Genomic DNA, 123,006 nt, shown 5'->3' on the forward strand with positions numbered 1-123,006 from the left:
CAATATGCCAATAGCTATGAATGACCACGAGAGGCATGGCCTTGCAGTGCTGCCCTCCACTCACCTGGCTTGCCTTCAGCTGCGGTCACTTCACTGCCGGGGACTCCAGTTGATCCACTTGGCACATTAGGAGTACCAGCAGATTCTCCAGGTGTACCTGTCAGGATAAAACATAACTGTGACTTGATGTCTACTGATTACACTACGTAGAATATGACATTTATGTCTCCGGAGAGCTCTCTCTATACACAATATTTCAGATAGAGCTGGGATGAAACACATCAGCAATATACTTGGGCCTCATGTTTGGCCAGGATTCCCCAACCAGGAATTCCTGTCACTAATCCTCCAGGGGTGCTGCCAGATTCAAATCGAGGATTTGCTCCTGTGGAACCCATCCCTGTGCCACATTTCCATTATGTCCTAGATCTGTTAAAGGAACCTGAAGTTACCCATCTCATTCAATGAAGAGAGTGGTCTACAAATGTTGGCTATAATCTTTTGAAATCCATATTTCCCGTAACCTTTCCTGATGCTGTAGATTCCTATCCAAATTCCTTCAGAGTTAAGATCCTGATTATGTCAACGCTATTGAGAAGAGTACCTAGTAAAAATATATACTCATCATCTAGATGAGTCATCGCCAATAGTACAGATCTTAGTAGAATTGCCTCTTCCTCAGAACTACAACCTAGATACACCATTAACTCCTGTATTTCTTCCACTTTGTCTCCCAATTGTGTCTTAAGTAGAATTCCTCTCTGTTCAAGGTAAAGGAGTAACACAAGCACACACCAACTTACTACTCTCCTGTGTAATGCAGTTTATCAGAAAAACACAGAGGCAAAAAATGCAAGGTCACTAACATTGTGTCAAGGTTGACTCTGGAGAACACAGAAGACAGCACACAACAACGCCCTGTGGTTTTCCAAATTTGGAACCCAAATGTGAGAATGAAGCTTCACATTATCTATTGGGAGAGCCTGTGGCTTTGAACTTCTGACATCAGAGTCAGAGGAGCAGCAAGTAACCACTCTATCATCAGTAGTCAGCACTCAATCCATATTTGTGGCTGTAATTCCAACATTGTACATACTTGGCATTTCATAATTATCAATGATAACATTCCATAGGAACATTATCAGTAACTAAATTTCAGTTTACCCATTTCTTACCAAATGAGAAGAATAATATCCCTTAATTGAAAGACTCACACACACACACACACACACACACACACACACACAGGGAAAGATAAAAAGCCTCTCTGAATCTTTTCCCAAGTTCACCCGTGTGATTAGCTTCTAAAGTGCTGCCCTCTGTTGCCACTAGTCATCCCAGTGTCTAAAGCGGTGGTTTGCAACAGGTGTGGGGTCCCAGGACAGACCGGATGCAAGGTTTGTTTACCTTCTGGGTTGGTACCAGTGGTGGCCACTGTGCCCGATGGTCCAGCTGTGCTCCCAGTGGTGGCTCTTGTGGTGGCTCCGTCAGACGTTCCAGTTGTACCTGATCAACACCGTAATAATGCTCATAGTCAATATACGGGCAAAGATTAGTTACAGCTCAAGACACAGTATCAGTCCTTGTAAAGTAATGATGCTTTAATCTTCAACCTACATGTTCTCCTAGGGTTACTTGCATTATCAGGGACTCATGGAAATAGACTCAATATGCCAATAGCTATGAATGACCACGAGAGGCATGGCCTTGCAGTGCTGCCCTCCACTCACCTGGCTTGCCTTCAGCTGCGGTCACTTCACTGCCGGGGACTCCAGTTGATCCACTTGGCACATTAGGAGTACCAGCAGATTCTCCAGGTGTCCCTGTCAGGATAAAACATAACTGTGACTTGATGTCTACTGATTACACTACGTAGAATATGACATTTATGTCTCCGGAGAGCTCTCTCTATACACAATATTTCAGATAGAGCTGGGATGAAACACATCAGCAATATACTTGGGCCTCATGTTTGGCCAGGATTCCCCAACCAGGAATTCCTGTCACTAATCCTCCAGGGGTGCTGCCAGATTCAAATCGAGGATTTGCTCCTGTGGAACCCATCCCTGTGCCACATTTCCATTATGTCCAAGATCTGTTAAAGGAACCTTAAGTTACCCATCTCATTCAATGAAGAGAGTGGTCTACAAATGTTGGCTATAATCTTTTGAAATCCATATTTCCGGTAACCTTTCCTGATGCTGTAGATTCCTATCCAAATTCCTTCAGAGTTAAGATCCTGATTATGTCAACGCTATTGAGAAGAGTACCTAGTAAAAATATATACTCATCATCTAGATGAGTCATCGCCAATAGTACAGATCTTAGTAGAATTGCCTCTTCCTCAGAACTACAACCTAGGTACACCATTAACTCCTGTATTTCTTCCACTTTGTCTCCCAATTGTGTCTTAAGTAGAATTCCTCTCTGTTCTAGGTAAAGGAGTAACACAAGCACACACCAACTTACTACTCTCCTGTGTAACGCAGTTTATCAGAAACACACAGAGGCAAAAAATGCAAGGTCACTAACATTGTGTCAAGGTTGACTCTGGAGAACTAAGAAGACAGCACACAACAACGCCCTGTGGTTTTCCAACTTTGGAACCCAAATGTGAGAATGAAGCTTCACATTCTCTATTGGGAGAGCCTGTGGCTTTGAACTTCTGACATCAGAGTCAGAGGAGCAGCAAGTAACCACTCTATCATCAGTAGTCAGCACTCAATCCATATTTGTGGCTGTAATTCCAACATTGTAGATACTTGGCATTTCGTAATTATCGATGATAATATTCCGTGGGAACATTATCAGTAACTAAATTTCAGTTTACCCATTTCTTACCAAATGAGAAGAATAATATCCCTTAATTGAAAGACTCTCACCACACACACACACACACACACACACAAATACACACACACACACACACAGGGAAAGACAAAGAGCCTCTCTGAATCCATTCCCAAGTTCACCCGTGTCATTAGCTTCTAAAGTGCTGCCCTCTGTTGCCACTAGTCATCCCAGTGTCTAAAGCGGTGGTTTGCAACAGGTGTGGGGTCCCAGGACAGACCGGATGCAAGGTTTGTTTACCTTCTGGGTTGGTACCAGTGGTGGCCACAGTGCCTGATGGTCCAGCTGTGCTCCCAGTGGTGGCTCTTGTGGTGGCTCCGTCAGACATTCCCGTTGTACCTGATCAACACCGTAATAATGCTCATAGTCAATATACAGGCAAAGATTAGTTACAGCTCAAGACACAGTATCAGTCCTTCTAAAGTAATGATGCTTTAATCATCAACCTACATGTTCTCCTGGGGTTACTTGCATTATCAGGGACTCATGGAAATAGACTCAATATGCCAATAGCTATGAATGACCACGAGAGGCATGGCCTTGCAGTGCTGCCCTCCACTCACCTGGCTTGCCTTCAGCTGAGGTCACTTCACTGCTGGGGACTCCAGTTGATCCACTTGGCACATTAGGAGTACCAGCAGCTTCTCCAGGTGTCCCTGTCAGGATAAAACATATCTGTGACTTGATGTCTACTGATTACACTACGTAGAATATGACATTTATGTCTCCGGAGAGCTCTCTCTATACACAATATTTCAGATAGAGCTGGGAAGAACACATCAGCAATATACTTGGACCTCATGTTTGGCCAGGATTCCCCAACCAGGAATTCCTGTCACTAATCCTCCAGGGGTGCTGCCAGATTCAAATCGAGGATTTGCTCCTGTGGAACCCATCCCTGTGCCACATTTCCATTATGTCCAAGATCAGTTAAAGGAACCTTAAGTTACCCATCTCATTCAATGAAGAGAGTGGTCTACAAATGTTGGCTATAATCTTTTGAAATCCATATTTCCGGTAACCTTTCCTGATGCTGTAGATTCCTATCCAAATTCCTTCAGAGTTAAGATCCTGATTATGTCAACGCTATTGAGAAGAGTACCTAGTAAAAATATATACTCATCATCTAGATGAGTCATCGCCAGTAGTACAGATCTTAGTAGAATTGCCTCTTCCTCAGAACTAAAACCTAGATACACCATTAACTCCTGTATTTCTTCCACTTTGTCTCCCAATTGTGTCTTAAGTAGAATTCCTCTCTGTTCAAGGTAAAGGAGTAACACAGGCACACACCAACTTACTACTCTCCTGTGTAACGTAGTTTATCAGAAACACACAGAGGCAAAAAATGCAAGGTCACTAACATTGTGTCAAGGTTGACTCTGGAGAACACAGAAGACAGCACACAACAACGCCCTTGGATTTCCAACTTTGGAACCCAAATGTGAGAATGAAGCTTCACATTCTCTATTGGGAGAGCCTGTGGCTTTGAACTTCTGACATCAGAGTCAGAGGAGCAGCAAGTAACCACTCTATCATCAGTAGTCAGCACTCAATCCATATTTGTGGCTGTAATTCCAACATTGTACATACTTGGCATTTCAAAATTATCAATGATAACATTCCATAGGAACATTATCAGTAACTAAATTTCAGTTTACCCATTTCTTACCAAATGAGAAGAATAATATCCCTTAATTGAAAGACTCACACACACACACACACACACACACACACACACACACACGCAGGGAGAGATAAAAAGCCTCTCTGAATCTTTTCCCAAGTTCACCCGTGTGATTAGCTTCTAAAGTGCTGCCCTCTGTTGCCACTAGTCATCCCAGTGTCTAAAGCGGTGGTTTGCAACAGGTGTGGGGTCCCAGGACAGACCGGATGCAAGGTTTGTTTACCTTCTGGATTGGTACCAGTGGTGGCCACTGTGCCCGATGGTCCAGCTGTGCTCCCAGTGGTGGCTCTTGTGGTGGCTCCGTCAGACGTTCCAGTTGTACCTGATCAACACCGTAATAATGCTCATAGTCAATATACGGGCAAAGATTAGTTACAGCTCATCACACAGTATCAGTCCTTCTAAAGTAATGATGCTTTAATCTTCAACCTACATGTTCTCCTAGGGTTACTTGCATTATCAGGGACTCATGGAAATAGACTCAATATGCCAATAGCTATGAATGAACACGAGAGGCATGGCCTTGCAGTGCTGCCCTCCACTCACCTGGCTTGCCTTCAGCTGCGGTCACTTCACTGCCGGGGACTCCAGTTGATCCACTTGGCACATTAGGAGTACCAGCAGATTCTCCAGGTGTCCCTGTCAGGATAAAACATAACTGTGACTTGATATCTACTGATTACACTACGTAGAATATGACTTTTATGTCTCCGGAGAGCTCTCTCTATACACAATATTTCAGATAGAGCTGGGATGAAACACATCAGCAATATACTTGGGCCTCATGTTTGGCCAGGATTCCCCAACCAGGAATTCCTGTCACTAATCCTCCAGGGGTGCTGCCAGATTCAAATCGAGGATTTGCTCCTGTGGAACCCATCCCTGTGCCACATTTCCATTATGTCCATGATCAGTTAAAGGAACCTTAAGTTACCCATCTCATTCAATGAAGAGAGTGGTCTACAAATGTTGGCTATAATCTTTTGAAATCCATATTTCCCGTAACCTTTCCTGATGCTGTAGATTCCTATCCAAATTCCTTCAGAGTTAAGATCCTGATTATGTCAACGCTATTGAGAAGAGTACCTAGTAAAAATATATACTCATCATCTAGATGAGTCATCGCCAATAGTACAGATCTTAGTAGTATTGCCTCTTCCTCAGAACTACAACCTAGATACACCATTAACTCCTGTATTTCTTCCACTTTGTCTCCCAATTGTGTCTTAAGTAGAATTCCTCTCTGTTCAAGGTAAAGGAGTAACACAAGCACACACCAACTTACTACTGTCCTGTGTAACGCAGTTTATCAGAAACACACAGAGGCAAAAAATGCAAGGTCACTAACATTGTGTCAAGGTTGACTCTGGAGAACACAGAAGACAGCACACAACAACGCCCTGTGGTTTTCCAACTTTGGAACCCAAATGTGAGAATGAAGCTTCACATTCTCTATTGGGAGAGCCTGTGGCTTTGAACTTCTGACATCAGAGTCACAGGAGCAGCAAGTAACCACTCTATCATCAGTAGTCAGCACTCAATCCATATTTGTGGCTGTAATTCCAACATGGTACATACTTGGCATTTCATAATTATCAATGATAACATTCCATAGGAACATTATCAGTAACTAAATTTCAGTTTACCCATTTCTTACCAAATGAGAAGAATAATATCCCTTAATTGAAAGACTCACACACACACACACACACACACACAGGGAAAGATAAAAAGCCTCTCTGAATCTTTTCCCAAGTTCACCCGTGTGATTAGCTTCTAAAGTGCTGCCCTCTGTTGCCACTAGTCATCCCAGTGTCTAAAGCGGTGGTTTGCAACAGGTGTGGGGTCCCAGGACAGACCGGATGCAAGGTTTGTTTACCTTCTGGATTGGTACCAGTGGTGGCCACTGTGCCCGATGGTCCAGCTGTGCTCCCAGTGGTGGCTCTTGTGGTGGCTCCGTCAGACGTTCCAGTTGTACCTGATCAACACCGTAATAATGCTCATAGTCAATATACGGGCAAAGATTAGTTACAGCTCAAGACACAGTATCAGTCCTTGTAAAGTAATGATGCTTTAATCTTCAACCTACATGTTCTCCTAGGGTTACTTGCATTATCAGGGACTCATGGAAATAGACTCAATATGCCAATAGCTATGAATGAACACGAGAGGCATGGCCTTGCAGTGCTGCCCTCCACTCACCTGGCTTGCCTTCAGCTGCGGTCACTTCACTGCCGGGGACTCCAGTTGATCCACTTGGCACATTAGGAGTACCAGCAGATTCTCCAGGTGTCCCTGTCAGGATAAAACATAACTGTGACTTGAAGTCTACTGATTACACTACGTAGAATATGACATTTATGTCTCCGGAGAGCTCTCTCTATACACAATATTTCAGATAGAGCTGGGATGAAACACATCAGCAATACACTTGGGCCTCATGTTTGGCCAGGATTCCCCAACCAGGAATTCCTGTCACTAATCCTCCAGGGGTGCTGCCAGATTCAAATCGAGGATTTGCTCCTGTGGAACCCATCCCTGTGCCACATTTCCATTATGTCCATGATCAGTTAAAGGAACCTTAAGTTACCCATCTCATTCAATGAAGAGAGTGGTCTACAAATGTTGGCTATAATCTTTTGAAATCCATATTTCCCGTAACCTTTCCTGATGCTGTAGATTCCTATCCAAATTCCTTCAGAGTTAAGATCCTGATTATGTCAACGCTATTGAGAAGAGTACCTAGTAAAAATATATACTCATCATCTAGATGAGTCATCGCCAATAGTACAGATCTTAGTAGTATTGCCTCTTCCTCAGAACTACAACCTAGATACACCATTAACTCCTGTATTTCTTCCACTTTGTCTCCCAATTGTGTCTTAAGTAGAATTCCTCTCTGTTCAAGGTAAAGGAGTAACACAAGCACACACCAACTTACTACTCTCCTGTGTAACGCAGTTTATCAGAAACACACAGAGGCAAAAAATGCAAGGTCACTAACATTGTGTCAAGGTTGACTCTGGAGAACACAGAAGACAGCACACAACAACGCCCTGTGGTTTTCCAACTTTGGAACCCAAATGTGAGAATGAAGCTTCACATTCTCTATTGGGAGAGCCTGTGGCTTTGAACTTCTGACATCAGAGTCAGAGGAGCAGCAAGTAACCACTCTATCATCAGTAGTCAGCACTCAATCCATATTTGTGGCTGTAATTCCAACATTGTACATACTTGGCATTTCATAATTATCAATGATAACATTCCATAGGAACATTATCAGTAACTAAATTTCAGTTTACCCATTTCTTACCAAATGAGAAGAATAATATCCCTTAATTGAAAGACTCACACACACACACACACACACACACACACAGGGAAAGATAAAAAGCCTCTCTGAATCTTTTCCCAAGTTCACCCGTGTGATTAGCTTCTAAAGTGCTGCCCTCTGTTGCCACTAGTCATGCCAGTGTCTAAAGCGGTGGTTTGCAACAGGTGTGGGGTCCCAGGACAGACCGGATGCAAGGTTTGTTTACCTTCTGGATTGGTACCAGTGGTGGCCACTGTGCCCGATGGTCCAGCTGTGCTCCCAGTGGTGGCTCTTGTGGTGGCTCCGTCAGACGTTCCAGTTGTACCTGGTCAACACCGTAATAATGCTCATAGTCAATATACGGGCAAAGATTAGTTACAGCTCAAGACACAGTATCAGTCCTTGTAAAGTAATGATGCTTTAATCTTCAACCTACATGTTCTCCTAGGATTACTTGCATTATCAGGGACTCATGGAAATAGACTCAATATGCCAATAGCTATGAATGAACACGAGAGGCATGGCCTTGCAGTGCTGCCCTCCACTCACCTGGCTTGCCTTCAGCTGCGGTCACTTCACTGCCGGGGACTCCAGTTGATCTACTTGGCACATTAGGAGTACCAGCAGATTCTCCAGGTGTCCCTGTCAGGATAAAACATGACTGTGACTGGATGTCTACTGATTACACTACGTAGAATATGACATTTATGTCTCCGGAGAGCTCTCTCTATACACAATATTTCAGATAGAGCTGGGATGAAACACATCAGCAATATATTTGGGCCTCATGTTTGGCCAGGATTCCCCAACCAGGAATTCCTGTCACTAATCCTCCAGGGGTGCTGCCAGATTCAAATCGAGGATTTGCTCCTGTGGAACCCATCGCTGTGCCACATTTCCATTATGTCCAAGATCTGTTAAAGGAACCTTAAGTTACCCATCTCATTCAATGAAGAGAGTGGTCTACAAATGTTGGCTACAATCTTTTCAAATCCATATTTCCCGTAACCTTTCCTGATGCTGTAGATTCCTATCCAAATTCCTTCAGAGTTAAGATCCTGATTATGTCAACGCTATTGAGAAGAGTACCTAGTAAAAATATATACTCATCATCTAGATGAGTCATCGCCAATAGTACAGATCTTAGTAGAATTGCCTCTTCCTCAGAACTACAACCTAGATACACCATTAACTCCTATATTTCTTCCACTTTGTCTCCCAATTGTGTCTTAAGTAGAATTCCTCTCTGTTCAAGGTAAAGGAGTAACACAAGCACACACCAACTTACTACTCTCCTGTGTAACGCAGTTTATCAGAAAAACACAGAGGCAAAAAATGCAAGGTCACTAACATTGTGTCAAGGTTGACTCTGGAGAACACAGAAGACAGCACACAACAACGCCCTGTGGTTTTCCAACTTTGGAACCCAAATGTGAGAATGAAGCTTCACATTCTCTATTGGGAGAGCCTGTGGCTTTGAACTTCTGACATCAGAGTCAGAGGAGCAGCAAGTAACCACACTATCATCAGTAGTCAGCACTCAATCCATATTTGTGGCTGTAATTCCAACATTGTACATACTTGGCATTTCATAATTATCAATGATAACATTCCATAGGAACATTATCAGTAACTAAATTTCAGTTTACCCATTTCTTACCAAATGAGAAGAATAATATCCCTTAATTGAAAGACTCACACACACACACACACACGCAAACACACACACACACACACAGGGAAAGATAAAAAGCCTCTCTGAATCTTTTCCCAAGTTCACCCGTGTGATTAGCTTCTAAAGTGCTGCCCTCTGTTGCCACTAGTCATCGCAGTGTCTAAAGCGGTGGTTTGCAACAGGTGTGGGGTCCCAGGACAGACCGGATGCAAGGTTTGTTTACCTTCTGGATTGGTACCAGTGGTGGCCACTGTGCCCGATGGTCCAGCTGTGCTCCCAGTGGTGGCTCTTGTGGTGGCTCCGTCAGACGTTCCAGTTGTACCTGATCAACACCGTAATAATGCTCATAGTCAATATACGGGCAAAGATTAGTTACAGCTCATCACACAGTATCAGTCCTTGTAAAGTAATGATGCTTTAATCTTCAACCTACATGTTCTCCTAGGGTTACTTGCATTATCAGGGACTCATGGAAATAGACTCAATATGCCAATAACTATGAATGACCACGAGAGGCATGGCCTTGCAGTGCTGCCCTCCACTCACCTGGCTTGCCTTCAGCTGCGGTCACTTCACTGCCGGGGACTCCAGTTGATCCACTTGGCACATTAGGAGTACCAGCAGCTTCTCCAGGTGTCCCTGTCAGGATAAAACATAACTGTGACTTGATGTCTACTGATTAAACTATGTAGAATATGACATTTATGTCTCCGGAGAGCTCTCTCTATACACAATATTTCAGATAGAGCTGGGATGAAATACATCAGCAATATAATAGGGCCTCATGTTTGGCCAGGATTCCCCAACCAGGAATTCCTGTCACTAAGCCTCCAGTGGTGCTGCCAGATTCATATTGAGGATTTGCTCCTTGTGGCGCCCATCCTGTGCCTCATTTCCATTATGTCCAAGGTAAGTTAATGGAAACTTAAGTTACCCATCTCATTCAATGAAGACTGTGGTCTACAAATGTTGGCTATTATCTTTTGAAATCCCTATTTCCCATAACCTTTACTGATGCTGTAGATTCCTATCCAATTCCTTCACAATTAAGATCTTGGTTATGTTAACATTATTGAGAAGAGTACCTACTAAAAATATATACTCATCATCTAGATGAGTCAACAGTACAGATCTTAGTAGAATTGCCTCTTCCTCAGACCTATACCAAAGATACATCATTAACGCGTGTATTTCTTAGACTTTGTCTTCCAGTTGTCTCTTAAGAAGAATTCCTCTCTGTTCAAGGTAGAGGAGCAACACAAGCACACACTGACCTACTACTCTCCTGTATAACGCAGTTTATCAGAACCACACAGAGCAAAAAAAGCAAGGTCACTAACATTGAGTCAAGGTTGACTCCTGGACAACATAGAAGACAGCACACAACAAGGCCTGTTGATTTCCAACATTGGAACCCAAATGTGAGAATGAAGCTTCACATTCTCTATTGGGAGAGCCTGTTTCTTTGAACTTCTGACATCAGAGTCAGAGGACCAGAAAGTAACCACTCTATCATCAGTAGTCGGCACACAATCCATATTTGTGGCTGTAAAAACAACATTGTAGATACTTGGCATTTCGTAATTATCGATGATAATATTCCGTGAGAACATTATCAGTAAATAAATTTCAGTTTACCCATTTCTTACCAAATGAGAAGAATAATATCCCTTTATTGAAAGACTCTCACCACACACACACACACACACACACACAAATACACACACACAAACACACACAGGGAAAGACAAAGAGCCTCTCTGAATCCTTTCCCAAGTTCACCCGTGTCATTAGCTTCTAAAGTGCTGCCCTCTGTTGCCACTAGTCATCCCAGTGTCTAAAGCGGTGGTTTGCAAACAGGTGTGGGGTCCCAGGACAGACCGGATGCAAGGTTTGTTTACCTTCTGGGTTGGTACCAGTGGTGGCCACAGTGCCTGATGGTCCAGCTGTGCTCCCAGTGGTGGTTCTTGTGGTGGCTCCGTCAGACGTCCCAGTTGTACCTGATCAACACCGTAATAATGCTCATAGTCAATATACAGGCAAAGATTAGTTACAGCTCAAGACACAGTATCAGTCCTTCTAAAGTAATGATGCTTTAATCTTCAACCTACATGTTCTCCTGGGGTTACTTGCATTATCAGGGACTCATGGAAATAGACTCAATATGCCAATAGCTATGAATGACCACGAGAGGCATGGCCTTGCAGTGCTGTCCTCCACTCACCTGGCTTGCCTTCAGCTGCGGTCACTTCACTGCTGGGGACTCCAGTTGATCCACTTGGCACATTAGGAGTACCAGCAGATTCTCCAGGTGTCCCTGTCAAGATAAAACATAACTGTGACTTGATGTCTACTGATTACACTACGTAGAATATGACATTTATGTCTCCGGAGAACTCTTTCTATACACAATATTTCAGATAGAGCTGGGATGAAACACATCAGCAATATAATAGGGCCAAATGTTTGGCCAGGATTCCCCAAACAGGAATTCCTGTCCCTAATCCTCCAGGGGTGCTGCCAGAATCATATCGAGGATTTGCTCCTTCTGGCACCCATCCCTGTGCCTCATTTCCATTATGTCCAAGGTAAGTTAATGGAAACTAAAGTTACCCATCTCATTCAATGAAGACAGTGGTCTACAAATGTTGGCTATAATCTTTTGAAATCCATATTTCCCATAACCTTTACTGATGCTGTAGCTTCCTATGAAACTCCTTCACAATTAAGATCTTGATTATGTCAACATTATTGAGAAGAGTACCTCCTAAAAATATATACTCATCTTCTAGATGAGTCATCAGTCAACAGTACAGATCTTAGTAGAATTGCCTCTTCCTCAGAACTATACCAAAGATACATCATTAACGCGTGTATTTCTTAGACTTTGTCTTCCAATTGTCTCTTAAGAAGAATTTCTCTCTGTTCAAGGTAGAGGAGCAACACAAGCACACATTGACCTACTACTCTCCTGTATAACGCAGTTTATCAGAACCACACAGAGCAAAAATAGCAAGGTCACTAACATTGAGTCAAGGTTGACTCCTGGACAACATAGAAGACAGCACACAACAACGCCCTGTGGATTTCCAATATTGGAAACCAAATCTGAGAATGAAGCTTCACATTCTCTATTGGGAGAGCCTGTTTCTTTGAACTTCTGACATCAGAGTCAGAGGACCAGCAAGTAACCACTCTATCATCAGTAGTCGGCACACAATGCATTTTTGTGGCTGTAATTCCAACATTGTACATACTTGGCATTTCATAATTATCAATAATAATATTCCATAGGAACATTATCAATAACTTAATGTCAATGTTCCCATTTCTTGCTAATTGAGAAGAATAATATCCTTTAATTGAAAAACACACACACCTGGAAATACAAAAAGCCTCTCTGTATCTTTTCCCATGTTCACCTGTGTGAATAGCTTCTAAAATGCTGTCCTCTGTTGCCCCTAGTCATCCCAGTGTCTAAAGCAGTGGTTTGCCAAAAGGATTTGGGCCTCCAGCACAGACTGGATGCGAGGTTTGTTTACCTGCTGGGATGGTACCAGTGGTGACCACATTGCCCGATGGTCCAGCTGTGCTCCCAGTGGTGGCTCTTGTAGTGGCTCCCCCAGACGTTCCAGTTGTACCTGATGAACACAGCAATGATGCTCATAGTCAATATTACGGGCCAAGATTAGTTACAGCTCAAGACACAGAATCAATCTTTTAAAGAGTCACACTTTATTCTGCAAGGTATTTACTCCCCTGTCTTTACTTGCTTTATCGGGGTCTGATTCAAATAGGCTGTATATGCCATTAGCTATGACACAGCTTTGCTTTGCTGAACTCCACTCACCTGGCTTGCCCTCGGATGAGGTCACTTCATTGCTGGGGATCCTCGTTGATCCACTTGGCCCATTAGTTGTACCAGTAGCTTCTCCAGGTGTCCCTGTCAAGAATAAAGATAACTTTAGCTTCGTAACTATTGGTTAAAATAATGAGAGCATACCATTCATGTCCCAGCATATCTCCCTATATTAGCTATGTTTCACATTGTTGGTGTAGTACCTCATGAACATTTCTGAGGCGGCATATCCTGCCTTACTGCTCTTGCCAGCCTTTGTGGAATTGTGGACTGCTTCTCAGGAGTGCCCCTGTTTTATATCCAATATTTGCTCATGTTATGCCCCCTCATGCCTCATTTACCATTATATCAAAAGTCCGTTTAAGAAAACATAAGGCCCTCCATCTTACTAAAATAGGGTGGTGACCTAATAGTGTGGCTTTTATCTTTAATATAACTGTATCCACAGCCTTTATTTTTCTTTTAGATTGCTATCCAAAGTCCATCAGTTTGATGAACCTGATATGTATACATTATTGAAAAGATTACTTAATAATGAGAGAGGGTATCAACTAGCTAAGACAGTACTACACGGTAGGAACACTAGTAGAATTGCCCTGTGGTCCATCATGGAACATTTTGACATTTGCTTAATGCCAGATTTGTTTACTTTGTCTCACACTTTTCGGTTAATATTATTTACCTTCTCTTCAATGTAACGCAGTAACACAATCCAGATACTGAACTATTGTTTGCCTATGTATTCCAAATTTTCAAACACACTACAAGGAAAATATTCCATTCTCTCCTTACAGACAATACTCACTGATGGTAATTCAAGAGGTAAGAGGCATACTGCCCCTGGACATATTTACCAGATGTTCCAGTTGTACCAGATGAACACAGTAATAATGCGCATAGTAAATATTACTGGCAAAGAATAGTTACAGCTCAAGACACAGTATCAATCACTTTGAAGTAGGCACACTTTATCCATCAACATATGTGTTATCATGGGTTTACTTCCATTACTGGGGACTGATGGATAGGGTGAATCTGGTAATAGCAATGAATGACAAATAAGGCACAGACGTGCAGCACTACCCTCTATTCGTCTGGCTTGCCCTCAGATGGTGACACTTAATTGCTGGCATTTGCAGTTGTACCTGATCAACACAGGAACAATGGACTGAGCCAAAATGACTTGGCTCGAAGGCTTAATGATCCAGTGCCAATCAGTCCTTATGCGATGTTCATTATTTGCCCAAGAGCCTAGAGGATTTGCTAGTGTTACTTTGATAAAAGGGCACCTGCTGAAATCGTTTGAAACTGACCCAGGATTTCTAAAGACCACGTAAGGCATGGATTTGCAGCGCCGTCCTCCACCCACCTGGCTTGCTGGGTGCTCCAGTTGTTTCACTCGGCCCTTCAGGTGTGCCAGCAGGTTCTCCCGAGGTCCCTGTCAAGGTGAAAGTTCACTGTAAGCTCTTGCCTCGTCGTTCAACAAAGAAGATCATGTCATTGATGTCTCCATACATCTCTCTGTGTCAACCACATGTGACATGCTGGTCGGGAGACCCACAGGCAGGCACCCAGCTGAGGAACCATGTCCTGCCTGGCTTCACTTACCAGCCTCTGTCGTTCCGCGAAGGCCTTCTCCAGGGGTGCTTCCACCCTGTGGTCCTGGGCTTGCTCCAGGTGTTACCCCGATTGTGCCTGATTATCCATCATGGAGATAGTCAGTTTAATTAAACACAAATTGTGCCACATTATTGTACTATGAAAGGGTCCTACGCGACCTTTGCCCTAAGATTTTAAAATAATTATATCCCATACATTTTGTGGAAGTTCGGGATTCTTATCCAAGGTTAATCATATCGATTACCCTGATGACGCACAGATTATTGGAAAGAGTGCCTCCTAAAGACATATGGAGGTTGTAGAAGAGTTCATGGTCAACATGCGGAGTCATACTAGAATTGCCTATGCTCCACAAGGTACCTTCCATGCTGGATTAGACACTTTTTGCTTAGTCGTTTCCTTCCACCTCCCTCTTAGGCTTTACGCCACTCCCTTCAAAGACAAGCAGCACCACTATCCCCAGACTGACCTACCCTTTTCCTGTGGAACGCAACTGATCAAGCACCTTGGGAGCTGTCAGCAAATTCACTACCCTGGACACCATTCTGACTCAGGGTGAACATACGATGCGGGGTAGAACTGCCGTGTGGGTTCCAAACACTTGAAAATTCGTGTTGGAATGAGGCCTTCAAGGATTCTTTAGGGGGCTGTGTGGTTTGAACTGCTGACATCAAAGTTAGAGACCCAACACGTAACCACTCTACCAAAGGCAGTGGGCACAGGAACCATATTGAGTCTTCGGAATTCAAGACTGTGCACACCTGGCATGGCATAAACCCTGTCTAAATTCCACAGCAACCATTACCATTGCATGGGTTTCCCCTTCTTCCAATTGAGAGCAACCTTGTTGCTTAATGTACACACACAGACAGACAACCGCAAACCTCTCTGAAGCGTCTTGCTATTTCAACCTTGACATTGACTTCTGAAACGCTGCCCTTGGTGCTTCAAGTCATTTTACTTCCTCAATCGTTTGGGGGCGTAGTCAATATGACTTGGGAAGACGACGCAGAGATCAAGACCCAATCTCAATCCCTATGCCAAGTTCATTATTTTTCCCAGAGCCTACACGTGCTGCTACAGTTACTTTGTTGCAAGTACACGGATTGAAAACTCTGAAATCGGACCCATATATATGAACAAACGCCGGGGGAACGGCCTTGTAGGGCTGTCCTCCACGCACCTGGCTTGCCTTCAGATGGTGTCACTTCACTGATGGGTGCTCCGGTGGCTCCACTTGGCCCTTTGGGTGTACCTGCAGTTTCCCCAGGTGTCCCTGTCAAGGGGAAAGATCACTGTAAGCCCATGACCGGATACAATCTCAGAGGATCGTGCCATTTGGGCCTCCACATATGTGTGTCCCTATTAGGCAAATGTCCAATGCTGGGGGGTGGCGCCCATTGACTAGAGCAATAACTAGGCCTCCCGATTTTCCCTTACCAGACTGTGTGGTTCCGGCGACAGCTTCTCCAGGGGTGCTGCCACGTTCAGATCCAGGGGTTGCTCCTGGTGATACCCCCTCTGGGCCTGTTTTCCATCGTAGAAAAGGGCAGTTGAAGAAAAAATAACGTAGGTCCTCTCGTATTGAGTGAGTACTCTAAAAATACTTGCTTTGATATCTTACCAGTATCCTAACCCATACATTTTACTGCAGGTTTCCACTCCCCAACAAAGGCATTCAGATCAATTATTCTAGGAATTTGAAGATTATTAGAACTAGTACCAACAAATGAAATATAATGATCTTAGAGGTAAGTCAGTGCTCAACTTAGAAGTCGCCATGAATTGCCTCCTTCTCCAACCGGTAACATTCACACTTGATTAACTTTTCTTTTATGGGATTTTTCTGATGTCGCTGTTAAGATTAATTCCTCTCTCTTCATGGAAAAAGCAGCAAAGAAAATGCAGAAACTGACTTACTAATTTCCCATATATCACACCTGCTTTAATCCAGAATTCTAATAAGAAAAAAAAATCACTGCCATGGAGTGTATGGTGAGCCCTGGTGAACATAGACGGACGGTGCAACTGCCCCTGTGGGTTTTCAACCCTGAAACACTGGATGGGGTTCGAGGCTCCCATCCGGCTTGAAGCATCTGTGTGGTCTTGAACTGCTCACATGAAGGTTAGGAGCAAACATGTACTCATTCAACCATCAGTAGTGGGAACAAAAGACACCTCTGTGGTAATTTTGCCATTCTGCACACTTGGCACTTCTTTAATAACACCATCACATTCCATAAGAAAGGCAACGATATATAAATTTCCGAATTCCCACTAGTTTGTAATTCAGAAGAAGGATGTTGCTCACATGATGTGCACGCTGCATACATACACACCAACCCTCACTGAAAGCGCTTCCAATTTCTGTCTCGTGATTACCTTAAGGAACGTGGTCCTTTGTGGTCTTTGGTCCCTTCCTTTTGTAAATCAGTGCTTTGGCTAAGGGTATGTTGCCGCCCCACCACAGGCCCGGGTGGAGGTTTGCTTACCTTCCGGGATTCTAGCTGTGGTGGCCCCAGGGCCTGATGGTCCAGCTGTGCTTCCAGCGGTTGCTCCTGTGCTGGCTGCGCCGGCATTTCCAGTTGTACCTGATCAACACAGGAACAATGGACTGAGCCAAAATGACTTGGCTCGAAGCCTTAACCATCCAGTGCCAATCAGTCCTTATGCGATGTTCATTATTTGCCCAAGAGCCTAGAGGATTTGCTAGTGCTACTTTGATAAAAGGGCACCTGCTGAAATCGTTTGAAACTGACCCAGGATTTCTAAAGACCACGTAAGGCATGGATTTGCAGCGCCGTCCTCCACCCACCTGGCTTGCTGGGTGCTCCAGTTGTTTCACTCGGCCCTTCAGGTGTGCCAGCAGGTTCTCCCGGGGTCCCTGTCAAGGTGAAAGTTCACTGTAAGCTCTTGCCTCATCGTTCAACAAAGAAGATCATGTCATTGATGTCTCCATACATCTCTCTGTGTCAACCACATGTGACATGCTGGTCGGGAGACCCACAGGCAGGCACCCAGCTGAGGAACCATGTCCTGCCTGGCTTCACTTACCAGCCTCTGTCGTTCCGCGAAGGCCTTCTCCAGGGGTGCTTCCACCCTGTGGTCCTGGGCTTGCTCCAGGTGTTACCCCGGTTGTGCCTGATTATCCATCATGGAGATAGTCAGTTTAATTAAACACAAATTGTGCCACATTATTGTACTATGAAAGGGTCCTACGCGACCTTTGCCCTAAGATTTTAAAATAATTATATCCCATACATTTTGTGGAAGTTCGGGATTCTTATCCAAGGTTAATCATATCGATTACCCTGATGACGCACAGATTATTGGAAAGAGTGCCTCCTAAAGACATATGGAGGTTGTAGAAGAGTTCATGGTCAACATGCGGAGTCATACTAGAATTGCCTATGCTCCACAAGGTACCTTCCATGCTGGATTAGACACTTTTTGCTTAGTAGTTTCCTTCCACCTCCCTCTTAGGCTTTACGCCACTCCCTTCAAAGACAAGCAGCACCACTATCCCCAGACTGACCTACCCTTTTCCTGTGGAACGCAACTGATCAAGCACCTTGGGAGCTGTCAGCAAATTCACTACCCTGGACACCATTCTGACTCAGGGTGAACATACGATGCGGGGTAGAACTGCCGTGTGGGTTCCAAACACTTGAAAATTCGTGTTGGAATGAGGCCTTCAAGGATTCTTTAGGGGGCTGTGTGGTTTGAACTGCTGACATCAAAGTTAGAGACCCAACACGTAACCACTCTACCAAAGGCAGTGGGCACACGAACCATATTGAGTCTTCGGAATTCAAGACTGTGCACACCTGGCATGGCATAAACCCTGTCTAAATTCCACAGCAACCATTACCATTGCATGGGTTTCCCCTTCTTCCAATTGAGAGCAACCTTGTTGCTTAATGTACACACACAGACAGACAACCGCAAACCTCTCTGAAGCGTCTTGCTATTTCAACCTTGACATTGACTTCTGAAACGCTGCCCTTGGTGCTTCAAGTCATTTTACTTCCTCAATCGTTTGGGGGCGTAGTCAATATGACTTGGGAAGACGACGTAGAGATCAAGACCCAATCTCAATCCCTATGCCAAGTTCATTATTTTTCCCAGAGCCTTCACGTGCTGCTACAGTTACTTTGTTGCAAGTACACGGATTGAAAACTCTGAAATCGGACCCATATATATGAACGAACGCCGGGGGAACGGCCTTGTAGGGCTGTCCTCCACGCACCTGGCTTGCCTTCAGATGGTGTCACTTCACTGATGGGTGCTCCGGTTGCTCCACTTGGCCCTTTGGGTGTACCTGCAGTTTCCCCAGGTGTCCCTGTCAAGGGGAAAGATCACTGTAAGCCCATGACCGGATACAATCTCAGAGGATCATGCCATTTGGGCCTCCACATATGTGTGTCCCTATTAGGCAAATGTCCAATGCGGGGGGGTGGCGCCCATTGACTAGAGCGATAACTAGGCCTCCCGATTTTCCCTTACCAGACTGTGTGGTTCCGGCGACAGCTTCTCCAGGGGTGCTGCCACGTTCAGATCCAGGGGTTGCTCCTGGTGATACCCCCTCTGGGCCTGTTTTCCATCGTAGAAAAGGGCAGTTGAAGAAAAAATAACGTAGGTCCTCTCGTATTGAGTGAATACTCTAAAAATACTTGCTTTGATATCTTACCAATATCCTAACCCATACATTTTACTGCAGGTTTCCACTCCCCAACAAAGGCAATCAGATCAATTATTCTAGGAATTTGAAGATTATTAGAACTAGTACCAACAAATGAAATATAATGATCTTAGAGGTAAGTCAATGCTCAACTTAGAAGTCGCCATGAATTGCCTCCTTCTCCAACCGGTAACATTCACACTTGATTAACTTTTCTTTTATGGGATTTTTCTGATGTCGCTGTTAAGATTAATTCCTCTCTCTTCAAGGAAAAAGCAGCAAAGAAAATGCAGAAACTGACTTACTAATTTCCCATATATCACACCTGCTTTAATCCAGAATTCTAATAAGAAAGAAAAAAATCACTGCCATGGAGTGTATGGTGAGCCCTGGTGAACACAGACGGACGGTGCAACTGCCCCTGTGGGTTTTCAACCCTGAAACACTGGATGGGGTTCGAGGTTCCCATCCGGCTTGAAGCATCTGTGTGGTCTTGCACTGCTCACATGAAGGTTAGGAGCAAACATGTACTCATTCAACCATCAGTAGTGGGAACAAAAGACACCTCTGTGGTAATTTTGCCATTCTGCACACTTGGCACTTCTTTAATAACACCATCACATTCCATAAGAAAGGCAACGATATATAAATTTCCGAATTCCCATAGTTTGTAATTCAGAAGAAGGATGTTGCTCACATGATGTGCACGCTGCATACATACACACCAACCCTCACTGAAAGCGCTTCCAATTTCTGTCTCGTGATTACCTTAAGGAACGTGGTCCTTTGTGGTCTTTGGTCCCTTCCTTTTGTAAATCAGTGCTTTGGCTAAGGGTATGTTGCCGCCCCACCACAGGCCCGGGTGGAGGTTTGCTTACCTTCCGGGATTCTAGCTGTGGTGGCCCCAGGGCCTGATGGTCCAGCTGTGCTTCCAGCGGTTGCTCCTGTGCTGGCTGCGCCGGCATTTCCAGTTGTACCTGATCAACACAGGAACAATGGACTGAGCCAAAATGACTTGGCTCGAAGCCTTAACCATCCAGTGCCAATCAGTCCTTATGCGATGTTCATTATTTGCCCAAGAGCCTAGAGGATTTGCTAGTGCTACTTTGATAAAAGGTCACCTGCTGAAATCGTTTGAAACTGACCCAGGATTTCTAAAGACCACGTAAGGCACGGATTTGCAGCGCCGTCCTCCACCCACCTGGCTTGCTGGGTGCTCCAGTTGTTTCACTCGGCCCTTCAGGTGTGCCAGCAGGTTCTCCCGGGGTCCCTGTCAAGGTGAAAGTTCACTGTAAGCTCTTGCCTCATCGTTCAACAAAGAAGATCATGTAATTGATGTCTCCATACATCTCTCTGTGTCAACCACATGTGACATGCTGGTCGGGAGACCCACAGGCAGGCACCCAGCTGAGGAACCATGTCCTGCCTGGCTTCACTTACCAGCCTCTGTCGTTCCGCGAAGGCCTTCTCCAGGGGTGCTTCCACCCTGTGGTCCTGGGCTTGCTCCAGGTGTTACCCCGGTTGTGCCTGATTATCCATCATGGAGATAGTCAGTTTAATTAAACACAAATTGTGCCACATTATTGTACTATGAAAGGGTCCTACGCGACCTTTGCCCTAAGATTTTAAAATAATTATATCCCATACATTTTGTGGAAGTTCGGGATTCTTATCCAAGGTTAATCATATCGATTACCCTGATGACGCACAGATTATTGGAAAGAGTGCCTCCTAAAGACATATGGAGGTTGTAGAAGAGTTCATGGTCAACATGCGGAGTCATACTAGAATTGCCTATGCTCCACAAGGTACCTTCCATGCTGGATTAGACACGTTTTGCTTAGTCGTTTCCTTCCACCTCCCTCTTAGGCTTTACGCCACTCCCTTCAAAGACAAGCAGCACCACTATCCCCAGACTGACCTACCCTTTTCCTGTGGAACGCAACTGATCAAGCACCTTGGGAGCTGTCAGTAAATTCACTACCCTGGACACCATTCTGACTCAGGGTGAACATACGATGCGGGGTAGAACTGCCGTGTGGGTTCCAAACACTTGAAAATTCGTGTTGGAATGAGGCCTTCAAGGATTCTTTAGGGGGCTGTGTGGTTTGAACTGCTGACATCAAAGTTAGAGACCCAACACGTAACCACTCTACCAAAGGCAGTGGGCACAGGAACCATATTGAGTCTTCGGAATTCAAGACTGTGCACACCTGGCATGGCATAAACCCTGTCTAAATTCCACAGCAACCATTACCATTGCATGGGTTTCCCCTTCTTCCAATTGAGAGCAACCTTGTTGCTTAATGTACACACACAGACAGACAACCGCAAACCTCTCTGAAGCGTCTTGCTATTTCAACCTTGACATTGACTTCTGAAACGCTGCCCTTGGTGCTTCAAGTCATTTTACTTCCTCAATCGTTTGGGGGCGTAGTCAATATGACTTGGGAAGACGACGTAGAGATCAAGACCCAATCTAAATCCCTATGCCAAGTTCATTATTTTTTCCAGAGCCTTCACGTGCTGCTACAGTTACTTTGTTGCAAGTACACGGATTGAAAACTCTGAAATCGGACCCATATATATGAACGAACGCCGGGGGAATGGCCTTGTAGGGCTGTCCTCCACGCACCTGGCTTGCCTTCAGATGGTGTCACTTCACTGATGGGTGCTCCGGTTGCTCCACTTGGCCCTTTGGGTGTACCTGCAGTTTCCCCAGGTGTCCCTGTCAAGGGGAAAGATCACTGTAAGCCCATGACCGGATACAATCTCAGAGGATCGTGCCATTTGGGCCTCCACATATGTGTGTCCCTATTAGGCAAATGTCCAATGCTGGGGGGTGGCGCCCATTGACTAGAGCAATAACTAGGCCTCCCGATTTTCCCTTACCAGACTGTGTGGTTCCGGCGACAGCTTCTCCAGGGGTGCTGCCACGTTCAGATCCAGGGGTTGCTCCTGGTGATACCCCCTCTGGGCCTGTTTTCCATCGTAGAAAAGGGCAGTTGAAGAAAAAATAACGTAGGTCCTCTCGTATTGAGTGAGTACTCTAAAAATACTTGCTTTGATATCTTACCAATATCCTAACCCATACATTTTACTGCAGGTTTCCACTCCCCAACAAAGGCAATCAGATCAATTATTCTAGGAATTTGAAGATTATTAGAACTAGTACCAACAAATGAAATATAATGATCTTAGAGGTAAGTCAATGCTCAACTTAGAAGTCGCCATGAATTGCCTCCTTCTCCAACCGGTAACATTCACACTTGATTAACTTTTCTTTTATGGGATTTTTCTGATGTCGCTGTTAAGATTAATTCCTCTCTCTTCAAGGAAAAAGCAGCAAAGAAAATGCAGAAACTGACTTACTAATTTCCCATATATCACACCTGCTTTAATCCAGAATTCTAATAAGAGAAAAAAAATCACTGCCATGGAGTGTATGGTGAGCCCTGGTGAACACAGACGGACGGTGCAACTGCCCCTGTGGGTTTTCAACCCTGAAACACTGGATGGGGTTCGAGGCTCCCATCCGGCTTGAAGCATCTGTGTGGTCTTGAACTGCTCACATGAAGGTTAGGAGCAAACATGTACTCATTCAACCATCAGTAGTGGGAACAAAAGACACCTCTGTGGTAATTTTGCCATTCTGCACACTTGGCACTTCTTTAATAACACCATCACATTCCATAAGAAAGGCAACGATATATAAATTTCCGAATTCCCATAGTTTGTAATTCAGAAGAAGGATGTTGCTCACATGATGTGCACGCTGCATACATACACACCAACCCTCACTGAAAGCGCTTCCAATTTCTGTCTCGTGATTACCTTAAGGAACGTGGTCCTTTGTGGTCTTTGGTCCCTTCCTTTTGTAAATCAGTGCTTTGGCTAAGGGTATGTTGCCGCCCCACCACAGGCCCGGGTGGAGGTTTGCTTACCTTCCGGGATTCTAGCTGTGGTGGCCCCAGGGCCTGATGGTCCAGCTGTGCTTCCAGCGGTTGCTCCTGTGCTGGCTGCGCCGGCATTTCCAGTTGTACCTGATCAACACAGGAACAATGGACTGAGCCAAAATGACTTGGCTCGAAGCCTTAACCATCCAGTGCCAATCAGTCCTTATGCGATGTTCATTATTTGCCCAAGAGCCTAGAGGATTTGCTAGTGTTACTTTGATAAAAGGGCACCTGCTGAAATCGTTTGAAACTGACCCAGGATTTCTAAAGACCACGTAAGGCACGGATTTGCAGCGCCGTCCTCCACCCACCTGGCTTGCTGGGTGCTCCAGTTGTTTCACTCGGCCCTTCAGGTGTGCCAGCAGGTTCTCCCGGGGTCCCTGTCAAGGTGAAAGTTCACTGTAAGCTCTTGCCTCGTCGTTCAACAAAGAAGATCATGTCATTGATGTCTCCATACATCTCTCTGTGTCAACCACATGTGACATGCTGGTCGGGAGACCCACAGGCAGGCACCCAGCTGAGGAACCATGTCCTGCCTGGCTTCACTTACCAGCCTCTGTCGTTCCGCGAAGGCCTTCTCCAGGGGTGCTTCCACCCTGTGGTCCTGGGCTTGCTCCAGGTGTTACCCCGGTTGTGCCTGATTATCCATCATGGAGATAGTCAGTTTAATTAAACACAAATTGTGCCACATTATTGTACTATGAAAGGGTCCTACGCGACCTTTGCCCTAAGATTTTAAAATAATTATATCCCATACATTTTGTGGAAGTTCGGGATTCTTATCCAAGGTTAATCATATCGATTACCCTGATGACGCACAGATTATTGGAAAGAGTGCCTCCTAAAGACATATGGAGGTTGTAGAAGAGTTCATGGTCAACATGCGGAGTCATACTAGAATTGCCTATGCTCCACAAGGTACCTTCCATGCTGGATTAGACACTTTTTGCTTAGTCGTTTCCTTCCACCTCCCTCTTCGGCTTTACGCCACTCCCTTCAAAGACAAGCAGCACCACTATCCCCAGACTGACCTACCCTTTTCCTGTGGAACGCAACTGATCAAGCACCTTGGGAGCTGTCAGCAAATTCACTACCCTGGACACCATTCTGACTCAGGGTGAACATACGATGCGGGGTAGAACTGCCGTGTGGGTTCCAAACACTTGAAAATTCGTGTTGGAATGAGGCCTTCAAGGATTCTTTAGGGGGCTGTGTGGTTTGAACTGCTGACATCAAAGTTAGAGACCCAACACGTAACCACTCTACCAAAGGCAGTGGGCACACGAACCATATTGAGTCTTCGGAATTCAAGACTGTGCACACCTGGCATGGCATAAACCCTGTCTAAATTCCACAGCAACCATTACCATTGCATGGGTTTCCCCTTCTTCCAATTGAGAGCAACCTTGTTGCTTAATGTACACACACAGACAGACAACCGCAAACCTCTCTGAAGCGTCTTGCTATTTCAACCTTGACATTGACTTCTGAAACGCTGCCCTTGGTGCTTCAAGTCATTTTACTTCCTCAATCGTTTGGGGGGGTAGTCAATATGACTTGGGAAGACGACGCAGAGATCAAGACCCAATCTCAATCCCTATGCCAAGTTCATTATTTTCCCAGAGCCTTCACGTGCTGCTACAGTTACTTTGTTGCAAGTACACGGATTGAAAACTCTGAAATCGGACCCATATATATGAACGAACGCCGGGGGAACGGCCTTGTAGGGCTGTCCTCCACGCACCTGGCTTGCCTTCAGATGGTGTCACTTCACTGATGGGTGCTCCGGTTGCTCCACTTGGCCCTTTGGTTGTACCTGCAGTTTCCCCAGGTGTCCCTGTCAAGGGGAAAGATCACTGTAAGCCCATGACCGGATACAATCTCAGAGGATCGTGCCATTTGGGCCTCCACATATGTGTGTCCCTATTAGGCAAATGTCCACTGCTGGGGGGTGGCGCCCATTGACTAGAGCAATAACTAGGCCTCCCGATTTTCCCTTACCAGACTGTGTGGTTCCGGCGACAGCTTCTCCAGGGGTGCTGCCACGTTCAGATCCAGGGGTTGCTCCTGGTGATACCCCCTCTGGGCCTGTTTTCCATCGTAGAAAAGGGCAGTTGAAGAAAAAATAACGTAGGTCCTCTCGTATTGAGTGAGTACTCTAAAAATACTTGCTTTGATATCTTACCAGTATCCTAACCCATACATTTTACTGCAGGTTTCCACTCCCCAACAAAGGCAATCAGATCAATTATTCTAGGAATTTGAAGATTATTAGAACTAGTACCAACAAATGAAATATAATGATCTTAGATGTAAGTCAGTGCTCAACTTAGAAGTCGCCATGAATTGCCTCCTTCTCCAACCGGTAACATTCACACTTGACTAACTTTTCTTTTATGGGATTTTTCTGATGTCGCTGTTAAGATTAATTCCTCTCTCTTCAAGGAAAAAGCAGCAAAGAAAATGCAGAAACTGACTTACTAATTTCCCATATATCACACCTGCTTTAATCCAGAATTCTAATAAGAAAAAAAAAATCACTGCCATGGAGTGTATGGTGAGCCCTGGTGAACACAGACGGACGGTGCAACTGCCCCTGTGGGTTTTCAACCCTGAAACACTGGATGGGGTTCGAGGCTCCCATCCGGCTTGAAGCATCTGTGTGGTCTTGAACTGCTCACATGAAGGTTAGGAGCAAACATGTACTCATTCAACCATCAGTAGTGGGAACAAAAGACACCTCTGTGGTAATTTTGCCATTCTGCACACTTGGCACTTCTTTAATAACACCATCACATTCCATAAGAAAGGCAACGATATATAAATTTCCGAATTCCCACTAGTTTGTAATTCAGAAGAAGGATGTTGCTCACATGATGTGCACGCTGCATACATACACACCAACCCTCACTGAAAGCGCTTCCAATTTCTGTCTCGTGATTACCTTAAGGAACGTGGTCCTTTGTGGTCTTTGGTCCCTTCCTTTTGTAAATCAGTGCTTTGGCTAAGGGTATGTTGCCGCCCCACCACAGGCCCGGGTGGAGGTTTGCTTACCTTCCGGGATTCTAGCTGTGGTGGCCCCAGGGCCTGATGGTCCAGCTGTGCTTCCAGCGGTTGCTCCTGTGCTGGCTGCACCGGCATTTCCAGTTGTACCTGATCAACACAGGAACAATGGACTGAGCCAAAATGACTTGGCTCGAAGCCTTAACCATCCAGTGCCAATCAGTCCTTATGCGATGTTCATTATTTGCCCAAGAGCCTAGAGGATTTGCTAGTGTTACTTTGATAAAAGGGCACCTGCTGAAATCGTTTGAAACTGACCCAGGATTTCTAAAGACCACGTAAGGCACGGATTTGCAGCGCCGTCCTCCACCCACCTGGCTTGCTGGGTGCTCCAGTTGTTTCACTCGGCCCTTCAGGTGTGCCAGCAGGTTCTCCCGGGGTCCCTGTCAAGGTGAAAGTTCACTGTAAGCTCTTGCCTCGTCGTTCAACAAAGAAGATCATGTCATTGATGTCTCCATACATCTCTCTGTGTCAACCACATGTGACATGCTGGTCGGGAGACCCACAGGCAGGCACCCAGCTGAGGAACCATGTCCTGCCTGGCTTCACTTACCAGCCTCTGTCGTTCCGCGAAGGCCTTCTCCAGGGGTGCTTCCACCCTGTGGTCCTGGGCTTGCTCCAGGTGTTACCCCGGTTGTGCCTGATTATCCATCATGGAGATAGTCAGTTTAATTAAACACAAATTGTGCCACATTATTGTACTATGAAAGGGTCCTACGCGACCTTTGCCCTAAGATTTTAAAATAATTATATCCCATACATTTTGTGGAAGTTCGGGATTCTTATCCAAGGTTAATCATATCGATTACCCTGATGACGCACAGATTATTGGAAAGAGTGCCTCCTAAAGACATATGGAGGTTGTAGAAGAGTTCATGGTCAACATGCGGAGTCATACTAGAATTGCCTATGCTCCACAAGGTACCTTCCATGCTGGATTAGACACTTTTTGCTTAGTCGTTTCCTTCCACCTCCCTCTTAGGCTTTACGCCACTCCCTTCAAAGACAAGCAGCACCACTATCCCCAGACTGACCTACCCTTTTCCTGTGGAACGCAACTGATCAAGCACCTTGGGAGCTGTCAGCAAATTCACTACCCTGGACACCATTCTGACTCAGGGTGAACATACGATGCGGGGTAGAACTGCCGTGTGGGTTCCAAACACTTGAAAATTCGTGTTGGAATGAGGCCTTCAAGGATTCTTTAGGGGGCTGTGTGGTTTGAACTGCTGACATCAAAGTTAGAGACCCAACACGTAACCACTCTACCAAAGGCAGTGGGCACAGGAACCATATTGAGTCTTCGGAATTCAAGACTGTGCACACCTGGCATGGCATAAACCCTGTCTAAATTCCACAGCAACCATTACCATTGCATGGGTTTCCCCTTCTTCCAATTGAGAGCAACCTTGTTGCTTAATGTACACACACAGACAGACAACCGCAAACCTCTCTGAAGCGTCTTGCTATTTCAACCTTGACATTGACTTCTGAAACGCTGCCCTTGGTGCTTCAAGTCATTTTACTTCCTCAATCGTTTGGGGGCGTAGTCAATATGACTTGGGAAGACGACGTAGAGATCAAGACCCAATCTAAATCCCTATGCCAAGTTCATTATTTTTCCCAGAGCCTTCACGTGCTGCTACAGTTACTTTGTTGCAAGTACACGGATTGAAAACTCTGAAATCGGACCCATATATATGAACGAACGCCGGGGGAATGGCCTTGTAGGGCTGTCCTCCACGCACCTGGCTTGCCTTCAGATGGTGTCACTTCACTGATGGGTGCTCCGGTTGCTCCACTTGGCCCTTTGGGTGTACCTGCAGTTTCCCCAGGTGTCCCTGTCAAGGGGAAAGATCACTGTAAGCCCATGACCGGATACAATCTCAGAGGATCGTGCCATTTGGGCCTCCACATATGTGTGTCCCTATTAGGCAAAAGTCCAATGCTGGGGGGTGGCGCCCATTGACTTGAGCAATAACTAGGCCTCCCGATTTTCCCTTACCAGACTGTGTGGTTCCGGCGACAGCTTCTCCAGGGGTGCTGCCACGTTCAGATCCAGGGGTTGCTCCTGGTGATACCCCCTCTGGGCCTGTTTTCCATCGTAGAAAAGGGCAGTTGAAGAAAAAATAACGTAGGTCCTCTCGTATTGAGTGAGTACTCTAAAAATACTTGCTTTGATATCTTACCAATATCCTAACCCATACATTTTACTGCAGGTTTCCACTCCCCAACAAAGGCAATCAGATCAATTATTCTAGGAATTTGAAGATTATTAGAACTAGTACCAACAAATGAAATATAATGATCTTAGAGGTAAGTCAATGCTCAACTTAGAAGTCGCCATGAATTGCCTCCTTCTCCAACCGGTAACATTCACACTTGATTAACTTTTCTTTTATGGGATTTTTCTGATGTCGCTGTTAAGATTAATTCCTCTCTCTTCAAGGAAAAAGCAGCAAAGAAAATGCAGAAACTGACTTACTAATTTCCCATATATCACACCTGCTTTAATCCAGAATTCTAATAAGAGAAAAAAAATCACTGCCATGGAGTGTATGGTGAGCCCTGGTGAACACAGACGGACGGTGCAACTGCCCCTGTGGGTTTTCAACCCTGAAACACTGGATGGGGTTCGAGGCTCCCATCCGGCTTGAAGCATCTGTGTGGTCTTGAACTGCTCACATGAAGGTTAGGAGCAAACATGTACTCATTCAACCATCAGTAGTGGGAACAAAAGACACCTCTGTGGTAATTTTGCCATTCTGCACACTTGGCACTTCTTTAATAACACCATCACATTCCATAAGAAAGGCAACGATATATAAATTTCCGAATTCCCATAGTTTGTAATTCAGAAGAAGGATGTTGCTCACATGATGTGCACGCTGCATACATACACACCAACCCTCACTGAAAGCGCTTCCAATTTCTGTCTCGTGATTACCTTAAGGAACGTGGTCCTTTGTGGTCTTTGGTCCCTTCCTTTTGTAAATCAGTGCTTTGGCTAAGGGTATGTTGCCGCCCCACCACAGGCCCGGGTGGAGGTTTGCTTACCTTCCGGGATTCTAGCTGTGGTGGCCCCAGGGCCTGATGGTCCAGCTGTGCTTCCAGCGGTTGCTCCTGTGCTGGCTGCGCCGGCATTTCCAGTTGTACCTGATCAACACAGGAACAATGGACTGAGCCAAAATGACTTGGCTCGAAGCCTTAACCATCCAGTGCCAATCAGTCCTTATGCGATGTTCATTATTTGCCCAAGAGCCTAGAGGATTTGCTAGTGCTACTTTGATAAAAGGTCACCTGCTGAAATCGTTTGAAACTGACCCAGGATTTCTAAAGACCACGTAAGGCACGGATTTGCAGCGCCGTCCTCCACCCACCTGGCTTGCTGGGTGCTCCAGTTGTTTCACTCGGCCCTTCAGGTGTGCCAGCAGGTTCTCCCGGGGTCCCTGTCAAGGTGAAAGTTCACTGTAAGCTCTTGCCTCGTCGTTCAACAAAGAAGATCATGTCATTGATGTCTCCATACATCTCTCTGTGTCAACCACATGTGACATGCTGGTCGGGAGACCCACAGGCAGGCACCCAGCTGAGGAACCATGTCCTGCCTGGCTTCACTTACCAGCCTCTGTCGTTCCGCGAAGGCCTTCTCCAGGGTTGCTTCCACCCTGTGGTCCTGGGCTTGCTCCAGGTGTTACCCCGGTTGTGCCTGATTATCCATCATGGAGATAGTCAGTTTAATTAAACACAAATTGTGCCACATTATTGTACTATGAAAGGGTCCTACGCGACCTTTGCCCTAAGATTTTAAAATAATTATATCCCATACATTTTGTGGAAGTTCGGGATTCTTATCCAAGGTTAATCATATCGATTACCCTGATGACGCACAGATTATTGGAAAGAGTGCCTCCTAAAGACATATGGAGGTTGTAGAAGAGTTCATGGTCAACATGCGGAGTCATACTAGAATTGCCTATGCTCCACAAGGTACCTTCCATGCTGGATTAGACACGTTTTGCTTAGTCGTTTCCTTCCACCTCCCTCTTCGGCTTTACGCCACTCCCTTCAAAGACAAGCAGCACCACTATCCCCAGACTGACCTACCCTTTTCCTGTGGAACGCAACTGATCAAGCACCTTGGGAGCTGTCAGCAAATTCACTACCCTGGACACCATTCTGACTCAGGGTGAACATACGATGCGGGGTAGAACTGCCGTGTGGGTTCCAAACACTTGAAAATTCGTGTTGGAATGAGGCCTTCAAGGATTCTTTAGGGGGCTGTGTGGTTTGAACTGCTGACATCAAAGTTAGAGACCCAACACGTAACCACTCTACCAAAGGCAGTGGGCACACGAACCATATTGAGTCTTCGGAATTCAAGACTGTGCACACCTGGCATGGCATAAACCCTGTCTAAATTCCACAGCAACCATTACCATTGCATGGGTTTCCCCTTCTTCCAATTGAGAGCAACCTTGTTGCTTAATGTACACACACAGACAGACAACCGCAAACCTCTCTGAAGCGTCTTGCTATTTCAACCTTGACATTGACTTCTGAAACGCTGCCCTTGGTGCTTCAAGTCATTTTACTTCCTCAATCGTTTGGGGGGGTAGTCAATATGACTTGGGAAGACGACGCAGAGATCAAGACCCAATCTCAATCCCTATGCCAAGTTCATTATTTTTCCCAGAGCCTTCACGTGCTGCTACAGTTACTTTGTTGCAAGTACACGGATTGAAAACTCTGAAATCGGACCCATATATATGAACGAACGCCGGGGGAACGGCCTTGTAGGGCTGTCCTCCACGCACCTGGCTTGCCTTCAGATGGTGTCACTTCACTGATGGGTGCTCCGGTTGCTCCACTTGGCCCTTTGGGTGTACCTGCAGTTTCCCCAGGTGTCCCTGTCAAGGGGAAAGATCACTGTAAGCCCATGACCGGATACAATCTCAGAGGATCGTGCCATTTGGGCCTCCACATATGTGTGTCCCTATTAGGCAAATGTCCAATGCTGGGGGGTGGCGCCCATTGACTAGAGCAATAACTAGGCCTCCCGATTTTCCCTTACCAGACTGTGTGGTTCCGGCGACAGCTTCTCCAGGGGTGCTGCCACGTTCAGATCCAGGGGTTGCTCCTGGTGATACCCCCTCTGGGCCTGTTTTCCATGGTAGAAAAGGGCAGTTGAAGAAAAAATAACGTAGGTCCTCTCGTATTGAGTGAGTACTCTAAAAATACTTGCTTTGATATCTTACCAATATCCTAACCCATACATTTTACTGCAGGTTTCCACTCCCCAACAAAGGCAATCAGATCAATTATTCTAGGAATTTGAAGATTATTAGAACTAGTACCAACAAATGAAATATAATGATCTTAGAGGTAAGTCAATGCTCAACTTAGAAGTCGCCATGAATTGCCTCCTTCTCCAACCGGTAACATTCACACTTGATTAACTTTTCTTTTATGGGATTTTTCTGATGTCGCTGTTAAGATTAATTCCTCTCTCTTCAAGGAAAAAGCAGCAAAGAAAATGCAGAAACTGACTTACTAATTTCCCATATATCACACCTGCTTTAATCCAGAATTCTAATAAGAAAAAAAAAATCACTGCCATGGAGTGTATGGTGAGCCCTGGTGAACACAGACGGACGGTGCAACTGCCCCTGTGGGTTTTCAACCCTGAAACACTGGATGGGGTTCGAGGCTCCCATCCGGCTTGAAGCATCTATGTGGTCTTGAACTGCTCACATGAAGGTTAGGAGCAAACATGTACTCATTCAACCATCAGTAGAGGGAACAAAAGACCCCTCTGTAGTAATTTTGCCATTCTGCACACTTGGCACTTCTTTAATAACACCATCACATTCCATAAGAAAGGCAACGATATATAAATTTCCGAATTCCCACTAGTTTGTAATTCAGAAGAAGGATGTTGCTCACATGATGTGCACGCTGCATACATACACACCAACCCTCACTGAAAGCGCTTCCAATTTCTGTCTCGTGATTACCTTAAGGAACGTGGTCCTTTGTGGTCTTTGGTCCCTTCCTTTTGTAAATCAGTGCTTTGGCTAAGGGTATGTTGCCGCCCCACCACAGGCCCGGGTGGAGGTTTGCTTACCTTCCGGGATTCTAGCTGTGGTGGCCCCAGGGCCTGATGGTCCAGCTGTGCTTCCAGCGGTTGCTCCTGTGCTGGCTGCGCCGGCATTTCCAGTTGTACCTGATCAACACAGGAACAATGGACTGAGCCAAAATGACTTGGCTCGAAGCCTTAACCATCCAGTGCCAATCAGTCCTTATGCGATGTTCATTATTTGCCCAAGAGCCTAGAGGATTTGCTAGTGCTACTTTGATAAAAGGGCACCTGCTGAAATCGTTTGAAACTGACCCAGGATTTCTAAAGACCACGTAAGGCACGGATTTGCAGCGCCGTCCTCCACCCACCTGGCTTGCTGGGTGCTCCAGTTGTTTCACTCGGCCCTTCAGGTGTGCCAGCAGGTTCTCCCGGGGTCCCTGTCAAGGTGAAAGTTCACTGTAAGCTCTTGCCTCGTCGTTCAACAAAGAAGATCATGTCATTGATGTCTCCATACATCTCTCTGTGTCAACCACATGTGACATGCTGGTCGGGAGACCCACAGGCAGGCACCCAGCTGAGGAACCATGTCCTGCCTGGCTTCACTTACCAGCCTCTGTCGTTCCGCGAAGGCCTTCTCCAGGGGTGCTTCCACCCTGTGGTCCTGGGCTTGCTCCAGGTGTTACCCCGGTTGTGCCTGATTATCCATCATGGAGATAGTCAGTTTAATTAAACACAAATTGTGCCACATTATTGTACTATGAAAGGGTCCTACACGACCTTTGCCCTAAGATTTTAAAATAATTATATCCCATACATTTTGTGGAAGTTCGGGATTCTTATCCAAGGTTAATCATATCGATTACCCTGATGATGCACAGATTATTGGAAAGAGTGCCTCCTAAAGACATATGGAGGTTGTAGAAGAGTTCATGGTCAACATGCGGAGTCATACTAGAATTGCCTATGCTCCACAAGGTACCTTCCATGCTGGATTAGACACTTTTTGCTTAGTCGTTTCCTTCCACCTCCCTCTTCGGCTTTACGCCACTCCCTTCAAAGACAAGCAGCACCACTATCCCCAGACTGACCTACCCTTTTCCTGTGGAACGCAACTGATCAAGCACCTTGGGAGCTGTCAGCAAATTCACTACCCTGGACACCATTCTGACTCAGGGTGAACATACGATGCGGGGTAGAACTGCCGTGTGGGTTCCAAACACTTGAAAATTCGTGTTGGAATGAGGCCTTCAAGGATTCTTTAGGGGGCTGTGTGGTTTGAACTGCTGACATCAAAGTTAGAGACCCAACACGTAACCACTCTACCAAAGGCAGTGGGCACACGAACCATATTGAGTCTTCGGAATTCAAGACTGTGCACACCTGGCATGGCATAAACCCTGTCTAAATTCCACAGCAACCATTACCATTGCATGGGTTTCCCCTTCTTCCAATTGAGAGCAACCTTGTTGCTTAATGTACACACACAGACAGACAACCGCAAACATCTCTGAAGCGTCTTGCTATTTCAACCTTGACATTGACTTCTGAAACGCTGCCCTTGGTGCTTCAAGTCATTTTACTTCCTCAATCGTTTGGGGGCGTAGTCAATATGACTTGGGAAGACGACGTAGAGATCAAGACCCAATCTCAATCCCTATGCCAATTTCATTATTTTTCCCAGAGCCTACACGTGCTGCTACAGTTACTTTGTTGCAAGTACACGGATTGAAAACTCTGAAATCGGACCCATATATATGAACGAACGCCGGGGGAACGGCCTTGTAGGGCTGTCCTCCACGCACCTGGCTTGCCTTCAGATGGTGTCACTTCACTGATGGGTGCTCCGGTTGCTCCACTTGGCCCTTTGGGTGTACCTGCAGTTTCCCCAGGTGTCCCTGTCAAGGGGAAAGATCACTGTAAGCCCATGACCGGATACAATCTCAGAGGATCGTGCCATTTGGGCCTCCACATATGTGTGTCCCTATTAGGCAAATGTCCACTGCTGGGGGGTGGCGCCCATTGACTAGAGCAATAACTAGGCCTCCCGATTTTCCCTTACCAGACTGTGTGGTTCCGGCGACAGCTTCTCCAGGGGTGCTGCCACGTTCAGATCCAGGGGTTGCTCCTGGTGATACCCCCTCTGGGCCTGTTTTCCATCGTAGAAAAGGGCAGTTGAAGAAAAAATAACGTAGGTCCTCTCGTATTGAGTGAGTACTCTAAAAATACTTGCTTTGATATCTTACCAGTATCCTAACCCATACATTTTACTGCAGGTTTCCACTCCCCAACAAAGGCAATCAGATCAATTATTCTAGGAATTTGAAGATTATTAGAACTAGTACCAACAAATGAAATATAATGATCTTAGATGTAAGTCAGTGCTCAACTTAGAAGTCGCCATGAATTGCCTCCTTCTCCAACCGGTAACATTCACACTTGATTAACTTTTCTTTTATGGGATTTTTCTGATGTCGCTGTTAAGATTAATTCCTCTCTCTTCAAGGAAAAAGCAGCAAAGAAAATGCAGAAACTGACTTACTAATTTCCCATATATCACACCTGCTTTAATCCAGAATTCTAATAAGAAAAAAAAAATCACTGCCATGGAGTGTATGGTGAGCCCTGGTGAACACAGACGGACGGTGCAACTGCCCCTGTGGGTTTTCAACCCTGAAACACTGGATGGGGTTCGAGGCTCCCATCCGGCTTGAAGCATCTGTGTGGTCTTGAACTGCTCACATGAAGGTTAGGAGCAAACATGTACTCATTCAACCATCAGTAGTGGGAACAAAAGACACCTCTGTGGTAATTTTGCCATTCTGCACACTTGGCACTTCTTTAATAACACCATCACATTCCATAAGAAAGGCAACGATATATAAATTTCCGAATTCCCACTAGTTTGTAATTCAGAAGAAGGATGTTGCTCACATGATGTGCACGCTGCATACATACACACCAACCCTCACTGAAAGCGCTTCCAATTTCTGTCTCGTGATTACCTTAAGGAACGTGGTCCTTTGTGGTCTTTGGTCCCTTCCTTTTGTAAATCAGTGCTTTGGCTAAGGGTATGTTGCCGCCCCACCACAGGCCCGGGTGGAGGTTTGCTTACCTTCCGGGATTCTAGCTGTGGTGGCCCCAGGGCCTGATGGTCCAGCTGTGCTTCCAGCGGTTGCTCCTGTGCTGGCTGCACCGGCATTTCCAGTTGTACCTGATCAACACAGGAACAATGGACTGAGCCAAAATGACTTGGCTCGAAGCCTTAACCATCCAGTGCCAATCAGTCCTTATGCGATGTTCATTATTTGCCCAAGAGCCTAGAGGATTTGCTAGTGTTACTTTGATAAAAGGGCACCTGCTGAAATCGTTTGAAACTGACCCAGGATTTCTAAAGACCACGTAAGGCACGGATTTGCAGCGCCGTCCTCCACCCACCTGGCTTGCTGGGTGCTCCAGTTGTTTCACTCGGCCCTTCAGGTGTGCCAGCAGGTTCTCCCGGGGTCCCTGTCAAGGTGAAAGTTCACTGTAAGCTCTTGCCTCGTCGTTCAACAAAGAAGATCATGTCATTGATGTCTCCATACATCTCTCTGTGTCAACCACATGTGACATGCTGGTCGGGAGACCCACAGGCAGGCACCCAGCTGAGGAACCATGTCCTGCCTGGCTTCACTTACCAGCCTCTGTCGTTCCGCGAAGGCCTTCTCCAGGGGTGCTTCCACCCTGTGGTCCTGGGCTTGCTCCAGGTGTTACCCCGGTTGTGCCTGATTATCCATCATGGAGATAGTCAGTTTAATTAAACACAAATTGTGCCACATTATTGTACTATGAAAGGGTCCTACACGACCTTTGCCCTAAGATTTTAAAATAATTATATCCCATACATTTTGTGGAAGTTCGGGATTCTTATCCAAGGTTAATCATATCGATTACCCTGATGATGCACAGATTATTGGAAAGAGTGCCTCCTAAAGACATATGGAGGTTGTAGAAGAGTTCATGGTCAACATGCGGAGTCATACTAGAATTGCCTATGCTCCACAAGGTACCTTCCATGCTGGATTAGACACTTTTTGCTTAGTCGTTTCCTTCCACCTCCCTCTTCGGCTTTACGCCACTCCCTTCAAAGACAAGCAGCACCACTATCCCCAGACTGACCTACCCTTTTCCTGTGGAACGCAACTGATCAAGCACCTTGGGAGCTGTCAGCAAATTCACTACCCTAGACACCATTCTGACTCAGGGTGAACATACGATGCGGGGTAGAACTGCCGTGTGGGTTCCAAACACTTGAAAATTCGTGTTGGAATGAGGCCTTCAAGGATTCTTTAGGGGGCTGTGTGGTTTGAACTGCTGACATCAAAGTTAGAGACCCAACACGTAACCACTCTACCAAAGGCAGTGGGCACACGAACCATATTGAGTCTTCGGAATTCAAGACTGTGCACATGGCATAAACCCTGTCTAAATTCCACAGCAACCATTACCATTGCATGGGTTTCCCCTTCTTCCAATTGAGAGCAAATTTGTTGCTTAATGTACACACACAGACAGACAACCGCAAACCTCTCTGAAGCGTCTTGCTATTTCAACCTTGACATTGACTTCTGAAACGCTGCCCTTGGTGCTTCAAGTCATTTTACTTCCTCAATCGTTTGGGGGCGTAGTCAATATGACTTGGGAAGACGACGTAGAGATCAAGACCCAATCTCAATCCCTATGCCAAGTTCATTATTTTTCCCAGAGCCTACACGTGCTGCTACAGTTACTTTGTTGCAAGTACACGGATTGAAAACTCTGAAATCGGACCCATATATATGAACGAACGCCGGGGGAACGGCCTTGTAGGGCTGTCCTCCACGCACCTGGCTTGCCTTCAGATGGTGTCACTTCACTGATGGGTGCTCCGGTTGCTCCACTTGGCCCTTTGGTTGTACCTGCAGTTTCCCCAGGTGTCCCTGTCAAGGGGAAAGATCACTGTAAGCCCATGACCGGATACAATCTCAGAGGATCGTGCCATTTGGGCCTCCACATATGTGTGTCCCTATTAGGCAAATGTCCACTGCTGGGGGGTGGCGCCCATTGACTAGAGCAATAACTAGGCCTCCCGATTTTCCCTTACCAGACTGTGTGGTTCCGGCGACAGCTTCTCCAGGGGTGCTGCCACGTTCAGATCCAGGGGTTGCTCCTGGTGATACCCCCTCTGGGCCTGTTTTCCATCGTAGAAAAGGGCAGTTGAAGAAAAAATAACGTAGGTCCTCTCGTATTGAGTGAGTACTCTAAAAATACTTGCTTTGATATCTTACCAGTATCCTAACCCATACATTTTACTGCAGGTTTCCACTCCCCAACAAAGGCAATCAGATCAATTATTCTAGGAATTTGAAGATTATTAGAACTAGTACCAACAAATGAAATATAATGATCTTAGATGTAAGTCAGTGCTCAACTTAGAAGTCGCCATGAATTGCCTCCTTCTCCAACCGGTAACATTCACACTTGATTAACTTTTCTTTTATGGGATTTTTCTGATGTCGCTGTTAAGATTAATTCCTCTCTCTTCAAGGAAAAAGCAGCAAAGAAAATGCAGAAACTGACTTACTAATTTCCCATATATCACACCTGCTTTAATCCAGAATTCTAATAAGAAAAAAAAAAAACACTGCCATGGAGTGTATGGTGAGCCCTGGTGAACACAGACGGACGGTGCAACTGCCCCTGTGGGTTTTCAACCCTGAAACACTGGATGGGGTTCGAGGCTCCCATCCGGCTTGAAGCATCTGTGTGGTCTTGAACTGCTCACATGAAGGTTAGGAGCAAACATGTACTCATTCAACCATCACTAGTGGGAACAAAAGACATCTCTGTGGTAATTTTGCCATTCTGCACACTTGGCACTTCTTTAATAACACCATCACATTCCATAAGAAAGGCAACGATATATAAATTTCCGAATTCCCACTAGTTTGTAATTCAGAAGAAGGATGTTGCTCACATGATGTGCACGCTGCATACATACACACCAACCCTCACTGAAAGCGCTTCCAATTTCTGTCTCGTGATTACCTTAAGGAACGTGGTCCTTTGTGGTCTTTGGTCCCTTCCTTTTGTAAATCAGTGCTTTGGCTAAGGGTATGTTGCCGCCCCACCACAGGCCCGGGTGGAGGTTTGCTTACCTTCCGGGATTCTAGCTGTGGTGGCCCCAGGGCCTGATGGTCCAGCTGTGCTTCCAGCGGTTGCTCCTGTGCTGGCTGCACCGGCATTTCCAGTTGTACCTGATCAACACAGGAACAATGGACTGAGCCAAAATGACTTGGCTCGAAGCCTTAACCATCCAGTGCCAATCAGTCCTTATGCGATGTTCATTATTTGCCCAAGAGCCTAGAGGATTTGCTAGTGTTACTTTGATAAAAGGGCACCTGCTGAAATCGTTTGAAACTGACCCAGGATTTCTAAAGACCACGTAAGGCACGGATTTGCAGCGCCGTCCTCCACCCACCTGGCTTGCTGGGTGCTCCAGTTGTTTCACTCGGCCCTTCAGGTGTGCCAGCAGGTTCTCCCGGGGTCCCTGTCAAGGTGAAAGTTCACTGTAAGCTCTTGCCTCGTCGTTCAACAAAGAAGATCATGTCATTGATGTCTCCATACATCTCTCTGTGTCAACCACATGTGACATGCTGGTCGGGAGACCCACAGGCAGGCACCCAGCTGAGGAACCATGTCCTGCCTGGCTTCACTTACCAGCCTCTGTCGTTCCGCGAAGGCCTTCTCCAGGGGTGCTTCCACCCTGTGGTCCTGGGCTTGCTCCAGGTGTTACCCCGGTTGTGCCTGATTATCCATCATGGAGATAGTCAGTTTAATTAAACACAAATTGTGCCACATTATTGTACTATGAAAGGGTCCTACACGACCTTTGCCCTAAGATTTTAAAATAATTATATCCCATACATTTTGTGGAAGTTCGGGATTCTTATCCAAGGTTAATCATATCGATTACCCTGATGATGCACAGATTATTGGAAAGAGTGCCTCCTAAAGACATATGGAGGTTGTAGAAGAGTTCATGGTCAACATGCGGAGTCATACTAGAATTGCCTATGCTCCACAAGGTACCTTCCATGCTGGATTAGACACTTTTTGCTTAGTCGTTTCCTTCCACCTCCCTCTTAGGCTTTACGCCACTCCCTTCAAAGACAAGCAGCACCACTATCCCCAGACTGACCTACCCTTTTCCTGTGGAACGCAACTGATCAAGCACCTTGGGAGCTGTCAGCAAATTCACTACCCTGGACACCATTCTGACTCAGGGTGAACATACGATGCGGGGTAGAACTGCCGTGTGGGTTCCAAACACTTGAAAATTCGTGTTGGAATGAGGCCTTCAAGGATTCTTTAGGGGGCTGTGTGGTTTGAACTGCTGACATCAAAGTTAGAGACCCAACACGTAACCACTCTACCAAAGGCAGTGGGCACACGAACCATATTGAGTCTTCGGAATTCAAGACTGTGCACACCTGGCATGGCATAAACCCTGTCTAAATTCCACAGCAACCATTACCATTGCATGGGTTTCCCCTTCTTCCAATTGAGAGCAACCTTGTTGCTTAATGTACACACACAGACAGACAACCGCAAACCTCTCTGAAGCGTCTTGCTATTTCAACCTTGACATTGACTTCTGAAACGCTGCCCTTGGTGCTACAAGTCATTTTACTTCCTCAATCGTTTGGGGGCGTAGTCAATATGACTTGGGAAGACGACGTAGAGATCAAGACCCAATCTCAATCCCTATGCCAATTTCATTATTTTTCCCAGAGCCTACATGTGCTGCTACAGTTACTTTGTTGCAAGTACACGGATTGAAAACTCTGAAATCGGACCCATATATATGAACGAACGCCGGGGGAACGGCCTTGTAGGGCTGCCCTCCACGCACCTGGCTTGCCTTCAGATGGTGTCACTTCACTGATGGGTGCTCCGGTTGCTCCACTTGGCCCTTTGGGTGTACCTGCAGTTTCCCCAGGTGTCCCTGTCAAGGGGAAAGATCACTGTAAGCCCATGACCGGATACAATCTCAGAGGATCGTGCCATTTGGGCCTCCACATATGTGTGTCCCTATTAGGCAAATGTCCAATGCTGGGGGGTGGCGCCCATTGACTAGAGCAATAACTAGGCCTCCCGATTTTCCCTTACCAGACTGTGTGGTTCCGGCGACAGCTTCTCCAGGGGTGCTGCCACGTTCAGATCCAGGGGTTGCTCCTGGTGATACCCCCTCTGGGCCTGTTTTCCATCGTAGAAAAGGGCAGTTGAAGAAAAAATAACGTAGGTCCTCTCGTATTGAGTGAGTACTCTAAAAATACTTGCTTTGATATCTTACCAGTATCCTAACCCATACATTTTACTGCAGGTTTCCACTCCCCAACAAAGGCAATCAGATCAATTATTCTAGGAATTTGAAGATTATTAGAACTAGTACCAACAAATGAAATATAATGATCTTAGAGGTAAGTCAGTGCTCAACTTAGAAGTCGCCATGAATTGCCTCCTTCTCCAACCGGTAACATTCACACTTGATTAACTTTTCTTTTATGGGATTTTTCTTATGTGGCTGTTAAGATTAATTCCTCTCTCTTCAAGGAAAAAGCAGCAAAGTAAATGCAGAAACTGACTTACTAATTTCCCATATATCACACCTGTTTAATCCAGAATTCTAATAAGAAAAAAAAATCACTGCCATGGAGTGTATGGTGAGCCCTGGTGAACACAGACGGACGGTGCAACTGCCCCTGTGGGTTTTCAACCCTGAAACACTGGATGGGGTTCGAGGCTCCCATCCGGCTTGAAGCATCTGTGTGGTCTTGAACTGCTCACATGAAGGTTAGGAGCAAACATGTACTCATTCAACCATCAGTAGTGGGAACAAAAGACACCTCTGTGGTAATTTTGCCATTCTGCACACTTGGCACTTCTTTAATAACACCATCACATTCCATAAGAAAGGCAACGATATATAAATTTCCGAATTCCCACTAGTTTGTAATTCAGAAGAAGGATGTTGCTCACATGATGTGCACGCTGCATACATACACACCAACCCTCACTGAAAGCGCTTCCAATTTCTGTCTCGTGATTACCTTAAGGAATGTGGTCCTTTGTGGTCTTTGGTCCCTTCCTTTTGTAAATCAGTGCTTTGGCTAAGGGTATGTTGCCGCCCCACCACAGGCCCGGGTGGAGGTTTGCTTACCTTCCGGGATTCTAGCTGTGGTGGCCCCAGGGCCTGATGGTCCAGCTGTGCTTCCAGCGGTTGCTCCTGTGCTGGCTGCGCCGGCATTTCCAGTTGTACCTGATCAACACAGGAACAATGGACTGAGACAAAATGACTTGGCTCGAAGCCTTAATGATCCAGTGCCAATCAGTCCTTATGCGATGTTCATTATTTGCCCAAGAGCCTAGAGGATTTGCTAGTGTTACTTTGATAAAAGGGCACCTGCTGAAATCGTTTGAAACTGACCCAGGATTTCTAAAGACCACGTAAGGCACGGATTTGCAGCGCCGTCCTCCACCCACCTGGCTTGCTGGGTGCTCCAGTTGTTTCACTCGGCCCTTCAGGTGTGCCAGCAGGTTCTCCCGGGGTCCCTGTCAAGGTGAAAGTTCACTGTAAGCTCTTGCCTCGTCGTTCAACAAAGAAGATCATGTCATTGATGTCTCCATACATCTCTCTGTGTCAACCACATGTGACATGCTGGTCGGGAGACCCACAGGCAGGCACCCAGCTGAGGAACCATGTCCTGCCTGGCTTCACTTACCAGCCTCTGTCGTTCCGCGAAGGCCTTCTCCAGGGGTGCTTCCACCCTGTGGTCCTGGGCTTGCTCCAGGTGTTACCCCGGTTGTGCCTGATTATCCATCATGGAGATAGTCAGTTTAATTAAACACAAATTGTGCCACATTATTGTACTATGAAAGGGTCCTACACGACCTTTGCCCTAAGATTTTAAAATAATTATATCCCATACATTTTGTGGAAGTTCGGGATTCTTATCCAAGATTAATCATATCGATTACCCTGATGATGCACAGATTATTGGAAAGAGTGCCTCCTAAAGACATATGGAGGTTGTAGAAGAGTTCATGGTCAACATGCGGAGTCATACTAGAATTGCCTATGCTCCACAATGTACCTTCCATGCTGGATTAGACACTTTTTGCTTAGTCGTTTCCTTCCACCTCCCTCTTAGGCTTTATGCCACTCCCTTCAAAGACAAGCAGCACCACTATCCCCAGACTGACCTACCCTTTTCCTGTGGAACGCAACTGATCAAGCACCTTGGAGCTGTCAGCAACTTCACTACCCTGGACACCATTCTGACTCAGGGTGAACATACGATGCGGGGTAGAACTGCCGTGTGAGTTCCAAACACTTGAAAATTCGTGTTGGAATGAGGCCTTGAAGGATTCTTTAGGGGGCTGTGTGGTTTAAACTGCTGACATCAAAGTTAGAGACCCAACACGTAACCACTCTACCAAAGGCAGTGGGCACACGAACCATATTGAGTCTTCGGAATTCAAGACTGTGCACACCTGGCATGGCATAAACCCTGTCTAAATTCCACAGCAACCATTACCATTGCATGGGTTTCCCCTTCTTCCAATTGAGAGCAACCTTGTTGCTTAATGTACACACACAGACAGACAACCGCAAACCTCTCTGAAGCGTCTTGCTATTTCAACCTTGACATTGACTTCTGAAACGCTGCCCTTGGTGCTTCAAGTCATTTTACTTCCTCAATCGTTTGGGGGCGTAGTCAATATGACTTGGGAAGACGACGTAGAGATCAAGACCCAATCTCAATCCCTATGCCAAGTTCATTATTTTTCCCAGAGCCTACATGTGCTGCTACAGTTACTTTGTTGCAAGTACACGGATTGAAAACTCTGAAATCGGACCCATATATATGAACGAACGCCGGGGGAACGGCCTTGTAGGGCTGTCCTCCACGCACCTGGCTTGCCTTCAGATGGTGTCACTTCACTGATGGGTGCTCCGGTTGCTCCACTTGGCCCTTTGGTTGTACCTGCAGTTTCCCCAGGTGTCCCTGTCAAGGGGAAAGATCACTGTAAGCCCATGACCGGATACAATCTCAGAGGATCGTGCCATTTGGGCCTCCACATATGTGTGTCCCTATTAGGCAAATGTCCACTGCTGGGGGGTGGCGCCCATTGACTAGAGCAATAACTAGGCCTCCCGATTTTCCCTTACCAGACTGTGTGGTTCCGGCGACAGCTTCTCCAGGGGTGCTGCCACGTTCAGATCCAGGGGTTGCTCCTGGTGATACCCCCTCTGGGCCTGTTTTCCATCGTAGAAAAGGGCAGTTGAAGAAAAAATAACGTAGGTCCTCTCGTATTGAGTGAGTACTCTAAAAATACTTGCTTTGATATCTTACCAGTATCCTAACCCATACATTTTACTGCAGGTTTCCACTCCCCAACAAAGGCAATCAGATCAATTATTCTAGGAATTTGAAGATTATTAGAACTAGTACCAACAAATGAAATATAATGATCTTAGAGGTAAGTCAGTGCTCAACTTAGAAGTCGCCATGAATTGCCTCCTTCTCCAACCGGTAACATTCACACTTGATTAACTTTTCTTTTATGGGATTTTTCTGATGTCGCTGTTAAGATTAATTCCTCTCTCTTCATGGAAAAAGCAGCAAAGAAAATGCAGAAACTGACTTACTAATTTCCCATATATCACACCTGCTTTAATCCAGAATTCTAATAAGAAAAAAAAATCACTGCCATGGAGTGTATGGTGAGCCCTGGTGAACATAGACGGACGGTGCAACTGCCCCTGTGGGTTTTCAACCCTGAAACACTGGATGGGGTTCGAGGCTCCCATCCAGCTTGAAGCATCTGTATGGTTTTGAACTGCTCACATGAAGGTTAGGAGCAAACATGTACTCATTCAACCATCAGTAGTGGGAACAAAAGACACCTCTGTGGTAATTTTGCCATTCTGCACACTTGGCACTTCTTTAATAACACCATCACATTCCATATGAAAGGCAACGATATATAAATTTCCGAATTCCCACTAGTTTGTAATTCAGAAGAAGGATGTTGCTCACATGATGTGCACGCTGCATACATACACACCAACCCTCACTGAAAGCGCTTCCAATTTCTGTCTCGTGATTACCTTAAGGAACGTGGTCCTTTGTGGTCTTTGGTCCCTTCCTTTTGTAAATCAGTGCTTTGGCTAAGGGTATGTTGCCCCCCACCACAGGCCCGGGTGTAGGTTTGCTTACCTTCCGGGATTCTAGCTGTGGTGGCCCCAGGGCCTGATGGTCCAGCAGTTGTACCTGATCAACACAGTAATGATGGGCGTAGTCAGTATGACTTGGGAAGAAGTGGTGACTCATTTTGATTCTAGTGGGTACTACCCGATATTTACCTACTATTTACCTATGTTCTACAGATTACCAAGCACAGCACTAGCTGTAAAGCAACAAAGTGAGAATATATCTCTATGTATATATATGCATATATATATTATTTCATATGTTGACCTACGGTATTTCCACACTCTATAGAATTCCTGAGACAATACTACTTAGAAAACATTATTTCTTGTTTCACTTTTACTTGGTAGATACTTGGCGTTTCACAATTCACAATGGTACATCTCAGAAAATATTATCCATGCCTAAATTTTCATCAAAAAACTAACATGCAGTTGCTGGGTTTTACGTTCGTCCATGTACTTCATTATCTGATGCTTTAGAAGTGTGCTCACCATTTTCTCTAGTTGTGGGGTTCACTGTTCCTCCACTTAGTAATAGAGATAAAAGTGGTGTCAAATTTGCAGATATGGGTGATAGGTATCGATAATTTTCACTGTGGGTCATATCATTACCTTTGAAAATTTAGTTTTTGTTTTCCTTTTCTTATCTCAGTATCAAAATCTGCTGTTTCTTCTACGTTAATATTGGAAACCACCACAACCCCCAGTTGAGTTTTGCTTTCTGCTCTATTTCCAGCACTGCTGGGCTTTGCACCTGAGGGATGGTCCCCTGTGCTTCCTGCGCCTGTTCCTGGGCTAGCTCCCATAGACATTCCTATTGCACCTGCGGGGCTCAGCCAATAGTATTTTAGTGATTGAAGTCCCTCTTTCAATCTCTAGGAAATGCTCCTATTTATCCAGAAACCTACATGTCTTACAAGTTTTACTTTGTCAACAGTCCCCTGATTACAATATTCCAAAATTTGACCTGTAATTAATTATTAATGACAAAATCCCCAGAAATCTGACTGTAACTATGAAGGCTCAGCTTTCGATTGCTGTCCTCAACAGACCTGGCTTTCCTTCAGATGGGGTCCCTTCACTGCTGGGTGCTCCAGTGGATCCACTTGGTCCCTTAGGTGTAACAGCTGATGATCCAGGTGTCCCTGTAAAAATTAAGGATAAGGATTTGATCATTTGTAAATTCAGGGCATCATGTGACTTTCTATCTCTAAAGGATCTCTTTATAGTAGGTCATAAAACTGTATTCTGGTGCCTACCCTCCAGTATTTTTCCCTTACAAAATGACTGATTAAAAACAAAACCAAATCAAAAGAAACCTAGGTGTGCTTGTTCAATAGAGATACATTTTTACCTGCACTACCCGCCCCTCTTCCACTCTCACTGGCTGAATCGGAATTGGCATAGGTGAAGCCTTGGAGTATGGATGTCTAATAAGCACATGTGAGACTCTAGTGATCAGACTATAATAATTGGTAACCATTATCTCATTCATATCTCTCCCTTAGCATGAATAGTCTATTATCAGGCTCTTTACAACTTGTCTACTTCTGATTCTCACCAACCCATACTCTCCTGGCAGGTAAAAACAAGAAGGATAGGGCATAAACATTCTATTTTGTCCCTGACCAAGCTCTGTCTTTTCCCTTTCCTCCTGATCTGAGTGATTTCTTATGGTTGGAGCCAGTGGAAAGGAAGCTCCTTCACTTCCCGCTTCACAGGCCTGGTAGCGGGGACATCTACAGACTCCTGGGGTTCCGGAAGCACAAGTAGTCACCAATGAAGCAATATTTAGCTCATACCTCTCCCTTGGCATTTGAAATAGCCTATCATTTAACTCCCTACCTCCCATCCACTTATATTTCATCCCATCCTACACAGCGCTAACGTAGAAATCCAATGGGGAGGGACCCGTGAATATTCCCTTTGCCCATGAGCACGCACTGCTTCCCCTTTACTTGTCTGCCTGACTCAGGCTGATGCTGGTGGAAACTGCAGAGGCTCCCAAGGTCTCTGAAAACCATGGAATTATCACTAAGGTAATCTGTGTCTGCCTGGATGTAAAGGATTAGAAGTTTCATAAGAGTTTGGAGGGCAACCCCCTGTCCCTATCATCTCTCTCCCTTCATAGAAAATATAGTGTTTGTTGACACTTAACCTTCAGTTTAAGTCTCAAACTGCTCTCAGAGAGCTTGTTTGCAAACTCCAAAATGTCATGTCTGCTTTGAGTGATTTGGGGGAACTATAGCTACAGTGTCTGCTTCTCCATGGGTACTGCTGCTTCTGGATCCAGTTGTCATGCCAGGTGATAGCTCAGTTGTTAGATTCATTTTAATTAGAAAAAGGTAAATAAACACTCTGTTGATGGATCCCAGAATGTGAACTTGATCCTCATTCTCTTTATGTCTGTCTACTATGTTGCCAATACATTGGCACCGTGATATCACATTATGTTTATTGACCTTCCTGCAGATGTTGTTACTTCACTGCCTGCTGAAGCAAGGTGTTTTTACCCCAGTATTGGGTGCTATCAATGATTCCACCGAGCCAGGCAAAAGAAAAGACTAGAAGTAGTAATGAAAGACTTGACCCTGGTTCTCCCAGTAAATCATGTTACTGACTCAGGTTACCTCCTAGGCTATCTGATCCCTTCATCTCCATAATCATCCATCTGCATCAAGTCTTCTCTGAAGCTTGCAATATCACTTCATTCTATTTTTTTCTTCTTCATATAATCATCAGATTAATATTTCAAAGCAAAATTCCAACTTTACTTTTCTCTCAAATACCAAAAAACAAACATATCCAATTCACTGCAATCAAGTAGAATTCTGACTTATAGCAATCCTATAGGACAGGGTAGAACTGTCCCTGGGGGGTTCTAAGATTGTAAGTCTTTCTAGAAGTATACAGAATCTTTCTTTTACCCACTTAAATTCAAAATACTTACTGCAGCTGACTCTGTTCTAACTGATAGTGAGCTTTCAGGATAGAGTCGAATTTCCCAATAAGGTTTCTTTATGGAAAGTGATTTCCAAAACGTTCTTCATGGAAAGGCTGATTCTTAGCAACTGAGCACTTAATCACTTTGCCACAAGGAGTTCACATGTGTATGTTTGTGTAAGTATATGCTAGTTAACTGCTCTTATATATGAGGAGACTTCAAAGAGTTAGTGAAATGATTCTATTATCTTTCAATTCCTTCCCCCCAAAAAAACTTCTTGGTACACCCTCGTATAATCTAATCTCAATCAATAACTTACATATAAAACTTATGATCTACTCTGTAAACCTGCACTTAAATCCCCAAAAATGTAAAAAAAATAATACTAAATAATAACAAATAAAATTCAACTAAAACAATAATGCAGTTAGTCAATACATTTGGTCAAAACCAAATTGATATATGTAAAAATATTTTAAACCAGGTGAAAATGCCTAGTACACACAGGTGAAATATTTTTTGAAAAGTTAAACCCTCTAAACTCTTCTTTTTAAAACCCTGAAACTGAGTACTGATTCATTCTTTTTGGTATTTTTCTTTTACATATAAAGTCACATAATAAATATACTGACCTGTAGTTATAGGTTCTGGGAGAAGACTTAGAGTTGTTCCTAATGAGAAAAGAGAAATGGCTTGAATTTCTATAACCTTGGAAGAAAAATGCTAGGAAGATTTCTCACTGAGTAATTTACAGTAAGAAATGTTTGTGATACATTTCTTGTCACTATTAAATTTTAAAATTAAAGTTCATTTTTAATGGTAACCTTATACTTTACTTCCCAAATGCATATATGGGTATATGCTGAATTCTACTAAAGAGAAATCAAAATAAATGTCTATCAACAGTGACAGAAAAGTCAATGGACTCAATCTACTTTCACAGTTAATATTTTCTTTAACTTCCCCTTGCTTCTAGTGGTCTGTAATTTGATATTTTTCTACTAAGTAGGAACTAGTCTACAAAGGTTCAGTAGTGGAGAAAGGAAACATTTTTGAGACATGTTTTATGATATTATATAGCAGAGTTGTTGTAAACTCCTGAAAGTGGGGGCCATGTTGTTCATCTTGTATTCCCATCGTTTACCACATTGCCATGAATATGATAGGAGTTTGTTAACTGCCTGTTAAAGGCATCTGTGAGGGTAAAAAGAGGCCGATCTTAATTTCTGGTTTCCATAAATAATAACTGTCCAGGTATTTTCTGACTTGCAGCTTTCATTTTCATAGAAAAATCCATGGAATCCTACTGTTTATTTTATGGTACGATCACTTGGCAATGTTATCGTTTCGTAATGAGAAGAAGAAGGCACGTTCTCATCTCATCTAGTTGATCCTCACTTTTTGTCCACATTGGATCTTTCCGTTCTCCCCATTTGTTTTTCCCTCCCACCAGAAGATCTTTGCTATGCAACTCCCTGCCCCTCCAACACCTTCTCTCCCCTTCTAGTGAATGAAACCTTCATGGATCCCCACTCAGCTCAATCATTTTTCTTTAGCTTTCCTGACCTCTCTGTCTTCATCAACCCCCGTTACAACATTCCCACCTTAAACATTTGGCAGCTCTTGTCACTGATGCAGAGAAACCCTGCTTGCCTAGAGATGAGTGTTGGGCTATGATAGGCAAGGTCAGCAGTTTGAAACCACCAGCCTTTCCTCTGGAGAAAGACAGGGCTTTCTACTCCAGTTAACAGTAAACGTCTCGGAAACTCTCACTGGCAGTTCCACTCTGTCCGGTAGGGGCGCTATGAGTAGGCATCAACTCGATAGCAGTGAGTTTGGGTATTTTTTAGGGGATGTGGGATGGTCATTGATTCAAGGAGCCCTCATGGCATAGTGGGCTATGAGTTGGGCTGCTAACTGCAAGGTCAGTCGTTTGAGCCTACCAGCCACTCTTCATGAGAAAGGATGAGGCTTTATGATCCCTTCAAGATTTACAGTCTCAGAAATCCAACAGGCAGTTAGTTCTACACTGTCCTGTAGGATTGCTATGAGTCAGAATTAACTCCACGATAAAGGGTTTGGTTAGGTTGGTTATTGACACATTTCCATTTGTTGCAATAATAACTTAATTGACAGCCATCTCTTCCACTAGACTACAGGCTCTGTGAAGGTGGGGAGCATTTTAACCCACCTTTATATCTGCAATGTGTATCCGAGTGACTAGCGCATAACTGTTGGTAGATGCTATAAAGTCCATTAGGATTCATAGTGACCCATATGAGTAGAACTGCCCCCATGGACTTTTCCAGGCTGTCATCTTTATGCACATGGAGTCTCGCCTGTTCTTGCCCAGAGCCATTGGGTGGGTTTCAACATCCGACCTTTCAGTTAGCAGAGCGCGTAACCACTGGGCCATGGATGCTCCTCTAGCAGGTAATTATAAAACCCAAACAAGCCCACAGCCACCAAGTGGGCTCAGACTCACGGTGAGCCTGGATGGAGTTTCCAAGACTAAATCTCTATGGGAGCAGACAGCTTTCTTTGTTTCCTGTGGAGTGGCCGGTGAGCAGAACTACTGATCTCATGAGAGCAGACCAATGCCCAGCCCACGGCACCACTCTGAGTCCTGGAAACCAGATTGCTACTTCAATCACGCTTCCTCTGTGGGAGACACCATATACCCCAGAGTGTCTGCATTTAGAAGCATTAATCCAGGACCATTGCATTGATTCCAATGCATAGCAATCCTATAGGACCAAGTCGAGCTGCTTCACGGTTTTTCTGAGACTGTAAAGCTTTACAGAGCAGGCCGCCACAGCTCTCTCCTAGGAAGCAGATGGTAGATTCGAACTGTCCACATTCTGGTCGAGCAGCCCCAAGCTTACCCTTCTTTATAATCTAAGAAATTAGAATATAACACCAACTACATAATAAACTATGATATCTCTTCTAATAACTTGAAATGGGTATATTATATATGTGAAATAATTTTTGAGGTTCAAAAATCAGTGCTAAAGTTCAATAGAATATTCTCCATAGTATCCAAGTCCAATTGAAATGAATGATCAAAGTTCTGCCTAAGCCAACTCTACCAACAAACCCACTCAGATCTTGCTCTCCTCTCTCCTGATGCATAGGGGAACTGGGCGCGCTGCTGCAGTCGCAGGGGCACTGACAGAGTGCCATGTAACGGCCATCACAGTTATGATGACGGTACCAGGCGGATCTGACTACTGCAGGGCATTTTTGTACAAACTCAATTTCCCAGAGCAGGTTTAACCTTTAAGAAAAACCAATTTGAGCATTTTCTTTAATGAAAAGCATGATTACTATATAAAGTCGAACAGAATCCTCACCGCCATTCTGATCAGCACAGGGTTCAGAGGAACACAGAGGCAGAGCATAGGTAGGAGTGCCTGTCTTGCTATACAGGTCATGCACAGGGGAATATGTCTTGCTATACGGGACATGCACAAGGGAATGGGCTCATGGACCGCCTCGCCATGGCTGTGGCGAAGAGTGCCAGAGATGCCAAAGAAGGTCGGCAGAACCCGTCTTTTATCAGGGCCATGAGAGGGATCTGAACTTGTCACAGATTGGTGTACATACCAGTTGGGCTAGTATGATATAGCTCCCTTTTTCCACGAATGAACTTCGGAAGATGTAAGTCTGAAATTGTTGATACAGGCAATAAAAGTAGGGATAAGCCTTTACTAGCAGCAATAAATGAGAATCCACTTTTGTTTCATGGCTTATTTTACCAAATGTACAGATAAACCATCACTGTTCGCATGAATGGTGGCATCATAGCCCTTACAGATTCCGTTACTCTGTCCACTACTTGGCAATGCGCAGACATGTTGCAAGAAGACGATTTTGTGAACTGCCCGAGAGCAGTTTCCCTCGGTGTCAAACAAGAAGGTTCATAAGAAGAGCTACCTTTGCTGACATATAAATGGCTCTGCGCACTATCTCCACCCTCACACATTTCCTAAGTGACTGTATTCATTTACTTTTCACCTCAGCATAATTTTAATATTTAAAATAAATCTCCAACTTAATTTGCTTGCTTCCATTTAATGTTTTTCTAAGTAGTGTAAGAATTGATTTAATTAATAAGAAAAATATGTTTCCATTTCCCTTCAGAGGCATAATTTTACTTAATGTGCATGTCTGAAAGAAAATGAAGTTGATAGAGTGTCCATAATTTTTCCTCTTATAAACATCAAGCTTGGTAGTACAAAACGTACAGCTTCTGCAAAATATGTTACTTCTGAAGAAAAATGAAAATCTATAGAATTGGCTTTAATTCAGGAAGCAGTATGTTTCTGGTTAATTACAGAAAAAAACATTTCTTTGCTAAAATTGACATAAATTTGTATAATAAATAATTCTTTATAAAGTTTTTGATGATAATCAAGCTTACTTTGCTGAGTACTAGGTGCTCCTACACTGTACCAGCTTATTTGCTTCTCTTTTTTTTGAGATCCTGGGAGGTAGATATTATTTTTCCCATTTAACAGATGAGGAAACAAACTCACAGGGTGTGGGAGAGACTAGAGCCATTCATCTAAAAAGTTGAAGAGAGGGGAATCAAGTTCTTATTTTACTGATTTCAACAGCCGATTAGACTCAGCTGCCTCACAATAATAATCCAATGTCATCAATCTCTGCCTGATTGGTGCTCATATAGTAAAGAAAACAGTATATAAAAGTGATATATAACCTATTCTGAGATTTTAGTTTTTAGAAAAGGAAAGATTGCATTTAATGTATCATAGCTATGTCACATAAACATATTTTTATTACTTGAATTAGTATATATATTTGATGAAAAAATTTCAATTTTAAAGGAAACGTACTAATTACACACCTTGCTGAACTGTGTTGTGTGTGCTGTACTGTGCTTTGCTTTACTGTGCTTTAAAGAGACACGATGACACAGGCATCGGGCTGCTAACCACAAGGGCAGCAGTTCAAACTCACCAGTAGTTCTTTGGGAGAAAGATGAGGTTTTCTGCTCCCATGAAGACTTATAGACTCAGAAACCCTAGGGAGCAATTTTACTCTGACCAATTGGGTTACAATGAATGAGTTGGGGTGGGGTTAGCTTAATGACACTTGGTTGGGCAGTAGGGATTTGCTTTGCACGTGATTTCTTTCAAATTGAAGGCTCATAAATGGCAACTGCATCAGCACCATTTTCCAACAACATGTGCTCATTTTGTGTCTCCAGGTCACTTTGTCACAATATATCAACATTTTCATAATGCTATTGCATTCTTAATAGCCAACAAAACCCACTGCCATCAAGTCTAGTCTAACTCATGGAGAACCTCCAAAGGGTTTCCAAGTCTGTACATTTTTATGAGTGCAATAACCTGATCTTTCTCTCTAGGAAGGAGAAGCTGGTGGGCTTTCACCACCCAGCTAGTACTTAGCAGCCCAGTGCCTAACTCACAGCATCACCAGAGTGCCCTCAATAGACTTCAGGGTAGGGCAAAATAACATGTATATGCACTTGGGAAACAAATGTTTGCACAAAATCCTTTCTTGAGTGGTCTGGGGCCAAATTGACCGTATCTCTGAAGTATACCTGCAAACAATTTTAACACAAATCCCAATCAAAACTGGAATCTACAATTCTATATTGTTACTTCAATTACGGACTTAAATTCAGTTTTTGACTTGAGTGCTACTTTATTATCTTTCATAAACATCAAAGCACAGAACCATTAACACTGGGTTCAAGAAAAGGATGGCCGAGATTTTGATCTTCACCTGCCACCTGTCAACAAGTAACCCAGGACATGTTATTTAACCTTCTGTGCCTTCGTTTCCTCATTTGCTAATTGGGAAAAATACTGGATATTAAAGGGGATCATATGCGTTGCATACTTAGACCCTATCCCAAAGTTCATTTCTGTCCACAGAATACTTAGAACAGTACCCTGTTTTAAGATCTGTCAACCCAAAGGGGGAAATCCATAATTACATATATCTTTTATATCTTTTATTCTAAAACTGGAATCTTATTAGAAGAATCACCTTGCTGTCATATACACTTGTTAATTAAGCAGCTCTCAGAGTACTTAGCTAGCCCTTTGAGAGCATCTATTGTCTGATGGTTGTCAGGCATCATCTGGTCAGCTCCAACTCACAGCACAGCTCAGAGCTGCCCTATGCCCAACCCTGCGCAGGCCTGCAGCATCCTTGCCAGAATGGGTTGTTATGCTTGAGCCTATTGTTGAAGCCACCGCGTTAGCCCTGATCAGGAAGGGTCTTCCTCCTTTTCACTGACCCTCTACTCTACCAAGCATGATGTCCTTTTCCAGGGACTTGTGCCTCCTGACAATACAGCTAAAGTATTGTAACGAAGCCTCAGCTTTCCCGCTGCCAAGGAGCATTCTGGTGATCCATCCCGCAAGACATATTTGTTCATCCTTCTACCAGTCTGTGATTCTTTCAATGTTCTTCACCAAGACCATAATTCAAATGCATCTTTTTATAAGTCTTCGTTATTCCATATCCAGTTTTCACATGCACACGAGCTAATTGACAATATCATGGCTTGAGTTCAGCACACCTTAATCCTCAGGTGACATCTCGGTTCATTAAGACATGAAGGCTTCTTACAGTGGGTTTGCACAATGCAATACCTTTGATTTCTTGACTGCTGCTTCCATGAGTGTTGATTGTGAATCCAAGTAAAATGAAAATTTTGACACAATTTCAACTAGATGTATTAGTTTTCATATCGATTCCCTTGTCTTGTTGGTTTTCTGTAACGTTTTTCTAAGTTCCTCAAAGTATACGTTAGCACTGTCCTATTTACAGCAACTGGGAGTTTAAGTTAATATGTATGCAATACAGAAATTATACTTTAACTTCTATCCAAGCTTACCATTTGAATGTTAAATTAAACATATCATTATTAATGATTTTTTTTCAGGGGACCTGTTGGTTTCAATCCTCTGGGAGAGGGCCATTTGAATTTATGGACTATAACTTTAACATAGTTTCCCTAATCCTTTAAAGGGAAATGAATGAAAGAATGAGTTCATGTTAGTGCTTGACCCAGAGAAGTATTTGATGTAGCACTTTTCCAAAAGTATCCAAACTAGGATACAAGTTAGCGGCAACAAAACATCTCCCACCTCTTGTTCTGTTTCCTTTTTTAAATAGAAATCTCACCTATGTGCTCAAGATTTTTAAAACCAAATTGATTTATTTTAAGACAGAAAAGAAAATAAAGCCAGGAAAGTGTTGACTAAATGAAATTACCTCATTTACCATATTGGTTGGAGTCATAAGAAATTATTGACTATATAAAATGAAATCGTGCTTAGAACACTGAAGTATGAACCATCTCTTAGTGAAATGGATTGTCATGCTGGCGCTGTCTAGGAAAGCAGTTCCTTAAAATCAATTCATGGAGAGGCAATACATATTCCAAACGAGGTGACCTCTTGGCTATATTGTATATGAAAATATTAATCTTTCCATTTTGAATCTCTACTGTAATATTTTTAATTGATGGGTACTTGGTTTAGTAAGAAACATGACACATTGCTAGTGGTGATGACTGAACTCTTTAGGATCTGTTTTTCTCATTGCTGATCTAACAAAATCTACTAGATAATGTAAAAACAAAAATTCATTTTCTAGTTATAAATTTGTCACTATTTGCCAAATACTCTTCAATTTTTAAACTACAGATGTCAGTAAAATAAATGGAATGTGATTTTTAAGGCTGCAATTTAGGCAAGGCAACTGCTGTACACAAGCAGGAAGATTTCATTTAAGCAACCATGTAAAGCCATTTTATTTGTATTTGCAGTGCTTAGATAAATTTAGTTAAAAAAAGAGTTAAAAAAGGAAAATACATATATTTTGGTGTGTCTTAACATGAAATGTTTCATTTCTTACATGGAAGATGGAATTTAATAACAATAAATTTGACTTTCTTCTTTGGGAAATTTTATATATACACATTTAATATTTTATAAGATTCTTTTGACTACTCTCCTTATTTTATATATATTATTTTACTCAGTCAAAAATATATGAATATTCTATCTCTTATGATTGTGAAAATTCCAAAATGTGATACTTTATTCCGAATGTTTCAAGCCTAATACTGGAAGTGATAGAGTTAATTATTTAGTTAAATAATTTTTCAATTGCATCCTTTTATGTATGTTCTAAAAATTAGATATGGACTAGTAGGTGAAGAACTCGGAATTAAACCAAGTCTTCCCACTTCATTAATTTAAAATTAAAATGTAATAAATCAATAGAATTTTTCTATATGACAATTTTTACCTAGAAGGAGGCTACTTAGCTTGCTATAGCTACAAGTCCATCTTTAATGAATGCTGGTAATGTATAGAGAACTAGTCATTTTAATATTTTTTTCAATACTGAGATTGATTATATTTACTTTAAGCAAACAATTTGTGCCTTAATTTGCCAATTTAATATGAAAATATATTTGATACCACTGTTGTTGTTTTATTTTGAAAATATTAGGAGAGGATTAATAAATTATGCCTATGTTTTCTGAATTTCTTCTTGGTTAACAAAGAGATAAAAATTGATTTTTCCCCCATACCATGCCAGATCATTCAGCTTCCTTCTAATCCTTGTTACCTTTAAATTGTTATTGAAATTCTCTTGGTCTCTACTTGTTTATAATATGAAGAGGAATGAGGAGAAGCCATAGAATATAAAAGTAGTTAATCAAAGGATAGTTGAAAATTAAATGAGATATTAAATGAAAACCTTTTCCTAGTTAAATATAAAGGTTAAAATGTAGTAAATCTTCAGTAAAGAATATAGTTAGCATATCATGCAATCTGGAACTAAACTAGGAGAACACTTTAGAAAATGATTAATAGTATACTTATATTACTTGAAATGTCTATTAGAATTTCCATAAAATTAAATAAAACATTGATATAATAAGGAAGACTACAAGAAATCATTAAAAAAAACTGAATGGACTCAAGGGATAAGACACCACCCTAGGTAATTTTCCCTATAATTCAACTTTACATTAAAGTCATAAATTTAAAAATTCTGTGGTGGTGATAACTTTAAAGTATGGTGTTGGTTCAGAATATTAAATGTCATATGGACTGCCAGAAGAACAAGTGAATCCAACTTGGAAAAAGGAGAGCCAGAATCCTGCTGAGAATTCAGAAGGGTGAGACTTCATCCTGTGTTCTTTGGCCATGTTATCAAGAGGGACCAATCCTTGCGGAAGGCCATTATGCTCAGTAAAGTGGAGGATCAGTAAAAAAGTGGGAGCCTTTCAATTAGGTGGGGTGACACAGTGACTCAAACACAGGAGCGATCGTGCGCAGGACCCTGGATCAGGCAGTATTTTGTTCTGTTGGAATCAGTGTTTCTGGAAGTAGGAACTGACTCAATGACACCTGACAAGAGCGTGGTGAAGATACTTTTAGCGAGCTTTGGGGGTGAGGGTGGTTTTTCCCTTAGTATAGCATTTAACATCTAAAACATCATCAGTTGCTCACAAAGACCTTGGTAGATAAACTATTTGTCATATTACATTTTATAAGAAAAGTTTCTTTCTTCAATATAAAACATGGGTAAAATCAAATTACTTTATTAAGTATAAAACTCAATGCTTGGAAAAAGAATGAATAAACACTGAATTAAAAAATATATCAACTGAAAAAGTAAACTGACTGAGTATCTGTGATGATATAGGATATATATATCATCAATGTATTGAAAAAAATCACAAAGTATGTATGTGAATTACTTATTATAGTCATGAACATCTATGAAATTCATTAAATCAACAGAGGTAATTTTATTTATTGAAATAGTAAAATTTTAAAAACATAATAATTAAATTATTTTATTTTAACTAAAGAACAACTATATAGCTGAAAATAATTTATCACCTTAGAATCAGATTCAAGCTAAGAATGAGTAATTCAGTCCCTGTGGTAACATGTAACAACAAGATTATTTACAGTATGTATGAAGCAATTCAGATGAGGAACTATTTAGATGAAGTTCTTATGGATTTTGGAAAATGAATGTACAATTAGCTAAGGAATAAAGAAACATGTTCCAGAGGTCTTATTAAAGATTTTAAATGCTTTTTAAAAGTTTAAAAGATCTAGTAGTGTCAATATTGCTAATAATATGTAACTTAAGAGAAAGTTTGATGGAAAGATAAACATTTTTCTGGAACATCTTTTAATGATATTATATCCTAAGATGGGTATGACTGTATGATACATACTTGAGTGTTAAACATATGTATCATATTCAATACCAAATGAGTCAGATAAACTAACATTTATAAAAGGCACCCCAAATTATAGTCATAATATGAAATATAATATATAAATACATATATTTATAACATTATATAAATTTACAATCCACAATGATCTTGGTTTCATTCTATATTTTTTATTCAAGAGGAGGCATATTTGCTCCACTGAGTAACATAAATGAACTGTCAAATTTATCAGTAATATCTCAATAACAGTCTAATTTTCATGTAAACTCTTTGCCCAAAGTAAAACAAACCTGAGTTATAAATTTTCAACAAGGACAAATAAGTGTCATGTATAAAATCCACAAACTAGTCCCTGAATATTAACTCTTACGTACCTTGGCGTGAGGTATAATTGGGAATACGAGGATGGCAAAGCATGGTCTGTGCCATCAGCAACTTATCATTTAGAACTTGAGAAGGTCACAAACCCAAGAGGGCAAAATAAAAGCTCTCCCGAGTATTGGAAAGTGTATACGGCGCCGAATAATGCCTATTTGGAGAGTAAACTCAATCAATCTTTTTTCTGAAATGAGTAGGCTCTATGAAGAAATGACATTTCAAATTACGGAAAAGAGTCCTATATTGAACGAAGCAAATATTGGCTTGCTGTAAGTTTTTAATTTGTTTAAAACGAGGACGAGTTTACCTCCACCAGAGAATAATGCATGGAGGCAAGCGCCAAGCTGTCAGCTCCCGCTGCTCTGCATGCTCCTCTCTACTCAGATTTTTTATGCTTAAGACGCCAATCTGCTCAAGGAATTATAATGCTCAGGTAAAGACTCAACACTGGGAGATCGGAGGGAAAACTAATACACAAGTATTTAAACTGCATCATCAAATTGTGATTGATTCTGTAGATCAGTTATTCTAGGTTTGCATAGTTTTAATATACTTTAAATCTTTCATGAGTATCCATCGGTTTTCTAAATCACCTACCTATTGCTTTACTGCTTGCCGTTGTGAATCCTGAAATGGACGCCGCTGAATTTCAGAAAACAATGAAAAATTTAATTTTTCTGGAGAAGGAAAGTGATGCTACTGAGAACATCTATAGTCATATGTAAAATTAGTTGAAATTAATGTTTCAGGTTAAATTTAATATTTCTTAGAAATATGATCAAAGAGGTTAAAAAATTAATGCTTTAAAGGGTCAGAAATATATCATTTTATATAAGATTTTCCCCCAAAAGTTTTCCTCTAATAGTCAAAAACTAGAAAGGCAACATAAAACTTGGAAAGATTTTGCATTGTTTCAAATCCCCTGTTGACTAAATTGTGGTTAGAGATGATGGCTTACCTGTTCCAGGGACACTGGTGACCAGTGTAATTGCTATATCAACAAGACCAAAAAAATGGAAACAATTATGAAAATGGTATTAAATATAATGTTAGGGAGTATTCAGATGTGCTTGTAAATCTCTACAATAAAAATATACACAGACAACAGTTACATTTCATTACAGATATGCATGCAATTGTGTGCACTTTGTACCTTAGTAGTTGCTATTTCCATTACAATGATCACAATACCATTAAAAGAGAACATGTGAATCCTATTTATGAATTTTAACAGAGACAATGCCATTATCTCAGGGGACACGGGGAACCAAGATCAACAGGCATCACTGAATCCACGAGACAATGTGTGACATGGGTAGGTAGTGACTGAGGTCTCTGTGAGTGGGCACCAAAGGTGCAGCTATTGGTCTCTCACGTGGGGGAGAGGAGACTGAAGAAAAGGAATGATGCATGGAAACAATTCGTCCCCTGGACTAATAAAGCACGCAACAAACATCAATCTCCATGCCACTGAGACCAGAGAATTCAGACTGTGCCACTACCAACTCCTCTAGAAGTTACTAGATTGAGTAAGAGAAATACATGGAACACAGCTCTAAATCTTAAAATGATCAGGGTTATTGATCAGCAAGAGACTTATGGAATCCCTAAGACCATGGTCTTTGGTGGTCACCTTTTAGGTTTGTAAATGAATTCACTCCACGGCTGAACTTTAAGGCAAGCAATAGATCCAGGAGAGGAATAGTCACAAGAGGGCAGTGTGGGCATCTAAGATGGGGTTCTGCCAAGTGAGACCCGAAGGGCAGCATTTACCCGACAAAAAGTTGAGAAGTGTTAGCAGAGGCAGAGCTGTGGAAAGTGGATACATGAGGAGAAATTGGGACACTTGATGTTACACTTTGGGGCCTGAAATTAATGTGTGTATTGTTTAATTGAAAACTGATTTGTTTGGAAAGCCTTCACCCAATTCACACCAAAAAAATTGTGTAAAAAATGAACGTAAAATTTTGGGGGAAGCTATTTCTCCAAACTAGTAGGATGCAGAATTATCTTTTTAGATTTTCTCTTTTTCAGGAAAGATATTTGCTAATATTACAATAAGATGTAGATCCTGATACATAGCACGGATGTTCAGGAAAAAGAAATACATAAAATATTATAAAAAATTGAGAAAGGGCCAAAATGCATGATCTCCAAAATAAGTTTGCTGCTAATTTAGCACATTAAAAAAAAAAAGCAGAGGAGAAGGGGAAGCTTTTTTACCTGGTCTGGTGGGTAGTAGCGAGGTAACAGTTGTAGTAGAAACTGTTTAGGAAAAAACATTTATGAAAATAAATTATTCCAGTCATTTCTGCTGTGGTATTTAGTTCAAGAAATCAGTTGCCATAAACTAAAGCTAAACTTGTGTGCAGATATCAAATAACAAAATTTTTTGCACTTAACTCCATACAAATAACAAATTTTTTATTTACTTTATATCCACCACAAAAAAAAACATTTCTGCTCTTGCCTTTTAATCACAGGAACTGTATTCTAGCTCTTTATAGGCCAAGCAATTACATTTAAGACTTTGTGGTGTCTTAATTTTAGGGTAAATGGCCAATATTTGTATTAACTAAAACATAAATAACACGCTAGAGGAGTCTATGTAACTTTAAACACATTGTGGAAAGCTAAGCTTTCTTTTTTTAAAATAAATCATTTTACTGGGTGCTCTTACAGCTCTTATAACATTCCATACATCAATTGTATCAAGCATATTTATACTTATGTTGCCATCATCCTTTTCAAAACATTTTCTACTTGAGCCCTTTGTATCAGTTCCTCGATTTACTAATCGACTGTACTCATTTATGTCTCTCTAAATGCTAATCAAAAGGAACTAGTCCCCTTGACACAGGTGTAAATATTCTGCAGCAAACCCAAGTATATGTTTTATTATTAATAAGCCAAACTGCACAAATTAAAATTAAAATGTGTTTTGTTTATAGAATCCTTCAAAAAGTACAATTAAAATGATCCTATAACTTTAATGCACGATTATAGAAAAAGGAATTGATAGTTGTATTTCTATGTATTTAATACATCCTGGGTATGGTTATGATGTTAAAATTATAATCTTTACAAAAGAATACATTTTTCTATTGAATTTCAATATTCTGATTATTATTAAGAGGTTATTACAATTTTGAAGCATTGGCTAGTGATATTTAACTAATTATTACAGAAAATCTTTTGTATGTTCTAATCATATTTGTAATTTAATTCAAGAACTAAAAGAACATTTTGACATTTTACTTTACAAAGTTTCATATTGACAGGTTTACCAATATAAACTGCACTGATATGGATTCATGTTTAACTATACATAATTACATTCACAAACACCCATCCATAAGTATATTTGTAAAACAATAATGATTTTACCTGTAAATGTTGAATTTGTAGGACTCATTTCTGTAATAATCATACGTTACTATTATTGATAAGAATGAACAATCTTGAACAAATCTAGGTCTTAAGTTGTCTATGTGCTACCAGTCTCTAATTTTACTTATCATTTCTAATATTAAACTAAAAGCACATATATTTCTTTGACATTCACTGAGATTTATTTTAAAGATACGTGTGATTTCTTTTGATTTCCTTCTGTTCTGCTCCTCACCTTCCACTCCATCTCTCCATTAAACTATTTAGATGGATGCCTAACCATAGGTCCCAGAACCTACAGATAGTATGGATCAATCTGCAGTAGCATTACTGAGGTCTATCTGTCATTACCCAGTTAATCAGCCATTGGCAAGGTATTGATAGAATTAATGAACACCAACATCACTGCCGTGGACTCTGACTGACAATGACCCTGTAGGACAGAATAAAACTGCCTTTTGGGTTTCTGAGGCTGGACATCTTTAAGGGATCGATTAGCCTTATCATTCTCCTACGGAGCGACCAGTAGGTTTGAACTGCTGGCTTTGCAGTCATCAGGCCAATGGGTAAGCCACTGGGCCAGCAAGGCTGCTTATTGAAAGCTACAGATTTGGAAAATACCCCAAACAATCTCATTCAGATGGTCTTGTCCCTTTCAGAAGAACAGAAGTCTGACTCGTTAGGAAGCACCGTTTTTGACTTGCACCCAGCGGCTACTTCTTGAGAGGCAGGTGTAGCAAGTGGCTGTGTGAAGGTGTAGCGAGTGGCTGTGTGAAGGTGTAGCGAGTGGCTGTGTGAAGGTGTAGCGAGTGGCTGTGTGAAGGTGTAGCGAGTGGCTGTGTGAAGGTGCAGCGAGTGGCTGTGTGAAGGTGCAGCGAGTGGCTGTGTGAAGGTGTAGCGAGTGGCTGTGTGAAGGTGTAGCGAGTGGCTGTGTGAAGGTGCAGCGAGTGGCTGTGTGAAGGTGTAGCGAGTGGCTGTGTGAAGGTGTAGCGAGTGGCTGTGTGAAGGTGTAGCGAGTGGCTGTGTGAAGGTGTAGCGATTGGCTGTGTGAAGGTGTAGCGAGTGGCTGTGTGAAGGTGTAGCGATTGGCTGTGTGAAGGTGTAGCGAGTGGCTGTGTGAAGGTGTAGCGATTGGCTGTGTGAAGGTGCAGCGAGTGGCTGCCCTGAAAACTTGCGGGCTGGTCTACTCTGAGCTGGGATCCTTATGAGTTGACTGGGGGCAGCAGGTTCTTGTGTCGGCAATGCTCTGAAAAGACCCCCAGCTTTTTAGCTCATCTTCCCCGAACCATAGAACAAAACGAGGGGACTCACCACCGCACTCCAATTCCCCTGCAATGCAATAGCTGAAAGCCAAATAAAAACAAAATGGAGGTTAAAATTCAACCCCTAGGGATATTCATCACACACAAAAACTGTTCCAGTGAAAATCAAAGCAGAACCATAAAAGAGATTTTTTTCCCTTCACATAATGCTCTCAGTTCCAATACTGTTTGTACTGTTCTTGTCAGCCATTTCGGAGGCAAGTTATAAAGCTAGTCCTTATATTTTCCAATTGAATCATGATGGTTTTGACGTCCACATTATTCTAGTAAAATCTCTAGTATTTACTCCATATGGCCATTTGAAAGCATGCAAATGCCATCTTCTATTTATAGAATTAAAACTTTGTTTAATCCAAAACCGATAGTATAGTGTCTACCTTTTTCTGCATTATTTAGATATAAGTGTGAGCAAGTCATTTGTTCATATGTGGGTTTTTTGAAATGCAAAAGAACTTATATAACTAAAATAAACTGAAATTTTAAAACTGTCTTTATTCAGAAATGACCAGGTTAAATTATGTGTGTGTGCATACTGTTTAAAGCTCATGAAAAATTCTATTATCTTTTCCTTCGTACACACATACACATTCTCTCAATCTCCTCTCTCTCTCTCTCTCTCTCTCTCTCTCACACACACACACACACACACACACACACACACATTAATACATATCCCAAATTCACTACCATCCATTCAATTCCAACTCACAGCAACCCTATAATGGTTTCCCAATTTGAAAACTTTTTAAAAATCATTTTATTGGGGGCTCATACAACTCTTATCACAATCCATACATCCATCCATTGTATATTTGTTACCCTCATCGTTCTCAAAAGATTTGCTTTCTACTTGAGTCCTTGGTATCAGCTCCTCATTTTTCCCCTCCTACTCCCCCCGCCCTCCCAAACGTTTACAAGAGCAAATGACTTTTGGAGCAGCTGGTGAGTTCAAACCCCCAAACTTATAGCTAGTTGCTTCCCTGACAGCGCCCCCTAGGTTCCAGTATGTCACATATAAATCACTCACTCAATTACCGCTCAGCGCAACCCTGCAGGCCAGGGTAGGACTGCCTCTATGGGTTTCTGAGACGGAATCTCTAAGGAAGCAGAACGCCTTTCTCATCTCCCACGGAGCAGCTACTTCCCTGGCCTCTCAACATGGAAAATGCAGGAAGTAGAATTGCTTATTGGAAAGTTATCGGAAAGCATACCATGTTTTTCCACAATTGTCTTTGATAACTCCTCCTGCTGGTATGACATCATTGTAGAAACAGCTGCACTCAGATAAACTGACGCATTTCATTGTGTTTTCATCCAGGTAAGGTGCACTCTCCGGGCATTTAGCATAACAACCTGTATGTTAAGTTGACCCACAGTTTATCTCTACTGAAACTCACCACATTATATTGTATGACATCATACTGTCTACATGTATATCAGCCATGACCAGCCATTGATATGACTAGGTAGTATTCATTTTAGAGAGTGATCCTAACAATCACAATGAGATGAGTAGGACCATATCTATTTTTACATTACTTAAACTGAAGTAGACAATAGCAAGACAATGTACTCATAATGCAAATAAAGAAATAGAAAAGGATTCAGATGCTTCTGCAATGAAAAGTCAGCCTACAAGCTTAAATTGTTGCATGCTTTAATTTTTCCCAAAATGTTCCCTAAACTTTATAAAAATATTTACTGATATAGTGATGGACACAATGTTGAGCATAATATTACTGTGTTAAATCTGTGTCTTAAAAGGTGGGTAGCCTGTTCTAAATTTCTAATTCTGAGAGAGGAAATGAAGATACAGGACTTAGAATAAAATATTCTGAAAAATTCCAAAGCCACAGTTTAACACAAGGAAACTTGGAAAGGTTTTGCATCGTCTATTTTCTTGTATTAATCTTCTCTCCTGAAAGATATCATTCTAAGGTGGGCAATTACTCTGAAATATGGGCTACAGTTATTGGGGCTCGATTCCTATGACATGCAGCTTTCCAGCAACCTACACTGTCTATCAGAAAGTAAAAAGCTTAACACAGCACTTCGCTCTCCCCTTCTCTCTCACTTGTTCTCACTCTTTTTTGTCTCACTCTTGATCTTGCTTCCATTAGATAGATCACATGCTTCTAATGTAGGATTATACATATCACAATATAAATGACAAAATATAAGATAGTGAAGTGGGAGAAATTGACAACATCCTCTGTTTTTAAGAGACAAATATCATTTGCCCTGCTTCCTAGCCCTTATTAAAATTTGTCTTACCTTCTAAAAGTGCAGAAAACTTCTGGCCGATGACCCGATCCTTGCATGTTTTTGCAGTCACCGTCCCACAGGGTTCATAATGCCAGGTACATTCCCCAGGTGCGTTGTAGTAATCACAGTAGACAGCTATGGTGGAATCAGACCCAATTATGCCTGCTCGCTAGGTGGCAATTCTCACCCTTCATTTTCCAAAGCAGACATTTAAATGAAAGATTTAGGATACTATTAACAGTAAGCAGAGCTAATTCTTATTACTTTTTAAGATAGTGTTCCCTTTTAAGACAGCATTCTGTCTCATTCAAATTCCTTGGACTGTCTCATTCAAATTAGCATTCTGTCTCATTCAAATTCCTTGGACTGTGGTTTCTACAGTTCCTGCTAAGCTAAAATCGCTTGCAAATAAAGAGAAGAGGAAAGCAGGTCTAATTCAAAATAGTGATTTCTCTTTTTGCCATAACAGACAAAGGTGAGTTTGAGGTGGAAATTAAGCACTTTTCTCGTTTTTAGATGTCTTAGGTCTTAGTCTGGTCCATGGTTTTCATGTTCACACTTTAATTGGAAAAACAAACCTCTGGGGAAATGACATTTTTGGGACGTGCAAGATCTCATCCCCAAGTGATGCAACAAGGGTGCCATTTGATGTCATGTGTATAATAAATTGGGGAAAATGAGATTTCTATTTCAACACTTCTCATTTCACTATTTTTGTCTCAAAATATCTCCCTTTTGAATCAAAAGAGATAACTAATTTCTATAACAAATTTATTGCATGCATAGATGAAGATTCAATTTATATTCACTTTGCAGTTCATCGTGAATAGGACCCTATATAAGTTTTCAAAGCAGCATATGTTGAACCAAACACAGTATTTGAGGTAAATATTTCAGGATATGTGGGTATACAAAAGTAAATACATACTTCGTTTTTCACCTAAGTATGAATATTTTATTAGCATTCCATGTTTCTTCCCTGTGGATACAAGAACCTTGAAAATGAAAACTGAACTTGAAGTTCTACTCCAGGTTCTATATTCTTTAACATGGGTAATTTGGTTCTCCTTAAAAATATATATGAGCATATTTTTAAACCTTTCTAGGTGCAAGAACACCTGTTTCACAGAAAAAAATGAAAGCTATTGGTGGTCTACTCAAACAATCCTATCAAATTACTATTTTGAAGAACAACAACCTTTGACTACTTACGACAGAGATTCGGTTTCCTCCACGGGACACAGACGCCAACTGCACTGCACGCTTCTGCGTACATAGCGACGGCCGTACAGAAGCCGAGGTACTTTCCTTCCATGTCACACGCACAGGCCTCTTCAATGCACGCGTCGTAGTAAGCATTGGGATCAACCTAGGCAGATCACAGCATGTGGGTTTCTGGGAGAAAAATCTTGGAGGAATTGCTACCTTGTTGTGGCAATCAGAGCAGTGCTACCTTGTTGTGGCAATCTCTGAAGGTGGCGTCCCGGATGATCTCACATTTCTGTACGGCCCAGGCTTTGCAGTAAGGATTGGAGTCACACGGGAATGTTTGAGTGACGGTGTCTGAACATTCTTGACTTGTTTTCCAGCTGTTTCCGAATTCCAGTGGTCCAGCAGCTAGTGAGGAATATCTCGTGGTGAAATCATCCTTTAGATCTCCATTGTTATTTCCACAAAGACCGCACACTTTGCCCTGTACAGATCCAAAGGGGAGGGGGGAAGTTGAGTACTTACTTTGAATAAAGCTAGATTATTCTACAACTCAATCAGCAATACAGATGAGAGATAGATAGAAAAATAGAGAGATCGATAGATAGATAGATAAAATGTAGATAGATATACCAAAATATGACTATGTTCTCATGAATCTATTTTAAACTCTAAATTTTGTAAAGAAACCAGCATCCATGGATAACATTCTACTTCCATTTAATCTAGTATCTTATATTGTAAATTATCTAATCTCAAGTAAGATAAATTCATTAAGGAATAAGAGGAGAATATGTTAGCTAGTATTAAATTATATATAAGTAGATTCTAAGAGCAGATACTAAGGAATACACTAAATTTAACATATACAAACTACTTCAGAATCTTACAAGTTATAATTTCAAATAAGGTTACATTAGAATGCTTTAAATTGAATATATTTCATTTCTAGCAGACTCTTTCATCTTTGCCTAAATTTTGAATCTTGTGATAAGCTTTAATGAAGGTGGAAGAGTTGTTTCTCTAATGGAAACCCAGCTATCAACCATCTTCCCCCATACAACCTGTGAATACCTGCCTTTAGTTTTCAGTAAAAGAAATGATTTTGCTTCCCCCCAATCACTTATTAGTAATGTACATACATTCCAGCTGGGTTCCAATATAGCAGAGATTCGTGTGTTTTTGTCCCAAATCAGGGTTATTCCAGATTTAAATTTCAGAATCAAGTACAAGCCCACGGTGTGGACGGAATATGTGTTTCCATCGAGCGCACAGTCCTTGCTCTCAGCGGTTTTGACTGCTGTTACTTTGCCATCTTGCAAGACGATATTCTGGTCCTGTAAATTCAGAGAATTCAAAAAAAATCATTCAAACAACGTCAGCTTTATTTGGGCGCACCTAAATTGAGGGGAGAGGGAAACAGTTGTTCTGTACCCGGAAAGCAACGATGATTTTCCTCGAACACGTGAGCCCATCTTCACAGCATGGAACACTCTCAGTTAAGACGCGGAATGTGCCATTCTCACGGCCGCAGTAGTCCTTCAACATGAAACGATAATAACAGTTTATCGATATCAGGGATCTGGGACGCAACTGCAATATTTGAATCACACAAATATTTCCTCGATGGGTGACATTTTAAACCTAATAAATCACCATATGTTATGTTATGAAATTTCTAAAATACAACAATGTATGGATTGTATTCATTGGCTGAATTCGTTCTTCTTACTCTCCTTAGATATGATTCTTTCCCCATTACTTCCACATAGGTTTGTAGTTATACCATAAATATATGAATACATAAATATTTGTATTTACAGATAACCTTCTGGCTTGCCTCTCTGTCTCAATTTCTCCATTTTCATCCTCATGAAATGAATAATATCAACTTTATAGCATTATTAGGATCACATACAATAAGCCATAAAAATCAGTAGACCCTGTTAACACGTGCACACAGGTAGCTGTGGTTGCTAGTGCCGAGTCGTTGTGTAGCTAATCACCGTGGTTCACATGTTCTCATGCTTAGTGTGGGCAGTTCCACGTCAAGGCTGGGTTGCTACGGTCCCCGTTTTATAGACACAGAAACGGAGACGCCCCGCGGTGAAGACAGGTGCCCCGGGTCGCACAGCTGTTTAACACAGGGTCAAGGTGCACGTTCACCCTGACGTCTCCTGCGTCAGCATTGCGTTACGTTACCGTTTATTGCTTTCTAGAAATGTACATTTTGTGTTGTTTCATTATAAATTTCCCAGTTTCAGAATAAAGTTCTCCGGAGTTCTTGTCCGAATGAGTAATCATTAAGGCACATAACAAAGTGTCATGGAACACACTTGTAATTACCTCCAGGAAGGAGTACTGGCAGAGACCGTCAAAGCTGTAACTTTTTCCATCAAACGTTATAACATGACCTTCCCCATAGACATGGCAAGTGCTTTGACATGCGTTCTGCGTGCAGTGCCAGGATCCTTTAAGGCAAGTACTAAAGGGAAAAAATATGATAAAAACTGTGATGCTGGTACTTCCAGTATGCCAAGATTTGCCTACTCATAATTCTATAAAGAAATGTAGATATTTTTGTACATATTGATTAAACAATTACAGATTGATGAAAATTTTGGAGTGATGTTTCATTATATTTTAGGATTGTCATTTTATATAATGCTTACTATATTTCTACCTACATAAGACCATATGTTACCAAAGGTCCCCAAATTTAACTTCTTTCCCTGTACATTGGCGAATATATAAAGCTAGGAAAGTATTTCTCTTTTAATATGTACCACTTATTGCAGCCAACTGAAGTGACGCTTCCTTGGTCATACTCTCGTCCACCGAAAGAGCACGGGCACTCGTCAGGAAACACGCACTGCCCTTTGGAATTTCGAACCTTTCCCACCGGACAGTAACACCCACGTTTGCAAGGCAAGTTGTTCTGCAGGCAAAATACAAAGATAGATCATGCTGTTATGATTCCATCACACCCTTCGCATTGATTTACAATATGCAAATGTATCGAAAACATATTGAGGGTTCCAACTGAGAAATCAAAGTCACCCACAACAAATGAAATGATGCCGATCTAACATTTTTTTCACTGAATTTTCAGTTTCCTTCTGCTCTAAAATATTTTTTAAGCTAAACTCTAAAGCCATATTTAGAACAAGTCACCTGTCTAGTCAATTTGGGCATGTAGTGCATATAGTACAGAATAGAACAGTAGAAACGCCATCAGGTGTTTATTCTTGTGACCTTTCTAAAGCAGTCTGCCTGGCTTTCTTCTTCCAGAGTTCGAACCACCAGCTAAGAGCTGTGCCCTGAACCAGTCTGACCCTGAAGCACTTCATTGTTCGCACAGCACCACCACCACCCCTTCCACCTCCCATTTCAGGCCCTCACTGCGATTGAGACGACGGACTCAGAGCGCCCTGGAGGACTGGGTGACACTGCTCCACATGACTTCCAAGACTGGAAATCTTTATGGGAGTAGACAGCCTCCGTCTTTGTCCTGTGGATTCGGACCACTGGCCTTGCAGTTAGAAGCCCAGAGCTTAAAGCCACGTTACTTACATCAAAAGTCGGTATGTTCCGAGTGCTGCATGTTGTGTCTGTTCTCCTCTGTGCCTTGGGGTCGCTGCAGTCTACATACTCAGCCCCTCCTGAACAGTTATCTGCAGGTGAATGGACGTTGTTGTGGATTATGGGCCTCTTGAGCGGTTTATCTTAACCAAGGGATAGTTTAAATGACACCATGATTTCAATACTTACGTAGGGATAAGTCAATGGGGGTTTGGCAAAGCAGAATTCCATTGCGGCAGACACTGGAAATAAAAGAAACCCACTCAGTCAAACATCCATTCTCCTCGAAATATTCTAATGGTACTATTACTGTAACTTGAACTTCTACTTATGAGCCACCTCCTTTGTTACAAGTAGTTAGACAAATGGGACATGGCCCCCGAAGATGTGTGAAATGTATCAACACACAAAGTGTAGTCTGGTAAGTGTTTAGGAATGTACAGACAGGTTTCTGTTAAGTACTGGGTAAAGGAAAATAAACTGTGTAGAATTGATGGCTGTATCTTGGTGGAGGAGATGCAGCCAGCAGGAAAGCAGTGCTTCTGAGAGGCAGAGCTGGGCTGTCCAGAAAGGCTAACACCTGCCCCGGGAACTCCCAGAAATCCTGTTTGGGTGGAAAGTGGCATGGCAAAGAGAGGCAGCAGACACGTCAGGGCAAGCTCATGGATGGCCGTAAACTACACACAGCTTTGTGTTTATTCTCAACGTGGGAGTTAGTCCTCGTTTTCTGAGCAAAGATGTGGCATGGTCAGACAGTGGGTTAAGTCAGCCTTTCTGAAGGAATACAGGAGACCTCCAGACAGGGTCACCTTCACGACCAATCAGTCCTGCTGCCAGACCTGCTGGGGGTCTGAAACAGAGATGTGATGAACCATCATGTAGATGTGCTAGCTAGAACCTATAAAGAGGAGTATCAGATTCAGAGCCCAACCAAAAGTTTATCATCTTTAATAGAAAGATGTTGTTGTTAGAAAGGGTTGTTACCTATAATTTCCTTTAAATAAAAAGAATAATAAAAGCCAATCTTGCTGCCATGGAGTTGATTCCAATGTACAGTGACCATATGGAACAGAATAGAACTGTTGCTGTGGATTTCGGAGACTACATTTTTATGGAATAGAAACCCACAAGGTCAACAGTTGGAAACAAGCAGGTACTGTGTGACAGAAAGATGAGGCTTTCTAGTCCTGTAAAGAATTACAGTCTCAGAAATCCACAGAGACCATCCAGTTCTGTCTCATATTGTCACCATGAGTAGGAATCAACTGGATGGGAGTGCGTTTGGCTTCATAAGAAATGAAAAGTAAAACATATGCAAGGAGTAGGGGAAACTGCAGAAGCCCACATGGCATAAAGATTGTGAGTCTGCTAAGCTGAAAAGGTCAGTGGTTTGGACCTACCAGCCACTCCATAGGAGAAAGGGTGTGGTGATCTAGCACGAGAATAGATGAATGGACAAATTGAATGTTAGAGTCCAGGACTGTAAGACCAGAAGATTTAGATGGTGCCCAGCTACTTCTACTGAGGACAACTACTGAAGGGATCGTGCTGAAATGTGAAGATTGTGAGAAAAAGAAAAGTGGAACGCAACTCAAGAACATTAAAAACAAAAACAGGCTCATTGGTCAAAGAGAGACTGGTGGGGAGGGAGCCTCAAGACTACAACCCTTAAACCTCCTCACATGTGGAACTGAACCCCACCCCCTGTAGCTCAATTTTCAATTGAACAATACAGAATTTTCTAAATTACATAGTAAATAAAGAGCTCTGTAAGGTAGACTGGAACATCTTCTGCCCCACAGCCCCTATCTCCTCGCTAACAGTGTAGTGTACACAGCCCTTACCATAAGCAACCAGTTGAGATAAAAATTTAATTGAAGGACAAAGTTGGGAAGGGTAAGAAAGAAGGAGGGAGGGAAGTGGAAAACAAGGAGAAAGCGGGATCAGGGATGCTACAGATATTGCAATCAATGCTATGAAAAAAGTGGAGAAATTATTTATAATTAGTTATTAATTATTTGTGTATAATGGAAAACGGATGCGCCCAGTAACCCTTTAACCAATCAACAATAAAAGGGTTTTTTTGCATGTGTTTTTTAAAAGATTCTAGCCTACGAAACATTACGGGTCCACTCTTAGGCATGCCATACATCACTGGGCGTCAGAATTGACTCAATGGCAGGAACAAGGGAGGCAAAAGACTATCATTCTTAGGACACAGTGACTTACTTTCAATATCACAACAAGCAGCTAGTACTGTGTGTGTGTGTGTGTGTGTGTGTGTGTGTGTGTGTGTGTGTGTGTACTATCCATACCATTTATTGCTATCAATCTCGATGAGTTTGCCTGGTTGTATGATCTCGTCATTTATGTAGCAGTCACACTGAGATTTCTGGACACAGTGTCCTTCATTATTCCGGTACATTCCATCAGGGCAGGTGCATCCATCCACTGGAACATCTTCTACATCACAGCTCCTATCTCTCTCTGACAATGATCGGCAAGAACTATTACAGGCTTTGACATTGTACTGGAAAACGAGGCCACGTGAACAGGACTGTTCTGTTATTAAAGAAAATAAAAAGTAGTGAATGCATATATATAATATATAAAGGTGAAATATCAGATTCAACTTTATGCTTATAGATATTACATCGTATTATTCAACATTGAGATGATTACTTTCTTGGTTTTGATCCTAGCATTCATTTATTTTATTTTCAGTCAATATTGAATAGCTGTTATGTGTACTCATTCTGTTGAGTAAACAGTCATAAACCTAATAGGAAAAGTAATGCTCTCCTATGGCTGGCAGAAGGACAAATGTACTATGAAGCGGTATCATAGAAAATGTTCACTGTGCATTACTGGAGACCTGCAGTTTATGAAGAGAGGGATGGAGAGAAAGCAGGAAGGCAGCCCAGATAATGATAACATTATGTCCAAGCAGAAGAGCAGATACCTTTTTTGAAGAACTGCCTGTAGAAGACTGCCATGATAAGCCCAGAAATAGAATCAATGGTCAAATATTGCAGGGTCATTTTGCAGAGTTTAGTTTTTAACCTAAGATAAAGGAGTACCCCTTGACTTGTCTTAACTGGAGCGTCACAGGATGAAATTAGGTTTATTCAGGTTTACTTTAAAGGTTATTCTCTAAAAAGTAGATTAGTTAGTGTGGAGAATGGATATTTGAGGAGTGTATTACAATCAACCAGGAGAAAATGATTATTTTATACTACACTGGAGGCAATAGAAGTGGAGAAATATATATTTTTTGAGGTGAACTTTTGGAAGTTAACATGACAGACAGACATTGATGATGAGCTGGACATGGGATATAAAGTATTAAGTATAATCTATAAGAGATGCACTGCTCCAAATTGTCTTTTCTGTGAAGCAAGTGTATTTATGAAGTCATATTCAAAGAGTGCAATCATATTCACAGCAAAGCAGGAATTGATGGTAGCTTATGATAATTGAGCTCTGTGGTAGTTACACAGTCATTTGTCTATTTGAGAGGATTAAGAGTGAAGGGGTGGAGTCTAGCCTGTCAATCAGGCGATAGGCAAGGAGGCCTCTGTGTGGGCCTGGCCTTCTCTTGAGGATTCTGGAAACTCCTCTATTCCTACTTGGAGGTGGGAGAAACACTCTCTCTCTGATCACTCCCTGGGAAATATTGCACCTGACAAGCCATATGGAAGGAAGCTGATGGAAACCAGAGCCTGGGAGCTAGAAAGCCACATGGAGACCCCTGCCAGCAGGCTTACAATGTCACTGGATCTACAAAACTTCCCACCCACTGGCCTGTGATCTTCCTGCATTCGGTGTCATTTCATGTGTTTCGTGAAACTGAAGAGGACTTTATAGATTGGTGTCGGACACATGGGCTAATATCGGACTTATGGACTTGATCTGGACTGTGCTGGGATGTTTTTTCAATATTCAATTGATCTTGTATATAAGCGTTTTCCTATACACATATGAGTGTCTATGAATTTGTTTCTCTAGTCTACCTGGACAAACACAAGCTCCTAATTCACCAATCTGTCTTATTTGGTTCGTCTCAAAACATGGTATTGATATTAGGACAGCATTTAAATGCATTGCCAGCTAGAACATTATTTCCATTTCAGCATACAGTGTCATGATATATAGAGATAAACACTGATGTAGATATTCCTCGTGTTTATTCCCCTGAATATTTTAAATCCAGAAAAAAAATAATTCAGGAAGTTAAAAATATAATGATTGTTTAAGAAAATTAAAACAAACAAATTTAGGAAACCGTCTCTGTATCAAAATAACCCCCCCACAGGGACTACAGTAAAATGTAAAGGGGATTCGAGTAAGGGGACACCTCCATCCTGCTTACCACATCGTCCGTTTCTCCACCCCACGAGGTATGTCTCCTTCTCGGCACACGCTTTCACATAATTGCCTAACATGGCACACAGACAATCTTTCATGTTTGTACAACTGCAAGTATACTTTTTGCATTCCTTTAAAATAAGAATCACATGTATATTTCATTATGGAACTGTTTATGAGAACAGCTAAAACTAGGCACAGTAACTCCATTCACAACAGCTATTCTATCCTGAAAGAAGAAAACTTTGAAATCTTTGGAAATATTTTTCTTCAAATATTTGCAAAACAGAAATGCAGTCATTTAGTCATTTCTAAACCCAAGAACTTAGACAATATAAGAGCAACTTGTTTAAGAATATTCTCGTGTGCAGGTTATTCTTAATATGGAATGGTTTTACTGATGATTTGTTTTAACAGCATATCTAACAATTGAATATATGAATATCCAATATGCAATTTAAACATAACAATTAATATATTGAAATTGTTGTTATTTGAAAATATTTAATGGAACATCCTCTTATTTATATCATACCAAATATTTCTTTAACAGAGCTCGTAGGCATTCACATACCTCAAGATAGGGTTTAGGATTCACAATAGGATGACAGGAAGCAAAAGGCCCAGAAGGGTCAAGAAGAACAGCACAGTCCCTATCAGCAAACTTTTCTGGAAAAAAATTAAGTAACCAAAACTAGGATCAATAATATTGCAATTTTGTCAAGGGAAAAGTGTAAACTTCTAACAGCTTTGATTTTACTGAATAAAACAATTGTGCTTCTAAAGGGCTTTACTATAATAAATACATTTATATGATGTTCAAAGAAAGCATGAAATAATGAGAAATAGACTCTAAAGGGGATGAGGAGCCCTGGTGGTGTAAAGGGTTACAAGTGGAGCTGCTAAGCACAAAGTCAGCAGATCAAAATCACTAGCTAATCCAAGGAGGTAAGGGGAGTTTTCTGTTCAGGTAAAGAGCTACCACCTTGAAAGCCCACAGGGACTGGTCTACCATGTCCTAGAGACCTGCTGTGATAACAATACGTTCTTATAAAAAGGTAAATGTTATGGGTTAAATCGGGTAACTATTGTCTGAAATGAATTTTCTACATAAAACTATGAGTAAATAGAGCAGGTAACTTCTTTCAGTGCCTTTTAAGTTGAAAGTCTATATTTTAATTATCACATTGATAAATGATACCCATAAGCTTTTTTGTTTTGTTTTGTTTTTGCCCCACCAGGAAAATAATACACACTTTAATGAAACTCATATATTAAGACAACCACAATTAATATACCAAATGTACTAATTTTGTTGGGGTATATTTTAAGTGCTTAACTGATATATGGTTGCTTTATAAATAACTGATCAGGTCTTAAATATAAAAAAATAAAATATAGAGATACAACATCTTCAATAACAAATGCTTGATTTGAAAATGCTTAAGGGTGATAATCATCATCATTAGACAAAGTTCATTCATTTTTAAAGTAGTTTAAAAATAATTTATTCATTTTATTTTAATTGTTCTATCATTTATAACCAATCTCTCTCTTTCTTACACTTTTTATAGGTTTTATTTTTCCTGATATCCAGAACTCTTAGTATTAGCTCTAAAAAATTGCAATATTAAAGGACATCCTGTCTTTTGCCATGTGTAAAAGGGAATGTATTTCATTTCTGTAAATATGATTACTATAGACTTTTTTATTTATAATGTTTTCCAGTTGGTGAGTTTCCTTTTTATGCATTTATTGAGTAGAACTAAATTTAGAGTATGTAAATTCAGTAAAATCTACCATTTTTTAAGATCAATAAAGTCAGGAATTGAGTTCAAAATACTTGGATTATAACAGGATCTCTGACCTTACTAAGAATATATTCTCAGGGCCCAATGATTGATGTCTGCTGCATTAATGGTCATCGCATTAACAGAGGACACCTCTACGTCCTCCATACACTCTTGTGGGAATAAATTGAAATGTATGTTAAATTATTTGACATTGGTTTTTTTAATAAAATCTTTATCTGATAATTGGTATAACTGATCATTAGTAGGATCTCTAGTTGATGGTTGGAATACCTAATAGACATAATAGCAAAGACTAGGAGACCTCGGTCTACCTGCACTTCTGACATTGAGTCGCTCTTGCTATTTCAATCAATAATTATGTCTATGGCTAAATTATGAAGCTTAATAAACTAGCTGGCTCTTATAGACTAACCCCGTGGTTCTATATCTATGGAGAAACTGTTTTTAGAGTGAAAATATGGTAATGCAAAGATACTGAGAAGACCCTCCAATTAAAGATGTGTTTTCTAGATCGGAAGAAGAGAATATCGTCTTATTCTAGAAGTACCCTAACTAAGCCAGACTTTGTTTCTATCCCAAGTCCTTTCAAACAGGATCAGTACAACAAGCACCAGCTAAACCCAAGGTTCCATAATCCCAGTATTTTCATATTATTACTAAAGTACAGACTTCCTAGTACCCCCTGCATTTCACTAGAATCTTACGGCCAGTGGATCTCACCGCTTTCTATGCTGATGCACGAGGTCGGGCTTCCTTTAGGGCATGGCATCATTTCCCAGGAACTGGCAAATGCCTCTGAGGTCTTCTCCAGGATATTTTGACTTGACATGAAATCATCCTCCGCTCTGTGGTTGTAAGAACCACAAAGTCCTGGACAAAAGCACAGGGTTGAGGTTAGCAGCGCCTCGCCTCCACAGCTTCTTGGATTCATATCCTGGTCTTACAGATGGCTTGGGGTTTTTCAAAGAAATTGTATAAACTGCTTGAAAAGAACCCTTCATTTTATTCTCTAGACATCAAAGTTTTGTGTGTTTGATCAAAATTCCAGGAGGAAGGAAAAACCATCGGGCATCGATACTATGTTCTGTCTCTGTGTTGAAACGTTGCCCCTTTGATAATATAATAGAAAGCATGCATGCAGCAGGAAGCTTGTGATTCCCTATTTCATAGTTTCAGAATGGGGATTTTAAGCAAGTTAAGGATTATGTGCTCTTCATGATATGCACCTTTGTGACTCATGGTTTACACCCTTTCTCCCCACACTACCTGTAAGTCATCTTCAGTAAATATATATTGCTGTGACCTCACGGAAATCCTGTGGGGTTTCCTATAGTCAATTTGTTTGTTCCCTTCTACAAGTCCTAGGGACGTGCAAAGCTGAATTCTACAGTGGGAAAACCTAACGAAAGGCACTCACTACATAACCTATCCAAAACACAAGACTAAAGTTTATGTTTGACACGTTTGCAGAAGTTTGTCTATTGTATTTTATCCCTTCCTTGTGAGGTCAAAGCCTTTGTAATGTATGCTAACAAAATAAGCCAAAGTCTTACTACATTTTCAAAATGATTTTAAAGATATCAAAAATAATATCAAATCTTATTAAATAAAGTCTTCATCTAAAATCTTACAACTGTTGCAATGGTTGAAAATCTTCTCTGAGTAGATTGTGTAACAAACAAGGCTGTCTTTACAACAAAGAGCAAGTTGTGATGGCTTTAGTTCCATGTGAGAGGACGATGAGGCCAAATGCTTCATGGATAGTGTCATTAATAGAATGACAATAAATAATAATCACATTAGAGACTTAGGAATTTAAAAACTCTGAAAGACTTACCTACAGTGTCTGGGAATTTGTTGGGTGGCATGGAAACATATAATTGCATTATAGGAACATATTGCAATTGCATTTTTACTTTAAAGTATGTCTCCACTTGAAGATATGAAGAAGAGACTTTGAAGATCTGTATTTTATCTGTTAAAATAATAATTTAGATTAATTATTAATGACTGACATTAAGAACAATTGTTGCTTTCTTAAATACTTTACCACCTTTTATAAAACAAGCATTTAAAATCTATTTAAAATGTGAATTAATGACTGCATCAGACACTTATTTTTTTAATGCAGATAAACTTACCTGAGTAATAATAATCTTGATTTCTTATCTTGTCATTTGTGACTGTGCCATCTCTATTGAATACATATTTGTCAACTGCAACAGACTAAAATGCAAAACACAGTATTAGCTTCTATTCATTTATCTTATTAAGTGATAAGTGTGCCTTGCCAACTTGCTTACAATGATCATCTCCATTTGCAAATATCTAAAGTACAGAATTTTCAAAAAGATTTCTAATACATTCTCAGATGACTTCTTATCTATCCGAACACTTTGTGGCAGATTGTGAAGGAACCCGTCAGCCCACATTTGTAGATGTGGAAGCTGAGACCCAAGAGGACACCTTGCGTTCCGGGTGCTAATCCAAGGACCAGGTTACCCAGGTTTTCGTTTATGTCTATTTCTACGTAGGTTGTCAGCTCACTGTCTGCATAAAATATTAATCCAATACCTTTGCCTTCTTAAATGGTTTAGCAAATAGATAATATGCTCTAATTAGTACATACTTGTATATATAGGGAAATTCTTATGTAAAGGTTCTTACAAAGATCAGTGCTTTCAGATATTTTATCAGTTTCTATGTCATTTTGCTTCCTCTTTTCATTTACATATAAAACCTCTCCAAATTCAAGAATTCAGAATTTATGAAGTATTTGGCTTAACCTTACTGTGGGTAAATTGTGGAAGCTTAATACTTACAGAATTCAATAGAAGGGTAACACTATTTAAACAGGTTCCTGTGTGAGTATGTGGACATGGACGAAGTTCAATGCTAACAGACCAATCTTTTTCCTGTGAAAAAAATATATTTCATTAAAATATTTACTAAAATATTATTCATGGTATGCTCTGTTGTTTGACTCATTCCAAATGCATGTTTACATTTTTTTAAATATGCACAATCACTACATCCAACCTGTCTTTTCTGAAAACAGAAAGCTACTTCAGTTCATGGTCCAGCCTCTTGATATGACAAGACTTTTACAGACTACTCGAGTGCCATGTGTAAGCACTAGCTAGATTTTATGAAGTGGTGGGTATCCACACTCATCAGTGGTTTTTTTTTTCTGTTATCTTTACTTTTTGCCTTCTCCTCAAAGATAAGGGTGCTGGATTGAGGAGATGATCTTTGTAAAAATATAAGCACCATAACATATTTATTCTCTGAACAGTCCACAATTTCTATTTATTCTCAATATGAGAAATACTTAGTTTGTGAAAATGCAATCTGCATTATAAATGAGAAACACTGGCTCCCAATTCACATTTAGAGATAAGGAATCCCTAATGCGAAAGCAGCAAATATTCCAAATATGCTGGCATAACATCCTCCAGAGGAGGGTAAAAGAAGAAAAGATAAATATGTTGCTAATCAATCGGTGACCTTTGCTTCGCAATACTGTAGTAACCAAAAATTCAGTAGTCACCTCATACTGCAGATTATGAGACATTTATCCATATCTCATACTTCCTGGATTCATACATTTTGTTAATCTGTTTCTTAGAGGGGAAATAAAGTAAATAAAAGTGCTTATTCCCATGCTCAGTGAAGGCACTAGTTATAAAATAGAATCACCCCTTGTGAAATTTAGATTACATAAAATCTTTAGAACTGAAGGAAAATTTAAACATAAATAGGGTTTCTATCATACTGGAAATTATTGTATTACAAAAATTAGACATGATGAAAGAAGACGATGCATCATGGAATGTAAATGATTGCTTAATCTAAAGCACTAGTGAACATGTATGCAGAAAAGTAAAAGAATATATGATTTCCAGTATACTTAGGCAATTACAATGAATATAGAGGGTTTTTATTAGCAACGGTTTTCCAAGGAACACAGATTATATCTCATATAAGTGACAATGTATAGTTAAATACGTTGAAAGGGATAACAAGTATTGTTCTTAATTGCAATTCAACGTGGAGACTGAGTTTTAAATTGGCTGAGAAATAGCTTAGTAATTCAATTGGCTTTCTCAAGTGTTCTAGGCTATTACATACATGAATGGCCAAGAAGTCACAGTTTCCAGGATGGGTGAATTTAACACCATCAAAGGTGGTAAGTGAATTTCCTTCCACTTTGCATCTCCCAGGACATAAGGCCTCAGTACATGACCATTTCGCATCTTGACATGTGCTGTTAAAATACAAAACGTGAAGAGATATTAGTCGTTTTTTCTATGATAAAAATAGCATAGTGTTGTTTTTTTTAAATCACAACTTAAAGTAAGCTATTTGGCCTAATTTTCCAGCTAACTATCAGCTCTAATAAAATGGCTCGTCTCCTTGATGGCTGTATTCTGGTTTCTTAAAAGAGTTGAATTCCACTGAGTAGAACAATTACTTCTGGCTCCATTAGGCATATATACTACACACATTTGCAAGTTAAGTTGCAGAAGTTTTCATTTATGTGACATATATTTAAGTCACTAGTTCTAAAGTACCCGTGACATACCACATTTTAAACCAACACAGCAACCATCCACAACACCAAATTTGCTCCCGTTGAGAAGATTCTGACTCATAGTGACCCTGACACGGGGCAGAACAAAACGGCTCCCTGGGGATTTCATGGCTGTATATCTTTACAGTAGCAGACAGTCTTTTTTGTCCTCTCCCACAGCGAGGTGTGTGATTGAACTACAGGCATGTGGCTAGCCAGGTGACAAGCCACAGTGCCACCATCCGGCCATAGAGTTATTTCAAATGTGCCTACTGAAGTAAAGGTAAAATATACACCTAATTTCTGAAGAAAAATACATCTTGTAAAATATCTGAAAGTTCAATATTGGTTCCATGTGGTAATGTTAATATTTTGGCTATATAGGGCTAAATAAAGTGTATTCTTAAAATTAATTTCAATTTATTTTCATAGTGGCTACTAAAATTTTTAAATTACATATGTGGACCACATATATGGCTCATATTCTGTTTATCTTGCTTCAGTGCTGTTATAGACACTCAATATAACATAGATATATATAAAATTATTATTAATAAAGTTTTACTGCTCTATGAAACGTTTGCTATTACAAAGAAATGGCAAAATATAACTAATCAGTTCTTAAAATATAAGCTTAGTGATTTCTCCACAAAGACACAGAAATGTTTATAAAGTTCTTGCAAAAGTTTGGGCTTTCAGGAAAGCGGGCTGAATGAGGGATTGGAAATGTCTGTGGATAATACATCACAGATGACATCATGGAAGATTCATGGTGAGGACTGGAGTTCAAAAGGAAGAATCATGCTGACTCTTCAATTAAAGGAGAAATAGCCCTAACTACTGGCACATTAAAATTTACTCAGGACTAAATACACATTAAAATCCACTCAGTAGTAAGTACACTATTTAGCTGCATCAATATAGCTACATACATAAATTCCTGGAAATTTGTTAGGTTGTCTTTGCACATTTCACTCACCATTCTTTTTTTAAAATTATTTTATTGGGGTCTCCTACAATTTTTATCACTATCCATACATACTTCCATTGTGTCAAGTGCATATGTACATTTGTTGCCATCATCATTCTCAAAACATTTGCCTTCCACTTGAGCCCTTAGTATCAGCTGCTCATTTCCCCCCTCCCTCCCCACTCCCTCCTACCTCATGAACCCTTCATAATTCATAAGTTATTATTTTGTCATATGTTACACTGTCTGACGTCTCCCCTGCCCTCTTTTCTGCTCTCCATCCCCCAGGGAGGAGGCTATATGTAGATTCTTGTAATCAGTTACTCCTTTCTACCCCACATTCCCTCCACCCTCCAGGCATCTCCACTCTCACCACTGGTCCTGAAGGAGTCATCTGTCCTGGATTCCGTGTTTCCAGTTGCTGTCTGTACCAATGTACATCCTCTGGTCTAGCCAGATTTGTACGGTAGAATTGGGATCATGATAGTGGGGGGTGAGGGGGAGAACTAGAGGAACTAAAGGAACTAGAGGTAAGTTACATGTTTAAGAACTAGAGGAAAGTTATAGGTTTCATCGTTGCTACCCTGCACCCTGACTGGCTCATCTCTTTCCCACAACCCTTCAGTAAGGGGTGTCTGGCTGACTACTGATGGGTTTTGAGTCTCCATTCTGCACTCACCCACTTTTATAATGGTATGATTTTTTTGGTTTTTTTGGTGCTTGATACCTGATCCCTCGGTCACACTGGTGTGTTTCTTTCATGTGGGTTTTGTTGCTTCTAAATTAGATGGCTACTTGTTTATCTTTGAGTCTCCAAGACCCCAGTCTTCAGTGATCATATCAGGAATCACTCACTATCCTTGACATAAATTAGCATGATTCTTGTATCACATTGTTAGTATTTACTCTTGTCAATAGATTTACTATTCAAAACACTGTGTCAGTTAGCAAAAACCTATCTTTAAAAGACATAGAAAATTTGTTGTTTCATAACTAAAAAAGTACATTAAAAACTCTCCTCAAAAAGTAAAAGGAAATAGAGGAAAGAAGTAGGAGGCAAAGGGCATTTATTGAGGTCTAAATAAAGGCATGGACATTTGCAAATATATTTGTATATGAGGATGGGGAAATAGATCTATGGGCATATATTTATAAGTTTAGTATTAAGGTAGCAGATGGACATTGGGCCCCCACTCAAGTACTCGCTCAATGCAAGAATACTTTATTCTATTAAATTGGCATTCCATGACACTGCCTTCCCGACACGATCGCTGAAGACAAAGTGGGTGTATAAGCAAATGTACTGAAGAAAGCTAATAGAACCTGGCTATCAAAAGATATAGCATCTGGGGTCTTAAAGAATTGAAGGTAAACAAGCGGCCATCTAGCTAAGAAGCAACAAACCCACATGGAAAAGTACACCAGTGTGTGTGATCCCAAGGTTCCAAAAAGATCAGTTATTAGGCATCAAAGAAAAAATCATATCATTTTGTGCTCACCTTCCAGATACATTCTCTGAAGACAGATGGGTGCATAAGCAAATGTGATGAAGAAAGCTGATGGTGCCCAGCTATCAAAAGATATATCATCTGGGGTATTAAAGGCTTGAAGATAAATAAGCGGCTATCTAGCTCAGAAGCAACAAAGCCCACATGGGAGAAGCATACCAGCCTGTGTGATCACTAGATGTTGAAGGGATCAGGTAACAGGCATCCAAGAACAAAGAATCAAATCATTGTGAATGAGGGGGAGTACAGACTGTGGACCCAAGATCCATCTGTAGGCAACTGGACATCCCCTTACAGAAGGGTTGCAGGGAGGAGACGAGACAGTCAGAGTGCAGTGTAGCAATGATGAAACATTCAACTTTTCTCTAGTTCCTAAATGCTTCCCTTCCCCACCCCCAACTATTATGATCTCAAGTCTACCTTATAAATCTGGCTAGATCACAGAATGTACACTGGTACAGATAGCAACTAGAAGCACAGGGAATCAGGACAGATGATCCCTTCAGGACCAGTGCTGAGAAATGAAATGCCAGGAGGGTGGAGGGAGGGTAGGATGGAAAGGGGGGGATGGATTAAGGATTGACATATGGCTTTTTTCCTGGGGAATGGACACCAGAGAAGTGAGTGAAGGGAGACATCAGACAGTTTAAGATATGACAAAATAATAATAATTTATAAATTATCACGAGTTCATGGGGGAGGGGGGCAGCAGGGAGGGAGGAGGGAAAGTGAGGAGCTGACACCAAGGGCTCAAGTGTGAAACAAATGTTTTGAGAATGATGATGGTAACGAATGTACAAATGTGCTTGACACAATGGATGTGGGTATAGATTGTGATAAACGTTGTAAGACACCAATAAAATGATTACAAAAAAAACCTCCCCTCAAAAAAAAAAAAATCCAAAGCATCAATAACCTAAAAAATATAATCCGGTGGTCATTCATTTTTTTTTCTAAAACTGCTTTAATGATACATCTAGGAAAATGTACCAAGTGACATAAAAATGCTGGTTTGCTTATACTATCAATAAAATGTGGAAAAAAAGCTGACACATACCATTTGGAACCACAAGGACCTTTTCGGACTTCTCCTGGCTGGTACACTTTTTTGTTAGATTCACAGGGGCAATGGGCCTTCAATACACAGTTTCCTTTCTCTCCAATATCATCCAATAGATAGCCTGGAACAAATTATATAAATTTACTTTGAAAATGTCAATATCAATAAGTCATCAAGCAGCAGGGTATAGTTTAAAGTGTGTTGCCCCAAATGTGGATATTCTAACTAACCCCTACACCTGACAATACGATCTTTGGGGACATAGCATTTACACATTAGGGTTCAACCCACAAGGTCAGGAGTTCAGAACCATCAGCATCTCTAAGGGAGTAAGACAAGGCTTTCTACTACTCCAGAGAGTTACAGGCTCAAAGCCCACAGGGGTGGTTAGTGCTACCCTATTTTGTAGGGTTGCCATGGAGGGATTCCATAGCGATGCGTTTGCTTTGGAAATGGGGGTTTTCTTTTGCTATGTTAATGCACGCACACCAGCATATGATTTAAACCTAATCACTTCCGAGGGGGGTTCTATAAAAACAAAAGGAGAAAAACAGACACGCCACTGAGGGAAGGCAGACGTCCAGAGAGGACTGGCGAAGACCCACCAGGGAGGGCTAGCGGACACCAGAGCATGAGGAGACTCCGAATCGGGCTTTTGTTCTCCATAGTCATCCAACACTGTTCTGCTATTTTCTTTTTTAATCCACTCACTCTCGGTATTTGTTTGCACAGCACTGGGGAACTAAGAGTGTTTTGTGAGGTTCATCTTCAGCTAGTTCTTTCAAGTGTAAACATGCTCTTAAAATGGTCATTTCTTGCCTCAGCAATCACGTATGGTGGAGATGCAGCAAGAGGACGGGGCGATGTTCAGAGGCTGACGTGCCTAGAGAGCGATGTGTGCCGTCCCCGAGACTATGGGTGCTGCAGTGAAACCTCGGAGTGGCTTTCAAAACTCTCCAAGCTTCGCTTGGCACTTTGTAAAGACGATATTGGAGGAGGAGGTGAATTGATGAAACATTAGATTTTCTTTTAGATACCAAAGCCAAAGCAACTGCCATTGCATCACTTCCTACTCACAGTGACTTGATACGGCAGACTAGATTTCCTTAAGGTTTCTGAGACTATAGAGTTTAAAGCAGCTAGACAGGCTCATTGCTTACTTGCACCGGGGCTGGTGGTTTTGAACAGCTGACCCTATGGCTAGCAGTGTTCATCCTGCAGGACCCCCAGAGCGCCTGCATTTCAGATAAGACGTCTCTACCTTGGTGACAACTCCTTTTCAGGTGGCAGTGTGATTACTCTGCAGAGTGCGTTACCTTCGGGACAGGTGCAGCTGCTCACACATTCACTGTCTTGAAAGGGAGCCACGTTGGAACAAGTTGCTGGATTTGAGAGCCCACATTCTTTGTAGATGTGGTTTTCAGGACATTTGGGCTTTTCTGGGGAAAAAATATAAATATATATTTATTGAAAATAGAGAAAAGTGCACGAGATAAATATATAACTTCTAATGGATACCTTTTCAAATTTGTCATTTCATAATATTGTTTCACCACATAGCTTAAAGTTTGAAAGAGTCTTAGAGAAGAGTGCTTATTTGGAATGTGCTAGAACATTTAAAACATACTGCAAGCCACGTTGGGGTCATCTCTCCAGGATTCATAGACGCCAGGACCGTCTGCAGCACAGAGGCGGGACAATTCTGAATAGGTGTCACAGGTAGATAGTTGGTTTCCATGCTGGCAGTACTCATCAATGCAGATCATTTTGTAATTATTGGATAAAGGGGCCACCTTTCCACATTTCTCAAAGTAGGTTCCAATAATCCTGTTACAGTACTGCAAAATAAAGCATGAGCTCTATTAAAACGAGGAAATGGAGAAATAAAATATTTTTCAGGAAAGAGACAATACAGACACATCTCTTTTCACAAGATTCTTTGACAGGGAGCGCGCGGGAGCTGTGGTTAAAATCGGGAGCCGTTTTGAAGTCTTATGAGAGCAGGTAAATAGTACAGCGGCTGCAAAAAGAATGCTGGTGCCTTTGGTACTTGGGATAGTTTTAGAATCACCTAACATATCATGAAGTACATCTAAACTTGCTGTAACGGTGACAGGAGTTCCAGAACTCGGGCATATGTGAGGGATGAGGAAGGCGAGGTGACGGTGAAATGTTATCTGGCTGAATACTGTGCACACCGGCACGTGGCCCTCTGGCCACCAGCCGATTCACTACTTGTTGGGCGGATGCAGAAAAGGGACTTGTTCTCCGTAAAAGAGAGTGCACGCGTGTTTTACTTTCGCCCAAATGTGGAGCTATCCTTTCCTGAACATTTCCCTCCTCTGGGTCTGTGCACATCCTGGGGCAGTGCTTCCGTCTCGCGAACCCTCCCCTCAACAATTCTGCCCTCTTTGATGGACACCACGTCCACGGATCCATAGTGCCTGCCTCTGAAATGTTCTGGGAGCTTTGGGAACAAACGGGAACCTGAAGGAGCAGTATCAAGGCTGTGATGCAGATGAGGTACCGTTTCCCAACAAAAGGCTCATGGCCCCACCCTGGTAACCCCAAAGTTGGAGCCGGTGACTTGTTCAGAAAAAGGAAAAGAATGTAGGAAGCAAGTCCATGAATTCCAAAATAGAGTCACTGCATGCAGTACCTATCCAGAGATACTAAGGAAGTGAAATATGCCTGTTTAGAGACCAGCCAAAATGCTATGCAAAGGAATTTGAAATTGTTATATTAAATAGTGAATATCATAATAGTTTGGGGAAAGAAACAATTTATTTGAGTCTCTACAGCTCGAATAGGGCTAATGAATAATGAGCACTGAAGATGAAGCACTGGAGAATTTTAGCATTAAAATATAAGTACATAGAAAGGACAATAGCTATGTAAATTAAAACAAGGACCCAGTGATGAGAGTTTCTATGAGATTAAGTAAAACATCTTTTACCTGCATTCCATCATCACAAACTTTGTAGCTTTTACTAATAGCCGTGGGACAATCACCAGGAATTTTACTGTTGGCAATGTTCTCATTAACATCTTCTCCTAAAAATATATACATTGTTATTCTCTTTAAATATAAAAATTCATTGTACATAGCATTCATTTTCCATAACATATCTCAATGTAAGATAGCTATTTTGTTTCTGTAAGGTGCTGTAGCGTTGGTTCCACCTCACACAGGTTCCTCTCACCAGCAGATGGAAACCCTAACTGCTCACACACACAGGAATTCTTTTCTAGTTAAATATGAACTGGGAAAGTGAATAGATTTTAAATGCTAATACTTTCTCATTCTTTAGATAAATTTTATTTGGGGGTAATTATATTTACTCAAATTTGATAATCACTTCATAATTTCCTTGAGAAAAAAAATTTTAAAGAGCAGTCATTGAAATCTTACCTGGGGTGTTATTGAAGTTACCACAAAGACCACAAGTAGGGTATTGCTTATGAAGAGTAAGCTTCAAAAAAATAATTTATATATTTAGAAAACATTGAAAATTAACAAAGACAATATTTTCTGAAACAAACAACAGAAACTTTAGGTATTCAATTTTCCCAAGGTTATGCTAGAGAGCATTTTTAAAGGACCTGACCCTAGAATTTGGTATGCATCCCAACTATACCATTTATTGTTCATGTGTCTTTGGACAGACTATTTAACTTTCTGTAGCCTGCATTTCTTGAGTCCTATAATCTATAAGACTATAGCATAATAATATAGTGAATAATAGCATATACTTTAGCATAATTTGAATAATAAATGATATTGTGCATTTGCAGAGATCAAATTGTAGATTTCTTCCCGTTAGCTCTGTTTTACCTTGTCTTTTTCTACAGTTGAGAATAAAACATAAGAAGCACAGAATTACAAGAAAAGCAGATACAGACTTACTGAGAGTGTGTTACTTTTGCCCCACATTAAAGAGAGGATTCCTCTCCGGCTATTCAAGACATTATGTTCTCCATATTTTTTAATGTGAATCAATTTATTATTGTATGGTATCTGAACTCTGCGAAATATAAAATACAAAGTCAAACAAAAGGTAAGAAATATTCACATAGGCATGTGTCCTTCTGATAATTCATGTGTCTATACTTAATATCATACAGAGTAACTAGTACATATTGCATTTTTTTCTTGTCATTACACAAAACGTGATACAATGATTTTTTTCCAAATATGTGATTTGATTTCCTAGAACAATGAATAGATATTTGTAGCATTGGAGGAGATGAAATGTTAGACCAGTATAAGAAAAATGATTCAATAATTAGAATTGTTCACAAATATAATGGGAAGTGTCATTTTCTTATGCTGCAAAATATTCAAACACATCACATTGTCTAAATATGAGTTCCTGCTTCTAAAAATAAATGCCTAATAGGCTCGATCTACTGTGAAATTTCAAACTTGTATCTGTATAAAACATGCAAATGAAATGGAAATATTTTATTTAAAGTCTTGCTAAATATACATGTTATAATAAAATCTCCATACTTAGCAAAATTAGTCACCAGAGCTACATCTCTTTATTGTTTTGAAAATAAATACAATTTTGTACGGTCTCATATAGAGAAAACCTTGTATATTTATCAAACTCCTATCCTAGAATGTATTAAAATCATCAATACAGAGATCAATGTCCTTTGTTTTTATTTGTTACTTGGGTCACTTCAAAAAATTCTATAGTGTGGGTAAAGGGAGATGTCAGACAGTATAAGATATTACAAAATAATAATTTATAAATTATCAAGGCTTCTTGAGGGAGGGGTAAGTGGGGACAGAGGGGAAAATGAGGAGGTGATACCAAGGGCTCAAGCAGAAAGCAAATGTTTTGAGAATGATGAGAGCAATAAATGTATAAATGTGCTTGACACCAAATGGACGGATGTATGGATTGTGATAAGCATCATATGAGCCCCCGGTAAAATGATTTTTTTAAATTCTATAGCATTTATCAGATACATTATAGAATTTACCTTTCTCCATTAACCAAAATGTTATCACCAGAGATAGAGATGTAATTACTGTCAATTAGGACTGTTATTTTTTCAATCTCACTCTCTTTGTTTCGTTTGATCTCAATGTTGAAATCTCCACCAGATTCTACACAGTGGCGGCAGAAAGTGTAAGTGCAGGAAGACTCAAAGGAAAAGATGTGGCCATTGAAGGCTTTATAAGCTCCTTCACCCCAAGTGGAAGTTTCACCTACAAGACAATAGAGGAGAATTATTTACAATAAATGATACACCTTCTAGCTCTGTTAAAAGTAGTACCTGAGTAGGTAGCTAGGATAACCAAATTTGGCTAGTGTGGTTAAAAAAAAACAACAGAAAGAAAGAAAGGCAGATTTTATTTACCAAGGGCTAACATTCCTATTATACTTAAACCATTGATGTGATCTCCAATGTACAATGTTCCTACTGGGTCCCTTGGTGGCATAGTGAGTTGTGTGTTGAGCTACTAACCTAACTGAAAGGTCAGCAGTACAGAAACCACCAGCCATTCCATAGAAAAGATGAGGCTTCTACTCTGTTAAAGAATTCCTGTTTCTGAAACCTGCTGGGGAATTCTACCCTATACGGTTGCTCTGAGTTAGCAAGGACTAAAACTGAACCCTAAATACTGACTTTTTATAGGCCAACCAAATGCTCAATGGAATGTGCCAGTAGGGACCCTTATGCTTATAGCAGCCATAAAAAATAAAAGAGCTCAGTGCAGATTTTTAGAGATCCTGTACAGGAGTTTGAAGGCTGTAAATTTTTACTAAAGCAGAAGCCTCACTTTTCTTCCTCAGAGCAGCTGGTGGGTTTGAACTGCCAATCTTTTGGTTAGCAGTCTAGTGCTTTCTCAACAAATGCTGCCAGGGCTCCTAGGAAGGAATACAGTTAAGTCTTAAAGCCTTAACATTTCAAGGCTTCCTCAACATATTTGAGTCGCCCAAATCAAACCAGTTATCATTGGAGTCCATTTTGGCTTCTGGTAAGTCCATGAGTGTCTGAATGGAACTGAGTTTTTTTGGTTGGGACCTTTCAGAAGTAGATGGTGAGGCTGCCTCCAACTACTAATCTTCCAGCGAGGCCATGCGAACCACAGAGGAGCTCTTAAAGACCTTACTAAGTTTTCCTGTTCTCATCAGATATTTCCCTCACCTGGCGTCTTCGCTATCAGGTGTTCCAACACATTCCACCCACTGCTCAACCTAACTGTACTTCCACGACAGGTCAGGGATGTGTTCCACCAGCATGCGCTTCATACCAGTCAATTGCATTCTACTAAGGCAAGCAAGGTTCACCCGACCCCTCAGTAACTACTAGCCTGCCTCCCATAGCCTCTCTAGTGCATAGCAAATGAGGTCCTGCATGGCTTTTGGTGTCTTTCCTGGGGCCGGAAGCTAGGAGTATACATAGCTGGTAAACTGCTGCATCTGTCCAATGTCATCTTCCTGGTTTTCTACCCTCTCTTACGTATTGTTCAGGATGGCGGAATCCCTCCTTGACCAGTGGGGTGAGTAAGTAGGGACCAGAATTAGAATGTGTTATTTGTTTTGCTTTTTGTCGAGATCCCACTGCCAAACCAAATCCACTTCCATCCTGTAGGTCCCGACGCGCGTAAAAGATCGTTCCCAAGGCTGAGCATCTTGGAGCCTTTTGCCTAAGAAGAAACTGGTGGGGTTTTTTTTGAATCACCAATTTTCAGTTAGATTAGTGCAACTTTTACCTGACAGCACCATCTGGGGTGCCTTTTTGTAGAGTTACACTTTCTCAGTTTGTCTGAGTTTCCATTTATGCTTAATGAGTATTATTAATTTGCATCAATTTTCCAGATATAGTACAAATATTTTTCCATATATGTGGGAAAATAAGAGATATGTAAAATGACTCAAAAGAAGAATGACTAAATACAGTGGATAGGATTGTTTTCAAAGTGAGTTTCAAAATGCAGTTACTTTGTCGTCTCATTCAGTACTTGGGGCAAAAAAGCATATTAATGAAATTGACAGTCATTTTTGCTTACCAACGATAGTGTTTACTTCGGAGTACTTTGGAGTGGCTTCTGGAATATGGGATCCTTTTTCTACTAAAAATAAAACACAAATGATTTAGTCTTCAAGACATACACTCATCTTAAGTGTACAAACTGACTATGGAAATTGAGAAGTTGCCTTTGGGTATCATAAAGTGTTTTTATCTTGACTATATGAGTAAAGTTTAACTCTGTGAGCACTGGGAGTCCAAGGTCATGTATATAATTATCTCTGCCATTTATGTTTGTTTCTGGGAACACTCAGTCACAGTATGTTCAGAAACGTTTAATCCCAGCTAATTTACTTGGCATTAGAATTGCTGCCCTGGCCATCACCAGGCCAATGGGTTGCCTACACTGCACCACCAACCCCAAGTATATTGCACTTAATCAGTCTATTAAAGAAATAAATGATCTGTATAAGCGAACAATTCAATTCTCTGCAACAAATAGGAAAAAATATGTCTACCTTATATTTTCATTTCCTATGATTGTTTTAATTCTAATCCCCTAGCCTTTTCCTGTAACCAAAGATGTTTATATAAACTCTCAGAGCAAGGCCTCGCAACTACAAAAAGGGAATAATCCCATAGAATTTAAAAGTACTTTTCACAATGAGATTGCTGTATTTCTTGAGGCTGATTGTTTTTACTCAGGTTGAGTAGAAATTTTTAACTATTAATTTACATATAAATATGCACATATGTGTTTATGTTTATTAATACTGAAATAGTCATAAATCGAACTACCTGGAGTGCTTACTGATCCAGATATGCTGTAGTCAGATGAGCTTGGAACATCTATTTTAACAGAAAAATGATTAGACTTCTTTCTATGAATAATTTTACTTGGCAAAATGAGAAAAGAAATATGATATGTAAACTATGAATCCAAGTTGAGGCATGCTAATAATAGCAGACTTATAACTATGTACAGCAGTATAAGGAGAAAAATGTTATCATCTCAAGAAGCAACCAGAGTAACAGAATTTAAGGCATTTCCATAAAATGAATTGACACCAAATGAATTTGGTTTAGATCAATTGTCTTAACCCTGGTTCAGAAGAAGATAAAGAGGAAGAAGCAGTAGAGCTCTAAGTCTCCTACCCCAGTTCCAGCAAATTTGATGCTCTCTTGCTTCTGTTTGGGAAATCTAGGTACCCTTTCAAAGAACAAAGGATTTGGCAAGGTTGGAAACCATAAATCTGGATGAACAGATAGATACCTTTGCCAATGCAAGAGATATAGAATTCCAATTTCAAAGCCACTCATTTACTGCCATTCCATACACTTCCAGAAAGAATACTAATTAATAATTCCATCTAATGTGGAAAAAATCAAAACAGAACCTAACACCAAAATAGTAGGAAAATCTCAAATTGGTAACCACTACACTAGATGAAGATAAAGAGCAATTAATTCTCAATGTATTTCTCAGGAACAAACTCTAAATTTGAATACCTGAACTAAAGACAACAGAGTTAGGGTTCAGGCATTCTATTTGTACAAGTTGTGCTTAAACAAAATCAATGGTAATATGTTATTATGATTCCAAATAGGTTTCACTGAAAATTAATGTCCAAAGATTTAGAATTATAGAATTAATGTTTCTTTAGGAGAAAGTCTTTTTCTTGAACAAAGCCACTGATGGCCAATACTGAGTTAAAATGACTATCACTGCAGTACCCTGAATCTCTTCCCAATTTGATTTCAGTAAAGAACAAGAAGGTGGCAACCGCACACTGGATTTCTGAATGCGAGTTATAAGTATGTGTCAGAACACTCACTGCATTAGGATTGCCATCGGCAGCCAAACGGCTTTCATAAAATGCATCAGTAAAACATAGTTTAATAATTTTGTAATCCTACTGCCAGACTATTTAATCCAATGACATTTGTTGTTTTAAACACGAATGAAATTCATTTGCCCTTCTCAGGAATGGACCTGAAAAAAAACACCTCTTCCACCCAATTCAGATCCATGAGAGAACGCTTCAGCCAAACAAACCAACTCCTGATACAGCTAGCTCCCTGCTCAAAGGATTCCAAACCAGTTTGGACAGAAGCAATAGATAAAATTCCATATCACGCCACCTCCAGCCACAAAATAGTTCTACATCTTAGGCCAACCAAAAAATCCACTAGTTTTCACCCGATCATATCTCAACACTTCAACATTCTTGTTTGCATTTTAATATTTCAATTGGAATATTAATATTTTACACTGTTTGAAAAATTATACTTAGAATCTTGACCTTCTAATCATGAGAAACCAATCTTAATGCCTGACCCATGGGAACCAGATCATCGGTACCTGCACCACTGAGGCCACTTTCATCAATTTCCCTTAGTCCAGTAGAACCAGCACCAAGTCTATCTGTGTCCTTCCTTCCTCCACCACTGCCAGAACCTGAAGACCAAGCGTTTCCTCCTAATGGAAAAGCAAAATGTGATTAAGGGAAATCAAGAGCAAAGAAACAAGCTAGCATTTCTCAGGAAGAGAGTCAGTTAGGATACCTGAACCACGGACATCAGACCCCATACTCAAGTGTGTAGAACCCAAAGAGTCAAGCCTGCTCTTTCCACTGCTACCACTATCACCGACTGGAAATCCCTGTGGATCAGTCGACCCCAAATCGAAGCCTGCATCTTCAGAGACACTGCCAGAATATTCTGCCCCATTCTTTGCCCGGGAGTCTCCTGCTAAATGTAAAGTAATGATCATAATAATCAATTTCAATCCATAACATAATTCAGAATTGTTCTGGTCTCAACATGAACTATCAATACCTACAGCAGCAGAACTAGAGACTTCATAAGCACCTCCTTTATCTCTATTAGTCCTTACTACAAAGGTTATTGCTTTAAATTTTATTTGAAACAGATTTTCCAAAATAAAATGGATAATTTCACTTTTTTTCCCTCCAAATCCAGCATTATAATATTAGGGGTTTACATTTCATTGAGTATATATGTATTATCATAATAAATTATGGAACCCCTTTAATCTTAAGAAAAGAATCCACAAAACACAATGCCAAAGTCAGAAGCATCACCCTAAGATCCACAGATTCAGGCCCAGGAGCTACAGTGTTGCTCCTTCCATTTATATCAACTCACTGCCTCAAAATTCCTTTTGATAAAACACCCTAGAACCCTGAATGAAAATTTCAAATTTACTACCAACAAGTTCATCCTGGTTTCCTCCATGAGAACTCCCAGAAACATCTTCACAAATAATTACCAAAACGTATCTCATGACTCAGAAATTAAATACTTTAACTGAAATGCTGAACTAAATCATTTACTACTTGTGAGAATTTGTTCTTAGAGTCCCTTGCCATCATTCTGGTTTGAACCAGAGTCTCCAGAACTTGAGTTTCACCTTTCTTTCTCCATATCAAACGCAAAAGGATCAGCAATTCCCGACTAACGGATATTTTTTTACTTTTTTTTAAATCAACAAATGGGGAAATCAATTTAGATTTCACCAGAGCAATGTCAAAAGTCAGGCTACCTGTGCCTCCCGTATCAAGTTCACTGTTGCTCATGTCACTGCCACCAGGTCCACTTCTCCCAAATCCCTCTAAACCAGACGTCCCAACACCAGATCGCGCATTTCCAGATGAATCCTTGCTAAAAGTGCCCCTAATTCTTGAAGTGGGATCACCTGTAGAATACAGAATTATATTTGTTAGAACTCAGTTCAACACATGTTATCATTCAATATTGTCCATGCACAGGAAGAATCTGTATCCACCTGGTCTACATTATCAGAACTAGAACCTCTGGGACCTTGTAGTTCATTGTCACTAAGGCAAGTGCCACCTGCATGGTTTGCACCAGAAACTCCAGAATCAGACTGTGCTTAGCCTGCTCATTCTCCCGATGCAAAAACAAAAGACCAGCTCTCTCCACCTAAAGGTGGAACAAACTGTCACTAAAATAATCCGCAAGAGGTGGACATGAATTTAGATTTACTGGAACAGAATCAAAAATTAAACTACCTGAGCCTCTAGCTCTGGATCCACTGTTTCTCCTGTCAGTCTCTTCGGATCCCCAGTGTCCAAATTCGGTTAGTCCTAATGTCCCAAAACCAGTTCCCAATTTTCCAGATAAATCTGGTCCCAAACTGTCCCTAATTCTTGAATTCATACCACCTGCACAATATAAAGAGCTTTTTAATAGAATAAACTTGAATGCATTTTTTCCAGAACAACTATGAAAGGTAATAATTTTAAACACCCATAAAAGTCCTTAAGCCCTGGTTCATTCTGTTTACACAAAGGCCATTGTCACAAACTTGACTGGAGCCAGAAACTCTGGGATGAAATTCAAATTCACCCTTTCTTTCTACAGAACCCAAACCAAAAGATCAGCTATTTCCAACTAAGAGAGGAATACAGGCTCATTACAATCATTAAGGAAAGGTGAAATCAATTTTTGATTTCACCTAGCTGCATTCAAAATTAGACCTGCTGACCTTCCGGACCAGGACACACTTCTCCCCTGCCGTCCCCGCATATGCACAGCATCCAACAATGCCTTACACTAGATGGCCCCAAATCACAAACCAAACTTCAGGTGAACTTCCCCAATACCTAGCTCAGGTCCTGAAGTGGTAACACGTGAAGATTCTGAAATTATGCCTGAGGGAACTTAGTCCAGTACTCATTTAATGACTCAGAGTGTCCATGCCCCATGAACGGTCAGCACCTAAGCCACTGGGCCCAGGCCCTCTGGTACCTTTCAATCCATGTTCACTAAGGACGTTGCCACGAACAGACTCTCCAGAAGCAAACTGGGCTTCACCATTGCCTCCTCCAGATCCAACACCAAAAGACCCCTTCCTTCCAGCTAACAGGAAAATACAATGTTATTTAAATAATGCACGATGTCTGGAAACCAATTGACAGAGCAGCGAGACTAATCCATAATCAGACTACCTGAGGTGCTGGTACCAGATCCACTGCTTCTCAGGCCACTTTGAGCAGACCCACTGCTTCCAAAGCCCGTAAGACCCAAATTCCTAGCACCAAAGTCCAAGTGTTCAGATGAGTCCTCCCTAAAATTGCTTCTAGTTCCTGAATTGGTGCCACCTGCAGAATATAAAATTGTGTTCGACAGAGCTTAGTTCAACACAGCGTACCACTCAGACTTTTTCTGGGACAGAAATTACACAGAGTCACCTGCACTCAACACTCAGAACTACATTCTCTCGTACCTTGTATTTCATTGTCTATACGGCCATTGCCGCCAAACTGACTTGAACCAAAATCTGCAGAACCAAATGGAGCTTCACCCTTCCTTCCTGGAGTTCCAACACCAAAGGACCAGCTCTTTCCAGCTGCCAGGAAATAAAATGTCATTCACACAATTCATAAAAGGTGTGGGTCAATTTACATTTCACCAGAACAAACTCGAAAATCAGATGACTTAAGTGTTTAGCATCAGACACACCGCTTCTCTTGTCTCATCCTCCAGATCCATGGCATCTGAATCCCTTTACACCTGAGGCCTCCACACCAACTACCAATTTCCCTGGGAACTTTCCCCCAAAGTGCCCTTGGTTTTTAATTGACACATTTCAGAATATAAAGCGATTCTTAATAAAATAAACTTGAGTTCACTTTTTTTATTAGAATTTTCCAAGCACAGCTATGACACACCAGTTTAAAGACTGGTACTAAAATCTCTGGTACTCAGTTGAATCCATTTACACTAAGGTCATTGCCACCAACTTGATTTGAACTAGAATCTGCAGATACAAATTAAATTTCCCCCTTTCTTGCTTCTATTCCTAAACCAAAAGCTAAGTTATTCCCAACTAAGAGAGGAATACAGGCTCATTACAATCATTAAGGAAAGGTGAAATCAATTTTTGATTTCACCTAGCTGCATTCAAAATTAGACCTGCTGACCCTCCGGAACAGGACACACTTCTCCTCCTGCCATGCCTGCAGATGCACAGCATCCAACAATGCCTTACACTAGATGGCCCCAAATCACAAACCAAACTTCAGGTGAACTTCCCCAATACCTAGCTCAGGTCCTGAAGTGGTAACACGTGAAGATTCTGAAATTATGCCTGAGGGAACTTAGTCCAGTACTCATTTAATGACTCAGAGTGTCCATGCCCCATGAACGGTCAGCACCTAAGCCACTGGGCCCAGGCCCTCTGGTACCTTTCAATCCATGTTCACTAAGGACGTTGCCACGAACAGACTCTCCAGAAGCAAACTGGGCTTCACCATTGCCTCCTCCAGATCCAACACCAAAAGACCCCTTCCTTCCAGCTAACAGGAAAATACAATGTTATTTAAATAATGCACGATGTCTGGAAACCAATTGACAGAGCAGCGAGACTAATCCATAATCAGACTACCTGAGGTGCTGGTACCAGATCCACTGCTTCTCAGGCCACTTTGAGCAGACCCACTGCTTCCAAAGCCCGTAAGACCCAAATTCCTAGCACCAAAGTGCAAGTGTTCAGATGAGTCCTCCCTAAAATTGCTTCTAGTTCCTGAATTGGTGCCACCTGCAGAATATAAAATTGTGTTCGACAGAGCTTAGTTCAACACAGCGTACCACTCAGACTTTTCCTGGGATAGAAATTACACAGAGTCACCTGCACTCAGCTCTCAGAACTACATTCTCTCATACCTTGTATTTCATTGTCTATACGGCCATTGCCGCCAAACTGACTTGAACCAAAATCTGCAGAACCAAATGGAGCTTCACCCTTCCTTCCTGGAGTTCCAACACCAAAGGACCAGCTCTTTCCAGCTGCCAGGAAATAAAATGTCATTCACATAATTCATAAAAAGTGTGGGTCAATTTACATATCACCGGAATAAACTCCAAAATCAGATGACTTAAGTGTTTAGCATCAGACACACCGCTTCTCTTGTCTCATCCTCCAGATCCATGGCATCTGAATCCCTTTACACCTGAGGCCTCCACACCAACTACCAATTTCCCTGGGAACTTTCCCCCAAAGAGCCCTTGGTTTTTAATTGACACATTTCAGAATATAAAGCGATTCTTAATAAAATAAACTTGAGTTCACTTTTTTTATTAGAATTTTCCAAACACAGCTATGACACACCAGTTTAAAGACTGGTACTAAAATCTCTGGTACTCAGTTGAATCCATTTACACTAAGGTCATTGCCACCAACTTGATTTGAACTAGAATCTGCAGATACAAATTAAATTTCCCCCTTTCTTGCTTCTATTCCTAAACCAAAAGCTAAGTTATTCCCAACTAAGAGAGGAATACAGGCTCATTACAATCATTAAGGAAAGGTGAAATCAATTTTTGATTTCACCTAGCTGCATTCAAAATTAGACCTGCTGACCCTCCGGAACAGGACACACTTCTCCTCCTGCCGTCCCCGCAGATGCACAGCATCCAACAATGCCTTACACTAGATGGCCCCAAATCACAAACCAAACTTCAGGTGAACTTCCCCAATACCTAGCTCAGGTCCTGAAGTGGTAACATGTGAAGATTCTGAAATTATGCCTGAAGGAACTTAGTCCAGTACTCATTTAATGACTCAGAGTGTCCATGCCCCATGAATGGTCAGCACCTAAGCCACTGGGCCCAGGCCCTCTGGTACCTTTCAATCCATGTTCACTAAGGACGTTGCCACCAACAGACTCTCCAGAAGCAAACTGGGCTTCACCATTGCCTCCTCCAGATCCAACACCAAAAGACCCCTTCCTTCCAGCTAACAGGAAAATACAATGTTATTTAAATAATGCACGATGTCTGGAAACCAATTGACAGAGCAGCGAGACTAATCCATAATCAGACTACCTGAGGTGCTGGTACCAGATCCACTGCTTCTCAGGCCACTTTGAGCAGACCCACTGCTTCCAAAGCCCGTAAGACCCAAATTCCTAGCACCAAAGTCCAAGTGTTCAGATGAGTCCTCCCTAAAATTGCTTCTAGTTCCTGAATTGGTGCCACCTGCAGAATATAAAATTGTGTTCGACAGAGCTTAGTTCAACACAGCGTACCACTCAGACTTTTTCTGGGACAGAAATTACACAGAGTCACCTGCACTCAACACTCAGAACTACATTCTCTCGTACCTTGTATTTCATTGTCTATACGGCCATTGCCGCCAAACTGACTTGAACCAAAATCTGCAGAACCAAATGGAGCTTCACCCTTCCTTCCTGGAGTTCCAACACCAAAGGACCAGCTCTTTCCAGCTGCCAGGAAATAAAATGTCATTCACACAATTCATAAAAGGTGTGGGTCAATTTACATTTCACCAGAACAAACTCGAAAATCAGATGACTTAAGTGTTTAGCATCAGACACACCGCTTCTCTTGTCTCATCCTCCAGATCCATGGCATCTGAATCCCTTTACACCTGAGGCCTCCACACCAACTACCAATTTCCCTGGGAACTTTCCCCCAAATTGCCCTTGGTTTTTAATTGACACATTTCAGAATATAAAGCGATTCTTAATAAAATAAACTTGAGTTCACTTTTTTTATTAGAATTTTCCAAGCACAGCTATGACACACCAGTTTAAAGACTGGTACTAAAATCTCTGGTACTCAGTTGAATCCATTTACACTAAGGTCATTGCCACCAACTTGATTTGAACTAGAATCTGCAGATACAAATTAAATTTCCCCCTTTCTTGCTTCTATTCCTAAACCAAAACTAAGTTATTCCCAACTAAGAGAGGAATACAGGCTCATTACAATCATTAAGGAAAGGTGAAATCAATTTTTGATTTCACCTAGCTGCATTCAAAATTAGACCTGCTGACCCTCTGGAACAGGACACACTTCTCCTCCTGCCGTCCCCGCAGATGCACAGCATCCAACAATGCCTTACACTAGATGGCCCCAAATCACAAACCAAACTTCAGGTGAACTTCCCCAATACCTAGCTCAGGTCCTGAAGTGGTAACATGTGAAGATTCTGAAATTATGCCTGAAGGAACTTAGTCCAGTACTTATTTAATGACTCAGAGTGTCCATGCCCCATGAATGGTCAGCACCTAAGCCACTGGGCCCAGGCCCTCTGGTACCTTTCAATCCATGTTCACTAAGGACGTTGCCACGAACAGACTCTCCAGAAGCAAACTGGGCTTCACCATTGCCTCCTCCAGATCCAACACCAAAAGACCCCTTCCTTCCAGCTAACAGGAAAATACAATGTTATTTAAATAATGCACGATGTCTGGAAACCAATTGACAGAGCAGCGAGACTAATCCATAATCAGACTACCTGAGGTGCTGGTACCAGATCCACTGCTTCTCAGGCCACTTTGAGCAGACCCACTGCTTCCAAAGCCCGTAAGACCCAAATTCCTAGCACCAAAGTCCAAGTGTTCAGATGAGTCCTCCCTAAAATTGCTTCTAGTTCCTGAATTGGTGCCACCTGCAGAATATAAAATTGTGTTCGACAGAGCTTAGTTCAACACAGCGTACCACTCAGACTTTTCCTGGGATAGAAATTACACAGAGTCACCTGCACTCAGCTCTCAGAACTACATTCTCTCGTACCTTGTATTTCATTGTCTATAAGGCCATTGTCGCCAAACTGACTTGAACCAAAATCTGCAGAACCAAATGGAGCTTCACCCTTCCTTCCTGGAGTTCCAACACCAAAGGACCAGCTCTTTCCAGCTGCCAGGAAATAAAATGTCATTCACACAATTCATAAAAGGTGTGGGTCAATTTACATTTCACCAGAACAAACTCGAAAATCAGATGACTTAAGTGTTTAGCATCAGACACACCGCTTCTCTTGTCTCATCCTCCAGATCCATGGCATCTGAATCCCTTTACACCTGAGGCCTCCACACCAACTACCAATTTCCCTGGGAACTTTCCCCCAAAGTGCCCTTGGTTTTTAATTGACACATTTCAGAATATAAAGCGATTCTTAATAAAATAAACTTGAGTTCACTTTTTTTATTAGAATTTTCCAAGCACAGCTATGACACACCAGTTTAAAGACTGGTACTAAAATCTCTGGTACTCAGTTGAATCCATTTACACTAAGGTCATTGCCACCAACTTGATTTGAACTAGAATCTTCAGATACAAATTAAATTTCCCCCTTTCTTGCTTCTATTCCTAAACCAAAAGCTAAGTTATTCCCAACTAAGAGAGGAATACAGGCTCATTACAATCATTAAGGAAAGGTGAAATCAATTTTTGATTTCACCTAGCTGCATTCAAAATTAGACCTGCTGACCCTCCGGAACAGGACACACTTCTCCTCCTGCCGTCCCCGCAGATGCACAGCATCCAACAATGCCTTACACTAGATGGCCCCAAATCACAAACCAAACTTCAGGTGAACTTCCCCAATACCTAGCTCAGGTCCTGAAGTGGTAACATGTGAAGATTCTGAAATTATGCCTGAAGGAACTTAGTCCAGTACTCATTTAATGACTCAGAGTGTCCATGCCCCATGAATGGTCAGCACCTAAGCCACTGGGCCCAGGCCCTCTGGTACCTTTCAATCCATGTTCACTAAGGACGTTGCCACGAACAGACTCTCCAGAAGCAAACTGGGCTTCACCATTGCCTCCTCCAGATCCAACACCAAAAGACCCCTTCCTTCCAGCTAACAGGAAAATACAATGTTATTTAAATAATGCACGATGTCTGGAAACCAATTGACAGAGCAGCGAGACTAATCCATAATCAGACTACCTGAGGTGCTGGTACCAGATCCACTGCTTCTCAGGCCACTTTGAGCAGACCCACTGCTTCCAAAGCCCGTAAGACCCAAATTCCTAGCACCAAAGTCCAAGTGTTCAGATGAGTCCTCCCTAAAATTGCTTCTAGTTCCTGAATTGGTGCCACCTGCAGAATATAAAATTGTGTTCGACAGAGCTTAGTTCAACACAGCGTACCACTCAGACTTTTTCTGGGACAGAAATTACACAGAGTCACCTGCACTCAACACTCAGAACTACATTCTCTCGTACCTTGTATTTCATTGTCTATACGGCCATTGCCGCCAAACTGACTTGAACCAAAATCTGCAGAACCAAATGGAGCTTCACCCTTCCTTCCTGGAGTTCCAACACCAAAGGACCAGCTCTTTCCAGCTGCCAGGAAATAAAATGTCATTCACACAATTCATAAAAGGTGTGGGTCAATTTACATTTCACCAGAACAAACTCGAAAATCAGATGACTTAAGTGTTTAGCATCAGACACACCGCTTCTCTTGTCTCATCCTCCAGATCCATGGCATCTGAATCCCTTTACACCTGAGGCCTCCACACCAACTACCAATTTCCCTGGGAACTTTCCCCCAAAGTGCCCTTGGTTTTTAATTGACACATTTCAGAATATAAAGCGATTCTTAATAAAATAAACTTGAGTTCACTTTTTTTATTAGAATTTTCCAAGCACAGCTATGACACACCAGTTTAAAGACTGGTACTAAAATCTCTGGTACTCAGTTGAATCCATTTACACTAAGGTCATTGCCACCAACTTGATTTGAACTAGAATCTTCAGATACAAATTAAATTTCCCCCTTTCTTGCTTCTATTCCTAAACCAAAAGCTAAGTTATTCCCAACTAAGAGAGGAATACAGGCTCATTACAATCATTAAGGAAAGGTGAAATCAATTTTTGATTTCACCTAGCTGCATTCAAAATTAGACCTGCTGACCCTCCGGAACAGGACACACTTCTCCTCCTGCCGTCCCCGCAGATGCACAGCATCCAACAATGCCTTACACTAGATGGCCCCAAATCACAAACCAAACTTCAGGTGAACTTCCCCAATACCTAGCTCAGGTCCTGAAGTGGTAACATGTGAAGATTCTGAAATTATGCCTGAAGGAACTTAGTCCAGTACTCATTTAATGACTCAGAGTGTCCATGCCCCATGAATGGTCAGCACCTAAGCCACTGGGCCCAGGCCCTCTGGTACCTTTCAATCCATGTTCACTAAGGACATTGCCACCAACAGACTCTCCAGAAGCATACTGGGCTTCACCATTGCCTCCTCCAGATCCAACACCAAAAGACCCCTTCCTTCCAGCTAACAGGAAAATACAATGTTATTTAAATAATGCACGATGTCTGGAAACCAATTGACAGAGCAGCGAGACTAATCCATAATCAGACTACCTGAGGTGCTGGTACCAGATCCACTGCTTCTCAGGCCACTTTGAGCAGACCCACTGCTTCCAAAGCCCGTAAGACCCAAATTCCTAGCACCAAAGTGCAAGTGTTCAGATGAGTCCTCCCTAAAATTGCTTCTAGTTCCTGAATTGGTGCCACCTGCAGAATATAAAATTGTGTTCGACAGAGCTTAGTTCAACACAGCGTACCACTCAGACTTTTTCTGGGACAGAAATTACACAGAGTCACCTGCACTCAACACTCAGAACTACATTCTCTCGTACCTTGTATTTCATTGTCTATTCGGCCATTGCCGCCAAACTGACTTGAACCAAAATCTGCAGAACCAAATGGAGCTTCACCCTTCCTTCCTGGAGTTCCAACACCAAAGGACCAGCTCTTTCCAGCTGCCAGGAAATAAAATGTCATTCACATAATTCATAAAAGGTGTGGGTCAATTTACATTTCACCAGAACAAACTCCAAAATCAGATGACTTATGTCTTTAGCATCAGACACACCGCTTCTCTTGTCTCATCCTCCAGATCCATGGCATCTGAATCCCTTTACACCTGAGGCCTCCAGACTAACTCCCTATTTCCCTGGGAATCTTCCCCCAAAGTGCCCTTAGTCTTTAAATTGGTACAATATTGCAGAAAATAATATGATTTATAGCAGAATAAACTATGATTCTTCTTAGAATTTAGACTTCCGTGTTCAGGTGTGATATGCCATCACCTAACCCATTCAGACTACACTTTTAGTACCTTTTATTCCATTTTCAACAAGGCCTTTGCCACTAATTTGGTTTGAACCTAAATTTACAAACCTAATTGAGTTTCACCATTTCTTTCTCCAGCTCCAACCTCAAAAGACCACTTCTTTTCAACTAACAGAGAAATAAAATTCTATTAAAATAATTCACAAATTGTGGAAATCCACTTCAAAACTAATACAGCAGAGTCCAAAGTTAAACTCATGGAATCTCTGCCATCAGATCCCCTGCTTCTCTTGTCACTCCTTCTAGAGTCATTGCCTCCCAATCCCTTTAGACCAGATGTCCCAAAACCAAATCCTAAATTTCTGAACTAATTTTCCCCCAAAATGACCCTGGTTCTGGAATAGGTACCACCTGCAGACTAACTATAAATTTTTTTTTTCAAAACTAGTTTAATCCTTTTTTTCACTCAAAGCTTTACCATCACAAGAAGTACACATTCAACTATCCTAAACAATTGTTGCTATAATTTCTAGTACCTTGCCTTTCATTTTTATGGAAACCATTTTCACCCAATTATTTTGAACACGAATCTCCAGAACCAATCTTTGGATCACCTTTCTGTCTCTAGCTCCAAAACCAAAAGAAAAGAAAAACCTCTCTCTTTCCAACCAACAGAGAAATATCATTGAATGCTGAAAACCCAAATCAATTTAGATTTCACCAGGGTGAAATTAAACTACCTGTGTCTCTGGAATCAGCAATTCTACTGCTTCCAAACCCCTTTAGGCCAGATATCCCATAACCTGATCCCAAATTTCCAGGTGACGCTCCAACAAAATTGTCCCTACTTCTTTCTCTGTTACCATCTGTATGATACAAAATTATTTTCAACAGAACACATCTCGATATTTTATTACAAACAACAATAATTTCATCCCCAAATGTTAATACTAGAATAAGATTCTCATTTAACTTTGATTCCATTTTCACTAAGACCACTGTTACCAATTTCCTTTCATCAAAATTTTCAAAATCAAATTTTGTGCAAAGCCCCTCTATTCCTATTCAACAATCAAAACGCCATGACCTTAATCGGAAGCATCAAAACCAAATTTTTTATTAAATTACATAAGGACTATTATAGATTCATTTGATTTTTCAAAAACGAAGACTGGGTGGAATATCTGAGTGCCCCTCAGATTCAAGTCCTTTGAATTTAACCCCAGCAGATCAATTGCCATTCATCCTATTTCCTCCAATTTAATTAAAACCCAGTCCGTATTGATCCAATACCCCTAAATTCAATTTCCATATTTCAGAGTTATCCTCAAAAGTTCATTCCCACTTCGTGCACTGGATCACCTGTGGGATATAATATTTTGATCACTAAGTATACCAAATGCCTTTGATAAAATGGATTTTTATGCACAACAATTAACTATCAATAACTAAAGCATTGGATATAGATCTTCCATTGCTACCCACTTGATTTGCTTTAACCATTTTGTTGCTACCACCAAAAGAATTCAAACCAGAAATTCCAAAGTCAAGTTCACCTTCACTCTTTCCTTCTCCAAGTCCCAAACCAATAGATCCAGTTCCAACTAATGGAAAAACAAAAATAGTATTAAAATTCATCTCAGTCAATACGTTTGTCATCAGATACCATTATAAGAAAACTAATCATTATTTTAATTTTTCAAGAAAAACTTTAATTTGAAATTCCTGAGCCACCGATACTCAATCCTAAGATTACAGATTTGCCCCTAGCAATCCTTCACCACTCATTCCACCCGACTCCATACTGACACCCAAGCCAGGTGACCGGATGCCCCTGAACCAAATCCCAGATCGCTCAGGCATTCCTATTAAATCCATTCCAGTTCTGGTATTAGTGTTATCTGCTAAAATTAAAGAACCCAAAGTATATTTTTAAATGTTTGTAAACCTCCACCCTGTGAAGAAAGCCTAAATAATAATACTTGTATTGGTGGGGGTTGATTTTTCCACCATTCCCTGTTCAATAATCACCAAAGTCTTTCTATTCAACATTACCAACAATTCCACTTACGTCAGGATAACAAAACCAATTTCCCATCCACCTTTCTTTTTTACTAACAAGTCCAAAATCAAGAATAATAAATAAGCAAAATTATTGTAATGTTTTAAATTCTATATCAGAATTACTGGGTACTAAAAGTTAAGAGCCCACACAGCTCCAAAGATTCATCACCAATGAAACCACTACTATTCCACCAATTTCAATACATTTTAATCTAATTCTCCTATACCAAAAAAAAAAAATACACACGCACACTAGGTTAATGTATTGGATTTTTAGACAATCATAAAATAAAATACCAAATTTTTATAAAATTAATTGGCATTCTTTGAGTACAGACTATAAAAATTAACAGTCAAATGTTTAAATATAAATGGATTCCAAGCTTTTATGTTGTAGATAACAAAACATTGGAACAAAAGGGTCTAAATCATTTTCCTAAATTCCTTGCAGGTTAGTGAAAAACATTTGAATAAAAAAAAATAAGTCTTTTCTTTCCAGGTCCAAACTCCTGCAAAAGATCTTAAATCTACTTTCTTCTTTACTAAAGTGTGTAAATTTCCAATTTATTTTGAATATAATAGAGACTATTTAAGAAACAACCATAAAGTTACAAACTGCGCCCATGAATATCTCTCACACTAAATTTGTTTTAGTAGAGAACAACAACAATCAATGCTTTCTTTATTAAACCATTTATAATACCTGTTTCCCTGACTGCAGAATCCGAGTCAGATAATCCATTCCTCATCACCTTTGTGCCAAATCCACTTTGGCCAAATGAACTAGGACCAATTTCATTTTGGTTTAAAATAGTGCCACCAAATTCTGCACCACCAGAGAAACCACTGCCAAGACCCACTGCTGAATTGGGTTTATCTGCCAGACAAAAATATAATTATTATCCAAGACGGGGTTTAAAAGTTGATATTACACAAGAAATTAGTCCACATATATTTCTTGAACAAAGTCCATATTATAGCTTTGTATATCTACCTCCCCATAAGCATTTTCATACACAGTTCCATAACATGCCTTCATTATTTTAATAGCCCATTTACCACAAAAACTGAGAAAATTCTCTGTGGAGGTCATGCAAGATCTAGTTTCATAGGTTCTACAAAACACTAGAAACCACCTGAGAATTATGACAAAGAGCAAATACCTTAACTCATTAGTCAGACTGATTTTGTCTAACACAAAACAGCTGGCAGGCAATGACGTTTTATAACCTTCTTAAAGACATTTAACCTCACCTCGTACCCAAGTGTGACTCCCCTGTTCATGTGTCACCACATAGAATAGATGGGAAAGTTAAATATTCCATATTAAATTGTCCTTTGCAGAGCTCCTTTTTTTTTGTAAAGCATAAACTTTAACTTTTAATTGGCCTATAGTGAGCAATACACTGAACAAGGGAAGACATGTTCCACTTAAACAAATTTAAATTCTTTTCAAATACAATTTGAAGTGACAAATATTGTAGAAACCCTGATATACAATAGTATTCAGTAATTTGAGTATGGTTCTTAAAAGAAAGAATCCTGATGTGGGAAACAATTTGTGTTTGGAAACAGAAGCATGGGGTGGAAGACCTACAATCAATTTGGGTTCAGACAAGTTTTATACCATAAAAAACTTCCATATAAATGACCAATCACATTCATAATAAAAACTAGGAGAAAGAGAGAGAGAGAGCATGAAAAAATTGAATTTCCCAGAAAAACGATTCAATAAATGTAGACATTGTTGCCAATATCCTCTAAAGACAATTAATTACTCTCATTGGTACTGGAAATAGTGCCATTAGATGCTCCATAACCATTATTAAGATCGTTTTCTGCAATTAAAGCAAAGACTACCAGACTATCTCCAATGGAAACTGGATTCTGACAATCAGCTTTTCTCTAACAGTACCTGCTGGGGAGTCCTCTAACTCTAAGCTATCTGTCTCGCGGCGCTCTCTTGGAGATCTAAATCCAGTGTCAAAGAGTCTTCTGTCGGGGTCACCAAAGGATGAACTATCGAACGAAAGTCCACCTAGTATGAAGGACAGAAGATATGATTGGAAAATAATATTCACACAGGTTATAAAAGTACTCTGATAGTGACACTATAAAAAGTCATGTTTTATTTGGAGTAAGCCCTGTTATTCTGGTAGCACTTGGGACAAAGGCAATGAATTTATGTAAGCATAATATCTTTGACTTTTCTTCATCATTTGAAGATTTAGGAAATGAAGAGAAGAGAGCTGTGAAGATTAATAAATAATGTGTAGTAGAAGCTTTTCTCTGGGAGGAGGAAGATCTTTCCCTGTCTGATTCTTTCTCCATTATCAGTACTCAAGTGTTCAACTTTCCACCCCCTTAAGATTTTTCAGTATGTTCAGTTCATGTTGTCTTTGGCTATTGCAACTCAAAGCTGATAAAATTATGCTAACATACCTGATTCTCTTCTCTGTCTTTCTGTAAAGAAAAAGAAAAGGAAAAAGAGAGAATATAAAGTGTTTATAGCATTCACCTTCTCAAGTATTAGCTTAAATGTCATCTCATTCAGGTTTACTGTGTTTCTTTTTCTGTTTTATTCACTGTGCTTCCCCACGTTTCTTGAATAGGGTGTGGACCCGTAGAATACAGTCAATATTTTTTAAACATTGTCATCCCACAACATAGACCTCACCTCTGGAAATATATGTTATATTACATATGACAGATTGTGCTTTCTGCTATACCATTTAAATATTTTTATAAAATCTAATAAAATGAAAGAACATTAGACGTAATAACATCCTAAAGCCTACGGCATCCCTAAAAAAAGTATAGAATACTTGTGTTTAGTCATCAAATAGACAAGACAACGAGGTACATACTTGAAGGTAAAATTAAATATCATTCTTGGAATTCTGAGCCATTTTCCCTGCGTTTAAGAAATTTATTTGAATTTTCCTGAGTAAACCATGTATATAAAGAGAATATTAAAATGCATTTTAAAATAGTAGGAATTCATATGCCAAGCCATTTCATAAAGAGACTCTCAAATATTAAGGCTTTCCTAAATCGTGACGCTCATGTGTGCATGCTTGGTTTAGAGGAATCCAATGTTGAAACCAGGCACCGTCAATTTTTGTTATTATGTTATTCAAATAAAGCTTCAACAACTATTATTTATTCTACTTTTCCCCATACACAGCATTTTCTCTTTATCTTCCCTTGTTTCTCAGAACTCTTTCTCCTCTTACTTTTTCATTAACTACACGCTCTTTATTGTAGTGTAGTTTTCTATCTGTGCCTCAAATCCAAATACATTTGTTTCATGTCAGAGCAGAAGTGAGAGCATCTTCCACATTGGAAGAGGTGTGGTCTTTTGAGTCAAACTGACTTTCACAGTGCCTGTCTTAGACACCACCAGACTCTCTTTCCTTCTGGAGACCGTGGTCCACCTCCGTGACCACATACATGTACAGAGGGTCAAGGGGCACTGTTCACCCACCTTCCTTTCCCATTCTAAATTATGTTCTAAGTTCCCAGGACCCTGAATCCCTGAGTCTGGTAGCAGGGCATGCATAGGCATGGTTCTCAAGGTTGGATCACATTGCAGTTACAGCCTCTTCATCTGACAGCTGACTGGTGTTTAGGGATGCCACCTGGGCTATATCCCTCTCAGTATGGGGCAAGGCAAGGCATTCAAAAGGCAGAAGAAGAGAAACTTTGGCAAATTGTATTTTCGCACTGAACTCCAGTGAATCTGAACTGACTCAGTAAACCCTGTCCATCCTTGGGATGAAATAATTTGAGTTGGTTGATGAAATAATTGTTTGGTTTTGTTTCATGAGAAAGCTCTTGTTTAATCTTAGTGTATGTTTTGCTTCAACGAAAATATTTTCCAATTTTATTGTACATAGGTGTGGAAAAGACAGATCTAAAATATGCTATAATAAAACTGATAAGGACAATCCTGGTCTAGGTTGGATTCCAGGGGGGAAAAATCCATCAAAACATTCTTATTGAACTGCTTCAGCTTATATGTCATTTTTTTTTAGGTATGGAAACTTAAAAACAAACAAACAAAACCCATAATAGTCTAGGATATCCAGTAACACAGGACTCTGTATGACAACTACGGACACTAACTATCCCGATTAAGATTTATCACTAAGGAATTCTTCCTAGTATAAAAAATAAATCACTCTGTTATTAAACATAGGAATTTAAAATTTAAATATATATATTTCTTTCATAAATTAGAAAAAATTTAAAGTATGTAGCCAGAGAAATTTCCATTTCAGATTTTATCATCTTGATAGAAACTGGTTAAACATCCAAATATCTCAAAAACTAAACCAAACTCATGGCCATTGAGTTTATTCCAACTTATAGCAACTCTGTAGAACAGAGTCGAACTGCCCAAGTTGACCTTCAAGACTGTAAACCTGTACAAGGGTAAAAAGTCTCATCTGATGGTTTTGAACTGCTAACTTGGCAGTTAGCATTCCAACATGTTAACATCCTACTATGCAATGAGGACTCCTGATCAAAATAACCAACCCAGATTCATTAAAAAAAAACAGCCAACAATAAAACAACAACAGCAAAATGCACGTATAATAATAAAGGGACAATTTAAATTTTTTAAACAATTTTGCCAGGGGAGCTATTTACTGTAAAGAAAAACACAGCTTCCCTATTGATTTTTTAGTATAAACAGAATGAGAAAATAATTTAACTGGTCTACTTTCAGCTATTTTGCCATCTAAGGAAATAAAGAGAAAATTTCTGTCATTGGTAGCTTTTCTAAATGAAAAATGTTTCTAATATTAGCTGAAGTTTTATTAGAACCACTTCTTGTCTTTGAGTTTTTTCTTTATTCCCATATAGCAATGAGCCATTGGCTATGATGCATTTATATACCTCTGGAACCCCAAGGGGAAGACCCAATCAATCCGAAAAGCACTCTCGATGCATGAGCAAGAATATATTGAAATACATGTCATTAAATCATTCTCAACAGGAGAACCGGAAAAAGGTTCCTCGTAATGCTAATTCTTGTTCTACTGGTGAAATTTAAGGGTATTAGTTAAAAATATTTTCAGGTGAAAAAAATGCCAGAATATTAAAATTTCTTAATTTGAATCTAATGGCTACAATTTCTGTTTTACTATGATTTACACACATATTACCTTAAAATGATATGTGCTATTAGTGCTAATCAAGGGAATTATCTCCATATTAAAATCAATGACATGTAAATATGTTACTTTGTCATTATTGCATTTGTGTCAAGAACACCCATGAAGAGTGATGTAATTTGCATACAAGTGCTTATTGTTGTCAAGTTGGAAGTAGAAATACAAAAAAATTTTACCACATAGAATGGACATTGGTTTCCTTAAGAATTTTCTCAAGAATGAGAACCAAAATATTTAACAAAGACTATAGAACTTTGCATGTAGATTACATATTAAAAATACTCTAAAAACATTTTAACTATCGCTTTTATCTGGAGATTTATAGACAACAGGATTCTTCATTCTTTTTAATTCTTCCCTAGTCTATGATCTTTATAAATTTCCTCAACCAGAATTGACATTATTCAGCTAAAATTCAAAAAATAGGTTCTAAAAACACTCAGAAATTTCAACTATACTGGAAAGTTCAGGACTTCGAACAGTAAATTCCATAAAGAAGACATAATTTAAGACCAATAAAATAATAAAGTGTTTCCCATGTACTCTGATAACTGTTGTCAAAACCAAATTGTGTGTCCTTGCACATGCAAATGCACATAAATACACTAATTTTTTCAAAAGATTATGTGTAGGTGTAGGTGTGATTTACTGTTGCTCTTGCTATAGTTCCCATTGAGTCCCTTACAATTCGGGACCGCCCTGGGTGGACAGAGCCGCCTGACCGGACATGACCGCCCTGGGGGACAGAGCCGCCTGACCTGACATGACCGCCCTGGGCGGACAGAGCAGCACCGCTTCATAAGGTTTCCAAGGTGGGAGCATTTCTCAAGCAGACAGCCAGGTGCACCTGGTTGGGTCTGGCTAGAAGTCAGACCTGAAACTGTTTGCGTCACTCAGTACTGTCAGAGGCTCAATTGGGAGATCCTAAATACAAACATGTTGAAGAAAGGTTGTACACGATGTGTGATATACCTGAAAATCTCTAACGATGTGAAATGGGAGGTGCCACAAAAACTGACAGAAAATAGAGACTCACAAAATCCATGACTGAACATTCATTCATTTTTCCAATCAGGAAAATCCCTCAGGGCCTCCCTCAAAGTGGGCCCTCTCACCACAGATACTAGACACGCTGAGAATGCATACAAAACTACAACTGGCTGCTAAAAGCAGCCACAGTGGTGGCACCTGGCTTAGAGTTGAGCAGGAGAAAAGAGACAGGAAAGCAAATCAAAATCAGACCTGGCACCTCAGCACCCATCCCTTGGGTTTGGAAAAGATGTCTTGCACATCTCCACAAACCCTAGGGGCACCATTGCATGAGATACATTAAGATAATTGCCTTTCATGTTGATATTTTCCGAGAAGGTTAAACTGTACAGAAGCACTTTAGGTAAAATGATAGAATATTTGTAGCCCACTGCAGTCAATTAGCTTTGTAAAGTCCCTGGCTTCTTTCATATAGGAAAAAATATTTTATTCCATACAAGTCATTTTCCAATGAGCCCACTTTATTTCATTCATTCAAAATGAGTCCAAACTGAGTGCATACTACAAAGCAACCATCGTCCTCAGCCTTGCACACAGAGCAAACACTACACCGTGCTTGGAATGGTTGACTGTGACGTGGGCTAAAGGAAAAGTCCTGTAAGATCATTTACAAAATCAAGTGCACATGAAAAAATTAACTTTCTACATCCCCAAAGCAGGTTCAGAATGCAATGTGTTGTTGCATAAAAATTAAGATTAATTTATGAAAGATACTGACCTGATGCTTGTTTATAAAACATGGCTTCACCATCTACAAAAAACACATAAAGAAATGAGAGGAAAAAAGGGTAATAACAATTAGATCATTTTGAACATTCGCAAGAGAATATTTTAAGGCAATATGAGTAATAGTCTTGTTTCCTTTCTTCTTTTAATTCAACCCCAGTAAACTGTTTTATATTTGGTAGCAGTTATAGTTCAGTGGAAATGCTCCTCCGTGAAGTTCAGTGATACTTTATTGCTCCTCATATGTTTACTTATCATCATAGTTAAAATCAAAGCTTCCAATGTCAACTCATGTTGGAAATTTATATAGCCTAATGATTTAAATTAATCCCACAGACTAATATTTATCAGCATTGTATTTTTCTTTTTTAAATTTTTTAATCATTTTATTAGGGGCTCATGCAACTCTTATCACAATCCATACATACATCAGTTGTGTAAAGTACATCCGTACATTCATTGTCCTCATCTTTCTCAAAACATTTGCTCTCCACTTTTCACACCATCAAATTCTATTATAACTATTGATCTTAAATTTATTTTAAAGCCTAAAATTCACCTAATATACTTTCATCAATATTTTCTGATGATATATTAATAGGCAATGGATTAGAAGCCTCCACCCTCAATTAGAAAAATAAATCAAGAGTAAGAAAGGAATAAAAAAGAAAAGACAATCATATGGATTTTACTCTAATTTGAATATAAAATGGCCTAAGGGAAAATATTAGCTATGTATATATGTTTCGTGACAGATCTACATCTCTTATCACTGAATTATTTTCTACCAACCAAGGATTTTCCCCCATTTATTTCTAGTACTTATAGTTGATTAATAATACAAACTTTTCTTTGAATTAAGTATATGGTTGGCATATAAGTATTGTCTTTACAATTTCCAAGTCCCCAAATTTTATCATCCTCTAAACTACTGAAAATGAAGAGTCTATGCTTGACACAAAGACATTACTGATTAAGAAGAAAAACGCATTTTAACTATTGATATTGATAATACATAGTAGTCCAGATTATTTGCTCTTTAATTCACACCATGGCATAATCTACATAAAATATCTGAATTTTGTTAATAAAAATCAATATATGGGAAACATTTAAAAATAACTGTGATCATTTTCATGAATATCTATGATATACATGAATCTTCTTTAGAAATAGTCCCTATTTTTCCAGTGATGTTAATATATTTAAACAGATCTTTTAAAATTACAATTTGTTTTGATAAATAGATCGAGTCGATGCCAGCTCACAATGACCCTGCAGGGCAGAGTATAGCTACCCTGGTGAGTTTCCAAGATGATAGCTCTTTACAGGAGGAGAAAGCCCAGTCCTTTCCCCATGCAGCGGCTCGTGCTTTCGAATTGCTCACCTTGCAGTTAGCAGGCTTGCATGTAACCACTCTGCACCGGGACTTCCTTTTGTTGTGATAAAATATCACTTAATGTATGTGTTTGTAAAGGACATGTTCTATGCTTTATTATTATTGTTCAGGTACACTTTATTCAAAGAATAAGCAAAATGCCATGCAATATTGCAAAACTATTTTACTTTAATTATTTTCTAAAGATCTACCAGATGATATCCTCGGATGAAGGATATAAATAATATCTCTTAATTACTACAAACAATTGTAGTTCCCTAAATTGTGAGTTCTCATGGAAGAGTTGTAGAGCAAATCTCCCTTTCGTCAACTTTCCCTTTGTGTACAAGCAATGCTATTTTTCTTCCCTTTTTAAAATCAGAACTAAATGAAAAGAAATAAATTTGTTTCTAAAGACTTTCATGTTGCTACTCAATGTTGAATTTGTGATAGCATTGATCAATTCAAGTTCAGAAAACAATTAATTCAATTCATTTTTAAAGTTTCTGAAATATCTAGGAAAAGTGTCGGGCTAAATATGTGTTGTGTCACGGGGGTGACCCTCTTAAATTGTGTTGTATGTTTTTCTGGTTTTCAGTATATGCAACCCGGGAGTGATGAACCTATAGGAACAGGAAGCAGAATGAGAGTCTCTGGCAGGGATGGGGTTAACAGTGGTAGTGGGGTGGGGAGGGGAGTTGAAAAAAAAAGGGCCAATGTCAAGGAGCCCAGGAAGAAAAAGAATATTTGGAAACTGATAGCACTTGTCCAATATTGCTTGATGTGATAGAACTGTGGAATGATATGATATATGTATTAATTCTAAATTTTAAAGAGTGTTTTGCCTAAAAAGTTTTTCTGGTTATAAATCTTTTCATTAGATGATACCTTCAAAATTATAATTAATGTGAATGAATTGATTTCAAGATGTAGTCATCAAAGGTATATTTATTATTATTTTACTAATAATAATATGCATACCTTGGGCAATTTGTTCACTAATATTTCTAAGCACTTGTAACTACTTCTCGATACACACCCTTTAGCATTTTGTTAAAGATGCAGTAATAACCCTTAAAATGAAAATCCAATTTTCTTATATAATGTACTCTTCTGATATGTATGAAATTTCTAAGTGAGAAAATGTTTGCAGTAGAGGGCATTAAGGAAGAAACCAGTCATGTGCATGGTCAATTCAAATTCAAAAAGATTATTTCAATTAGTCCCTTACCTTTGCAGAAGGTGCATAGCACCACCACCAAGCAAAAGAGCAGCTTCATGATTTGGGACCTAGAAACAGAGACCAATCATCCTGGAGAATCAGATCTACCTGGCACCATCTTACTTGAGTTTTTATAGTCACTCATATCATTGTCTGTTTTTGCAAACTAGGTGTGGTGAGCTTGTGATGACAGAGTATAGGCAAATACATTAACATGCCAAAGATGAAATTCTTCCAAGTCAATTTAATGTCTCACTTCTGTGACATCTTTTCTCTTGAACCAAGTCCAGCTCACGCCAAACCCAGACCATGTCTTCTTGCCGCCCTCTGCAAACAACAAAGTCAGGAACTAAACGTTCCAGGATTCAAAACCAAATATGCCAATGATGTACATTTATCTCCCATCTGTTAATCATTGAGGAAGTCCTAATACCTCCATAAACTCAAATAATGTGATTAAATACTGTAGTTATCTTTCTCTCAAAAACAAAATGTGCTTTAAACATCAGCTCCTTTTGAAGTAAGTTACTATATATTGAAAATTCTCATAAGTACTTCCTTAGAGAATTATATTACAATCACATAAGCATAGACAAATTAAGACATATAAATGTACAACAATTATAGTAATAGTTTTATTGCACAACAGAAAACAAAAGAACCCATTGACATCATTACATATAATTTATCATCATACATATAAATAAATAGAATGCATTTAGAATACAATTGTTATTCAAATGCACATACCCACCATTAAATTCAAATGTAAAGATATTGATGATATTTACAAATTATGAAATCTGAAACTGGTCAATTATGTAATCAAATGTATTTATAATTAATGGTGATTGGATGTGAAAGCCAGGAACAAAGAAGAGGATCATCTTTGGAAAATGTGGCTTGGGTGATAGAAAAGGAGCCAGGGATCTCAAGATAGAGATCCAGCTAATTTTCTTTATTGTTCTTTCATCTCAAAAACAAAAATTCTTCCATACGTCACATACATTTTATGGTCAATCATTATCATTGTCCCTTTGCATGGACCTCAGCTCCATCATCTCTCTTCGTACTTGCACTTGCTTGGCAAAACCCAAACTATGACTTAAATTAAACCCTTTTCTACCCCATCTCCTCCTGTATCGCCGCATTTGTAAAATGGCAATGTAAAAGGGGAAAATGAGGAGTTGATACCAAAGGCTCAGGTAGAAAAACATGTTTTGAAAATGATGGTGGCAACATAAGTATAAATGGTGATTGATACAGTTGATGCATGGATTGTTATAAGAGTTGTAAGAGCCCCTGATAAAGTGATTTATAAAAAAGAAAGCACAGGACAAAAAAAATCATGGTCTACCAAAAGGACAAACAAAACTGTCTTGGAAGTACTGCCAGAGTGCTCCTTAAAAGCAAGAGTGGCGTCACCTTTTCTGACACACTTTGGACATGTCAGGAGAGACCGGAACTGGGCAATGGCCCTGGTGCTTGGTACAGGAAACGAGGGAGGCCCTCAATGAGATGCATTGACAGAGTCGCTGAAGCAGTGGGCTCAAGCCTACGAATGAGCAAGAAGATGTAGCATGACTGGGCAGTTGTTTGTTCTGTTGTGCGTGGAGTCCCTACGGGGTGGACTGTACTCAGTGGCACCTAACAACAACAACAAGCCAATTTGTTGCTTTGGATTTCCTCAAGCTAAGTGGAACCTTAACATCAGACAGACGACTACATTTTCTAGTCCATCTCTCTTCACAATTTCTCGTCAACCTCCCTGGAGAAGGAGAGCATGCTTGGTAAAATCAATGGGAATTGAAAGCTAGATTGGGACAGTAGGTACAACCATGGCTTAAACATAACACTTCTGAGGATGGCGAGGGCCTCGGCGGCCACATTATGCCAAACAGTGGTTGGGTAGAGGTTGGAGGCGATTCAATGGTATCTATCTCTAACAACAACATCAACCTCCAACATTTCCTTTTCATCTTCCCTCTCTACTACTGGCCTTCATGCCAACTTACCGAAAGCATAAGAGCTCTCAGAAGAGAACTTATATTAGTTTTCATCTCCAAATGGCCTTATCTACTAGTATCTGTACTTTATTTCCTGGATTACATTTCCCAGAGATTAACTATCTGTACCTCACGCAAGTTCAACCTTTCCATTGGTGTAATAAATTCCATCAAAGACCATTTTGCCAGCAATTCGCCATACAATATCATTAAGGTTTTCCCACCCTCAAATTAGCCCCAGCAGTATGTATATAATTTTATTTTTCCATTTGTGGGCTTTACTTAAGATTAAAAAAGAGGACAAAGAAACGTTTCATGGAGAAGTTAACAATTCAATAATAATATATGAAAGATACGAATCACATTTATTAGATTATCATGCCTTTTCAAACCACTACTTAAAAGATTAATTTCATCTTCTTTTCCAAGTACTAGAGATTAATATCATTATGAAAAAAGATGAAATCATGTATGAATAAAAAGAATAAAAGCAATCCGCGAATGTTGAGATTTTTTAATTCCGTTTTGCTTGAATAAAACCAGCTGTTAATATTAAAACCTATACTGAATAGCTACTGTACATAGTTTAAAAGCATGTCCAACAAAAAGAGAACACTAGTGGAGCATTTCCTTCTTGATTTAAAGGATGTGGCTTAAGATCTGTACAGTTAATAATACTCTGTCAGAGAAAAGGTCAACAGTTGAAAGAACAATAGTATCAGTATGGGCAAGAAAATCTGTGGTGTGTGTGTGTGTGTGTGTGTGTGTGTGTGTGTGTGTGTGTAAATTTTCTACCACAGGAAATAAAGAAAATGTTAAGCAGTATTGGTTTGGACTATGGAACAAAAAGTACTCTATTTCCACATACACTGTAGCTAGACAATTGTCTTTGGAATTTTAATAACTAATATTTAAGAAATGTTTGTTGTATGGGAAGTTGGGATCAAATCAAATTAAATTGTTGTAGAAATAATATGTAAATTGATACATTATTTATGACATTAATAAATAATATTTAACATCACTACTACTTATATCTCAGAGGTTTTTTTATTACTGTGGTGGCTTGCATGTTTCTGTGTTGCTGGAATCTGTGCCATCAATATTTCATGTTAAAACAGGTTGACCTACAGTGGCCAGATTTCAGGGAAGCTTCCAGTGTGAGACATACAAAGAAAAAGAAACTGGCAATCCAGTTGTTAAAAAAAAATCTTGTGACAATTATACGAGTAGCAGCAAAACAGTGCCTGATATAGTGTTGCACAAAGAGCCCCGCAAGTTGGAAATATTCAAAACCCCGAACCTACTCCATGGAGTCAATTATGACCCACAGCAAATGCAGAGGGTTTCTGAGACTATAAATCTTTACAGGAGCAGATAAACTCTTCTTTCTAAAAGCTTGCTACCTTCTCAAATAGGAACCCCTAATGACAGGGATACAATCAAGATTTTAGTACATTCATTTGCTGACATGACACCACTTAAACTGAGAACAAAGGGTGGCAAACAGTCCATAATTAATAAACAGAATATAAAATGCATGAAATATAACTCTAGGAAGTTTGGAAGTCATCAGAAATAAAGTGGAACATCTACAGGTCAATATCCTAAGCATTCAGGAACCCGGATGCTTTGGTATTGCCCATTTGGGATCAGACGGTCCACATCTTTTACGTCAGGAATAGCAAATTGAAGAGAAATGTTATAGCACTCATCAAAATGGACATCAGTATCTATCCCAAAATGCAGTGCTGTCAATGATAGAATTATATATATGACTGGAAAAAGACAAATTCATATGACTACTGTTCAAATCTATGAATTAACCACTAAGGCCAAAGTAGATTTTTAAGAGTTTTACAAAGTTCTGCTGTTTAAAATTAATCAAACATTCAACTAAGATGCCTTGAAAATTACTGGTGATAGGCGAAAGTGAGAAAAAAACTAAACAGGATAAGTAGTTGGAAAATACAGTTTTGTGAAAGAAAAGATGGTGATAGAAAAAAGGTGATAGAATTTTGCAAGAATAACTACCTATTCATTCCAAATGCCTATTTTTCAGGAAAATACATCATGACTATACATGTGGCCCTCACTGATGGAATACATAGGAATCAAATTAACTAAACCTGTGAAAAGAGACAAGGGAAAAGTCCAACATCATCAGTTTAGCAAGACAGGTACCAACTTCAGAACAAATTATAATTGTTCATATGGAAATACAAGTTGAAACTGAAAAAATTAGAACCAGCCATACGAACCAAAATATAAATTGGAGTATACTACGGCTAAATTTAGAAATTATTTCAAGACACATATATGACACATTAAATATATGACACGTTAAATCAAAGGTCAAAAAAGTTGTGTAATGACACCAAGGACATGATACATGAAAAAAGAAAGAGGCCATTATAAACGCAAGAAAGAAACAAAATTTTACGTCAGAGAGACTCTGAAACTTGTTCTAAAACATGTTGCTGTTGTTGTTGTTGTTAGATGCCACCAAGTTGAATCCAACTCATAATGAGCTTATGCAAAACAGAAAACTAAACCCTGCTTGTTTCTGTACCATCCTCACAACTGTTTGACTGTTCAAGCCGACTGTGAAGTCACTGTGTCAATCCATCTTGTTGGGGACTGCCCTCACTTGATGTCCCTCTTCTTTACCAAGCGTGCTGCCCTTCTCCAGGGACTGGTCTCTCCTGACCACACGTCCAAAGTTGGAGCAACAGAATCTCACTACCCTTGTCTCTAAGAAGCACTGGGCAGCTGTACTCCTTCGACAGCAGCTTGTCCTTCCGGCAGTCCGTGGTGCTTTCAATATTCTTCTCCGGCACCACAATGCACATGCGTTCTTTCTTCCCCAGTTTTCCTTTTTCAATATCAACTTTCACATGCATGGGACATAATTGAAAATAGCAGGGCTTGGGTAAGGCGTACTTTAATCCTCAAAGGAATCTCCTTGCTTGTTAACACTTTAAAGTGATCTTGTGTAGTGGATTTACCTAATGCAACATATATTTTGATTTTTTTCCTGCTACTTCCGTGAATATGGATTGTGGATCCGAACAAGACAAAATCCTTGATATCATCCATCTCTCCTCCATTTATCATGATGCTAGCTATTGGCCCAGTTGTGAAGACTTTGGTCTTCTTTAACATTGAGTTGTGATCCACATACCGCCATCTTTTGTTTTCATCACCAAGTACTCAAAGTCCTCCTCACTTTCGGCAAGCAAGGTCGTGTCATTTGCATACTGCAAATTGTTAATAAGTATTCTTCTAATCCTGATGCTACATTCTTCTTCATATAACTCAGGTTCTCTGAAGATTGGTACACTGATTGACTAAGTATGCTGAGAGGATTTAATACACACACCTTTCCTGGTTTTAAACCATGCAGTATTACCTTGTTTGGTTTGTACAACTGCCCCTTCATCTGTGTATACATTCAGTAGGAGCACAGTGAAGTGCTCTGAAATTCCCATCTTCTCACGGTTATCCATAGTTTGTTATGGATTACTTCGTAGAGCCAACAAAACCAAACATCCTTCCGATATCCTCTGCTTCAGCCAAGATCCATCTGACATTAGTAATGATATTCCTTGTTCCATGTCCTCTTCTCTGACAGCTCCCTGTCAGTGTACTGCTACCACCATTTTTGGATGATCTTCAGTAAAATTTTACTTGCATGTGATATTAATGGTATTGTGCTATAATTTAAACATTTTGTTGGGTCACCTTTCTTTGGAAGGAGTTTAAATATGAATCTTTTCCAGTCAGTTGTCCACAGATCTGTCTGCCAAATTTCCTGGCAAGACAAGTGACTGCTTCTAGTATTTCACCAGCCTGTTGAAACATTTCAATGGTTATTCCATAAATTCCTAGGGTTTTATTTTTGGCTAATGCTTTCAGTGCAGCTTGAACTTCTTCAGTACAATTCCTGATTGTATGTTATCTCTTGAAATGATTCAGTGTTAACAAGTTGTTGTGTTTTATTAGGGGTTTTTTTGGCCGAGTATTATTTCCATCTTCTTTTTATGCTTCCAAAATCTTTCAATATTGGAACTCTGGGTTTAAATTTTTTTTCTTGAGTTCTTTCAGTTTTATATATGCCGAGCACATTCTTCCATTTAGTTATTCTAACTCTAGGCCTTGCACATACCATCATAATATTTCATGTTGTTCTCAAGTTACGCTTTGTAATTTTCTGTTCAATTATTTGACTTCATCATTTCTTCCCCCTGCCTTAGCTACTTTGCAATTAAGAGCAAGTTTCCAAGTTTCTTCTGGGTTTAGCTGCTGATATTGAGCATCTCCATGGCTTCTTCCCACACATGTAGTCTATTTGATTTTTGTGTTTCTCTTTGGAGAAATTCATGTGCATAGTTGCCTTTTGTGTTATTGAAAAAAAGGGATTTGCTATGAACAAGTCATTGGTCTTTCAAAATTCTATCACGTGATCTCCTGCTTTGGTTCTGTGGTCTAGATGATAAAGTTCAATGACTGTTCCTGCTTTTTCAGTTCCAACGTTTGCATTCCAATTGCCAATAATTATCAATACATCTCAATTGCATGTTTGATCAATTTCAAACTGAAGACCATAGTAGAAGTCATCAATTTATTCATCACTAGCTTTAGAGGTTGGTGCATATATTTGAATAATACTTACATTGACTAGATTTCCTTGTATGTGGATACTCATAATCCTATTGGAGACAGCATTG

At 40.7% G+C, this 123,006-nt stretch overlaps 1 protein-coding gene across 1 annotated transcript; it reads right to left on the bottom strand.

Moving 5' to 3' along the window:
• Positions 1 to 60,861: 60,861 nt before the first annotated feature.
• On the bottom strand, positions 60,862 to 121,179 carry MUC19 (mucin 19, oligomeric). The gene is made up of 55 exons (XM_075553313.1): positions 121,023 to 121,179; positions 113,663 to 113,695; positions 109,154 to 109,174; positions 108,627 to 108,749; positions 107,415 to 107,588; positions 104,212 to 104,334; positions 103,934 to 104,086; positions 103,734 to 103,844; positions 102,773 to 102,895; positions 102,495 to 102,647; positions 102,295 to 102,405; positions 101,334 to 101,456; positions 101,056 to 101,208; positions 100,856 to 100,966; positions 99,896 to 100,018; positions 99,618 to 99,770; positions 99,418 to 99,528; positions 98,457 to 98,579; positions 98,179 to 98,331; positions 97,979 to 98,089; positions 97,018 to 97,140; positions 96,740 to 96,892; positions 96,540 to 96,650; positions 95,801 to 95,953; positions 95,311 to 95,463; positions 94,311 to 94,496; positions 94,108 to 94,224; positions 91,786 to 91,848; positions 89,748 to 89,976; positions 88,660 to 88,777; positions 88,165 to 88,225; positions 87,709 to 87,806; positions 86,380 to 86,590; positions 86,069 to 86,191; positions 84,750 to 84,873; positions 80,773 to 80,908; positions 79,464 to 79,556; positions 78,783 to 78,867; positions 78,479 to 78,616; positions 77,362 to 77,511; positions 75,402 to 75,496; positions 74,832 to 74,958; positions 72,775 to 73,021; positions 70,649 to 70,701; positions 70,451 to 70,551; positions 69,664 to 69,815; positions 69,224 to 69,362; positions 68,312 to 68,416; positions 68,020 to 68,214; positions 67,122 to 67,361; positions 66,881 to 67,037; positions 65,678 to 65,803; positions 64,615 to 64,756; positions 63,393 to 63,424; positions 60,862 to 60,956 (listed from the first exon to the last, which is right to left on the bottom strand). Exons 1-55 carry the CDS (start codon positions 121,177 to 121,179, stop codon positions 60,862 to 60,864), a joined length of 7,074 nt encoding a protein of 2,357 aa, XP_075409428.1.
• Positions 121,180 to 123,006: the final 1,827 nt, after the last annotated feature.

This window comes from Tenrec ecaudatus, chromosome 6, assembly GCF_050624435.1.
Source record: "Tenrec ecaudatus isolate mTenEca1 chromosome 6, mTenEca1.hap1, whole genome shotgun sequence".
In the NCBI taxonomy this organism is placed as follows: domain Eukaryota; kingdom Metazoa; phylum Chordata; class Mammalia; order Afrosoricida; family Tenrecidae; genus Tenrec; species Tenrec ecaudatus.

Bases quoted from the DNA above. Each gene is read 5' to 3' on its own strand.
- MUC19 (XM_075553313.1), bottom strand. From the start codon at position 121,179: ATGCATGTGAAAGTTGATATTGAAAAAGGAAAACTGGGGAAGAAAGAA. The intron at 88,778-89,747 runs GTAAATTCTATA...TATATTTCGCAG, and splicing joins ATTTTGGTTAATGGAGAAAG to AGTTCAGATACCATACAATA. The intron at 69,363-69,663 runs GTACATATTAAA...TTTTCCCTTTAG, and splicing joins TCAGTTGGCTGCAATAAGTG to TACTTGCCTTAAAGGATCCT.